The sequence below is a fragment of the Chelon labrosus genome (genome assembly GCF_963514085.1).
Source record: "Chelon labrosus genome assembly, chromosome: 15".
NCBI classification, from domain to species: Eukaryota; Metazoa; Chordata; class Actinopteri; order Mugiliformes; family Mugilidae; genus Chelon; species Chelon labrosus.
Window position 1 is genome coordinate 21,444,100 of NC_140348.1, and position 102,497 is coordinate 21,546,596.

Genomic DNA, 102,497 nt, shown 5'->3' on the forward strand with positions numbered 1-102,497 from the left:
GTGAAAAGCTGATCAAATACATTTGAATGGGTGCATATAGCTCAGCCTTATCTGTGCAGCTCAGCGGAGTCATACAGTAGGTATGTAGTAATGCACATTTATGATAACCTACATGTACACAAACTATTGGCCTCCATGGACCTGATAACGAGTTGGCGCCACAGAGAAACTGATATCACATGACGGGGTGAATGATTACGAGAGAAAGAAAGCGCCTGTCAAACATATGGCCAAACAGATAACTCCGCGGCTCAGCGAGACCTTCCATCAATCACTCCGGCTCTTTATCAAACCCACGCCCTCCCCCCTCCTCTCCCTCCCCTCGTTGCCTCCTCTTGCTGCCCCTGCTCTCCATCTCCATCCTGCTCCAGCTCCTAGCTGGGGGTGACCGCCGGGCCGCAGCCCTATCCAGAGAGGCCCCGCTTTAACCGCCGCTCTGTTCCCAGTGTCAACGTGATGGAGAGGGGTTATCAGCCCAAACACCTCCTTTTTCTTTCCCCTCCTCCGGAGAAAAGTCCTGGGAAAAAAGACTCGGACAAGAGGGATCGAGCCGTTACTCTGGTTTGAATAAAAGCAGCGCTGTTAGTCTGGGGGAGAACGGGCTGATTCTCCGTGAGTGAGTCTGTCTAAGTGTCAGACTGAGCCGGGGCTTGAACACTGATATCAGTCAGATGAAGACCGTGCGAGACGCTCCTCTGCAGTGATTTATTGTGCTTGCTCGGTGTGGCATTAGCGGACTTTAAGAGCAGCTTTAAAACACACACGCACGAAACATCTGATGACAGTTACATCTCAGGCTAGTTGAGATAAATGTTGAGATCGTTGGTATCGAGATAAAACACCGATCACGCATATTCTGATGGAAGACTCTCCCCTGAGCGTTAAAGGAGACAAACAGCAAGCGACCTGGGAGAAAACGTCAAATGCGACTTTACTAATCGTTTTAAATTAACAGCATTTAAATCGCTTATTATGCCGAAGCAAAAGAGAAAGTCTAAGAACAACCGCACACACACCCACACACCCCCACACACACACCCACACTGAAAGGTCACCCAGCTGTGAAAAGAAGCCAAAATACACTTAACTAATCTGCTTGATCTAGCAATTTATTGACGATGAAAACTTCAAAAGGCTTGAAACTTGAGCTGCATGTGTCTCCTAAACCATGGCCAATGCAATTTCCACTGGCAGGCAATGGGCTGGGGTGGGCTGGGGTGGGGTAGGGTAGGGTAGGGGTGGGGGTAGCATGGTGGGAAGGGTCTGACCACTGGATGGGGCTTTATTGGTTGCATTCGCCTCGGCATAAAACTAATTCACCCTCGATGACAACCAACGGCGAAAGGGGGCGAAAGACGAGACGCTTTCTTTTTACCCGACCCCCTCCCCTCATCCGCCGACTTTATTAGCTGGCCTCTCCGTGACAGAGCTATTCATTCTCTGCCCTGCACTACCCTTTCTCTCTGACCCACACTACGCTCATGCCCTCTTTCCTCCTCACATGCACACACACACACACACACACACACACACACACACACACACACACCCAAACATGTTATATTACCGGCTGGGAATTTATATCACTTTTAGAGTGAAAAACAAACTAGCCTCAGTCTGAGGGCTCCATCGCTTCATGGCTGCACGGTAGTGAGGCCCCTCATTCAGAGGAGGCTCAGAATACACTCAGAGCTGTGACACACGCAGGATATTATAGCCCTTAGTTAGAGGAGGGGGGGGGTCACATATCATCTGTACACACGTGCAAAGAAAACCTAAAAGGCTCCTTATCTGGCTTTTCTACGTCTTAATAAATGAACAGACAGCAGAGGATTCGGCGCATGAGCACAGCAGGACATTTGTCTTGGTTAAGTAATTTATTCATCCCGTCTGGAGTAATAACTCATCGTGAGTTCAAAGCTAAACGGCCCTTCATTTGTTATCTCTGCCTCCGCTCGCCGTCGCTTACACACTCGATAGGACGATAACTCTTGATGTCTGAAGGATAAAAAAAAAATTAAAAAAATAAAGAGAATATCGAGCAGGAACAACGTGGAGACTTTCGCTTTCAGAAACACCTTGTCCAGCGCCGCACAGTCCCCTGCCACTTTGCCCCGAAGACCAGGAATGTGACCCGCCGCAGATCTCCCAGGGCTCCAATGAGCTCCACATTGTGCTGAGGTTAGGTCCTCGCAGCTCCAGCTGGGCTTTACTAGTAGTAGCCCTGCCTCCAGCGGCTCTGCAGGGCTATCGAGTTACCCTGACTGTGGGTCAGCCGAGCCCTCCTGGTTCCACTTAGAAGCCTGTTTCATTATTTCAGATTTATCACTGCCATTTTTGCCAGTTGCCATGTTTTCCTTCCATACGTTCCCAAGTGTAATTCATAGCATCTAATAATGCACAAACCACGACATTTTAAGGGACTACAGGTTGGAGTTGTTCCCAGGCTGCAGGGACCAGAGGCTCTCTGGGGGACGCTGGGTAAAATGAGAGAAAGGCCAGTGCCAGCGGAGGGAACATTACTGGATATGTACCGAGTCATTGCATGGCCTAAGGGTCTGGTCCCGCAGCCGCTCACACCCTACTCCCTGCATGGGATGGTGCAAGGCAGGCCAAGTACCAGCGGACGGCCCATTGGCTGAAGTAGCGCCATGGGTGATTTCCAGATCTTTGTGAATCTCTCATGCAGTTTATCCTCTATTGTTTATTTTACCGAGGCAGAACATCACTGTTGTATGATTATCTCGTTTGCCACTGGTTTCCAAACAATAACCTATTGACAAGGCTGTTATGACAAACTGAAACTGCTTAGGACACGGATGGATATCAGCTGCAGAGGAAAAGATAATACATGTTTCACAACTCAGTGCATCTGTGCATCTGAACTCTCAGGGGACCCTCTGAACCAGTTAACTCTTTTTTTTTTCTTGCACCGGAAGCTCTCTGGTGTGTGGGGGGGGTGTGAGGACAGGCGACTTGGATCTAGGATGGCGCAAGAAGTGGAAGAAAGCTGGGATTCATCCTGCATTACCATAATGGAATTACTGTGGCGAACAAAGCAGGCATTAGTGCAACCACGGTGGCATTTGGAGAAGATCCATCTCTCTTTCCTCTGCGAGCCGGGCCCTCGGCGCTTAAAGAAAAAGAAAATCTACCCTTTGTTCCCGCCTTTCACGAGCCTTGCCAGACTGCAACAAGGGGCTTAACAGGCACACACATGCACACAAACCTGCGCAAACACATGCAACATGCTAGCCGCGCATATTGTGTGTAATGCGGGCCTGCATGTGCGCACTCACGGCCGGCCGGCGCGTTTGCATTCAGCAGGCGGCCTGACCTGCCCATCAGAAGGGATTACATCTACATAACTCCTACAAAACACTGTCAGCACCCTTCCCCGCCCTCATCCACTCTTCCTTGCCACTTCTTCTGTCCTATCCTGCTTCTTCTCCCCACTCTGTCTCCTCACCACTTTAACCTTTCAATCCTTTCCTCCAGTCTCTCTTTCTCCTCCCGCCCTATTAGACACTTGTCTAGCCTATGCCAGCCTTTGCCCAAACCGTGTTGCATCAAAAGTCCCCTCAAAAGAGATCGAGCTGCAGCGCCAGCGATGGGTGACCTCCAAATATTCGTCACAAGACTTGGCTTGCACGGAGAGTTTTTTTGGGGGGTGGGGGGGCTATATGGAATAGCCTCTACGCTGATTCCCAGATTGAGCAACACGCAGTAGTGCTAATGTCAGATTGTCTCGGTGATAAGGGTGGGAAGGGGGAGTGTATGGCGCCTTCATGCACAAACACAGTGGGCTGTTATGGAAATGGACCTGCAGCTTCTGGGTGACTCACTCCACGACCCACTGAAACACCAACAAGACCCAGGCAGCAGACACAGTGGAATGTGACTCTATTTACAGGGTTTTGCAAGACAATATTAAATTGTTAAACTCAGTGAAATAATCACATGAATTTACTGCAGTTTACTGACTTGCAAGCAGAATTTTTGCTCTTGAACAAGCTTCTAAATTTCAGACAAAATTTGAACTTGCAACAGACGTACATGCTTTTATAATCCGTAATCTGCATACAGTACATCTGGAGAATCTTAATTCTAAACTCTTGAGTTGGACTGCATGAGGATGCCTCACCAAGCAAACATTTTAGGCACATTTCCCAGACGTCTGGCGCCCCCTGGTGGAATCATGACAAACATATTAGTGATCTGCTAATACTTAGTGCATACAGACTATGCACTAATGCTGACGTTGCACTAATTTAGCACCTAGTGCATAAAAGCGTGGATGAACTCCACCACCTGCTAAATGGAAAGATTTAAGTTCTGTACCTGAGCTGCACACATAAATGGTGCATTCTGGGACATCAGCGCCACACTCGCTAATTGTTTCCTGAACCTACGACAAACAACGAGACATGGTTACAATTTGTAGAGTGCAGCCGAGGAACAGAGCTTGTCTCAAGTGACCACAGCAAGGAGCTGCGGCCGTAAAACGCAGCCCGTTCTGTGCTCGTGACTGTTATTGATTACCGTCCGAGCTTCTCAACACAGCGGATGTTTTCCTTTTAAAACCACATGAGAAACTCTGAGTCTGAACCTGGCTGTCCTTTGGAAGACTATAGCACGTGCTTATCCCCAGGAGTGAGGGCCTGCACGGGCCACAGCCAAACAGCCCACTCCAGCTCAGGCGTCCCCCTCGCGCACACACGGGCCCAGTGTGTCTGGTCCGACTACACGGAGAGGAAACACGCATACTCTGCTTCACTAGAAAGGAAAACACGCAAAAGCTCTGCGAGGGACCCACACACAGCAGCGTATTCCCTCTGCACTCACAGGAAAGAGGCCGGGCCAGTTAGACTGGGATCGCTCCGTACATTCATGCACCGAGCACACGATGCTTCTGATAAACACACATGCATGCACAAATGCACATCCAGCGATACAGGAAATGGGTCAGCTGCGTTACAGGTATCCTTTACATCCTCTTCTGGCTCCCACTGTCCGCCGATGAAAGCGAATACCCCAATCTCTGCAGCCCTGGGCCCGGCTGGCCGAGTGTACAGCAGCTTATAAGAGGCAATTTCCTTCATAATCATCCCTGTCTTCCCCTGCTCTAATCTCCCAAAGGACAGTGGCAATTAGCCCGAGGAGGGCGTCACTGTAGCAGGGGCATCTGTGGCATCACTGTTACTCCATGACCAGTCTTTGAAACATAGAAAAAAAACACATGCACACATATTTAAATTCAACCAGAGGTGTGGCTTGGATTTTTAGGTATACCAAAGGTCTCACTTAACTTTTCTTCCTTGCCAATGTGCGTAATCTTTAATTAATTGTTTCTTTAAGTCTCTTTTTTATTCACCTCACTCCACCCTGTTGTGTGGTTGCTAATGATTCACATCACAGACCTGAACAGGATCCATCTGCAATCAAGACTGAGTGACTTGGGTTTGGATGTGGTTTGAGCTTTGTCAACAACAATAGGGGAAGAGATCGTTCAACGTCTCCTCTTGTTGACACAGACGTTTCTATTATATGTTGCACTCGTAGCGTCAGATAAACTCCTTGGAAATCTCCCCTTGGTGCGATAGGTGTGTCAATCAACAAAAAAATAATAATAAAGACGCCTGCACATCCCACTCGTCTCTTTCTCACACACATAATCCTGATCATCCACAAAGGATTAGCTGTGTAATCACAAGTGTCTGCAGGAGCCGCACAACACACTACAGTAATTGGTGGCGGCTGCTCCACGCTCCCAACACAATGCGCTCATTGATTTCTTTTTCTTTTTGTAAACAGCGATCCAGACCGCAACATGCACACGTGGAAGCCACAAAAGAGCTGTTCTGGAGATAGCAGGAGTTTTTTAAAAAGATTACCCTGTCCGCAAGTCATTACCGGGACTCGATAAGAGTTTGTCATCGAGTGGTAATGTTCCAGAGATCCTGTTGTTCCCCTATGCAGCCCCTGCCTAGTCCCCTCTTCTTATTCTCTTTCACTCATGCTGTTCTTAAATGGGAGCAGTGTGGCGCTGTGGTGAGTTGAGGCCACGGTCTGCTGAACACTGTGACATTCATCTAAATGGAATCAGATAAAGCTGGAGGCCTGAATACTTTCAACATAAACATCACCTGCAGCCCCCAGCACAGGGCCCCCGGCTCTGCTCGGCAGCCAACCGGAGCCTGAGAGCATCAGGGCGTACGGGGGAGCTCGGCCAATGGCAGGGGCTGAGAAACAGAGAGGGGAAACGTAAGCAGACTGAGGAGGCTGCGGATATCAGGGGAGATCAGGCCTGTGGGTGCCTTCCACGGCAGGCGATACCCCCAGATGTGGGCGAGGAGAGGTGACGCCGGGGTGAGAGCGATTGTGCGAGAGAAACGGATGTGACCTTTACATGTGTAGCTCAGGGTTCCTGTGGAGAAAAACAGTTAGAGTGATGTGGAGACGGAAGACTTGTCAATAAGGACATGCAGTGAAACAGACATCAACATACTCAGATAAATAATTACCCTCATGAATGCAGCAGACTCTCTGCCCCAAATTGTTCTGCTACTTGGGGTGTGGGCTGCCTAAAGAATACTCCAAATTGTCTGGAGAGGGTGACGAGAAAACAACAGAAGGTGGCATAATTTCAGAGAAAATGAGAGATGAACTCAACGGTAACCCTCAGCGAGGAGGGGGAACATAAACACCTCACTCAGACAAAGAGGAAAGAGACAGTGGGTTTTCACCGAGCTGTGTGTGCAGGCTCGGGCCTGCCTGTTGTGGATGAAGCTATCCGTCAGCAGCAGAGGAGAACGCGCTCATCACCCGCTTCGCCGTCTATACCACACGGACTGTGCAGCAGCAGCGGGGGGCTCGGGCTCTGCCAGGTTCAACGTCCACTTATACAGATGATTGAGAATGTGCAGCAGCAAAGACTACCGTAGACGATTGATTTGAAGTCGGCCGAAGCAGCGAGGGGCCGGTGATTTTCATCCGTCAAACACAAACACTCCTCACAGGATTCTGGGTCTGAACACACTTAATCTTGTGTTTCTGAATGTTATTTCAGGAGGGGCGTACAGAGTAGTGATGTGTCATTGGCAAAAGAGCCGAAGCATTGGTAGTGAATCAGAAGAACCGATTCCCATCAAGCGAGAGCAGGCTCCCCGCTATTTAATTTTTTCCTTTTGCTCGTTCATCTCTGCTTGTGTCAGAACGGGGGCAGAACTTTGTTTTGATGGGCACGCCATGTGGCCACTCACATGTGTGGACTTACCATTCCCATGTGAATGGGAAAGCAGAGACGGGGACAGACGCTGTGGCTGACTAAGACAGCAGACAGTGGTGGACAGGGCAGATACTCACGAAGAGAAGAAATTTATACCTTTTGTTAACTGAGTTTGACTGTTTTTGCTTGTTTGGATTTGATTGCAGTGTTTTGTTCATTTAAGTTTTACTGAAACATTAAACAAAAGTAAGAATGCTTTTGTAACAGATTAACTGCATAAAATGAGACAATTAGAATGCAAAAAGACTTGTGTTGAGCTAAAATATTAGGCCACAAAGAGCCCTCTGGTTGCCGAAAAAGCAGACTGTTCCTTGGGAGCCGCGGCAAAAGTGCCAGCTCTCAGAAAAGAGCCGAACTTCCCATCACTAGTACCCAGAGGTGAAAGCCAAACAGCAGATGGAAACAAGTCTTCCAGGAAATTAGTGGAGGTGGAGTGCGGCAGGAACATGAGTTGGCACAACGTCTGCCAGTTTTCATTTGGTGCAAGAAAAGCAAGAAAAACGAGGAATGAAGCACATGTAAGGTGGAAAAGGGAAATACCACGTGAGGGTAGCTGGATGGGAGTTGTTATTGGAGTCGTTTTGGCTAGCTGGGTGGTAGACGATGTATAAGTATTAGGACAGAATATATAAAAAAAGAAAACCCTGCAGCGAGGCCCTGCATACTGATGACCTGGCCGTAACGGCTGGATCGGCTCTCCGGCAGTTATTCATTAAGCCATTAAAGGAACACACAACCAAGTCATTTGTGTGGCCTTCTGTTTCAGACTGTTTTTCCCCTCTTTGTGTCGGGCTTTGTGCAAGGGGAGAGAGGGAGAGAGACGAAACAGAATACACGTCAATGAATAAATCTGAGGGGAAGAAAAGAGTGAAAACGGCCGGGCCCGGGCAGCGAGCTGAAGCCAGCTGTTGGCCCTCCTTCTGGGCAGAAAAGAAGTAATTAATTGCGGAAGTGGCTCACGCAGGAACGAATTCAATTGTGAGACAGTTTGATAAATGAATGAACATTCAAATTCACTCTACCTGGGTTGAAATTAAAAGAGGATAATTAAAAGGAACACTTGATAGAACAGATCTTTTACAAAGCGCCTGCCATGGCCACTTTGCCTCTTATTAAGGGATAAGAGCGCCCTCTAGTGTCAGCCTCACACTGGAAACAGCACACCCAGCAAGTTAATAATATTCATTTTATTGCCATCCATATATACATATATCTTCTTTCTCTTTTAATATTTATAGAGCTTAAAGCACAAGGGTCACTGTGTAAACAAAGAAAAGAAACAAGCTAAACTTTGACACCATTACAATGATTTATATTCTTACAAAACAAACTGCTAAAGGCATGACGCCTCTCGTGTACATGCCGGAAATTTGAACAGTGTTGTTTTGAAGAGTTCCTCCAAGTATAAAGAAAAGCAGCAAGTGTTAATCAAACTAGAGCCTAACCACGAAGAGGCGGTACAGTACATGTTCATTCCACAATACTGACATGACTGGAGGAGGACGATACATATGCATTTGCTCAGTGACTGCGACTCTGTCCTGTTTCTTTATGAGATCTTACAGGGTTATAGCAGGGGCTATGTGAAACGGATCAACAGGAACAACACGTGGTCCCCTTAAAACGTGGCAGGGTTGCCATAGAGACACCGCCCGGGGTTGGCTGACATGTTGGTGAAGCACAGTAACACACCGAAAGGTCCCGTGGATGGAGTAACTTCAGGACAACAAAAACACGTCACAAGGCAATTAAACACACGAATCACTTCTCAAGTCTTTGCATTGTCACACACGTGGATTCAGATGGTCGGGGGACATTTTTAGGACGCAGAGCAAAAGGAGAGCCGGCGGCGGGCCTCCGTCTGTGATTGTGATGAGCAACGGTGGAAGCAGCACAGATTACTACTCGTGTGTGAGGAGTGATCCCGTCAGAGGTCTGATTAAAAATGACTAACGACACATTTCGACAGCTCTTCGTATAATGCGCACGCACTAGAGAACAACTTCAATACACAAACATCCAAACATACAAAATTCAAAGTATCCTCTTCATAAAAATAGAAAATTAAAAATTCCATTTGTTTTAATGGAGTGGGTCACTGAATAAACAATAACTCTCTACAGAAGCTAATTAAACTGTATTGCTCAGGTGGCAGCAGCCAGATTCCTCTCTCCTCTGTGTGAAGGGATATATTACACTAATAAGTGGCTAATAAGTGCAGGGTGGTTCGGCCATATAACTCTACTGCCATCCAACTATTACAGCTGCTTGCAGAGGCTTGTGCAGCAGCAGGATTTGGCCAAATCACTATAAAGCACCACCTGCTGTGGATAAAATTTCCAGTGTGTTATGTGTCAGACCTCTGTTATGAGGATTATTTTTTTTTGGTTAAAACACAAATGAAAAAATATCTTGGAATTCAGTTATATAGAAATAACGGTGGTCTTCTATAATGACAGTGCATTTTCAAAATGAAATAGGGGCCGTGTTATTTGTGAATGAATTCGTTCTGCCACATTTCATTTCAGCAACATAAAGGCAAATCAAACCTGCGAAGCTACAGCAGTACGCTGAAATTATTAATACAGGCACAAAAAATAAGGCTCAACAGGAAACCATTAAAAAAATTAAATTCATTGAGCGAACAAAACACAGACTATTAAGTCGACGAGGAGGTGTACTACTTCACTTGTTGGAGGAATGTTTCTTTTAAAAGTTGCTACATGCAGACGGATATGAGCACAAATACACACTGGTCAAACCAAACATAAAGAAATGTCCACCTCATTATAGCCACAGACAGTCTCCAGTGCACACGGAGTAAACTGCTCGATGATTCTGAGACAGAGTTCGTTCACAACGGATGAGTTACTGAAGCGATGGTGAATGGGTGACCCTTGATTTACATCGAAGTACAGGTCATCCGTTCTCTTCAGAAGCTCCCATCGTCCAGGTCACTCTGTGCTCTCCTGGCCCAGCTCCACTTCTTCTTCACCAATAACGGCTTCTCCTGCCTCCCCCTTGAACAGCTCCTCCATGAGCTGCTCCCCGGCGCTGCCTGCCCGTGACGCCCACAGAGCGGCGCCCTCCCGCAGGCCCAGCGTGCGCAGCAGACGCGCGTATTCCAAAAACGCAGCCTCGATTAGTTTATGTGCAAATGCGGGTCAAGGAGAACTTGTGGAGGGATTTCAGCGGCAAAAAGACAGTAAAGCGACCAATTATTTCACTTAAGTGGAGAAACATGAAGGATGCAGATGCTCAGGGATCTGAAATTCTTAGTTCTGTCTACGTGCTGGTGCAATGAGCTCTAAAGCAGAGGAGTGGCACATCCAAGATCTTTACTGCTACCTTTTAGTTCTCAGTTTTGCATGTACATGAGCTTTGCTGTTCCTGCTCAAGCCCCTTTTCATGCAACCACGAGGAAATATTTGTTGCTCCAAAATCAAAACATTAAAATGAGGAGACTTGATATATATAATGTATTGAATGAAACAAAAAACCTTCAAAAGTGCTGCAACACTGAGTCATCACCTCTCTAAGGTTTTACATTCAGCTAAGAACAACTGAGTGGATTCTGCCTTTCCCAGATCTTGTGTCTCGTTTGAGATCATGCAGATTGTCACTGAAGTTACACTGACCTTACACGTCCTTTATTTTGGTTTATCAATGTCGTTGTGCACAAATGATGGAATAAATGGCACTACTTGTTCATGCTTTCATAGTCTTGAAAGGAGATGTTTTTACTGAAACGCTGATGGACACTATTGTCACATGAAATATGTAATAAGGCGGATTTCATATCGTCTTTCCTGTTTGTTGTCATGTCCAAACTTGCATATGTTTTATTTATTATAATAAATTATTCATAAAAATGATGAGCTCATGTAAAGAATATTTTTTAAGAGTTAGGTGGGCATAGATAATGTCAAATGAGCCACTTAGTAACACTGGGACTGGGGAATAGGATTTAAAAATGAAATATGTGATAAATTGTGGCACAGACTGACCAGCAGATAGTTCACCCAATGTCTATATTCTTTATACACTGTGTATGGGAAAGTTAGATATAATAAAATGACTTCCAAAGTATAGATTGTTGAAGTTTTCTAACTGAGTTCTGTGACCTCAGCCCATGGCTACTGACATGTGAAACATTTTAGAAAAGTAGATCGACGTGCTCTGCAGAGCATCCAACTTGACCTTTACCCTGAAAAATCTTCTCCCTCTCAGGTGCACGTCTGAAACCGAGATGGACAGAGTTAGCAGTGGAGCCAACTCTGGTTATAAATGGCCCTCGGGGAACAGCAATGGGTTTTTAAAAAGGATATTGGAAGAGTCGTTGGCCTCCATCACCCCATACTTCAGACAGGCCTCAATGAAGAGCGCGGCGCGATCAAAGTGCCTCATGCTGCCCAGGAGATGGGAGGAGGAAGAGAAAGACACAGACGGGAGGTGAGAGCTATTGTCAGAAACCAGCATCATCTCTGCCTTGATGCCTGTGATCCTAAAGTATACATCAACCCCGTCGCCCACATGCCTCTCTAATTCCCTGTGAGAGCTTTTTGCTGCCGGAGGCATCCCAGAGCTCGAGCTGTCAAAGAGGATGACCAGCAGAGCAACAGTGGATCGATGCCGAGGTAAAAAGATAGGGGTCATCTGATACCACTGCACGCTGTGAAGTGTCCTTCAGTGTGCTCAGGACTTACAGGCTCAGTAACATCCTCTAAAATTAAACTCATAAGTACAAATAGGAAGTCAAATTTAGGAGAATAAATTATGAGATTGGATATTTGGTGTAGACAGGACAAATATAAAATATATTATAAGGCTTGCATTTTAAAACCCAGTATTGCTCAAATCACTGCTGTGAAAATGTTCCTGTTTCTGAATATATACAGTAGGCTTATACAACACTGGCTCTTACCTGTGGAGCATCTCTCCTACTTTGTGAAAGCAGCCGAGGGAAAGCAGCACCAGGATGGCTTTGGATTTCTGGTTGACCTGTGGGGAGCACAGGTGTTCTGCCCAGCGCTTCAACACGTCTGAGCTCTCTGCTGGACTCAGACGCACCTGGAAGCAAACACAACACAGTGGAAAATTATATGCCTATACAGTGTTGGGCAGCTTACAGGTGTGACCCAGATATGTTCCCAATGCTGATGCCAAAACTATTAAGAATACCGAAATTAATGACAGCATAAGGCGTCACAAAATGAATTCATTTTATTTTTTACAATCCACACTCACTCCCGCAGCGCTCGCATGCCCACAGACTTGCAAACTACCCAAACATTACACAGCATTCGACGTCTCCGGTTGATGGATGCCGTCATGCCGAGTTACCTTAGCCAGCCATGCGGCTCGGTTCCACTCCCCGTAGGTCTGCAAGTAGCGGCAAGCGTCCGCTGCCTTGTCAATCAAACACAACAGCTGTACTCCCTCTGAAGACACAGCAAATGCGAACGAGTTACACACACGTGTGAGACGGAGAAATCATAGCCTAACAGCACACTGCTGGCTGTGCCTGTGCAATAGGAGGATGGTTTATTTATACACCGTTGGTAGTAGCCAACTGATATGACATGCAGTATTTAAACTGGTTCAAATAAAAGAAATGTTCATTTTAATTTCAGATAAGGACGGTGCAGAATTTATGAAACTTTGAGCTGGTAATACTGCAACATTTAACATCTCTATAAAACACAGTTTTAAGGGATAGTTTATTTAAAAGTCTAAAGATTAGATTAATTTTTTTAAAAGTACTCTATCCACTTTCAACACAATAAACGCTGCTTGTTCTAACTAAAACAGAAGGTATCAGACAGAGAGTATCGCTACCTGCTAGCTTGCCGTTAGCGATCATGTTGGTGGCCACCAGTTTGATTGTAGACTGCGAGGGTCCTGATGAGGTGATGGTGGTCACGAGACAGGCCTTGAGTGAATCACAGTAGTAGCTGGAGTTGTCTGCGCTCGTCTCCAGCAGTAACTGCACTGCCCTGTCCGTCTGAGAGCAACAACAAAGTGATGAGAATGTAATTACTGCGGTAGTCGGGAGAAACAACGCATAAAGAGCTCTGGAAGGTGAGCACAGTGTCTGTGTGATGTGAACAAGGCAGAATTGCAAGGGGAAATTATGTTTATTATCATGCTTTTCATCTGGTGGAGATGAAGGCTCAAGCTCATGATGGGGTCAGCTCAGGCTGGCCTCTACCTGTCTGCCCGCTGCATGGCCGCCCCTCCAGCTGCTGATTGCACCCTGTGATTAGATGGAGAGTGCTGATATTGAGAGGGGAGAGAGGTGACACCAGTCCACACAGCCTGAGGCGACGGGGAGGACAGAAGCAGCACTTATTGTCCTCAGCACAGACAGAGCCCATTTGCGATTATGACTGTGCCTGTGCGTCTGCCCAGGTGGTGAAGGTTTTTATTTGTGTAGAGTAATATACAGCCTGAAGGATGTAAATAAATGGTGTGAGGCAGATACCAAAGTGTGGTGGAATTAATCAAAAGGGTGTGACAGCTAAAAACAGCACAGCAACTACAGAAGTAGGGCTGCAACGACATGTTGATGCAATCAATTTGTGTGTAATGCGTCGATGCTGTGCAATGTTTATAAGGTATAAGGACCTCAAAAGAGATCTTCCAAAATAAAAAACAAGACAGTAGCATCAGTATTTGGGCTGGTATAGTGAGTTTTGCCTGATTGTTGGTCCTTGTGTCAACGGTAATGCTAATATTCCAGTGTATTTATAAGTTGGAAGCAGCTGTTTTCTGCATGTTTTGACCCATTTAACTAAACAAAACAGATTTCCATTACTGTTCCAGAAATTTTTGCAGATGTATAGCCTGAAAGCCAACCCACTTTCCCTGCTGTTGGACTGGAGTCACTCTGTTGGGAATTGATTAGCTTCTGGCAAAGATCTACCGCGCCATTCATATCATTGAGTGGGCTTTTATGGGGTGATGGCGACACAGTTACGCACGTCATCTGAGCGCCATCGAGTTGAATTTGTTTATAACAAAATGGCTCTGATTGTTTGCAGGACTATCCAGTTGCGTGCAGATGCTATTTTTCTCGGATCTCAACTCTCATCTTCTGGCTTTCCAAAATAAAAACCAGACAGTGGCGTCAGTGTTTGGACTGGTATAGTGAGTTGTGTCCGATTGTTGGTCGGTGCAATCGTTGTTGTGTCCTTGTGTCCATGGTAATGCTATTTTCCAGTGCAGTTGGAAGTTGGAAGTCAGTGGTTTTCTGCATGTTTTGACCCATTTAACTAAACAAAACAGATTGCTATTACTGTTCCGCCTTAAGTCAAGGTAAGAAATTTTTGGACATATACAATACAGGTAGCCTGAAAGCCAGCCCACTTTCCCTGCTGTTGGACTGGAGCCACTCAGTTGGGAATTGATTAGGTTCTGGCAAAGATCTAGTAACCAATCAAATGGCCACAAAGAAATCTAAATGCCGAGTTACCAGACTCATATTGGAGGAACAAGGGAGACCTACATGATATTAGGACGGGTGTATATGTATAGGTGGTAGTGTATTGTAACACTTACCTGACCCAGTAGGAGGAGCTGGTCAGCACATTTCTTCGTGTGCTCATAACTGGAGCGCTTCACCTCCTGCAGGTGAACACGATCCAACTGGAACTTCTGTTGAGCGGAAGAGGCGGAGAGACAAGTTAGTGCGCACCACAGTGGTCACACGTCGTACAACTGCGGGGGAGAAACACTTGCTACGAGTTGGTGCACTTAAATTATACAACACAGACATTAAAAGACTAATGATGAGCAAAATGAGAGAGGGGAAGACAATTATAGAAATACAGAGTCCAGAGATGGAGGGTTTAATTATAAGGGCTTTAAAATATTCAGCAGTTTCTCCGCTGACAGTGACTCCCGTACTTTCATTATTGGCCTCCTCATTATTTTGTAACACGTTCCCTTGATGAAAGATCATTTTTTGCTTCTTTTTTTTTCAATGTGCAAATGATCGGCACGAAACATAAAAACAGCAATAGATGCTTCAAAGGATGAGACGTGCTCAGTTTCATATCGAGTCTAGAGGGGGAAAAACGATACAATGAGAGGAGCGATAACAGCTCAGTAGAAAATTGGTTACATAGGCTGTATCTGTGCACACGTTAGTAACTATATCTACCACCGTTTTTTCTTTGGCACTTCATGATGATGAATTCTTCTGCGAGTCACAGCCCTGGGCGTAAATCCTCGCAGAGGTACCAAATGCGCTTAGCAACTCAAGAGCAGTGTGCTCAGTATTGGGGTGTGAGATATTAGTAATTGCAGTCGGGCCGCTGCCACTGGAGCAGTTTTATGACAACAGGAGTCAAATGTTGCTGCCGGCTGTCTGGGAATCCGTGTGATCACTGCGCGGCGTCTCATTAACAGGGAGCAGAAGTTTCAGAAAAACAGAAAGACACATAATCAAAAAATTAAAAAGTTAAAAAAACACAGGCTCAGTTGAGGCTTTTTAATTGGCATAAGGCAGTCCATACAAATTCTGCTAATTGAAACCTTGATAATATTTGTCAATAAAGGTTGTTTTCAGCTCATTCCTCTTCTTCTTTTGGTATACAGGCATAAAAAATATGTGTAAAATGCCCACTGTCACTATGCACAGTGGGCATACTTTTAATTACACATCCTGCAGCCTGGAGATTTAGTTTGGACACAGAAACAACGTGTGGCACATCACCACAAAAAAAATAAAGGTGGAATTTTTTGTTCTGTGGGCTGCCTCGTCTACCAGCAAAGCGATGTAGGCAAACACACCACAGGGGAACCAGTCAACATCAAGTCAATGCATCTCACCGAGAAAGCCTTTGAAAACTCCTGAGAACAAACTAGTTTGATAATTAAAGTTGAAGAGAGAAGATGCTTTGTGTTGATGCCGCTCAGAAAAATGGAATAACATGGCACAAACTAGAGAGGGATTTATTTATTTATTTTTTAATAAATGCGTGAAGCCAAGCATGGACTAGAAGTACACTGAGAAAATGCTGGGGGAATAAAAATGTTGTGAGGAATGGAGAGAAATATGGATTTGACCTCAGAAATGTAAAAGTTTCCTTGCTTAACACGAGATTCACAATATCATTAGTAAAGAAATGTACCGTTAGACAAGAGGGGGTGGCTGTGCTTGTTTGTGTGCGATAGAGAGGATTTTTTAATTGTTGACGGATTATATCATGTACATGTATGTATGTATTTCAGAGAGAAACATGTGAACACTTTCTCTTCTTTTCTTGTTTTTACTGACCTGGAAGTAAGAGCTCTCACACAGGACATCATTGCAGATGTCCAGGTGGTTCTGAGGTGATGGCTGGGTTCCGTCACTTTGGGCCGGACCCTCTGAAGTAGACACGCTCAGCTGACGGGCCTGTGCGAAGGACTGGAGGTAGTGGGACGCCACTGTCCAGAAGTGAAGGTCCGACTCATCCCCGAACAGCCTGCAGTTTACCACGACAATGCGTCAGTGGGGTTCAGAGAGTATAATGCTCCCTCAGGAATAGTCAGACTGTGCAGACTGAATCAACACACCATGCGGTTTTCCTAGTACTCTGCTCACTAATGACCACACTTCCAGTATCTTCCAGCCCACGCCTCGCTCTTTCGGCGAGCTTCCCTCCTTATTCTGCTTTTTCCTTTCATGGTTTACTTCCCTCAGCCTCCTTAAACATAACTGCACAGGCACACAGCTGTTGCTAGGCTACGCTGCGACATTAGCAGCGGCACGGAGACTCGGCCGGCCTGATGTAGAAACATGCATACAACCGTGGGCACTCTGTGTGTGGCAGTGAGGCCACGGCAGTCAAAGCAAATAAAGGGTCCTTTGGAGTTTCCAGGTAACTCATGGCTTTAATAACTGGATGCAAATAGGGGAGGAGAGGGGGGGCATTTTTGCTCAGACTGGCTGTTTTGCATTTGCCATATGCTCGAGGGAAATGAGAGCTAAAGTACAAGATCAGAGTTTCTGGCATCCGCTCTTATTTTAGGATTTTTTTTTTTTGGTGTAACTACAGCTTTACTGTGTACAGTTACAACACAGCAAAACAGTTATTCAGGCATATAATTAAGAAAATACCTCTTCAACGCACTCTGGGCACAAATAAATATGTCTTATTTGACTTATTTTTGTATAGTTTATATTGCATGTATATACTATATTGCAATAAGTGAAGAATCAGTGAGGAGAACAGTTTTTTTATTTTCTTTTAGTTTAAATTCTGCACCTTCAGCTAACGGTAATAAACTTTATTTATATAGCACTTTACCTATAGTAAAGATAAAATGCAACACAATAAAGTTTTAACCCTTTATCGGGCACTCATTGAAATACTTGGAAATTCAAAATTTCAACCCTAGAGTGTAAAGTCGTCTTAGGGCATAAGACGACTTTTTTTGCTGTCGAAATTTTTAATTTTCATGGAGAAAATAAAAAAAAAATTAATTTACCATATATGGTTCCTTGCCCCTAAGTGGTAAACAAATGTAAACATGTATTTAGACCATTAGAACATAAGTGCTGATCTGATTCAGGCACTTGTCAACATACGCACTAGACACATTAGACAACATTAGGACACTTCTTCCTGGTACCTAATAAAGCAGTTATGCTCAGCGTTCATGCAGAGGTGGACCTTGCAGACCACATTTGACCTGAGAATGTTGCCTTGATCTTCTCTGATTGGCTGGGTGAAAACCACATGCTTCTAAACCTCACTGAGAGGCACCGGGACGCAATTTAAAATGTGTGCTGAAGTTACCAAATAAGGTTCCTAACCCCATAAAGGGTTAAAAAGAGCTTTAAAGGAGGATTCTGAGTTTGCCTTCCTGAAGTCTCCATCCAGGGAATTCCCTTCATGAGTCTCTGACGTAGGCGTCTGAATATTGACAAAATCATCACGCTGGCAGTCTGCACAACAGCGAACAGAGGTAACTCCGTGTTGCGTGTTGAAACTCACCGTGAGACCAGGAGGCAGCGCTGCAGAAGACTGAGCTCAGGGTCCTGGAGCACACTCTTCATATCACTGGGGAGCCAATCACAGGCAGACAATCAGAACACAGCCAGAGCCAATTACACTCCTCAAACACAGCAGGCCCAGTGCGGCTGTTACGGGAGATTCTTCTTATCTGTCAACCCACAAACAACAAGCTCTTTGGGCCTGCTGTGTAAACACGAAAGACCCCGGGACTCCTGACTGCAAGCTCAAAAGTGCATTAACACAAACTGACACTTGGCTCAGCTTTACTGACAAACAAACACATGAGCTCCTATCTGACTGTTGGTGTTTAATGGTAAACATCGCAGTCTGTACAACTGTGTGTGACTGCCACCTGAGCACGGAGCAAGGGTGTAATAACTCACTTTGACAACGAGTTGAGCTGCTCCTGGATCAGGCCTTTTATCTCGGCTTTCTCGCTGTAGTCTCTGAAACAGAGGGATCAAGTAAAGTCACGTGGCTCCTTTCACATCTCTTTCTAAAATAAAGCTTGACCTGCTATTAAATGGGAATCTGAGAGGCTGCTCGTTAAGAGTCTATTCCAACATTTATGCGGAGGTCAGCTGGCATCCTGCACGCGCCAGTAACGCAGCTGGCTGACTTATGATGAGGTAGCTGTGTGATTTATGAAAGTAAGCAGTGAGATACTGAAGGCTCAGCAGAATGCATTGTGGCTGCACCCGGCTGGAGTTTAAACATAGATGTAGCTGTCGGGAAAAGAATCCACGTTGACTTGTTTACAGAAGTGAGCTGCTTATGCTGGCAAATAAAGTATGCTTGGCAGACATTGTGATGGTATTCGAAAATGCATTAAGTCTCATAGATTGAAGGCTTGAAATATATTAAATATTTTTGCAAATCCGCAGCCTACCCCTGCTCACATCCAGCCGGTTGGCAGGAAATAAAATTTACCTCGAACGCAAAGTGACACAGTATTAAAAATGGATGGCGTTATCAAGTTTTAACCGAGAAGGCAATTGAGTTTATTTGTATTTCGGCTCGGAGTGAAGCCGCCTGAAACAGAAGATGATCCGTCTGTTTTCATGAAATGTAAAGTACTCAAGTTCAAATGCAGTTTAACCTAAAGTGGCTCCGCTGAATCACTGGTGCACTCTGTGCGGACATCAATAATTTAAACGACTGACCGCTATCAATTTGCTGCTCTGCTCACTTGCTTACAATCTCTTCATTCAGGGATAGGTGCCTGCACTTGGGTTTTATTTTATAGCTGGTGTCCCATGCCTTGTAACAACTAAAAGATATGCACTGGATCTTTTCCCAGCCACAACAGTTGCAGAGCTCTGAGAGTGTCCTAGCAGACTGGGGCAAGGCATCCCAAGAATCACCCTCACAAAATATTTTTTGTTGCAGCACAAGAAGTTGAAGACTTACTATATTACCGGTGTTTCCCCTAGGTTTATGGCTTTGAGGGGGTAGGGTTTGTCTTTTAATGACAGCAGTCAATATAACATGAATAATTATTTGAACTTTTGAACTTCTCAGTTTGTTTGACAATTTTTTTCCGCTAGTGAAAGTGTGCTCACATGTGGGCAGGGCGTTCCCCCTAATATGGGCTGGGGAAACACTACATACTGCCAGGTATGTCCGGCTTTCAGCGTAAAATCTCTTCGCTGGTAGTGTGAACACTCCAATAAATTAATTTTACATTACTTTCAACAAGATTGTGACTGTAACTGAACATTTTCGAAAAATGTCCGTGGGTGTCTCTCAGGTGCTCTAGGGTTTCTCCCACCGTGCAAATGCCACGCAAAGTGCAAAGACTTACACTTGAGTTATGTCCATGGTGAAGGTTCCTGACCAGGGCTGCAGCAGAAGGAAAGCTTTGAGAGTGAGGGCGGCTCGAGGCAAAAGCAGGTAAGGGCACCACACTGGATCTGTGGATATTCCCCACAAATGAGAAAGAAAGCAATATTAGAACACTGCTTATACTGACATCATATGGAGTATGACAGCCTAAAGTAAGTTAAAGTCATTATGCAATATATAACTCGATAATAGTCCATATAAGTTGTTTTGTAGCTCACCTGTCAGGTCTTGTTCATCCATGCGGTAGCTTGCAGACTTCATGGCCATCTCCAGCACTCGGATGCAGCCATCGTCTGATGCCAGTACAACCTTGTCTGAAGTGCACCAGTCAATGTCTAAGATGCGGTAGTTGACGTTACGCCCGATCCTCATGCTGCTGACCATTTGGACCTGCGAGAGAGGAGAGTCAGTGCAGCTCGTCTCAAAGTGTGACCTAAAAGTTTCTTTTATAGCATCTGTGGAGGCAAATTCAGTTGAGTGTGACACAATGTAGGATCATTTTTAGATTCAGTTAAGGCTGTAACATACTCGACGAGAAGCAAGAGATTTGTTCTCGACACATCAACCGGGCAGAACTTTCTTCTTATGTGGTGTTTGGTTACTGTTCTGTGATTAGTCACAAAATGGAAGTGGGCGTGGCTAATGCAGAAAATCAGAAATGCTGTTAGCTCGCTGATGCTAATATTCGCAGTGTGACCGCTAATCTCTCCTGGGTAGAGATCGGCATACTGTGTGGGTGCATGCTGAATGAACGGTGTGATCTGACGGACACGGTCGTCAAAACGACTCGCCAACATCAGAAAATAACAAGAAAAGTGCCTCTCGTCGTCCATCTCCCGCATCTCCAGCAGTGCTTAGCCCGTGTGACGTGTGCTGCAATGGGAGGGACCTATGAGGACTTCCCTGGAGCTTCTTGTGAAGTATAAATTACTTGGCCGAAATGAACTTTTTTGTTGTTCTCGGAGACCTAGGAGCAAGAACAAATGTCGAGCTTCTCATGGGGCGTGTAACAAGCTTTAGTCTGCTGCATCAAAAACAAATAATGCTCATTATGGTGTGCATCTGTAAACAATTTTTTTTTAATATATTCGTGTAGTATAAAAAACTTTTTCAGAGGGTATTCTCTAAAAACTGGTCCCTCTGGCTTTTTATGTGGCTGCAGGGAGTCAGAGAAACCCAGCTGTCAGAAGAGCACTGAAGCATTTCAGAAATCTCTCCCTCATTCTTCTCCTGCTCCTCCCTTTCTCCCCCCTCCTGCTGTATAGCTGTTCCTAGCTTCCCTCTGCAGCCAGATCCATCTGTTGTCTGGATTTTACGATCGGGGACTGAAAGCTGTCTCATCTTGGCTCCCCTCAACAAAACACATCCCTCTATCCAGACAACATCGCACCACCGGGACCATCTCCCTGCACCTCCCGCATCCGAAAACACCAAATTATCTGTCTGTGTCCACATTAATCTGCTCTTCAATATTTAACGCTCATTGCTGCTGGGTAAGCTAACAAATACTGTAGCTTGGATACAGATAAGAGACACACACACAAAAAACCCTGCAGTCCATGACATTAGATCAAATGATGAGCTGGAGCGCAAACTAGCCGGAAGGGTTCTTAGCTGAGGTGAAATGACTGTGCATGGAGGGCACTTTCTGGATGATGACTTTGGTAAGCAAAGTAAAAGAGGAAGAGAGGATGTATTTCACTTTAAGGCACAGGAATCGTCCATCCTGCTGTGATCGAGCTCATATATGACAGGAGAAAGCTTTTAAGGCCGGCGTATGTACACTTACGCTGCACCTTGTAATGATCCTTTAACACAACAGGACAACTACAGTCCTGTAGATATACTATTGTCACAGAGTTAAGTTTCAGAAAGGACATTAGTTAAATATATCCCACCACAATACTGTCGTGCTCCAGTGAGTACAGAGCTGCGGAAACTCATTAAATCTAACAATAGTAAATCTGTAAACCACTGCTATCAACCTAGAGGCCATTGTAGCTCCTTTCCTTTTATTTGAGTAATGCTGTGCAGTGAGGTGAAGCATGCTGGGAATTCATAATGTGTTACAAACAAATCAATTGGGGAATCAAACACAGTTCTTTCATCAGAATGACACAAGCAGCTCGCCAGGGGTTGGTGTGTGTGTGTGTGTGTGTGTGTGTGTGGTGTTTAGCCTCACCTCTTTGGTGTCCCACACCTCGGCTCCATCTGTGTACATGACCAGCAGCTTCTGGTTGCCCTTCCCTGGAGCGAAGCGAATCTTCTTCACCCAGCCACGGTGTGTCGGTATTCCCCTGAAAACAGCGATGGGATGGGTCATTTTGGGGCGATGCCAATTCTTTAAAATTAACTACCTTCCTGACATTCTGGATTTTTATTTATTTTTATTTATTTTTAAATGTTCCCACTGGGGCAGCACAGTGGCGTGGTGTTTAGCACTGATGCCTCACAGCAAGGTTTCAAATCCAGGCCGACTGGGGGCTTTCTGTGTGGAGTTTGCATGTTCTCCGGGGTTCTCTGCGTGGGTTCTCTCTGGGAACTCCAGCTTCCTCCCACCGTCCAAAGACATGCTCGTCAGGTTAACTGGTGATTCTAAATTGGCCGTAGGTGTGCATGTGAGTATGAATGGTTGTTTGTCTTTCTGTGTTAACCCTGCGATAGACTGGCGACCTGTCCAGGGTGTACAACGCCTAATGCCTGATGACAGCTGGGATAGGCTGCAGCCCCCCTGCGACCCTTAACAAGCGGTTACAGAAGAAGATGTTCCCACTGACAGTTTGGTGAGGTTGTTTTTTTTTTTTTTTATCAAAATTATAACGTAGTATAAGAATGCAACAAGTAAAATTGCACATAACAATGTTTTTATTAACGATTCTTCTGTGGATTAATAATTTGGTCAGCAAGGCAACAGAAAATGCTTTAAAAACAAAGAAACATGAGACCAAGAAAATCAACAAAGTGCAACATTTCTGTAAAATCCATTACTTCGATTAGTTCAATAATTAATCCATTGACTGAGAGAAGATTGAAACTTGCGTGCGTTCTTGCAGTTTAGCTGTTACCTTGATAGACGAGCTTTGAGGTCCCAGAAGTTGAGATTGCCGTCCACGTCCCCGAGCACCAGGGTGTCACCTTTCCAGGCGATACATGCAATACTGCCCATACTGCCCTGGAGTACACAGGAGGAGAAAAAGATATTTACTGGTAGGTGAAGTTTGGAGGATAAAAATGGAAGACACACGTGTGTTCCCTGTTAATGGATTCCTAAGTAAATCAAGTGTTTGAAGACTTGTATTAAATTAATTTAAACAGTTGTTATTTTAAGCAACTAGTCTCTTCTGTTAAGCTACAAAATAAAAGCTATAAAAATTACAATCGACAAGCCTCACTAGTCCATTGTTCTAGCTGCAGTCTCAAGTCCATGTGGATTCAAACATGCAATCTGAAGTCTGTGATTATACTCCATGTAACCGAAGGCAGACATCAAGAAAAACAATGTTGTTATGTTCCCAAGTCAAGTCTTTAATGCAGCCAACCACCGAGTAGTTAAAAAAAAGTACAATTTCAACAGCACAAAAGCCTCACGCTTCCCTCTGCTATTAAGCGTTCTACTCTCAGGCTTTTAATGTCTGAGTGTGAATAAAAACAGGACAATAAACTGAAATATCTGTGGCAGCCGAGTGGTAAACAAGCCCAGCGTACAAGTTTAACTAAGGCTATGCCGCAAGACAGAGCACTGATGTGAAGGCGCTAAGTGTCAGCTCACCTTCACAAAACTTTTTAGGAGAGTTTCCATCTGCTTTTCTGACAGAGATATGAAGATATTCTATCCTGAAAGGACTGTAAAACCATTTGGGGTATGCAAATATTTGAGAAATAAATCTGCAGCCGTCACAAAGATAAGGCTTTAAAATCCCCAGGTAAACCTCTGTGTCTGTGTGGCGTGAAGAGATGCAGGTAGTGAGGTGGGAAAACATCCACCGACTCGCGAGAGAAATGGGTAGAAAGACAGATGAGTTCCTTTAGAAACGCTAGAGCAAGTCTCGAATTAAAGTGATAACACATGAAACTGTGCGGCTACCGACACGGCGGCATGACTCAGATCGACGACACAATTAGTTTCAACCAAGTAATGAGTCCCTCAGGTCAAGGTTTTCCAAAAGTGTCGTCAAACAAAAGCACGGAAACGGAGGATTAGTCAGCTAAACAGTTTTCGTAATTAACAATTCAAAGGTTCTCTGTTAGTGCTGATATGTTGCATCTGGGACTCATTTAGGCAAAAATAAATCTGATTTTCAGTCATAACTTGTTTCTGTTTACTAGCCTGACTGTTTTACAGTCAAACAAATTAAAAACTGCTTTCCTGTTAATATGATTTGCAGGTAAATATGCTAGTCTCTCTTCTTCTGGACCGGTGAGATGAACACAAACAAAAAAAACTACCCGGGAAAAATGTTGGTGACGCAACACATAACGGGCTCAGAAATCACAGACATTCAGCCGGCTCTTTGTTCGCCGGGAGAGAGAAAACCCATAAAGCTGTCGAATTTATCTGCAAAACCTTCACTTTGATTGCATGCAGTTTATCACTAAGGAACACACATTAAGTTTGCTTCTTTTCTGTTGTGGCCGTGCACATCATCTATATCATCAAAAGCGCTACAGAAACACTGTCAAGGACACAGGAAATAGAAGGACGGGTGAGGGCTGTTACTTTATGGAGGAGGAAACGGTGCAGACGCTGGCCAACGACCAGAAGGCTGTGTATCTCTTCTGCTCTAAAAAGGAGGTTAAATGCTGACACGAAGCATATGTAAAGAGTAATGCATTCTATCGAGAAGATTTAGCAAGGGGACCAATGCCAGAGCAAGGACATAAAAATACAGATAAAGGACAAAATTGCTTTTTTTTCTTAAATCTAATAAGTGACCTGACAGTGATGGATGTGGTGTGTAAGGGTGAAATATAAGGAGAAGTTTAGACTACCACACAGACGATAAACAATGATCAATAGATCTGGCAGATAACATTTACAGAGACGAGGAAGAAGAAAGTCAAAAGCAGAAGTGGCGATAGGAGACACAATGATGTGAGCAGGCAGTAAACAGGCAGGAAAGAAAATGATTTAGATCTTTGTGTGCAGAAAGGATTAACAATATATCAGCTGAATGGAAAGAGAGCAACGTGATGCAAGTAGGAATAGTTTTGTGCAAGAATGAGTATGACCTTGAAGAAGTACAGGCAGATTTGAAGTTTAAAGCGATATAAAAAAAAAGTCCCAGGACTCACATCAGGGGGAATTCGTGCACCGTCTTTGACTGTGTTGCCCTCTACGGTGATGTGGTACACCTGTCCGTCTGTGTCAGTGAATACAAAATGCTCTCTGGCTGAGATGGCCTGGCCGGTCTCTGATTTGCTCTCGGCGTCCTGCAGGAGACTGTAGGGGGGGGGAAATCACACAGAAAATCCACATGTTCACTCTCTCAGGGTTGACATACTTAGGAGGGAGAAGTTGGTATTCTGATGACACTGACAAGGCATTACAGCTATCATCTAGTCCAATGATTCCTGCACAGGGATAATCAGCAGCCATGGGAATTGACATATTAAGTCAGCACATGAAATAAGTGACCAGTCTGTTACATAATATAGACGTACAGAGGTGAACTGGATAGCTCAATTTTGCAATCAGATACTTAATCACTTACACATAGTGAGGTCTTTGGATAGGGAATGATTAATGGTTAAATCCTTGCTATCATAAATCACAGTCTGTTCTCTTGATTTGTAATGTGTGACCAAAGAAATATATGTAATCTCAGAATAATGGATTTCAGGCCAGAGTGTGGCGGTGCATGCATTCTTCACAACTACTTTGGTACGTGCAGTTCAATATGAATTTTCCTCAACATCCAACAACGTCAGTGAGCGCTTCAGCAACACACTAAACGCTCTAGAGCGCCACAGTCCATTAGCTACAGAATGATAGCCTCGAAGGCTGCGTGGACGCTGCGCCAGTTTTATGCAACATGTACGATGCATTTACTCACGCTTCATGTTGAGCATGCAACGGCCTCCACGACTAGACCAGAATCAGCATATCACAAAAGGTTGATGTTATTTTTAAGCTTAAAGAAATTGCACTGATTATAATGAAGAGGTTGCAATTATCTTAACTGACCATTTTTATTTTATATTTAAAAGTAAACAGCTCAGAAACTTAAGAATTATGGACAATTAGGTACATGCTGCGCCGCTAACGCACACAGGTTGTGTTTCATTACTGGCCACGGCTGGACGATTTCAATCGTACATGTTGACCTGACCCGACTTCTAGAACTTCTCAACATTCACCTGATGACTGAAGATTCAACGTTGCTCTGCTCAGCATCTGAAACCGTCTGCCGAGCCATCGCCTCCCTCGCTGCAATCTGCTTCTTCTTCAGACTCTTCAGGTTGTGGGATGGCGACCACTCCTGTTTACATGCATACAAATGATTGTTATAGCGACAAACCCAGGCGCAAAACACATCAGACAATGACAGCGCAAAAAGCAGACGGAGATGAGACAGAAGAAAGGGGGGACTTGATTTGCATGTGCAGTTCAGTAGATGATCACATCAATGAAACTATGGCACACAGAAGAGTTGTTTTCTCTGGCGTGCTGGTCCTCAAGCTGGATCACTGTGGCTGTATTCTAGTTGACTCGAGGTTGTAATCAATATGGAAATGAGACAGCAATATAGGGCCGGGGGAGGCCGGCATGTATTATTAAGGCTACTGGCGTTTTTATTCACACTGTGGAGGATTTTACAGCCTCACTGTAAAGTCTGTCCAGCATAACTCTTCTTTTATGAGCATTTCTCAGGCCTAATGAAGCCACTGTTCTTTGCTGAGCTCGGGGAAAATTTCCAGACTAATCTTTCAAATGGCCCGTACAAACACAAGGTGGGAAAAGGTCAAAAGCTATACGAGGCTATTACCAAAGGGAGGAGTCAACAATGGGTGCTTCTACAGCACTGACAGTGGGCTGTGGTGAAGCTGATATATAAATTATAGATGATCAGAAAGCTGGGAAATTCGGTGGGCATACCCCACGTATAAATATGTTTCTAGCTTTTACTGTCTTAGTTGCATTTTTTATTTTATTTTTTTTCACTAGCACAGCAGAATAGAGGATTCGTACAGGGCAAGTTTTGTTTTATTAGTATGTAAATGAGTACCAGTGCAGTGACAGTGGGGAAGTTCTTAGCCATCTCCCGGAGAAGCGTCCCGGTCCTAATGTCCCAAAGCTCCAGGGGTTTGTCTCTGAACACCACCACCAGGTATTGCCTAAAGAAGGAAAACACAACGCTGAGTCTGGAAACATACACAGTGCAATATATCAGTATAAGGGTCTGTGTGGTGCTAAATGCAAAAAGGGTTCTACCACCCGGTAAGCAATGTCCTAGTGACAATTATCTTGTTAGAGTCTAGTTCTTTTGTATTCATTTGGTACAATACGTTTTTAATTTGACAAATGGTTTTACCTCTAAACAATATGAGCCCCCCACTTCACTTCCCGGTACAAACATTTGGCCAAAGCTCTGTCCTTAGTAAAAAGCTCCTACACAAGATAAAGTACCAAGCAAAAGCCAAAATCTAACCTTCAGCTGCCACAGAGGAGCATGAGAGTATGCAACAACGCAGCAGTGCAGAAAACACTGCAGCACTGTACAGCTTGTCAGCTAGGTTCAGTGTATGAAAGCATGTTACTGTGTCTCTATAACTCCAACACTTCAACCGGAAATGATTGTTTGTGGAACAGCTCAACGACCATATAAATGGATATGGATGAAGTAGAGCAACGGCAGCTCCTAGTCACCCATGTCGGAAAATCAAGAGTTATGAATGTAACTGAGGTTCTATGAGTTCACTGACTCTAAAACTTCTGAGACATTACAACCTAAAAAAGAAAGTGAGAGTAAGAATAAACATAGATTACTACTGGTATGGCTTTTCCTTATTAGAGCGCACTGAAAGAAGAGAAAGGACTGTAGGACAGTACACTGCCATCAGTGTAATAACTCTGACTGCCTGAAGGGGGAGACAAAGGTTCGATACTGTGACATTAACTACTAAAACTGCCGGTATTGTGACAATAATTTATACAAATAAAAAAAGTCTGACACACCAATACCAATTTGCTGACTAATTATGCTGGCTGAAGTTTAATTCACTAATTCTTGTCACCACAAGCCACAATACAAAGTAAGGCTGCAGCTGCACAATATCTGAAGTGTATTTAAAAGACAAAGAGTACATATTATAGTTTCTGAATTCAAGTTTTTATTTGTAAGGGTTTGTAACTGCCTCAACTTTAAATTATGTATAGTAAAAAAAGGAATACAAAGATGTGTCATACTGATCAGTTAGGACTGAAGGTCTGATGGGCAGAAACCAAATGTGAACAAAATGGTAAGTATGACATTGATTATTTGTACTTGTTAAGCAGCATGTATGCAAATTCCACGTCCATATAATATTTTCATTTGCGTACTGATTACATATTCATAGCCTCTTTCATTTCATTTCATTTATTTATTTAAGGACAGTGCACATTAATCAACATTTCTGTAAATGTGCCAGTGTTAGCCAGCTGGCTAATTTTCAGGCTCTCCCACCTGAGAGTAGGGAACACTTATTGCTATTAGCAATAAAACTAAAATGCGAGTGTGACCTTATGTAGGCAGACTAATAACAGAGGTCACTTTCCATTATAATGCATTATCCACTTAATCTTACCTATAATATATAAACCAGCCTTGACAGTACTTGGTTCTTTGAATAGAATGCAGAATTTATACTTATTGAGAAATGAACAGACCATAAACTTGTTTATATTTTGGCTTCTCAAAATATGTGTGACGACTCCCATAGTCTTTATTTGAAATGTTACGGGTCAAATAATTAATAATGATAGATAAAAACTAAAATGCATCATTATTCAAACCACTGCACAATATGAATATGTGAAGGTTTTTAGGGCTACTAATAAAATAATATCAAAATGAAAGGTAGAGCTGTGACTTTAAGCTCCTTCTCTGGGTATGACTACACTTTAAGTCAACCTCCAACCTTAAAGAAATACATTAATTAGATGTTCAGAAAATTGTGTGATAGGAAGATGAGATTGCATCAGGCAGGTGAGACAAAGGGCTGTCTGTTGATGTAAATAGTGTATGTCTATGTGTACACTTTGTGTGTATTTCAGGTAAAAGCATTAGCGGCTGTCTGGTGTTTGTTGGTATTTGTTTTTGTTGGTGGCAGGGGGAGCTGGCAACTTACTTGAGATGAGACACTTTAATCATCTCAATGGGTGGCTCATCATTTCCTCGCTCGCCTCTGAATGCAAAGCATCTGCCTAGAAAACACCACAGACGTGGAGAGGGAGAGAAAGTGAGAGTGTGAGTGAGAGAAGGCGATAACAGAAAACAGAAGACGGTATCTCAGCACGTCCTGCTTTCATATCTTTTGCCAAAGCAGAAAGGCAAAAAAATGCACATAACTTATTCTCATCGCCCGCTCAAATCTGTGTTTTCTTTTTTTTTTTTTTTTTCAATTCTTTTTTTATTGTGATTTTCATGGTTCACATGTTCATTTACATCTCACATTACCAATCTCATCCTTTCATCTGTAAATTACATCTGAATAGCTCAGTAATACATCCACGATTGCATTGACAATACACAGATATGGATGATTGGTCCTCCCTCAATCACACAAAAGATGAAAATAATAAAATACAATCATTTAGAACGTAACTCCTTAGGCTTTGAACAAGAATGCTGGGGTGCACATCTGTTATATTAGAGGGAAAAAAATAAAATAAAAATAAAATTAAAATACTGATGCGTATGGGTTGACACAAAAAAACATAGATGACTAAAGGAAATGGATATGAAACCTGGTACTAGACAAACGATGGACGAATCGGAGTGACATATCTAATCCATCTTTCCCATCTTTTCAAAAATAGATCCTGTTTTAGCCTTATAGCAAAAGTAATTCTTTCCATTTTAAAAATGTTATAAATGATGTCAAACCACTCGTCCACTGTGGGTTTCTCTAGTTTTAGCCACCTCCTTGTTATGGCTTTCCTAGAAGCGGCACTTAAAATCTGAAACAAGTATTTGTCATTAGAGGAGACATTCTCTGATGGTAAAACTCCTAAATATAATGATACAAACTCAAAAGTAATGTCTGTCCAGAATACTTTTTGCAAAATGTTGTAGACCTCGTACCAGAAAGGTAACAATATTGAACAAGACCAAAATATGTGAAAATGGTTTGCCTCGAGGCATCCACATTGTCTCCAACATATAGATGAATTGGAATAGTGTCTTTTTTGAGCTGGAGTGATAAAAAATCTAATAAGGGTTTTCCAACAAAACTCTCTCCATAGTGTTGAATTTGAAGTTTTCCATTGTATCTCACATAAATATTCCCAATCTTCTTCCAAATCTGTGTTTTCATTCATTACTTTCCACCCCTGAAAGTCAACATTATACCGAGCATCAGGGTGGCCCTTTAAATAAAACAAGAAGAATGCCCTTCAGGTGTATTGTATCACATTTGCCTAAGCAAGTGCCGATGTGATTTTGCAAAGGACACTTAGAAACATGCCCTGTTTAAAATGTACGAGTGATGAAACTGCCCGTGTGACCTACACAGTTTTGTTGATGATGGCAGTTGGTGCTTAACGGAGGGGACTGGAGGGAATAGTTAGGCACATGGTGGAGGGAAAACTTTGGAGACACTGCGGTGCACTAGAGGCTAATGAAGTGCTGTTCACAATTTCCTCTTTTGTTCCGTCTGTCACACACTGTCCTGATTACAATTATGAGTCTCAATTATAGTACAGCACTCTTCAGACACTAACATGGTAATGTCAGAATTTCATTCACTGACTGTAGATGGCTGTTGGAAAGACAACTCAAACCGATAAATGTATAAATAATGTGTAATTTTATCATCTGTACACATATTAGGCAATGCAGAGTAATTTCACTACCATGTCTCAACACTAACCCTGCCCCTTACAAACCATCCTTTCACAGATAAAGAATATGTCCATTCAGAGCAGCTGCTATCATTGCTGCAGGAGGCAGACATCCCCAGAATTGAGTAAGGCAAGCGAGGAAGATTATTTTCCATCTCAGAGTCTCAAATCTTATCTGAAAACGTTACAGCTGTAAAGGGTATAAGGTGCCTGCCGTAGTGGATTAGTCTTGCGGGTGAAGCACAAAATTTTAAGTATACTTTTGAGCTATTCCCTTTGAGAACTTGTTTACGGATGAAAGTGCTTAAGCTTAAGTAACAGAAATTAAATTGTGCAAAATCCGTGAGCACCCTGAATCCGCTCCAGAACGTCCAGGTGCAGCAGCAGTGTAAAAGCTGGATGAATGTTTTTATGAAACACTAAACATTTTATGAGACATACTGTAAGAACAAATCGCATTGGTGGATTTCAACACCTGAAATCCGATGGAAACATCCTCATCATAAGACATTTCTATGTGCAGTGTATGTGGTATATAACCCATCTTGGTAGTTGTTGAAATGTGCATTCTGTGAGCTGTTTCCATTGCCATCTTGGTGCTACACTAGACTAAACACATCCCAGAGCCACTGTATCTCTGTACTGAACACACACATATTAAATTCATATTGATCTTTTCTGTCCAACTCTTGCTAAGGCGGCTAAACAAAATGATGAGACTCAAACAGTCCCCACACACACACACACACACACACACACACACCAGCACCTACACTCACCGTCTAGAACACTTTAACTCAAAAGAAAAAAAGAAACAAACAATTAAGTGACTGTGAGATAGACTGCGTGTGGCACTGAAAGCGAAGTCTACGCCGTGGACTGTTAACTTTGATGACGCCGGTGCTTAAGAGGAGGTTATTAAAGAAGCGATTTGCCATTGTCCTAATGGAAGGAGGATCTAGACTCTGTGAATGAGCCACTACAGTGACTGTAGTTTTTATTGAGCCCATTCAAACTTCTTAAGGCAAACACATTGCAATGAAAATTTAGGAAGTGGATGCGTGACTAAAATTGGATTAGGATTAATTGAGCGCATGCGAATATGAATAAATGCTGAATAAAGAGAATGGAATGAATGAATAAAGACTGTACATAAATAACCAAAGATATTATTTCTGCTGAAACCTTGACACATATTTTTCTGATCACTAATTACTTCACCCTCAGGATATTTAGAAACCCAACTCTCCTAGGCACAGAAAATAAAGCACTATATTTCCGAACACCCTGGAGGAGTTAGAAAGGCACAAAGGTGGTGCAGTTATGCTATATACATGGTGTAACTCACAGCCGGACCTCATTTTCAGAGCTAGGCATCCCTCTATAGTACCCTAACACTGTTTAATTTGGAGAACGTATAAGTGTCACCTGGAGGGGAACAAGATGGATCAAGAACTACATACACAGAAAGACAAAAGAGAAGAATAAGAGCAATTGAAGTGTCTGTTTCCTCTGTTGTTAAGGCTACAGCAACCTAAAACTGAAACCTCAGGAACGAAGGACAATATACACACCGATCAGCCACAACATTAACACCACCGACAGAAGAAGTAAATAACATTGATAATACAATGTTGTGCTGGGAAACTTTTGGACCTGGCATTCATTCATGTGGATGTTACTTAGACATGTACCACCCACCTAGACCAGACCAGACACCCCCACCCCATAGCAATGACACTCCTTGATGGCAGCAGCCATCCCCAGCAGGATGCAGCCTGACACAGGCCAAAAGGGTTTAGGAGCAACTCAAAAAAACAGAAGAACAGCACAAGGTGTTGACCTGGCCTCCAAATTCACTAGATCCCAACCTGATCAAGTATCTGTGGGATACTCCCCTCAACCCATAGGACCCAAAGTCCCCCACTAACAACATTCTGTTGCCAGACTCCACAGGACACCCTCAGAAGGCCCATGTCCATTCTCTGATGAGTCACAACTGTTTTGGAGGCACAAGGGAGACCTACAGAATATTAGGCAGGTGGTCATAATGTTATGCCTGATCGGTGTAAATGCTGTGGTTAATACTTTCAGGTGCAAGTGATAATATGGATGTGTGAATCTCTCACCTGTAGGCAGGTCCACATGCTGCAGTTCATTTCGCACAAGGCCCATGTTGTTGGGAGCAGATGTGGCAAACGATAAGAAGCTGGTGAGACTCACCCATTCAATCCCCCTGTTGAGCACAAACAAGTTTTAGTTAAATATATGCAGCATAGTTCTCAAATATCCCTCCACTGCGTCCTTGTAAGCAGTAAGGTAAAGCACATAAAACTTCTACAAAATCAACTGGGAAGGTGTAAAAATGCACAACTAATCAAGCCAGCAAGTGTGAGACATGAATAATTTTGGGAAGCTGGCCCAGCTGAGGGAGCACAGACTCCACCGAAATGAGATGGTAAATAGCCACATGATTAATTAGTCGATTTCCCCACTAAATGTAAATGAGATGCTAAGTAGCCCAGCGTCCTTTGGCATGGCTGGGCTGGGGCAAGGGCTGCTGGGCCCATTTCCATAAAGCACCTCTGCTTTCCTCACCTCTGGAAACACCACACTGCCACCATGACATTGCACATCACGGTACTGGAAAAACAGCAGTGCTTTACATGGGTCTATACAGACAGAGAGACGAGCTAATGGAAGAGTTTTAAAGAAGAATCGCAAATCTGACACCACTACTTTGATATGAATGTGGTTGAGTGGGTTCATGTATGACTGAGTCATTCTTTTTTTCTGTTCAACTAAAACTTAAATTAAAAAGTAGCGCTGAGTGAGAGATGACAAGCATATGAAGTATAACACCAACACCAGACACCAGTAACCAGACAGAAAAAAACATCACTAACTTTAATCTACACATAGGCTGAGGTATTAAAAAAAAAAAAGTTATGCATGTGTTGCATAGCTCATTAAAGTTTGTTGGAGCTCGGCGTGTGTGGATACCAACTTCTCTCATTAAAGAAAGCCTGGCTCTGCTTGAACGGATGGTGTTTGCTTCCAATCAATCTCTTAACAGCATTAATTGATCCAATCTTGTGCTTAATTAATCCTGGTGAAATAGTTTTGCTGCTCATTAGAGAATACCAACTAATAAGGCACAGCTTGCTCTTTGTAGATGTTGGCTGTTGTGTTGAGGGGCAACGAGAAAGTGGCGAGGCGTTCTGATTTCATCCGTTTTTAGCACGGCATACGGACTTCATGAGAGGTTTGCCCACTGTGGGATAAATAAAAGATCATCTTAGCTTATATGACATGGCTCTCTGGAGTGCTGTCATGTAGAGGTTTGTTCATGTGTTCAAGTTTTTGATCAGTTATTTGACGCCGCAAAAAGGCCGTCACAACTGACAGCTGTGATTGGCAGCTGCTACGAATAAAGTGGCCGGGAGGCATCTGCAGACCAAACGCCAAAGGATTGTTCCTCTCTTGAGCCATGTGTTTTATTCTTGTCCATTTCCAACCACAAAATCGCTCTGCAGTAAACTGTACTTTTATTCTGATGGTTTTGGGAGAACTTTGTAGTTAACAACGCAATGACAGAGCCAGTTTATGAAATTGATTTGTTGTCGACTTCCCATCCAACCTGCAGTTATTCTTTTTCTATCTAAAAGCATACGTCAAGTGTCCACAACGGATCTGACATGAAGTTCAGGGATGTTAACATTTGACAGAATTTACTGTGCATCCCTACTGTCAAGCTGGTAGCATGCTAGGCCCAGGTTTCCACAATGTGTTAGCGTCACATCTGCACATTGGGAGAAACTGGTGATACACAGTCCAACTTTTATTTACAGTGAAGGGTGTGGCCTGCCTGACAAACCACAATTAACCAAAAAGGAAGGACAGAATAAAGTACAATAGTGACTGAAAAACAAACCTACACTCTTACAATTTGCCAAGAATGATTTTGTTCTGTTCAACAACGCAAACACTAACTTGATATCATTTTAAAATAAAGAAGAAATTGTGTTTTGCATAAATATCCAACAGGATATATAATGCTGAGTGACGCCATCAAGTGTAACTGTACGCAAAGATCTGAAAACCTAATTAACCCATGAATGTAGGAGATGCATACGCAGAACACATAGAAGACTGTTGACAATGCACTGTTTTGTCATTCACCTCACTTCAAAAAGTATTTTTGTGACCCTGCAGAACAAAGATATTCTTCTCAAACTAATATTGCCAGCTGAAATCAAAGTACAGAAGAGAAACAAATACTTAAAAATTAATAACTGAGCAGGAGGCACCTGTGTACACCTCTTCAGCCTCTTCAGTTTATCTTTTTAATAGCTTCAGAGTGCATCCGATAGAAATGTATATGCATGAGGTCATTCTCATTAAATAATTAACAGTTAATTGTGTTAGTAGTTTTATCACTGATTTCTAGAGACCCACAACAGTGCAAAACAGATTTTCATTTCTCTCTGGCTGTAAACAGAAACAAACTTCTTAATATAGAACACTGCTCTATTCCTGAACGGCCTCTTTCATGTGTGATTGACACTCTAATTAATGAGCTGCTTAGACATGAGTGAATGGTGGCGTAGTGTTAAGAGATTGAGGTAATATCACACAAGAACAGTATTTCACCCAGACATGAATAGACCATTCTAGCCGCAAAAACACAAGTGCAACTAACAACATCAAGGCTGATCTGTCAGCCTTATGCATAATACCAGAGCCCTACATTAATGTTATCACATAACACCCCTAAGAGAGCTGAATACAGTATAAATAGGATTTGCTAAACAAGAGCTGTCACCTTTTATAAAGGCCAGCAACCAGTAATTTCTTCTTAATTGAATGTGAAATAGCTCTGATAGCATAGAAATTACTGTTAATACTACACTTAGGGTTTTGTTAATTATTTCCTAAGCAGCTTTACAGAAGGTAGATATATGTCATTGCTAATCTAACACACAGTCTTCTTCTTTCTACCACAAATACAAAACACGCATACAAAGTAAAGTGCAGCCCTTGTAATGTTTCGTATCGGGTTGTGATGGATTAATTTGCACGTTATGCAAAGCTCGTCCTTTTTCTCAAGTGCTTCTCGGCTCTTTCTGCATTCACCCACAATTCAAGAGTTACTTGTTGAGACAAATGCAACAAAGGCCTCTATCCAGTATATTCATTGGCTCCTGAAGACTGTGTAGTTTTTTCAAATATCCTATGCCTTAATCACATTACCTTCACTTTTGCACATACTTGTCTTCAGAATTTAATTTGCCTATAATAGAAACTTTGACGTGTCAAAAATATGTGGTGGGAATAATTATTATTATAGTAATTCCCCTGTTTTACATCCAATTATATGGTATGCATACATTTTTACGTCTTTAAATCCTTTATTTTTTTCTCTTGCAGTCATGTCTTTGATTCAAGATTATCATATTCGGCTGTGGCAATTCTGACCTCAGAATATATTCATCCAAAACCCCCATGAATCAAGATAGGCAATTATTTCTCTTCAACACACAACAGCTGACACAGCACACTCATTATGTGATTGCCAACTGCCTCTGCCAACTCTAACGAGCCTGAAAACAATCAACAGCAAATCAATACGGCTCAAGCTGACTGACCGTCCGCTGGGGTTTGTCCAATGTGTCATTTTACTGATATCACATCTAAATGGCACTTTGAGTGCATGCTCTTGTTCACTAGTGGTAATGGGAACTGCTGACCTGGGAAAGCTGTCTTGCAAAAAACAATTAACTACACAAGAACAAAAATCTTACCTGACTTCACAAGAGTGCACACTGAGTTCTTTGTGTAGAAGACCGCTGGTCAGGTTATAGACGAGTACAGACCCATTGCTGGTGCCTAAGAAGAAAAGAGAGGCGAGAGCAGTGCATGAGACAGGAGACAGACTAACAACGATACAGACAGACAAGAGGCCACAAGTTATACAGTTACTTATCTTAGCAACATCTAGCCTCCAGCGAGATCACAAAGATTCATGTCAGCGTGACACCCCTGTGTACTCCCTGTCACTGTAGTAGGTGTGGATAGAGGCATCCCATCAAACCTTGTGTCATTCAGCTTCGCACTACGAGTACTTCGGATTTGTTTCATTTCTGCTGAGAACTGCAGTTCCATCCATCCCCAAACTCCACCTGATTAAATACTGCAGGTGACATTTGACACTGAGAAACTCTGAGATGGTTTGACAAAGTGATGTTTTTTTTGCCCCCTCAAAATTGTGCAAGCTGTAATGAAAAAAATAAATATTTACCAAGGAAGCAAAAGTTCCAAGCTATAAAAAGTTAGAAATAACATAATGAAGGCAGTTTTTAGATATGACTGGGTTCAAGTCAGATTCTAAACTAATTCATAGCAAAACAAATTGTGACGAGGGTATGGTATGGTAGGGATTTTAACATATTTAAGCGCCTTCCTTGTGTGATACAATATCGCCTTGCTTCTTAATTAGCTGATAAATTAATGCATACTGGTAGAGTGTGTATTGTGCACTAAAATAACATAATGATTTAAATAGTTTTGAATAGTATATAATAAATTCCTTATTTTCACTTTCAGCATTGAACCGTAGAAGCTGACATCCTGTTTCTAAATGGAAATTTCCTTTAAATGATTACTACAGCACTTCTTTGGCTAGTTTTACATTAGTGTGAAAAAACAAAAAGCTGTACAAAGCACTAAACAATTGCGGTTGTAACCTAAGCAACGGAGCTGAAAGACACAGCAATTAAAATAATTGCACAATTCCTTAGCAAATCTCGGCAGCAGATTTGAGAGCAAATCAAAGGACCATTTTTATGATGCTTGGAAAGTGTTTGACCGAGGCTTACATTTGCAGTCAACACAGGCAGGTGTAGAAGCACATGTTATTCTATAATTATCCAGAGCAGGAAGGAACTGCACTGGTGTGCCCAATCCCTCAGCAAAAGACTCAGTCTGCAGTGTGCGTCAGTGAGATGACCACATGCTGATACAACATCTGCTGGTGGTGACAGGCTCTGCAGCAAGGACACCTATGTGGATTTGTGACTTCCTTTCTCGTCCCCTGCAGATGTGCTAGAAGAAAGTCAGGTAAACCAGAAGCAGTTGGGTGGAGATAGGCGCACTCCTGTCCTTTCCTGTCCCGCCTCATCGACGTTTACTCAACTGTCTGGCCAAAAACTGCCTCCATTTCTGGAGCTCACATTTTAACACCTTTTGTTAGTTCAGTCTTTACCAAAAATGTCAATATGTGGTTTGTGGATTTTGCATCAAACGTCCCGTCAGCCCACCTAAGGAACTGCAGATTTGTATCTGGTTGCCAGGCAAACTCAATGTAAGAACAAGATTGAAAGAAGTTACTGCCCCTGGCTAAAAAATGTAATAGTGAACATAATATATGCTGGTAGGTGAGCCAGTACGCATGTTCTCCTAGTCATTATGCTAAGCTAAGCAGAGAGTGCCTTTAGGTCCATATCTTCATATGTACTCATTTAACTGTTTAGTTTCAAGAAATCTCAAACCCAAGACTGGCTAAGACTAATAATACATAAACTATCAAAGAGACATGCTAGTTGGTCTGCTGAAAAAAAACGTGTGAGCAATGTGTGAGCAAATATAAGTTCAGAAAATTCCTCCCCACAAAATGCAACCCTTTGGTGAACCTCGACACAAGGGTCATTTTGCAAAGACATTCAAACACACAGCACCAAAGATTTTGTTTGTCAGTCTATGGAGCGATGGCATTTAACAAAGTGGAAAGAAAAAGGGAAAATTGTAACAAAAGGAATACCTCATGAACCATAGCTTAATAACACATCTGTCAGACACGGTAGTGCTTCTGGTTTGGCTTGGGCTTGAATGGCTGTCAATGGAACAGGCAATTACAGATGATTTCCCTTCTGACAGACATAAGGTCAAAGCAATCAAAGTTTTTAACAGTGAACAAGGGGAATATCTTTAACTGGCCAAGTCAGTCTATCTGCATAAACTGAATGTCACTAGTGGCAGACCAGACTAAAGGCAGAGTCACCCTACAACAAGCATAGGAGGCCACACGATATTAATTATAATGATCTGCTTTGTTGTTCTTGTTTATTTGGTACTTTAATATGGTTCCATTGTTTTATTTCAAAATGAATGTAATTAAGTAACGAGACTTATAAACAAACTATGCGTATATGCAATACTGTATTTGGTCAGATTTCCCATTGCACATCCCCAATTAAATTAGTGACTCCACTAAGTCTTTTAGAGAACCAGGAATCATTCACTCTCAAAAAATCTAAATCTTTTTTCCATAAATGATGTGGTGAATTAATATTAAGTCTGATATATTTCAACACCAATTGCAGCTGATAACAGATTTGGACTATCCTCAGCTGAACCCAACTCAACAAATAAGTGTGGAGAAGTAGAAGATAATGTGTATTGTAAACCAGAGGCTTTGAATAGCTTCCTTTGTGAACTGCAAACCTAACGGATATTTCCTTTGACGGACCGCTGGAGCTGAAAATCCATCAGTGTGATAATTGTTTTTGCTTTTTGAGGCACATGCCTCAGTAGCTGCCTTCCTCTGAGTATGTCGAGTTTTATTTCCTACACTTTGCAACTGATGCATTAATATTTTGCTGTCTTGATCCTTTAATCTTCTCTTAATGCTGTTTCATGATTGATCTGAACAATGCAGCTGTCAGGCAAGCATGGATAAATAAATTAAGCAAGCCACCCTAAGATGATTAGGAATAGATGTCAGTCTGTCAGTGTTTGTGTACATGTCACCAAAAGGAAAGCTGCGGGCCTTCTACCTATCTGTAATGGAGCTGTCAGGACTCCCACAGATTATAGCTTTTTAAACAGGGGAGCAGACAGGAGGGATTCTGGGTAGCTAAGCTGCACAGTTTCTCTAACCCTCCCTTTGGCTGGGAGCAAGAAAGACTGGAAGAGGGGAAGTGAGAGATGGAAATAGAGAAAACAGAGACAGGAATCGATGCATTTTGTCTAACTGTAATGAAAATGAAGGTGACAATTCAACCCTCAGTGTGTTCACACCGCCAGCACCGTCGGTTCATCTCTTGCTATATTTGCACCTAGTGGAAGGTGAAAAAATTCTGAATCCATTAGCTGCTCATTTTAATGGTGTCACGTTACTGAGACTAAATGAATTTTAAGTCAGCTAGGAAGAAACCTAATTCAGACTAGAAGAGAGGCCAAGAAACTGAGCTGTATCTGCCAAGCATTCATCCATGGTTCACTTTGATTTACTGATCATGTGTATTCTCTGGCTCCCGGTAAACAGGAGAGGTGACATATGCCAGCATCTGCCAGAACACCTGTCACAGCACCAACCTCAGCATCATTACTGGTAAAGTGACAATTGCAACCATACTCCAGAAAAAAATAATACATTGTTAAAGCACAACCATGAGGCCAATTGCAAGATTTCCAAATCCATTTTTTTACTTGCTAATGCTAATAAAATAAATTATAAATTACATAAACCAGCCTCTTGACACAATTTTAACTGAACACACTTTTGAATTACCAGGACATTGTCACAACCTGACAGAGACAGTGTCCTCCAACTAAATCCCCAGTGTGATTAGCCAGTCCTTCATGCTTACTATTCACAAGCCAATTCATAGATAGCAGAAAAAAAGGCACGTGGCAATAATGTAGCCAGAGACTGTTTAACTACTTGACTCGGAAAGATCACTACAAAGACTTGCCAAATCATGTGCATGGAAAACTTAATCACACCATTCTACTTTTAGATTCAGAACACCACTGGGAACCAGCTGTGCCGAGTCAACCCCTCACCATCTGCACCATGATGGGCTCTGACTGCACATGTTCCAGAGTCACATACTGACTAGAAAAATACATTCAAAATGGTTGCCTTTGGAGCAATGGTGACTGTTGTGTATTTTCAATGGAAAAGCCTGGTCTGTTGTTTTCACATGCCAAAAAAAAATAAAAAATAAAAAATACAAAGCTGCTAATAACGGATGCATTGGTGGTAGACGCTTTAGGTCTAGTCATACTATTGCAGTCATTAAGTAATAATAAGGATTGAACGGCAGAAAACTCCAGCCATCAGAGAGGCAAAAAGACCAAAAGAATAAGGTTATACGATGAGTAGGTGTGAATGTGTTATTATTCATCTGCTTGTCTGTGCTTCTGAAGGAGGCAATGCATCTTCAAGGTATCATTAATTTATGTGGGCTATGTCTGGGGATTGAGTGTAGCCCATTTTTCAGCCTGACAACTAAACTGAAGGTTTGCTGCGCTGGGGAGAGAATGGCAGTAGGTATGAGCCTTAACTGAAATTGGGTGCACAAGCACGAGTGTGCAGACATATATAAAACAACAAACTGAAAACAATGCCATGCACAATTTTGCTCCTGTTTTGCAATTAAAATTGATACTCATAATTTTACGTATCATTATGGTGATAAGTAGGATAAACTTGAAGCAACACTGATCTAAAACTCACTTCCACTGCCTGTCTTTGTGTCTCCTAATAGCAGCTGTCTTGGGGGAGTAAGAACCAAAGGGGATACCTCAGAGTAATAGGCGGTTTAGGCTTCTGCATGAATTTGACGCCGCACCTACAGCGACAGCGCAGAGCATACGCAGACCTTGATGCCATAGCTGACATGCACCTCCCCAGAAATGTAGATCGCAATGCAATGCAGACCGCAAGAGCTGTGACTGGTCCATTTGGTAGTGCATTTCTGCTTTAGTACTGCCGGCTGCTTCTCCATCGCTACAATGTCCATATTGATGGTTTTGGATCAATAAAGATGGAACACATTGAGGAAAGGTTAACTGAGGAGGTTCAGAGATACGAACATTTGTATCACTCGTCTTCTGCAAAATTTCGGCAAAAGTTTCATTCGTCATTATTGAAAGTGAAGCAGGAAGTGAAAAGTGAAGCAGGAAGTACGACTGACGAGCACACAAGTATAAATGGCTCGCACTGGCGTAGGCTACATGCGTAGGTTACAGTGCTTGTACTTTAAATGAGCCTTAAGTCTATGACTTGTATCATTTGTATAGACTTCACAGTCAGATTTAATGAATTGCTAGTTACACACTTTCTGCCTCAAAGATTTAAATCCATAGCAATGATATTCAAATATGCCAACACACTGAACACACACACCACACTCTTTAAAATGCTTCAAAGCTGTGTTTCTGGGTGATTGTATAGTTAAAATTTTAGACATCATGTGACTGTAGTCCTAGATATATAAAAATGATCAAAAAAAGAGTGAAAACCTCGGTTGGTCTCTAGGTTGGTCCACTTCTTTGGTCCAATGTCTCAACAACTTTTAAATGGACAGCATGGAGTACGTTTATCTTTCAGCATACCTTGGTTTTTTGACACTTTTAGGCGGCACTTTGTGTTAAGTGAAAATGAATTAGCATGATGAATTAAGATAGTCAATGTGGTAACTGCTATATCTGCTAAAGTGGGACATGTTAACATTGTATCTGAGATAATAATAATAATAATAATAATAATAATAATAATAATAATAGCATAGCGTAAGTAGCATCAAGCCCAAAGCATCACTGTAACAATGTACAGGCTTATTGAACTAATGCACTTATTCACCTTTAGCAAACACCTGTAAAACTATTTACTTTTGACATGTTCTGCATTGTTATGTTAAGATGTGGTCAGCACCACCCTACATAAAGCTTTGTGTGAGTGTGTGACATGTGTGCCTGGTGTTTGCAGCAGGAAAGAAGAACAACAATGGATTACAATTTAAGTTGCATGCATATTAATGTTATTGAGAGAGTCTGTCACGCTGGTCACAGAGGTGAGGGTTTTCTCTACTATGGATACGTTGATGGACCTTTAAGACCACATGTAAGGCCTTTATCCAGCGTGGATACGAAGGTGACGTTTCAAGCTATACAGCCACATGAAACTCTTCCCACACTGGTCACAAAGATAAGGCTTTTCTCCAGTGTGGATACGCTGGTGAAGCTTTAAACGCCCTGACACCCTGTAACTCTTCACACACAGGTCACAGGCGTAAGGCTTTTCTCCAGTGTGGATAAGCTGATGACATTTCAAATGACCCATCTGTCTGAAACTCTTCCCACACTGGTCACAGATGTAAGGCTTTTCTCCTGTGTGGATACGCTGGTGAAGCTTTAATTGCTTTGACAGCCTGAAACTCTTCCCACACAGGTCGCAGATGTGGTCACAGCTGTAAGGCTTTTCTCCAGTGTGGATACACAGATGACCATTCAAATGGTCCTGCTCCCTGAAACTTTTCCCACACTGGTCACAGCTGTAAGGCTTTTCTGCACTTTGGATGCACTGATGAACTTTCAATTCCACAAAACTTTTCTCACACTGGTCACACCAGTGTTGTTTCTCTACAGTGTGCGTAGTCTTATCCAGCTGTCCTTCACCAAAACCATCCTGACCCTGCCCATGAAGCCCATCTGGGATTTTGCAAGTCTGGTTTTATAAATGGAAAAAGACAGTCATAACAGCGTAAGAAGATAATAAATGGCATATGAATTTTAATTACACATGAAAAGATCTTGATACAAGTAAAAACATGAACATCCAAGATCTCAAAAATGGCATTCCTTGAGTCAAGTTTACTATTTACCATATAATCAAATCTGAAAGTTTTTATTTTTTAAAGAAAAATTATGGAAAAAACATTAACATCAGAGTGTAGTCATGTGTCTACAGATAAATATTTTGCATTGAGATCCTATTACCAAGTGAATATTTTTGCACGACAAAATAAAAGTTAAGTAACTGTAGGTAACCATGGTAAGGATTATGAAATCCCATTTCAGAAAAACAGAATTACTCAGAATTACTGCAATTTACTTCCATGTCTGTGGAGACTCATTTAATACAAGTAGTGAAGGCTTTGTGGGAATTTAATTAAGGCATTAAGTTATGCAAAGGATTCTTATGACACAGTTAAGTTGACATCCTGAATATAAAAAGTTATCAATTCATAATTTTATCTTGCTAAATTAAGAAAAACTCTCACATTCCCAAAGTCTAAAACCACAAATATAATGAGAACAATGAGAGAAAAAAAAATAGATTCTAAAAGGCTAGAGGACAAAGGAACCACTTGCTGACGGCACGAGCGGCAAAAAGTAGCATCATTTCTAATTCTACAAACACAAACTCCAAGTTAAAATGACTTACAACTGCCAATGACCTAATTTTGCTGCCGGTGGTGTTCCTCTCTTGTAAGGTAAATTCCCCCATCGGTGAATCAGATCTGACATAAATAAATGAAGATAAGTCACGGAAAAGCTCCAGAAAAGCTTCAATAATGACAGACGTAAAAACAACCTAAAAACATTAATAAATCAATCTATATTTCTTCTGGAGCGTGAAGATTAATTTCATATTCAAAACTTTAGCTCGACAAGTAAAAAAGTTCCAGTAAGTAGCAATAAGAGAGATAATCCATTTGGAACCAGACAGAGAAACTAAGCAAAGACACTGTTTTTTTTTGAAAAATGCAGCTTGAAAACAATTTTTATAGGTGCAGTCCTCTAAACTATCAATCCACCAAATTACTTTATCAGAAATAAAGTAGTTGAAAAAAAAAGTTTTCTTACCGTTTCTTATAGATGAATGATGTGATCTACAGCACGTGTAGATTAATAGGCCCCTTGGTTTCAGCTCAAATGGAAACAATTCCAGAAGTGTTTTCAAAATGACCACGCGTAACCATGGTTTCAATGCACCAAATAGCCTCAGAAGCTACCTAAATTATGTGAATATCGCAAGTCTGGAGGTGAGCAATGAGACCTTTTTCAGTCCAGTACATGATATCAAGGAAAGATACACGATACAGAAGCCAGACCTGACTTTGCTTGACTTTATGTGATAGAATTTGTATGTGCATCAGTCAAATCTGATTAATATCAGCTTTCAAAGTTAAAGGACATTGACCAAAATAAAGTTAGAAAAGGTTGTTAACAGACCCTAGAGTTTCAGGCTGGCACCACCAACGGATGTTCTTAATAAAAACCTTAACACCCACCCCGAGTCATTTAGAACTGAAGAAGCTACTTGGATGAGTAGTGAGTCATCTTCAAGAAAACTCAACGAGTCCAGTAGATTATATGTTGGATATACCATAACCAGGATGACTGAGAATCCTCACAGAGAAGATATGAAAAACTTTTCACCACAGGTTACACTTCGACTAGGAATGTGCAAAGTTTCCAGACACCAGCTTTATTTACGGCTCAATCCACACTATGACCAATGTCTCTCAATCATCCTGCGTAAGAACTAAACCTGCTGATTCATGTTAACAATACAGAAAATCAATAAGACACTTGTACTTACTGTGGCAATATGGATTTTCCCATATAGGCTTTCAATCCAGAATCTGTGAGTGGTTTGTCTATTCCTTTTATCTGTTTTTGGTTTGCGTGTAAGTCGGCGGTGCAGTTTTGCTTACCCACAGCCAGAAGGGGCTGGTAGTGGTTGATGTTTTTGGTGGTAAGAGGTGGACACATGCGGAGGGCAAACGGTGGCAGTGGCAGACCAGAAAGCAGGCCAGTTAGCAGGAACTTCAACTGGACCTCCTGCTGGTTGGATGTTGGAGGAGTCGCCTCGCCAGCTATCAAGGTCTGGCCTAGAGGTAAAACCATAATACAGAAAGCTTTAAGGTGGACCAAAACTTACTGTTCAGTTGCTACTTGAGTAATGGAACAACTAAACAAAAACGAAACATAGGAAATGTAACATGCTTGGCAGTGCTACAACATGCCCTTTTTTTTATTTGAGGAAAAAGGTGAGAGTAGTTTTCTTCCTGCATCTTAACATGCAGTACAACTAAATGCTAACACATAAGATCATATGCATAAGAAAGCTGCATAAGTCTGCACTAATTAAATAGGCCCTGGATCACAACTTGATCTGAATGGTATACTATATCTATGCCTCCCTGTGAGGAACCAACGGGATTGTGGTCACTGCTGATACTACTATACTAGATACTGGACACCGAATTTTGCACCGGGACGAGTTTGCAGTTTTCTCGCTTCAGGAATTCCACTGTAGATCCTGACTACTTGTAATAGAGCTCATTAGCACTTTAATGAATAAAACTTTCCACTTGGCTGTAACGATTAAACACCATCTTTCACAAAACATATAATCTACAGATTTATTTTTTATATATATTTCTGTAAAAAAATGACTAATGCACCAGTTTTGATGGCCATGCTCTTCACAATCAGACAGCCAATGACTCAGTGTTATACATTTTAAAAGGACAGTCATCATGTCTTATTTATTTGCTGCTGAGCATCTCTGACGATGTAAGAATGGCACTGTGGCCTTGAGGTTTCAAAAAACGAAATGAGGAGGTTAGTCCAAACAAACCAACATACCAATAAAAACTAGCTATACAATAGATTGCCATGAAGCAGCAAATGAAAATGTGCAGTGAAGGCAAATACGCTTTGCCATTTCTGAATATGACGGCGTTCTTGTGTCATCCGAGTTTAACTACACACTTTTCCCTTTTTGCAGAATTTTAGTAACCTGCAAGCCAGTGATATTCCCTCATAACAGGAGGTTTAGTCAGCAACTGTCAGAGGGAGCGGCCGCTCCAGGGAGTAGCTGGCTCCAATCAGTATGCGTGTGTGTGACAGGGAGACACAGCAAAATCCTCTCCTCTAACTACTACCTCTCCACCTCCCCAAAGCTCATTGTAAGTTTGGCTCTTGCTGAATATAACTGACTGAATGTAGAAAAAAAAGAAAAAAAGAAAAAGCATCAAAAGTTTCATTCATTATTATTTCAAATCCACATTTATCTTTTGATAGGTAACTCTCTTCTAAATCAATACAAAAGGGGAAAGAGTGGGTGGAGATGGAAACACATCATAAGACAAAGGAGAAGTTGAAACAAGGGAAGAAAATGTGAGAGACAGGAAGGGCCGAGCACCCGTGGGACTCTTTGTACCGAGTTGCTCAGACTGGGGAATAACACTGGCCTGTGTAGTGCACAGCGGAGAAACTAGCAGTCACACATTAAAGCAGAAACTCAAGGGGTGCCCTAAGGCCCACACAACTCACAGAGGTACAATAAAAGAAGACCTCATGCACACAAACACACACGTACGTACACACATCTAACTGTGTCTTCTTCATTCTTTTGAGTTTTCTCATCTTTCTTTCATGAAAGTCTATGGAGGGAGTGGGGAAACCTTTGCAGCAATACAAAGTCATACATGTGAAATTCTACTTTTGAAGCATCAAACAGCGTCGCCGTGGATACATAGACAGACGTACCGATCATGCTGTTGAGTGAGAGGTCCTGAATCCTTTTCTGGTTTGGACCCAGCGGTGCTCCACAAAATGACACAGGGGAGTAGAGCGGCGACAGACCCGAACTGATACAGAAGAAAGAAAGAAAGAAAGAAAGAATATTAGAAAATTATTTCACAAGCCTTGCACATATCCGTTACTGAAGCCGCTGAATGGGGAGTGATGAATGAATGTTGCATGTGCAAATGATGGATATCGTCTGCTTTTTAATGAATTATTGAGCAAGTGAGCGACAGCAGCATTCTTACAGGATGACACGGCTTCTGATTCCTAGTATTGATTAGATGCTACTCAATAAAAACAAAGAAAAAAAAAAAAACGATTCCTCAGAAATTCCTTCCTTTTTTTCTGTCTGCCAAAAATGTCAAATCAGAACTTAAAAAAAAGTAATAATTCCGTCTACAGCAGCGTGAAAGAAAATTCCCAGTCTTCCTAAATTAGAAAAACCAAAATGAAAGCAAAAACATGTCATCTCTTTCTTGTTTGATACTGTACATTCCTCTTGCCTCTTGCCTAAATTAAACTGACTTGCTCACACGCAGCAAAGGGAACTCACTCCATCTCACCAAGGAAGCAAACTTTAGAAAGAGAAATACAAATCTAGGGAGCGCTCCATCAAAGGAAAGCAGGGCTCATCAACGACAGCCAGATTCTCAACCACAATGTAGGTCAGAGGATTATGTAGCTTAAAGTCAGTTTAAGTAACCTTACAAAGTTGTCAAACTTTTCACCCTTACCGCTCCATGTCATCTGCAAAACTGTAATAGAACTTTGCAGAATTGCGTACGTGTTTTTGCGAGTACCTAGGATTGGCAGCGGCCTTGCCAGTGTGAGCTTTGAGCTCCCACAGCATGACTCTGCCGTCGCTGACCATGAGGGCAGCGTTGTTTTCGTTGACAGGGCAGATAACCATGCGGTATGGCCGGACAGTCTTGGTGACTCGAATGGCATCGCACTGAGAACGCAGGTCGTACACAAGCTCCTGGACACTCTGTTCTGGGTCTGTAGGACAGAACGAGAGAAGTTAATGTGGTAGAGAGACGCAATGAGGACATGGACAAAGAAGAATGGTGGGGGATAAAATCAACTGTGATGGAACCAGAGCAAATTGGTGAAGATGTAAAAGGAAAGGGACTCAAACAAGGAGAAAAAAGACACATTGAGTAGGAAGAGGAAAAGTGTGATAGAGAAACCAGAAGGACAATGTTTGAATAAGAGTAAAAGAACAAAAGAAAAGCAAAGCAGAGAGACACAAGTCAGGGTTTAAGGAGATAAGAAAAGAATCTAAGCAAATGAAAGTGGCTGAGAGAAACAAAAGCAAATGTCAGTTAAAAAGAAAAATGAGCAGAGCAAGATGTGTGTGGAAGAGATAGCACGTAGAATAAGAGACGGAGAGAAAGAGATTTAGCGAGACAATGGACTCCCATTTGCCTATAACACTATGCCAAAGATAAATGAGACAGTAAGAGGCTAAATACCCACTGGAGCATAGGAAAAAAAAAAAAGCTAGAGCATGTGAGCGTAGTGCAGTTTGGGCTGAATAGATGATGACTGGGATATGGCAGAGGAGTCAGAGCAGTCTGTGAGTGGGTATGGTACAACTAGCATGTGCTGAATGTGAGCGGTTGAAGCCCTGTGAAGAGGTTTCATACCTGCTGCTTCGTCTGGAGCCGTAGTAGAGCGACACACTCGTAGCGTGATACAACCGTTCTCATGGAGACAGTAGAGGGCATCACGCTGAGCACAGGGAATCACCTAAACACAGAGGAGTCAGGGGATAAAGGTGATCATGTGAGTTCATAAGGTTTGTCAACAGTTTTTTTTTTTTTTAACGCTTAGTGTTGTACAGGTGATGCTTCATGTTTGCTCTTAGCTCTGCATCAAGATGCCAATCTACAGTAGCTGTTTCACAGAATGAGAAGCTCTTAACAAATTCATCACTATGTGCATATGTGGTTTTGTTTAATGTGGTGCAAGTAAACATGTAAAGAACGGGTTCTGTCATTTAAAAAGCAACCAGAGTAGTTAACTTCTGTTTGTTACTTGTAACCGATCATAGACAGTATAAAGATGGACGACGGAGATGCTGCTCAAAAGTGAAGCCAAAGCAAGTAGAGCTCCCCCTGGTGATTGACTTCAGTATAGGTCATGAGCTCCAACCCCTCCATGTGAGCGTATCGGACTTGGGCTGAACTAAAACACTAAAATACACATCAAATAAAAGAAATTCCAGGATGTTTTCAGTCATTTTAGGTAGTTAATATAATACTGATGCATTGTCCATTTTTCTGATGAGTTTTGTTTTAGTTTACATTTCTTTTAACTCTTGGAGGTTTAGCAGAGCACAGTATTAACTGAAAGAAAACGCGAGTGAGTCCGGCAGGATTGTGGGAGGGTTATCGATAACATGGTTCCACTCTCGGTAACCGCACTGGGAAGACTCTGGCTCCAAACTGGCAAGATGGTGGCGCCCGTATCCCCAGGAAAATAGCATCAGTTTAGCCAATGCAAGGAAGTGGGGACACATTGTCCGTATTTAAATACAGTCTATGTAACAGATATAGCATGTAAAATTGGAGCATTGACTAATAAATGGCTTAAGCATTGTCTCAATGATCAATCTGACGTCTGGGAGGATTTTTCACACTCAGACACAAACTTGTGTTTCTATCTGTCAAAGGACTTTCCATTGACTTAATGCATAGCCACTTATCCAAACCATTTCAACTACACGTCTAACCCTAACTCTGACTATAAGATAATCGTTAACTTTACCCTAAAACCAAGTCTTTGCAGGTTATAAGTATAGTATTTCACAAGAGTTTGGCTCAGACTAACTAAAAACAAGACCACACACCACACAAATGTTTGCCCCCCACCTCAACCACATCTATATTTTCCATTTAACATTTACTTTAAAGTCCTACATACAGTCCACCATGGTGACACACATTATGCGAGGCACATCCGCATCTTGTCAAAACTGAACATTTTAACTTGACAGATTTTGTATTAGACTGTATTGGATGTTCGGTGTAGGTGACGTAGACGACATGTACATGATAAACTGGAAACTACACATTGTGTATATGCTAAACCTGACAGTGGAGTGTCTATACTCCAGCTAGACCTTTGCTAAGCTGTGTCATCAGTCATGCAAATTGGCTGTTTGACAAGCACTTTATAACACTTAGGGAAGGGAGGCACTGGCCGTACAGAGCGTGGGCGTCTGAGAAATCCCACTCTGCTTTAGCTCTTGGTGACTTTAAGGCTTACTCCAACTTCAAAGCTTCCATCTCTACCTTTGTGTTGTTAAACCGTGGATGCATTTATTAAAACAAGATCACTGACAGCCAAGAAAAAGTGTGATATATGAGAATGCAGCAATATAAAGAACAGGACTCAGTTTGACACATGAAGAATATGTCAACAGACTGCAGAAGTAAGCTGAGGAACAGTAAAATTGTCCATGCATGTACATTCAGAAATGTGAAATTTGAGAACATTGCTTTAAAAGGCATATTATGGATTATTTACAGTGCAACCAATGAAAACCACAAGATCTACTGACTATTGACTAGCCACCAAAATGGTCTTTCTACAGTCACAGAGAGACACAGAGGGTTAAGACAGAAAGCAGAGTGAACAGAGCAACATTAAGAGAGTTTCTGTTCCATTACTGACCCTGCAGCTGTGACAAATCCCCTCTATAATACCCCCACAGCATTCATCAATTTCCAATTAGAGATACACACCCTAAAAGAAGGGAATTGGCAACTAAAGGTCAACCTTGTCGCTGGCAGTGACTATATAGAGAGGAATCAGAAGTCAGGTGATATGTTTGCTGGAGAGAGATATTTTTTCGTCTGTAGTTAAGGAGCACATGGCTCGGCTGAGCAGTCATCACACCTTGATGAGGTGAGCACTCAGAGGGAGGAAGAAAAGTAGACGACTTTATCACTCACTGCAGGGCGAATTGGCTTCCTGGAAGAATCATCCATTAAAAAAAGGACAGATTTTGGTGAAGCCCTTCGAGAAATATATTACAAGTAGAAACTGTGCCCTGGGTTCATATGAGGAGATCCTTTACATTTTTTTTCACCTAGACAAACTAAGATGTGCAAAGATTTGGCAACTTTTTTTTTTTTTACATGTAATTTCCAAATGCACAGCAGGCATGTCTGATCCACTTCAGACAGGGCTGAGATCTGACAGAATTCGTACCTTGAAAAATTATTGCAAAATTGTCAAATTAAAACTTCGGATCAAAAAAAAAAATAAAAAAAATGAAACTCATTAGATTCTCTCACACAAACTTTGCCGCACATGTGCACAACACCTCACCTGCGTGAAGGGCACCCCGGAGCGCTCGATGGCCACCACACCCACCGTCTGGCTGAGCTCCAGGTCCAGGATTAAAATCTCTCTGGGATAAAGCAGCAGCATGTGGTTTCTCTTGGATGGCAGGTAGGACAGCTGCAGGCAGTCGTTCAACGTCACCGCCTCCGCACTGCAGCATAACAAAGCAGTGGAAAGACACTATTAAGGAAAGGGAAGTTAATTTCGGTGTCAGGTTAGCTTCTGAACCGGGAAAATGTAACACTATGAATTACAGGATGCAGCGCAAGTCAGTGAGCATTCAAATCACAATCAAGATATAATGAGACCATGGTGTAACAAAAACAAAGGCATGTGCAAATGTTACGTACACCAGTGTGATGCTGGACTTGAAAGTCTTAAAGCAAGTTGAATAAAAACTGTCTCATTTCTAATACCAACTTGATATTTATTCATGTCTTCCCATACGGAAAGATGAATGAATTAGTTATCACTGTTGCGGTCTCTCTGAGTTGCAGGCAAACAAGGGTAAACTTAAAGGTGGATTTGGTTTAATCGTGGGCGTCTGATGAATTAAGCATGCATTGGAAGAGTTAGGCAGAGTTATTCCCCTTACATTATTTTACTCAAACATAAAGCTGGTCTGTTATTTGCTGCAGCTTCTTTCATGTGCGTTTAAGATTAATGGCACATACTATCATCCAATGCAGCAGCCAGGTTTGATCTCTCCCAGTGACAACAAGTGCTGTCACAAATGTTTAGCAGATCAGCCAAGAAAGAACAGAGGCCTGGCTTTCACTGAATCTATGAGCAGGTCCACGGTCATAACTCACTCCAACAGCTTCATTCCTCTAGGTCACGGTGAGATCAAATAAAGAAGAGACAAACTGTATAACTCAATGGAGATCATTATCATCTGGGGGAAGCATAACAGATCAAATGGCTGCAGTGGACAAACTTTTACGATGTACTGAGCTAAATCATGCCAGCTCACTAAAATCCGGCCATGGGGAGATGGGAGCTCAAACATCTGAGCCGCCAAAGGCTAAACATCAGAAAGAGACAGTGAATGAGAATTCTGTGTCTTAGATGGTAAAAAAGAAAGCAACACATTTTTACAGAGAGAAAAAGAAAGTAGAATGAGTTCTGTAAGGTGTGTTTGATGGCGCAGGAGCCAACGTGGAAAACTCAATTTAATTATCAAAAAACCCAGATGACATTCAAGTCAAACATTGGGTTTATGCATTATTCTGCGCAGTCGCTGCAGCTTGAACGTTTGATATCTAGACTATACAGAATACACTTCCACAAGTTGACACAGGCAGACAGTGGGACATAAATTAGGAATTTGATTTGACGGCTTTGATTTGCACATGAACATCTAATATGTGCATATTTGCGCTGGCAGCTCAAGCAGCAGCCAAAAAAAACAATGATACGATAAAACCACTGCCTGTTTAATAAAAAAAGGACATGACCCTCTGGATCTCCGAAGAGCAGTTCTGAAGCTCACTATGGGTGCCTCTGGCCACTGGTTGTCATCTTACCAGTGCCCAACACTCTCTTCTCTTACTCCGGACTAATTCATAATGTGCATATATTTCTGTTGTAAAGTTGGGCATTTTAACATCGAGGTCTGACGTGCATCTAACCAGAAATGTAACTGTGCGCCACGGCGACGCAGGACGCAAGAGCTGCGATTGGTCCGCTTGGTAGTAGCGCATTTCTGCTTTAGTATTTCCAGCTGCTTCTCCATCTCTGCAATATTCAAATTGATTGTTTTGAATCAATAAAGATGGAACACATCAAGGAAAGTTTGACTGTGGAGGTTCGGAGATGCAGACATATTTCGGCGAGAGATTCAGTTGCCATTGTTGAAAGTGAAGCAGGAAGTAGAAACAAAAACTAACCCTGACAAGCTGATAATTCCCTCACTGACTTCTTAATTAAAACTATGTGAGACCGTCACGAAAAACATATTCACCAGTTGCTCAAAAGGGGAATTATGGGTATTCAATTTGACATTGCCGTGTCACAATTTCAGCTCAAGACTCAAATCCTAAGAACCATAAGTGACTCCACTTAATAATTTAATGCTCTTCATAAATATTTCTGACAGTAGTACTACTACTACTACTCTGTCGTGTTAATATTAACATACTCTGTAAGGCCAAGTATGGGTGGGAAGCCGTTTTCTGTTTATCTTAATGAAGGGACCAAATCCGTGTTGCTAACAACCAGAGTAACGGCAACCTAATGAGACACTAATGTGCATGATATAGTACTGTAGTCAATGAGTTTATGATGAGTCTGGGCAGAACAGAACCTTGCTTAAATCCCCCATCTATCAACCACAGAGCCAGTGAGAGGAGATACTGCAACACTGAACATGATAAACACCCAAACACATGCAAGGACTGAAGGAATAGAGCATTTTCAAGAGCAATTATACAAAGTGTGAAAGGTGAGGAAGTGAAGTGTGACATACCAACAGAAAAAATAAAGACGGGACGAGAGAGAATAAAGACAAACAACGATTAATGGAGTGCTTGTTATTACAGATAATTGGGTGGGAGGACAGAGAGACTGGTCTGCTGCTGCTATAAATATGTCAGAAACCCTCAGACAGGAAGTTGAGAGCACACCAAACACATTATGTACAATTCTTTGTAAAAACAATGCCCTATACTATTTCAAAAGGTTACCACTTAATGCCATGGAATTAAGTAAGTCATTACCTGTGTGTCTTAGTGCAAAAAAACATAGATCAAGCAAAAAATGCCAAGTGCTCAAATAATTCCCTATTCTTCTGGCAGCTACAGTTCCTTCATTTTCTAACCTTTGACTTGATTTAGAATCAGCTCTAAGCTTGAAGAGGAAATTCAATGCTGGAAATAAAGTTATATCAAAACTAGGCCTTGTAACATGCATTTATTCTTGAGCAATGCTACTAGTTAGGCTTGACCCTAGACAAGGAGCTCTGAGGGGGAAGGAAAATGTCCCAATCATCACAATCAGCAGGGTATATGTCATGAACATGTCAATCTGAAAGACTACTGGGGAAAATCTAATTAAATTAAACTTACGTTGGTTTTTCATTGGTGATGAGCACTTTGACTTTGTTTAGGGCCTTCTTGGCGCCGGTAGGGGCCGGGGCAGCGGTGGGTGGAGGTTTGGTGTGTGCTGGGCTTGCATGCGGACTGGCGATGTAGACCTTTTTGCCACTGCTGCCTGGTGGTTTGGCGGGGGTAAAGTCTGTGATAAAGACTATTCCTTCGCTGGTCAGCACTGCAGAGAAAGAAAAGGGAAAGAACATTTATAATGATACTTGTCACAGATCGACACTATCAGTATTCTGTTAGCAACTTTGCAAAATAAGATGATACAGAATACAAAACACAGAGTCTCTGATACAGGTTAAGGTATAGTCAGATATTCTGATCCAAGACCTGCAACTACGGTAAAGACCCAGCCTTTATATGCAGGCTGGAAAGTGTAACAAGAACTGAATTAAAGCAAAGTCAGATGTCTTGACAGTATTTTGTTCACCTACATGCCATGTTGGTCGGGTCAAAGGGGTCAAAAGAAAATGAAAGGATGTTCTCAGCGTAGCTCTTCTTCCACAACTTGGTGCCAGTGTCTCCATTCCACAGAACAATGTAGTTGGGAGGGTGGACCGCTAACAGAAGATCACGACACGCATCCTGATTCCACAACCACTCCAAGTCTGACAGAGGATGAGACAGAGAGGAGAAGGTGGCACTGAAGAAGCATGGTGTGAGCCAGCAGGAGTGGCAGTAACAGCATCTTAATGAAAACAAATAGCCAACAACTGGGCAACAGTCCAATGTGTCTTCTTGGCAGGGCTGCCAAGATAATGTCCCGTTCCTGCATTGAGCTGACAAAGACTCTGCCCAAGCCTACATGATTGGTTTCTCTGAGACGTCTTACCCTGGATAGGTTTGGAGTGCTCCTGGATCTCACAGTGGGCAGTGCCACTGACCACGTCCCAAACTATAATCTTCCCAGAGGCATCTCCCGAGGCCAGCCGCAGACAGTAGGGCGAGCTCAGGTTGTGGTAGTAATTTTCCCTGGACCATTTCACCTGCCAATACAAGACACTGACTGAGCATAGATACGGACAGACTTTGACTTTCAGTCAGAAAGTCAACAGCGAAAGTTTTTCTGAAACAGAACATGAGGAAATTTACTCCATGTGGCTTAGAGGAGAAAACCTCAGCAAAATAAAGTAATGAGATGCAGGCTCTGTAAGAAACACACACAACATCACAAAGCAACCAATGCAAGTTATATACCTAAAAAGACTCCATATACAAGATGGTGTGTAAATAATTGATTATGTCTGTGCATTTGTTCCGTAATAGGCACGCTCTTTACTGTGGCTACTTCTTTTTTTATTCAGCAAGCTTTCTTATGTTGGACTGGGTGGTGAGGGATGGCCCACTGCTGTGGCTGCAGTGCTTTACAAGATTAAAGTGTACTTCGGAGTGAAGAATATAAGCCTTGGAAGGAGCCCAGGCACCGATAATCACTGCTGAATTTATAGCCCATTATTTACCCTTCCACAAAACACACAAACATACATATAAAAACACACACAGACATATACACAATAGGGTTCTCTGTCAGTGCCGAAGCAACCATTATCAGCGCTGCTGGGGTTGGTTTACACAGTGAAGCAGAGCTGAATCTGTCTGCTGAGGAGAGGCAAAAATACTTGGCGCAAGGTCACGCAATGCTAATGTTAGTACTGGGAGACATAAATATCACAGTACCGGCACACGTGTGACAATATTTCACCTTAAAGGAAGAATATCAGGACAAAACAGACACATATTTTAAGAAAATATCGTATAAATGTTCTGGAGATATTCAAAGCTTATAAACCACTACATTTTAAAGGTCAGCAGGTATGATTTATGTTTTTGCTTTCAAGAATCAGGCATTCAAAAAATGTGTTTTATAAATGACAGTGTCCGAAGTGTCTGCTTTTTACATTAAGCAGACTAAACTGCTAACTTAAATGTTTCACACTTACCTGTCAGTTATTTCTCTGTGCCTTTATTCATTTTCTAATATTTTCTACTTTTCAAATTCAGTATTGTCGTGTATGTAGCAGCAGTGAATTGATAGAAATATTCTTTAAGTCATTACATTGCTCAACTAATACTGATAATTTGGAGGGTTTTCTTTTCTTGAAGAGTCAGTCCCGCTTTACAAATAAACAAATACACGGGTGAAAAGGTGTTTAGTTGTGAATTTTACCTTGACCACATTGGCCTTGTGTCTCTCCAGCACCTGGATGGTCTGGGACGTCTTTGGATCGATTATCAGAATACTGGAGTGGCATCCCTGAGCTATCAGCCCCTGCCAACCCCTACAAGGAATGAAAGCCAGGCAGGAAGAGAAGGAGAGGAGAGATTAAGAGGAAAGTGACTGAGGAGGCAAGTGTGAGGGAACTGAAAGCACTTTCCACTATAGAGTAAAAATAACAGTTTGCAAGTGGTACACTCAGACCGTGATGATTCTGTGTTTCCAGTTGGTAGTTTGATAGTTTGTTTATACTCTTTCCTATGAATGCACATCGATCAGGCATAAGATTATGACCACCTTCATAATATTGTGTAAGTCTCCTTTGTGCCTCTAAAGCAGTTGTGACTCATCAGAGAATGGACACAGGTCTTCTGAGGGTGTCCTGTGGTGTCTGGCCCCCTGCCTTTGGGCCCTATAGGTTGAGGGGAGGAGCCTCTGTGTATCATCCCACAGATACTTGATCAGTTTGGGATCCAATGAATTTGGAGGCCAGGTCAACACCTTGAGCTGTTTTTCATGTTTTTTTTTTTAGTTGTTCCTAAAGCTTTTTTGAGTGTGTGCCTGCATCCTGCTGGGGATGGCTACTGCCCTCAAGGAGTGGGGGTGCCTGGTCTGGTCTAGGTGGGTGCTACATGTCTAAGCAACATCCACACGAATGTTTCCCTGCAGAACATCGTATGTTATTTACTTCACCTGTCAGCGGTCATAATGTTATGCCTGATCATTGTGTATCTAACTCATCATTTCACTCTGTGCATACAACATCTGAAAAACTTGTGAGAGAGCATAAAAACCTCAACTAAATTGCCCATCAAATTTCAATATCCATTATAAGTGAAGATAGTTTTTAGTCCCAGTACTAAGAGAAGTATGTAATGAAAAAAAGTATAGATTTTACAATTTCCCCATATAAAAATAACTATACTTCCACATGCTATGTACTTGAATGAGGTAAATAATATCTAGAAACTTTACTCTTAGATGAGTTTTATAAAATATTATTGATGAATAATCAGTAATGCTATGATAGCATTGCTGTGACCTTTGTGCTAGTTTCTTCACGAACAGGCATAACTTAAGGTCACACTATGGCCACAGTCTCTGGTGGTTAACTATTGAATATATGGAATTCATCAGGCCCAGAAAAATGTCACATCACATGACACAAGAATTCCTGTATGTTTTAAGTTTGTTGCGAAAAATCGACATTAGCAACAGCACTTGCATCTTTCTAAACAGAAATACAGGTAAATAATATAAGGACACGTCATGCGATGCTAATGACAGGTCGTGAATGTCATCTGTAAGTCGCACATCTGAACTGAATTAACCAGCTATCAAATTATGCTAGCGGCAGTGGTGCAGTACTCACCAATCTACAGCGGTTTTATTCTGCAAATTGAGCGTGCCAGTCAACGTCCGAGCCGCGAGTTTGATGTTGACCGTGTAAGGAATCATTTTTGGTGATGAGTATTTATGCTACATTAACATTTATCAGACAAACGTTGCTCAAATTAATTAGCTTCCGCGCTGCGGCTCTGTTGTGAATTCTAACAGGAAGTGACACGGTGTTTCTATACGGAACGCCGTGTGGGAACAAATTCGAGCGAGACAAGGTTCCACAACGGACATCTCATAAGTGTTCGATGAGGAATAGCAAAAATAAATAAATAAATAAATATATAATAAATAAATAAATAAATAAAATCTTCTTGTAGCAAAAATAATTCTGTGTGTGTAATAATTTGCTCTTCAAGCATCCTCGAATTCTTTAAGCATCCTCTAATTCCCAGAGGAATTCATTTAAGTGCTAGCTTAGATAGAAGAGAATAGAATAGAATAGTCTTTATTGTTATTGCAGACTTACAGAAAACAGTAGTAAAAAATATAATGTAAATCTAATGGAATCGAATGGAATTAAATGTAATGTAATGTTATATAATATTTGATATATAATATTCATTCATTTTCTGTAACTGCTTGTTCTCTGGAGGGTCACGGGGTGGCTGAAGCCTATCCCAGCTGTCATCGGGCGAGAGGTGGGGTACACCCTGGACAGGTCGAACCTTCTCGCCAACCACCACGATATATAATATGTATAATGTATCACATATATAAAATATAATATATGAGTATAGATATGAATATAAATATGACTGTGGGATAGAGGATATGTCTATAGAATATACAGAGATATGTACAGTATTGTGTAAATTGTCATCCAGCATATATAGAGTCTATTTACATGTCAACATGGTTACAATGCAAGCTGTTGACGGGGTTATGTGTCCGTTTCTTGTACTGATTTAGAGCATAATAATTGTGGAAGTGTTGGTTGGTTACCTCTTGTAATTAGAATCATGTAGATGATTTTCTCACATAAATCCTATTTTTCTTACCCATCTGACTACACACCAGTGGGATATTAGTTCACACAGAATGTCACAAATATCCAAAATGCCTTTTTTTAAAAAAAAAAATAAAAATATTGGACAAGCCATTTGATTTAAAAGTGCAGTTTGATATGCTAAAGTCTAGGACTTCAAAAAAATCAAACCTAATGTTTTTGAACGATCAACTTATTTAGTCAGATGGTGAGGTTTCTTTCATCATTTAAAGTTGCATCACTGCCTATAAATATTTCAACAGCGTTCACAGACAAACAACTGCCAGCAAGATCTGGTTATGCACCACAGGATGTAGAGAGTCTGAGGCTCATGTTAGAAGAGAGTGCAGCGCTCACTGTGTCCCGCAGGAAGATGGTGGCATCATATTTTATTCTGATGGACCAGAAAGCAGTACACACAGGAATGCAATGAAGGGCTTCTTGACACCACAGTTGGCCTCTTATAAAGTGTTGGCCGATCAAACCATCAAAGTCTTTTTAGCCTTTTAGTTGGTGCCACTTCATTGCAGTGCGTTGTAACCAAAGGTGTAAAATACAAAGCTGTGCCACAGAGGAATGAACATCGCCCTGGATGGTTCTCATGTGTGTTATATAGTTAATTAACATCATGCACTTATCCCAGAATTAACAACCGTATTTAAAGCAGACAATGCCAAGATGTATTCTAACCTGCAAGTACTCTTAGCACACTTATAAGAGGAAATATGGGTTGGGTTCGGGAGGCAGACACCCCCTCTACTTTTAAAGTCAGGCTTAAGACTTTCCTTTTTGATCAAGCTTATAGTTAGGGCTGGACTGAACCATCCCTTAGTTATGATGCCATAGGTCTAGGCTGCTGGGGGATGATGCACTGAGCACATGTCCTCTTCTCTCTTCTCTCTCGCACCAAGCTCCTATCCTCTCATTTCATTTCTCCGGCATTAAGCTCCTGTCCTCTAATTTCTTATCTAATTTCTTCTCTATTACTAGTCATGCGATTCTGTGCTACTGCTGTATAGCATGTTAACTGCCGTGTGTCCCTCTCCCTCCATTTCTAAAGATTTGGGACCCAGCAAAGCTTTAGTGCCGAAAACATGGAACAGTGGTGAACCTTCCCAAGAGTGGCCAGCCGACCAAAATTACCCCAAGAGCGCAGCGACAACTCATCCAAAAGGTCACAAAGACAACATCCAAAGAACTGCAGGCCTCACTTGCCTCAGTTAAGGTCAGTGTTCATGACTCCACCATAAGAAAGAGACTGGGCAAAAATGGCCTGCATGGCAGAGTTCCAAGACGAAAAACACTGCTGAGCAAAAAGAAAATACTCTGTGGACTGACAAGACAAAAGTTGAACTTTTTGGAAGGTGTGTAACACTGCATTACAGAATATGAACATCATACCAACAGTAAAATATGGTGGTGGTGGTGTGATGGTCTGGGGCTTGTTTTGCTGCCTCAGGACCTAGAAGACTTGCCGTGAATTCTGCTGTCTACCAAAAAATCCTGAAGGAGAATGTCCGGCCATCTGTTCGTGACCTCAGGCTGAAGCGAACTTGGGTTCTGCAGCAGGACAATGATCCAAAACACACCAGCAAGTCCACCTCTGAATGGCAGAAGAAAAACAAAATGAAGACTTTGGAGAGGCCTAGTCAAAGTCCCAACATGAATCCCATTGAGATGCTGTAGCGTGACCTTAAAAAGGGCGGTTCATGCTCGAAAACCCTCCAACGTGGCTGAATTACAACAATTCTGCAAAGATAAGTGGGTCAAAATTTGTCTACAGCGCTATAAAAGACTTATTGCAAGTTATCGAAAACGCTTGATTGCAGTTGTTGCTGCTAAGGGTGGCCCAACCAGTTATTATGTTTAGGGGGCAATCACTTTTTCACACAGGGCCATGTAGGTTTGGATTTTGTTTTCCCTTAACAATAAAAACCTTAATTTAAAAACTGCATTTTGTGTTTACTTGTGTTATCTTTGACTACTATTTAAATTTGTTTGATGATCTGAAACATTTAAATGTGACAAACATGCAAAAAAACAACACTTTTTCACACCACTGTATCTATGACAGATGTATGTTTATGTCGTTCCTCCTATCCTCTCTCTTCTCCCTCTTGTCTGTCTCCACCGGCCTTAGGCAGATAGGTCTGCCTAAGGCCGGATCCTCCACATGAGCTGGGTTCTGCTCCAGGTTTCTTCCTGTTAAAAGGGAGTTTTTCCTTGCCACCGTCACCTTCAGGCTTGCTCTGGGGGTTTCAGGCCTGGTTTCAGACCAGATTTTGTAAAGCGTATTGAGACAATTTGTACTGTTATTCACGCTATACAAGTAAAATTGAATTAAATTGAATTGAATTGAAATACATAGACAGTAACATACTCAAAAGAAAAAGAGCCTTGGAAAGAAGAACTCTTAATTTGAGACTTTCGCTCAGACATTCTGGAAGAAGTTGGCCTTCAACCTGGAGAATCTTTCTTCTGGGGAAGGTAAATTCAGTTTGAAGAGCGACAACAAAGAAAATATACAGAGTATAACAAAACGTGCCGTAGTGAAGTGCAGAAGAATTTAATCAAACGTGAGAATAGAAGACAATTTATCTCCTGTAGTCTGGTGACCTTAGGATATATTTCCCATTTATTGGCAGTATTTGAATGTTTCACACTAGAGATGGAAAATACATATCTTCTTCTCAAGGTTTGCCACCGTCGCCTACATGCTTGCTCTGGGGCTTTCAGACCGGGTTTCAGACCAGATTGTCTGTAGTGTCTTGAGACAATTCATATTGTTATTGATGTGATACAAATATACGAATAAAACTGAATTGAATTGAACTGAATTCCTTTTAACCCCAGTGACAAGCTGAACAAGATGGTTTTGCTGTGTTAACAATGAAATATACCTCTCTCTTTTGTGATTGAAGGTGAAAATATATACAGTATGAATATATTACATTGTGAAACGCTTTTACGATCAGTATACTCAAGTTCAGGGTCACCTATTAAGTCACGAATGGCTCAGATTAAATGCAGCACTGTTAATGCTATTCCTCTGGGATTTATCATTTGTTACAGCAATGATAGGCTTCAGTGATAATTCTGGCATGTCCAGGGATTTAGAGTCATTCTCATTCTGTAGATTTCTTGTGAAATATAAGGATCTGGGGAAAATTAAATTCCAAACTTACTTTTAAATTTACTGACAGATTACAGGCAGATTAAATCAGCATGTTTCAGCGTTCTCTTTGTCATATTGTTATTGGATTCTGTAAACAGTCTCCTCCAGCTCTTTTCTGATTTGCATGTTAATTGACAATTTGTTGACTGAAGATTGCATATCTCACTTTGCATCCTAAATATCTGACAGCTGTCAAAACCGTCTTTTTGGTCACGGCTTTCTGCACATTCAATGTACACATTGTAAATTTGTCACATTAATTATGCCGCAGGCCTGCTGTCTTCAGGAAGGGCTGCAGAGCTGACATACATACAGTTACTGTGCTATTGTCGTCCGTTCCTGGAAGCAGACACCTCCGGATTCCAGTTGGTTGTGACTGATGATTCTTACAAGTCAGTACAGGATTTCATTTCAAAGTCTCTCTCTGCAGTGACCTAGAGAAGAAGTTTCTTTTCCTGACAGTTCATGAAAAAGGAAGCGTATGCCTCTGAAGCGCAGGCTTAGTATTTTTGTCTAAATCGAGAGCCCATCAAAAGTCATATCTTTGGAATATTATGTTAAAAATCGACTCTGTAATGATGAGCTATTTAATTAACTTTAAGTTGGAGAATGTGAAACATTATGTCTTTTGGAAACTTAATGGTCTTATGGCTCTCATTTGAGCTTTTTTTTAATTTTTATTTTTTTACTGAAGTTAGTTTCCCTATCGATAAAAAGGTTTTCATATCCTCCGTAGGAATAAATTTTTCAGCACTTGTTTGATGAACATGAAACCTTTGTTACTTTGAAACAGAAGGAGGGGCTGTAGTCAGTGTCAGTGGAAGCACAACAATGAAATTTATACTGACCTCTTTTTATCTAAATGCACGAGACAGCTACAAGTACATTTTGCCAAAAATGTCAAAGAGACAAATGATGGCTCAAGATTTTCATCTAACAGTCCGAAAACCATAACACCCTTGCTACAGTTAAGTCCAGACACATGACAACTTCCAGTATCTGCTATCTGTCAAACTTCCTTTTGAAAGGCTTCTTTCATACAGTATCATACACATGTCAGCTGTGCTATCAGAACATTAATTGGCACACATCTGTCTGTTGTTTACTAGGGTGCAGCTGTGTTTTTACCAACACTACTTTATACAGACTCAGGACCAGTGATTTCTACTTCATTCATTATTTATGTCACTATTTTAACCACTCATAGCTAGGCCTAGGCCAGTCTAGTAACTTAGCCTCTGTGGGTAACGATCAACGTTTGAGGCTTTCAGAGCCTTTCAAGACACAAGTATGGAGTTGAAGTTGAGAAACGACATCTACGACTGGACCAGTTCCACAGATTAATACTGCCACTGCATTGTCTTTAGGTATTTGCTGGACAAACATGACATGTTAGCTTGCTTGCCGACAGGAATGAAAGGGCGTTCTGCCTCATTTGCTCTCCACACGGACTGTTTACCTAACCACTAATGCTACTCGAAATACAAACAGAAAGCTATTAGTACGAAAATATTGTTCCATGCCTGCAGATTCTGCATATTTACATACACGGATCAGGCATAACATTATGAACACCTAATTAATATTGTGTTTTGAATTGTCGCAAGATGGTCAATGTTATGCACTTCTCCTGTCAGTGGTTTTAATGTTGTGGATGATCGGTGTATATGCTTATAGAGATCAGACCTAAGCATGAAGTTCAAAATTCCTGCGTGGTGTTTGTTTAAAATTGCCGGCAATTTTTAGTGCAAAGACTGTAACAAAAACATGACCATTAAGTTATCAAGTTATTACAGAGCAACCAAAGCACTCACAGCTTGTTAGAGTTCAGTGTGAAAGAGAATTTCCCTACTTGGATTATCTAAACTCCACATATGTGGTTTGTTTAATCTGTATAAAAATGTGTAAATGTCAAAAAAAGAAGAGGCATGCAGGTAATAGCTTAGATGGCTTTTGGTTGTTGTTTCCGCGGAGAACCGTTTCATGCGGCCGCACAAAAATCTAATGGTCGCTGTCTTTGTAATTTTCCTCTGGTCTCTCTACCAACGGCAGAGAAATATATCTGGGTTTTAGCAGATTGCTGAAGCACAGCTCTCTCGGCCAATCATTTGTTTGCCTCAACATTCGCCTCTTAATGCTAGAGAGGCTGTTTAGTCAAGCAATTCTCCAGGGACGGGCATTATTTGGTGAAAAGTGAAAGGTCATAAATCAGCCCTTTATTTCTCCAAGCCCTTTATTTTATTTTTTTTTCTTACTGCCTTTAAGTTTCTGTGCCTGTGTTAACTAGGGGGGGCCCGGGCACCAGTTTATAGAGAGGGTTCTGTAATGAAAACGGAGAGCACAGATAATCACACTTTGGGTCACGTAAAAACCCAATTAGAGCCTGAGAGCGTGCTTGACTGCTGCCCATCAGCCATGCAAAATATCCCCATTATTTCTGCTACCCATCTGTATGTTGCCTCAGTCTCTGCCCTACGTGTTTGTGAGTATGCCGAAAGGTTTTATTGATGTGCGGCTGGCGTTTATATTACATTCTCATTCTCTCCCACTCCCTAACTCTGGAACTTTAATATCTGCAATTACACAAAGTTGGAGAATAATTTATTAGCCAGGGACGCTTTAATTTAGTTATATAATTGATGATGTGTTTAAAATAATTCATAAGTAGAAAGTCAAAATCCATTTCTTATCAGGATATCAGGAGTCTGGTAATTTAAACGGCATTTGGATTTCATTATGAGGCGTGTTTTAATCGATACAGGGTATTGAGCTCTGCAGGCAATTGGATAGACCAACAACCAATCAGAGCCACTTGGTTGTGGATGACTATGCTGCTGTTACTCCTCTGTTCATCACAGCCTAAAGCCAGCCCAAACGATTCAATTAGCCCAATTAGCACAGCTTTGCACGAGCATGAACAGTTCCCAGTGGAGCAGTCCCAGACCTACAGGCTAACACCATGAAAACATTGCGAGCAAGGGAAGTTGGTCTGGCTCCCAGCCTACTCCCAGGCTACAATTCAGTGTTGTGCTGGGAAACTTTTGGACCTGGCATTCGTGTGGATGTTACTGGATGTGACATGTGCCACCCACCTAGACCAGACCAGGCACGCCCACCCCATAGCAATGACACTCCTTGATGGCAGCAGCCATCCCCAGCAGGATGCACACACGCAAAATTGCTTTAGGAAGTAAACAACTAAAAAACAAAAGAAAAACATGTGCGACACAACCACATTCACTAGATCGCAATCAAGTATCAAGTATCCTCCATAGAGGCCCCTCCCCTCAACACATAGGACCCAATGGCCCCCACTAACAACATTCTGTTGCCAGACACCACAGGACACCCTCAGAAGGTCCATGTCCATTCTGATGAATCACAACTGTTTTGGAGGCACAAGGGAGACCTAAACATTATTAAGTCATAATGTTATGCCTGATCGGTGTATTTTGCTGCTATTTGCGACTAACTTGCGTAAGCACACTTTAGATTGCTCTATATCCCAACAGACAGTGCCGTGTCAGTTTATCGGAAAAATGGCTTCTATTTATTTTTGTTATATCTAAGGGACCAATGTTAAATGTGCATGTTACAGACTGCTGTACTGAAGCAAATTTTCTGCGATCCCTTGGGTAGTCACAATAAAAACACAGACCTATACACTGTACACACAGCCACCAAACACACAAAGTTTCCAGCACCTACCAAGAGATAGACAGACTGACAGACAGACAGACAGACAGATAGATAGATAGATAGATAGATAGATAGATAGATAGATAGATAGACAGGTAGGTAGGTAGATAGATAGATAGATAGATAGATAGATAGATAGATAGATAGATAGATAGTTTATTTATCCCGAGGGAAATTTGGTGTTCAGTAGCTTCATCACATAGAAACAGTTATGAAAGATATTTGAATTATATAATCATATAAAACTGTACTGTGTAAAACAAATTACAGTAGTATCAGCAGTGACCACAGTCCAGTTGGTTCCTCACAGGGTAGCATTCTAGAGTTGTATGTCCTGAGGGACAAACGACCTCCTCAACCTGTCTATGGAGCAGGACAGCCTGTCACTGAACGAGCTTCTCTGCCTGACTATGGTGTTGTGTAAAGGGTGGTGGACATTGTTCATGATGGACCAGATTTTGTTCAATGTCCTAGCATCTGCCACCGATGTCAGGGACTCCAGCTCTGCCCCTACCACAGAGCCCACCCTCTGTATCAGTGCCCTTCTTCTTAGTGCTGCCTCCCCAGCACACCACAGCATAGAAGAGGACGCTGGCAACAATAGTCTGGTAGATGTTCCGGCCGATGTTAAACGACCTTAGCCTCCTGAGGAAATAGAGACGGCTCTGACCTTTTTTGTATACTGAGTCCATGTTAGCTGACGAGTCCAGTTTATGACCCAGACCCAGGTACTTATAGGTCTGAACCACCTCTACACACTCCTCGTTGATTGTTACAGGTTGCAGGTAGGGCCTGGACCTCCGGAAATCCACTACCATCTCCTTGGTTTTAGCTGTACTGACCCGAAGGTGGTTCGCTCCGCACAGTGAGACAAAGTTGTTCACCAGATTCTTGTACTCCTGCTCTTGTCCCTTCCCGATACACCCCACAATTGCAATGTGACATGACTCTGTGTTGTACTTTAAGTCCGAGGTACATTTTACACTGTCAAGCAAAAAACAGACTCAAGTGTTTCAAGAAATTTCAACCATCCACGGTGACCTGTGACTATTTGAAGTCGTCAAAGGCAAAATGCATCGGTCTAATAAATTTGTTCCATATAGGGTACATTTCATTGCTTATCTCCCACTTCCATGCACCTTGGAAGTACATGCGCTAGAGATAATGTTGAAAGCAAAAATGTTTTTAATGGTGAAATACTTATTTTGGAGATATTTAAAACATTAAAACAAAAAAAATCTGATGAATTAGAAAAGTCAAAATATGCTGTATTTTTTTTAATCTGATATGCAATTATAAACAGCTGAATTATTTAAATTATTGTGCAAGTTAAACCCAGTTGAAGTAACTGAATGTTTTTATTTATTTTCATCAGAAAGTTGAGGATTAATGACATGCCGAAGCTTCAACCCATGGAGACCGTGTGCTCTCGTTTCTGCCGTCTTGCCTGCCATCCTCTTGATCTTCACTTCGGCAGAATTCCCCCTGCGAGCGCAGTAGGCACAGCGAAGGAGACTGATGAAACAGAGGCCATAAAATTCTCACTGATTTATCCAAAACTGTCCACGTGGGAGGTTTTAGTTTTACTATGTCATGTCTTAGTTTAGACTTGAGCTTGAGGTCGCTGAAGAAAGCCAAAATACTGCATTTCTCTTCTATATCCCCATCATTACATCAAGCCTTCTGTTGCCTATGAAACGTGTCAGATCCACATGAATGGACCGGCACTTTGAAACGTGCCTCCAGACTGTGTTAACAGCTCTTTTCCATATTTCAGACAAGTCTCGCCTGACGGTTGCGGCGCTGGATGTCAGAATGAGTTATGATGTCACACTCTGAGCAGAGAGATCCCCACAAGATATCCCCGATTCGCCTCTGTCATCCAGGCAATTGAACATCTGCCCCATTAATATTAATGAAAGCGGGAGCGAGTTGTAGAGTAAGAGCGTCGTCAAATGTGTAATTGGCAGCAGTGTTTCTTCTGCTGGTGTGAAATTGATTCTAAATTGCAGCCTTGTAACGGCAAAATGAGTCATCATTTTATGCTCGGGCTGCATAATTTATTCCCCGCTGTGAAAATGATACATAATGGACGCACTTTATTTATCATAAATAGACCAGAATTATGAATGACTGGGAGCAATGGCATAAACCATTGGGGCTACGACGCATACTTTGACCTCATGTGCCTATCGAGAAAGCATTGAGAAAGCGCGGGTTTAATAACCTGAGGGAACTGCTACGTGATTGCATGTGAATTCTCGACATCCATTTCACCATTGCGTAACGGGCCTGAGAATGGCTTCTGGCTGACGGTGTACTCGTATAATGTGCTTCAGTGTGGAGCATCATCATTTCACGAAAAAGCCCGAAGAGAAAACGCTGCGGCTGCGTTGCGCACGCATAAATGTTTTACACCCTCAGCAGTGTCCAAAATGACCCATTCAGGAAGATAATTTCATCATCAACTGAGTGCAAATGAAGGGCCCTCGTATTTGCACGGTATCTCTGCGGAGCGATAACATTTTCTGAACCGCATCTGACTGCAAAGTAGGAGGTGAAAATGAGGGCGCTTTAGTGGGTTAGTGCTAATGGATTAACATTATTGTGTTCTTTTTTTTACTTTATTTATTTATTTGGCCCAGAAAGTGTTCCAAAGTCCGTCCTTGGCCTTGCAGGTTCGCTTTCTGTCGAGTTGTCATAGCAATGTGAGGTCGATTGAACATCTGAATATCTACATTTCCACTGTTAACTACACAAAACAAACTGTTCATAAAGGGCATATGATGGAATAAAACCACAAAATGGTGGGACTATTTTCTTGAATTGTCTTTATTGTGAAAACAGATGAAAAACCAAAGTGGTCAAATCAACACGGGGGAAAACACAACAGATTTACACCCGTATTGTTTATTGAGAATGAAAAAAATAAAATTATATTGTCCTTTATAATAACTAGACCCCAAATGTCAACTGTCACCTCCTTTAAGGGAGATTTTGGACCAGTGTATCGGATAAATTTAAATATTTCTAAAGCTGATTTTGCAGTTTGAGATAGTACGCTTGGTTTGTTCTCCATTTTGTGTGTGCGAGGGTGTTTGCAGTTGAGCAATAGACAAATGTCACTAATAGACATTTGAGAAGTTTTCTTCCGTATGTGCAGACATTCTCCTCCTCCCTAAATGGAGATATGAGTGGGATAGAGCTGTGCTAGTCTTTGCAAAACACTGGCCATTAAGCCCTCTCTAAACTATTGTCTACAGACTCAAGGCATTCAAATATAAGAGGGGCAGAGTCAATAAACCGCTAAGTACTCAGCAAAGTTAAGCCAAATGATTAAAAAATGAACTTACATGGCAAAAAAAAAAAAAAACTGACACGCAATGAAGCCACGCCGTCATACTGATTTATTGTCAGCTCATTATCGAGGGACTGTGAACAGGATGTTTAATGTAGAGGTAACACACTGCCACATGGACCTGACCCTATGAGAACTAGAAGTGGTGCTTTCTTCAAACCTCATCAGCACAAAGCACATATGCTGATGTGGTTGTCAGGGTAAGTTACTGCCACTCTTGCTGTGGCCTCCACCTTAATGTTTTATTAACGCTGAATAAATTACAAGGTGATAGACAGTTTGACATGAAATGCTCTTAAAGGAAACAGCCATCTCCCGCGAGGTGAATAAACAAAAAGAATTAAACCTTGGGCGTGCTGTGTTTCAATAAAGCAGTAAGACGATATTCAACGCGCAGGCCAGACGAGGCTTCACAGCCTATTAGTTGCACCAAGGATGAGCAGTGTGGGGATGGTATAAAGCCCATTAGAGCACTTGTAGAAGTATTTCACCAGCTTAATGTGATGATGAACTCTATAAATCTCCAACAACAGGATGCGATTTGTATGTCATGATGTAAAATCACTTTTATTAACCGCTAGTGCATGCTTTGCTCTGATATATATATAGCTGTGATGCATTAGTTTATGGCCTTGTGCGCACACATTTCTAAATGGTTTATGAAATGAGTTTGAGGGGCTCTGTGATCTGAGCTCATTGTAAAGTTACATTTATCCATTACATACAGTGAAATAAAGTGGATGTGCTCAGCCTTGGCAACAATGACGTTGATGGCAACGGCAAGGACCAGTGTGAGAAGACAAACTATTGTTGTCTAAATAAAGATATCAAGCAATAATTGATGTTTATCCATCTTTCTGTGCACACACTGAACTTCTCTACAATGAATACTTTGAGCGCTGGCTTTTTATCCATTGTCAAACTTCCATGTGTCATACATCACCTAGTATAATGCACTCTTGTTTGTACTACATATATACGCTGCACGTACTGTACACTTTATCCGAATGCATGCATTTATTCATGAGCTCGTTTCTGCTGCTTTCTTCTCCTCTTCTCCTTCCTCCTCATGTTTCCCATCGTATTTGTTACTTGGCCAGCCTCAAGCAGACGGGCTCCCCCATTAAGGGAGTTTCCTTGCCCCTGTTGCCTTGCTTAGAATAGAATAGAAGAGGCCGCCTTTGTTGCCAATGTACGACAAAATTGAAAATGCAACCCATGACAGTGCAAACATAAAACACAGCAAAGCTATAAAAATATTAAAATGTTATATTTAAACTATGAAATAAATACCTAAGACTGTAAAATCATTGGTAAATGCTAGGGCTAGCAATAGATTAAAATATTTAGTTGCGAATAATCACATGATTTCCATAGTTAATGCGTTTAAGGTAAATTAATCACACTTTTTAATTTCTGTTTTAAATGTACCTAGACTTGAAAATGGATAGTTTTCAAGTTTAAATTACTTTTATCAACATCTAAGCTGCTCAGAAACGTCCGTGGTCAGTTCATAACATAGCTGACATCCACAGTAAACACATAAAACTTTATTATTTTTGAGTGAGGCATCCAACAAGGTTTTGATGTTGAACTTACCATTTAAAAGACCCGTGTCATTTCTGCTCATTTGTTTCTGCTTGCTTTCTTCTTCTGCTTCTTGTGGGACTTTTTGCTTGCTTTCCAAAGACTTACTGCAGCTTTGATCACTTCCTGGTTTCCCAAGTCCGGCCAACGTCATAATAGCACATGCATCCATTAATCACATGTCTCCAGGTACTCTGGCTTCCTCCCACTGTCCAAAGACATGCTCGTTAGGTTCATTGGTGATTCTAAATTGGTCGTAGGTGTGAGTGTGAATGGTTGTCTGTCTCTCTGTGTTAGCCCTGCGATAGACTGGAGACCTGTCCAGGGTGTACTCCACCTCCTGCCCGAAGACAGCTGGGATAGGCTTCAGGACAAGCGGTTACAGAAGATGAATGAATGAATAAATGAAAGAATGGATTTGACATCTCTTTTACATCTCAAACATTCACACAAGATAGTCCACATTAAAATTCAGCTGCATTTAACAAGGTTTATGGCTCCGGGGTAACCATTTTTCATCTGTCTGTCCATTTTTTAACTGTCCTACAAGATAATGTCCTGGCTGGGATGGGTCTTTATGGATGCTAAGGGCTCTCGAGAGGAATTTAGAACTGTGCATATCGTCCAGGGAGAGGAGAAGACAGCCGATGATCTTCTGGGTCTTGGTGACAACGCTCTCTGCAACTGTGCAGCAGCTGGCTAACTACACACACTACATTAGTGTGGTCTCAATAGAGCAGCAGTAGAAGGACACAAGCACTCTCTGAGACAGGTGGTCCTTCCAGAGTATCCTCTGGAGGTCACTGCTGTGTGTGCACTCCAGGTCAGGTCCTCCTCTTTGTGAACGTCCATGAAACGGAAATCTGAGTAACCTCCTCCACGCTGTCACTGCTGAGATAAGAGGGCCGAATATAATCTGAGGAGTTTCAGTCCCCGGGTTCTGTGGAGAGTCTTGAGATTTCAAATTTAATTGAACTGTGATCTGATTTTGTGCTGCACACGGCACGTAGTGAAAGGAGCTGGCTATCTCTCTGAGAGCCTGGAGATGTTTAACCTGACTATTTATCTAACAGCTCATTGTGGGTTTTCGTTCTGGTTCCATTACTCTGATGAACTGATCCCCTGCCAAAAAAATGTTCTAGTTTCAACATCAACAGTAACACAGCATAATGCTCATTTTGTTAATTCTGGTTTCATTTAAAATAAAACAGATAATGAAGCATGGAATGCTTTAGGCCATGACCTTGTGACATATCACTATTGTTCGAGGGTTCATAAAGCCCTTGATCAGTTAGCTCCACCTGTGGCTATTCTCCAGCTCCACATTTTGTGTAATTAAAGTCACTGCTGCCTCCAAAAGACCCAGATATTGATAATCAAAATGGCTAAGGATCCAAAGCAGCAGTCCACAAACCAAAGGACGAATCTGCTTTCATGTAGCCTACGTGGCTAGATAAGGCGGCATATAAAAACAGATTGGAGAGAGAAGGAGAGGCACATAAAAAATAGAAGGGAAGATAATGTTTGTCTTTATCTCAGTGACATCTAATTGCATTCCAGCATTCCAGTGCGTTGGGCGTATTGATCACCTGGGCTTTGTATTAATCACGAATAACGATTTGACGTAAGACTGAACTGAGATTCAATTTAATTGAGGGATGAAAGTGGGACTGACGGGAGGAATGAAAGGAGAAGCGGAGAACGAAGGAAGCTGAAGGCTGACCACTTCAAAGGAGGAGGGGGAAAAACATGCAAGCAATCCACAGTGAGCTCGGACGCTCATTACAGCAGCTTACCTGCATCGGGAGACGCTGTTGCCCTCTCTGAGCTCCAACCTACTCCTCTTCCAATGTCAATTTACTTAATCTAAAGACCATAGAGAATTAGAACTAACCCATGCACCTCTTCATTACATGTGGATTTGTGTCCACTCAGGTGTAAACGTGTTCACACTGGTTTGATTTAGAGACACAGCATCTCAGATCAGGGTTAAGTTACGTGCTAATTGCAGCACTTCTCATTAAGCAAGATTACTTTCTGAGAGCAAGGATGCATGACAGCCCACTATAAACTGACCTTCTCTGTGTGTGTGTCCGTGTCAGTGAGTGGGCGAGAAATGAAAATTTGTTGAGCTTGTTTGTTTAAGGTCACTAAAGTGAAAGTAAATCTGCACTTCAGGCTGTTTCTCTAAGTCCTCTGACATCCCCGTAAAAGCGAAGGTCCTTGCCAGGTCAAATCTAGATGAAAAGACCTTGAGGCCAGCTGGATCGATTACTGTATAGAGAGGTAGAAATAGATGTTCAATGACAGAGTGATTTACTTCTCTTAGTCAAATCCTGATGTTAAGCCTCTGCAGCACCTCTACTCTCCGCAACACTTGGAGAGTTTATATATCACTATTTTCCAAACAACTACTTCATTGCAACGTTTGAAACTGGACTGGTACATATCTGTGTATTAACCCAAAATTCGCACATTTCCAAAGAAATTGAGAATGGTTCCTTTTTAATTCAACAACAAAATATGCAGATTATAACTACACTTTGACCCAAACAAAAGAAAGAATTTCTTCAGACTGTTTTATCGTCATTCAAGATATGCACCAGCACATTAGTATTCAATTTGGTTGCACTGGTTCACAGCAACAGCTATACACAGATGCAGAAAAACACACTAGAGAAAAATAATAATAAAAATAAAATAAAAAAATGTATTTCCATTTTCTGTGAATTCTGTGAAGATATAAAAAACTAAATATTGTTTGAAATACTGTAAAAAGGCAAACTGGATGCAAATAAAAAATCATGCATAATATGTGGTATGCATTTATCATTAGAGGTATTTAATTGTATGGTTTATATGAAAGTTGCCATGTGGATTAAATCTATAGAGAGTACTATAGAGAGTGTTGATGTACGTCAATAGCCTCAGGCTTATAGGAAACTCTGGAAAAGGCAAATTATTCTGTATTCAAGCAACAAAGCTTTATTTTCTTTTTGTGAAAATAAGCACACAAAAACAGGAAACAGTAGATCATTTTAAAGTTCAACCTCCTCCTTCCTCTGGACTTTATGGCTCCTCAATAATGCTTACTAGTTTTCATTCTGTGATCCAGAAGGACTTTGGTTAAATTTCCTATCTACCATGAACCCCATATCCACATCAACCATCTCACTGGACCACTGTAGTTGGAAATTAGGTTCCTAGCCTCACTGCCAATCAGGTCAGCAGCCCTGTCATATATGATTGATGTGACTTATTTGACTTTCATGACAGAAAAGGGAGTTGGCCTCCCATCAGAGTGCTTGTAGCTTTCATATTTTGATTAACTGTAACCAAGATGCGTCCCTTATCTTAACCGAGTCTCAGTTGGCTAACAATAACTACCTTTAATATGCATGGTTCTACCAATCAGAGCCATTTTCTTGTCAACAAATACAACTCCACAGCGCTCAGATGACGTGGATGACTATGCTGCTGTTGCTCTTCTGTTCATCACTGTATAAAGCCCCCAAAAATTGATTTGACTGGTCTAGCAGATCTTTGCCAGGGCATAATCGGTTCCTAAAGGAGCAGAACTAATGGCAGCTCTGAGTTTGTCTGATTTTTTCTGTTACATAGATGACCAACATGCCGGCTCCGCTGTCTGCTTGCTAGCTGGCACAGCTCCTCAGACTGTGTATTATTTATTTAGCTTGTGACAGACAGTGGTAGACAGGTTTGACAAATCACTTGGCAACTATTGTTATGAAAGCGCCTGGCCTTTTCCAAACTCCGTCCAAGGACAACTTCACAGATGAGAATTCAACTGTCTCGCAAGGTAAGAGTTATGGGTAGAAAACTTTTTTTTTTGGTCAAATATTAATGTTTCAAACAAACCATCTTGATGGCTCAGGTTAGCATAGTCCAGAGACAATGGCAAAGTTGTTTGACTTTTAATAGTCTCTATTTACTCCTCTTAATTCACCTTTTAATACCATTTAAATTACTGGTGGTAAATGCAAAATCTTCACATAAGAGCCTCCGAGATTAATGTCAAACCTCCTCCTTCTGCCCACCAGCGTGTTACACTCAGCATAATGCCATAATCCTCCACAGGTACACCAATGATTCAGCCATCAACTACTTCCAGCTCCCAGATTCACACATAAAAGGATGCATCGTAGCGACTGACTGAAATCATCCATCTCACACCGCCTGACACACAGATGTCCTCCTTCTTCTGCTGTCATCTTGTTTGTTCTTGTCATTGTTCATTTCTTTTGTTCTGGAACATGAGATGCAAGTAGTCATATACGGGGTTAAATCAAGAGCAACAGACCACCAAGGGCCTCAAATCTCCAGATTCAATGGGAACAAAAACCTGTCAAAGACTGGTTTCGTCCGTTTGAGATGCCCCGTGGCACGTGTTACATGTTCCTGCATTGCCACAATACAGGTCCAACTGGAAGTTTTTGCACAGTGATTCAGGCAGGGATCCTCCGCCAGCCAAGTCATGGCTAAAATATGACTTAACTGCCTGTTATAGTCGATGGGAACTGACTTTGATCTTTTTAACGGAGTGGGAAGGTCATTCAACTCCCAGGGAGCCAAGAGCTGAAATTGGCCAGAGTAATGACGAAGATTATATGATTCTTTTTTAAAACAGTGGGATGAATTCAGAGTCTGTCACGCCCTTGTTTTAGGCTCTGGCGACCTGCTCTGGCCAGTGCTAGCCTTTAAAAAAACGAGCAGCGACAGCTCAGCAGTGGCGGTAAGAGTAAATGAGTCTGGGTGCTGATGGGTAATCAATCATAGTCACTGCCGGGACGAGAGCAGGTTCCACTGCAGTGATCCCCGAGGCGGTGATGGGGAGGGAGGAGAGGGGAAGAGACACCAGCGTAGCAGAAGAGAGGAGGTTACTGAGATAAAGTGCAGCAGAGTGGAAAAGACAAAGGCGAAGTTTGATCACGTCCCTACCAGGGCCGCAGCCGAGATCTAACCCACACAGACAAGGAACACTGAGGTGGCAAGGTGCTCAGTAGTGCAGAAGATCTTGGTTTAAACTTTAAACCTCAGCCTTGTTTCATATAAATCTAATATAATAAAAAACAGGAAGGGCTAAAACAGACTTAGAAAACCTAATATCGTTTAAGGACTGCAATCCATCATTTTGCTTAACATTGCTGTATCTGCAGCACGAAGTAAAGGGGTTATATTTTCTGAACAACTGACGGTTTTTATTTGCTCTGTTAACAGTTTGATTAAAGCTCATATCCGTTACAGTTCTTCAGGAAGCCATTTGTGCCTTGCAGTGATTCATCACCTGTCACACTGATGACTTTGCAATTAGTTATAAATCTGAAATTGTATTGTACGCGGAGGTCTTTTATAGATCCACGTCAAAGCAGCTTAATAGTCTCCAATTTATGACATCTGATGTGAAAGAGGCTGAAGCGAAATGTAAAATAAGTGACTTTGTCATTTCAAAAGCAGCGACTCACACTGTCTGCTCTAAGAGGGGGGCGGTAATGAACAACAAAGAGTTTGGGAACCTTCCGGTTGAACTCTGCTGTCAAATAGACGAAGATTTCTGCTGACTCCATCCCCCTCCTTACCCTGACTGTCTGACCAAAATGTTTTTATTCCAAGGGCTTTTCTTTTCAGGGGCGTTGAATAAAACATGACCCTCAACTCTGCTGCGCTGCTGCTAATGTACTGTTTAATATGGTGTTGTGTATATTGGTGCCGAAGTACGCCGAGATCCGTCTTGTGTGTACTTCCAGAGGTCGACACCCACTGGTCTATTAGAACCTGACTGTGGAGGAAATAATACTGGAATGAATAATGAGTCCTTCAAATTAAAATTTGTATAATGCACATTAATCAGAACATTTATCAACTATAGTCAGTGGCTGATTTGATCTGAGTCATTCACCTTTAAGAACCGTGCATGAAAACGCATTAAGAAGGTGAGGGCTGAGGCTGTCATTAGAAATTAACACAAACAAGCTTTATTTTCCCTCTGAATGCCGTGTTGCTGTTAGTACCCATTAAAACCCCCTGAAATAAGGTTAAATGGTGCCTCGGTATGAATTATTTATTGCATTTATAACTTCTGTCATTCAAGAAAGTTTGCAATTTTAAATAGCTGTCATGGTGACATGAAAAAAGTACATTTAGTTGGAGTGCGGGGGCCGTGCTTTTTCCTGCTCACTGGGACTGATTACAACCTTTAAAGCTGAAGGGGAGGAAAAAATAAATAAATAAAAATCCCCAATGTTACCCTTACTGTATACATCAGCAAATACATGTTTATCTTGAATCACAGCAGAGTGCTAAAATGAACCTGGAAACTTATTAGGAGTGAGTTTGCAGGAGAAAAACATTTTGCAGCAGCGCCGTGGCCCCTGCTGAGTCGGACTGGTGTCGATGGGAGAAGCAGCACTGACCTTTTAGATGCTCAGTGGGTGGGAGGAGGAGTTGTTAATGTTCAGAAGAAACACGGATCTCCCCTCACTGCCGCTGATTAAAGACCACAAGCATGGAATAATGTATGTTTTTAGCTGGATAGGGGAAAACCATGCAGATTTTCTTGTTGATGTATCTGGATGACTACCATTGACCTATGTTACAGATATCCATGATGTTAAAAAGATGAATGTTAATGGGTTTTTTGCTGCACTTTTCTCTGGCACCTAATATTTTTACCTATCTCCTGAAATGTCTTAATATCTACTGAACGTATTTGTACACAATTTGGTACAGATGTTAATGGTTCCCAGAGGATATACCCCACTAGCTTTGGTGATCCATTGACTTCCATTCTTGCCACTCGAGGTGGTTATCAAATGTATGTCATAAAGATTTGCTAATACGCATTCTTGCCTCTCTCAAGATGAATTGCCATCACTTTGTGGACCCTTTGAGTTAGTGACGATCGCTTAATTTTTGGTTTATGCACAAATAATCACAAATAATGACTTTCTTGAAGATGTTGCACCTCTGGAACAAACGTTTGGATGAGAAACTTCTGCAAGAAATTCCAGTTGCCTTTTTTCTTTTTTAATTCTTCCATACACCATACCCTGGAGGACCAAGAAGCTTCATGTAAATGACAACACGTACTCCAACCTAAGCTGTATGTTGTGTTTGAATATTAGCATGCTGACATTCAGCTGGCATCCTTTAGAAGGACAGGTGAACAGTAGCATTCTGGTCTTCCACATTAGCATCAGTAAGTGTTATAATTTAAATGTCAGCTCAAGCACCATACAATTTAATGACATTTATTTTTGAAGTGTTCCTCTAATTGCAAAGTCGTATTGTTCTGAGCACCACTGCCACAAACTTTTTTTTGCGATGCAGCCGGAGAAAAATGCAAATTTCATCATCCAGATGCCACTGAGAATAATGTGATAAAAACTCTCTTTGTCTGCGCCAGAATGCGAGGCTCTGTTTCGCTTTTCATGCGTCTCCGCTGTAGGTTCACTAATGGCCGCTCTCACTGCTTTTCCTCTCAACAGTGGGGTTGGTTTTCCATGGGGGGAACAGGATGGACCACATACACTGTGTGGTCTCATCTCTTCTAATGAGCAGCAATTTAGTCATTGCACCGACTCGAGCAGAACCAAGTAAATGAACAAAAAAGCCAAAAAAAAAAAAAAAAAGAGCATTGCATTTGCTGGGTTGAGTGCCAAATCTCCCCATTTTTGTGGCTGATAGTAGAGGCAGAGTGAATTGGGAAAGTGAGGATTTTGTGCATGTATTTACTGTGTGTGCATTAGAGGTGGAAGAGCCAAAAGATGAGAAGACAGCAGGGAGAAACCCATCTCGGGGGTCAGTGACTCAGGCTGTTGGTAAGTGGCGAAATGTGTCCTTGCCAGAAAGTCATAGTATGCAACACACTTAAGACTGGTGTCTGCCAATCAGTTGCTGGCGGCACAACGACAGACCCTACGCAGCAGCTGTAAGAGGCAATTTATAGTACGTGAGGAGGCTTTCTGATAATTACCACTACAAGGTTACAGTCAACAGAAATATCCCTTTCCAAATTATGCATGCATGCTCAATTTACAGAACAAACACGCGCACTGTTAGATGTGGAAGATTCCACCGCCTTGCTACAGTAAATGCATATAATGGATATGCATTATCAGTTATGCGCAGGAATGTTTCGCTGAATAGTCAAGCAAACAAAGCTTATCCGGCAGACAAGAGAAGAAGCAGAACATGTCTGTGGACGTCTGCAGATAGCATTCATGGCCAGTTTAAGATGGAATCCCTGGATATGGTGCAATGCCGCCGCGCCACCGGCTGCAACTAAGTGATTACCGACTGTATCTCCTGCCCAGACGCACTCACAAGATGAGAGAGCTCAAGGGGAAGAAGGCGAGGGGAAAACAGACAGAGGTTTATGCAACATATCAGCAGTCAGGTAATCCGGCTGGCTTTGGAATAAGAAGATTAGCAATAGTCGCCGATGAGTGTGAATTCACGGCAAATATTGCTGAGGAGTGATGTGAACCAGGACGAGTTCAGGGAGAGTTATACTTGACTCATGTCTGAGCTACTTTCTTCTGCGTCATGTTTTAGATGTGTTTGAAGCTTGCACTATTTTAATGCTCTATTTTGTTGTTCCTCCTATCCCTAAGCGCTTAGTTTAGATGTTACTGCAGTGACATCTAAACTAAATACATCTAAATATCTGGTATGTTTCTAAAAATGGCATCTTGGAGGATACATCTCTGAGAGAAAGAGTGTGAGGCTACAGGGCGCTTAAAAAAAGTAACACATTTTTCACACTGATTAGCAGAGGAGGTGTATCACTTGCCAGATGACATAGTAAGAAGCATTAAAGATTCATGGGCAGGAAATCATCTGTAAATCACTGTTATGATTCATGCATGTTTAATGAAGCCTCATAAGCTAAGCACTAAAAAAAAACTCCAGGTCTGAGTGGAGATCCAGCGCTGCACCTGCTTTATATGATAATGAACGTATAGGTGCTCTCAGCAGCCTGCACTCTAGCAACCAGGCTTCAGGCTCTGTCTTTTGCTCTTCACAAAGCCCCTCAGATGGATGAGAGGCATGCAGGTCTAAATAAAAAATAAATAAATAAAAAGGAGTGCATAAAAAAATCTGATTCTTCGCTTGAGCATCCTTCCTGTGGCTAAATCTGCCACAGCTAACAAAGCCCTCTCCATTAGGAAATGAACTGAGGCAGGCAAATTAAGAGACATTCATTCAGAGCAGGCTTGATGTTTCACAGCCCTGATACTCTACAGTAACCTCCTTAAAGGTTAAGCACAGTGGAAACTGCCTTTTATTTATTTATTTATTTATTTATTTTTGCCCTTGTTGTTATCGTAGGGAAAACCTGAAGGTAGAAACTGAAGGTGTGGAAATGCATCCTGTTTCCACTGATACAGCAGTAACCATGGCAACAAGTAGGCATGCTGTTCCCCATAATTAATGCAACAGTTTTGTCCACACTGTGATACTGTATGTGTATGAACTATAGTGTAAGCAATTGCAATTTAAAAAAAGGAATACATCTTGTGCACATGTCTGGTCCCCGAGGCAAATGTATTGCACAAATGTACAGTAGCTTTATACAGGATTTCAGATTTTATGGCAACTGACCTTGCAGTGTGGGAGGCATGGGTTATTAATATTATTACTTATTTTCACCTTCTGTATGTTTATAGAAAATGGAGTCTCCTAACTTTGCAAATCATTTCATTCCCGCAGGGACAGAGCGAGGGTCAAGTCAGTCCGCTGGATGAACAGAATGATTTTTTTTAACTTTCTAACATGCAAAGATGGTCTGCCAACGTTATGCCAGCAGTGTTGCTCTCTAAGTCATTTAAAGTACTGTGGGACTAGACGCTGTAACCTACACACGTAGCCTAGACCGGTGTGAGCCATTTATACTCGTTCTGCAACAACGCCACCCAAACACTAGTCGGCGCTGTGTCTTTTTTGCCAGCTTGGTTAATTTTTGATTCTACTTCCTGCTTCACTTTCAACAATGGCGACTGAAACTTCGCCGAAATTTCACCGAAGACGAGTCTTACAAATGTTTGTATGTCCAAACCTCCTCAGTTAACTTTTCCTCGATGTGTTCGATCTGTATTGATCCAAAACAATCAATTCAAAAATTGCAGAGATGGAGAGGCAGTTGGAAAAACTAAAGCGGAAACACGCTACTACCAAGCGGACCAATCACATCTCTTGCATTCTGCATCGCCGTGACATGTAGTTACATTTCTAGGGCGGTACACGCCAGGCTACGGCTTGTCGTATCTTCGGTGTCGAATTGATGCAGCAGCATAAACAGCCTATAACCGCTTCACACATTCAAACCTGAGTTCAGACCTGAATTTGACTTCAGACTTGGCAATCTGCATACATCACTGAATGTTCTGGCTGGACTGGTGAATGAAATGTATATTTATGACCTGAATTGGGGACGTTAACATGAGGACAAACTGCATGGCCCCACAGTGTTTGCACTGGTCGTGCTGTGTAAGCAGCCAAGAAAGAAATGCAGTCCAAATATCTGTGGTTTTGTGTTTTCCCAGTCTAATCATCTATGGGCGAGTCTGGAAGAGCTACAGTTCTGCAAGTACCTTTCAGCGTGCATTTAGAACATGAGAGGTATGATTAACGGAGCTGAACGGGAGGGAAAAGAGGAGGCTTGGAACGGATTAATACAGTTGTGCTGGCCAGCGTATTGTTTTAACAAAGGGGCTGGGGAATTAGGACCGAATCATCCTTCCTGAATGCCAAAAACTACCCAATACTGGAACAGACAGCATTTACAATTTGAATTTAAAAGGGAACCACATTAGCCAGAACAGTCACTCACAAAAAATCTTTCTGTGTCCTTAGACTGTTCCAACTGAGTGAGTAGGCATCATAAAATGGCTTTTTTGTGTCATAACTAATAAGTAAACCCTTGGGGGGCTTCTGAAAGAGTCACACTATCTAATCCTCCGAACAGACGGCACATGTTTGAAATCCAACAAGAAAACCAGACAAACAGCCAGATTCACCTCACTGTGAACTCATCTCTCATTGGCTTTTATTCACTCTTGGCATAAGTCAGGGATTCCCATACACCATGAGAGTAGTCAGATGCTGAATCAATCTCAGAGGGTATTTGATTGGCCCGGATCAATCTGCAAATGTATTTGGGAAGTTAAAGCAACATTATGCAGTGTCAGAATAAGTTTAATGGTACACTGGTTAGGAATAGGAGGGTTGGTTCATTCCCTTTCTATGCCCAAAACTCATTTTCTGGCAGTAACTTGGGTATGTTGGGTACATCAACTGGGAGAGGTTCATAACACGCTGGCACTATGTCACACACAGCTAACAATGATCTTCAGTTACAAGAAGAAGCTGGCCTGGTGTTCTCAGTGTGGACATCATGGCAAAGGTGAAGAGGCCAAAAGAGAAATGGAAGGAAGCCAAGAGAAGATAGAAGAGAGAGGGACTGAAGGAGAAGCTGACCAGAGGAAATCTCTGATAGGCTTTTAGTCACTGGCAGTGAGCTTTGCAAAATTAAAGTAAATAAGTTTAGCTGGCTTGCTGTGCCTTGTGTTGTTGAACTTGCTCGATGTTTAGCTGTGCTAGCAAAATGGTTGATTCACTTCTTTCTGATAGCAAGCTAAGTCAGCCTGTTTTGATAGAGTTTTTAGGATAGTATAGATACAAGTAAAGCTAGGAAGGACATTTTTCTTTTATTAGTGCTTAAATATTCTGAAGTCAGGGTAGAAAATGCTACAAAGTTAAGGAGACAAGTGCTGAAGTGCAGGTAACACTAAGCTGCCAGTTGCTACTGACAGTAGAAGTGCTGGTTTGTACCAGAAGTGCTTTGTGTTTCTTGCATCAATGATGCATGGACTGTTCTGCAGCACCCTTTACATATTTAGAGCCCAGCAGAATTTAATGCACCAGAAACCTGCAGTAACCCCTCTCAGCCACAGAGGTCACTGTTGCATCTTCTCAGGAAAAGTTACATGGTCGTTCTTTAGCTTGTTACATGCACTTTGTTCTCACTCCGAGAACAAGAAAAAAAGTTTGTTTTGGCTAAGTAATTTATACTTACTAAGAGCAACTCAAGCGCCAAACTCCGGGGAATTCCTCATAGAGCCTTCTCACTGCAGCATACGTCACACGCGCTAAGCCATGTGGGAGCTGCGGGAGATGGATGACGCGAGGCGCTTCTCTTATTATTTTTGGATGTCGGCAAGTCGTTTAGACTTCATTCAGCATGCACCCACACACGGTATGATGATCTCTAGGAGAGATTAGTGGTCACACTGCGAATATTAGCATCTGGGAGCTCAGAGAGTGGCCGCTAGCATTTCCGATTTTCCGCATCAATCACGCCCACTTCCAATTTCTGACCAATCACAGGATAGTAACTGGTCACCACACAAGAAAAAAGTTCTGCCCGGTTGATGTGTCAAGAACAAGCTGCGAGAACTCCCACACGAGGGCTGTGGGAACAAATTTCTTGCATCTCACGGAGTATGTAACAGCCTTAAGTCTGAATGCAGAAATCTCATTCCAGATCAAATGTCTTCTTTGGATTTCTCACTTTATTGTTGGATAAGTATAGTAGGACTTACCTCTATTAGACTACATCAGTTGCAATGTTTAATTGTATTTAATTTGCTGTTATATCTATTATAAAATTAGTTTTTCTTCAACATGTCCATCACCAATCCCCAGAGTACCATTCTTTGCAAAGTTTTTCATAGTTGAAAGGACAACAGCAGCTTCAGCATTCTCCAAGTGTCCCTAGTCGGGCCATGTGCTCCTGGTCCCTCTGAAGCCAGGTTGCTGTCGGTCTTGATGGCGAATCTTATCCAGGCCAGCTGTAGCCCCTCTCGTCTGCAGGGCGCCTCATGGGTTTGGCAGAGCAGCGGTGCCAATGCCCATCAGCGCTGAACATCAGTCACTGCATGCCCCAGATTCTCACATCATCTCCACTTCAGAGGGCCGGCCAACTGTTTGTGCTTCTCTCTGCTTCTGTTAGCGTCTCTGCGCATAAAATTAACAAAATGAGGCAATTAGAGATAATTTTTTTAATATGATTTTTTGCACGAAAGGGGCCCAGCACAAACAAACCTGATACAATTTCTCCACATGAATAATGTGCGATGAGAAGCTTCCAGTTTCTGGAGGCTTAATTTGTGAACTCCTACTGCCTCTGCTGCTGCTGGTCCATAAATATCTATTTCCTGATTATCTGAGTAACTCACAAAAACATGCCAATTACGCAGAGCGCATCATGTACAGCGATGGTGAAAATCACAAACTGAGAACCACATTATCTGCTATCAAAATATCACAAACAAAACAAAAGTATTCCAGGGATGCATAAACAGTAGGAAAAAAAAAACTAAAAAAAAAAAAACTGCTGACCTCCTTAATGCTGGAGGAACAACGTTACCTTCAAAGGCTCTTCAGAGAAGAAACACAGACAACAATTCATGTGTGAGTTAGAATCACACAAACAAACCGAAAGCCAATTAAATAGATGAAATAAATAAATGAGAAAAGAAGTGAGACGTTTTAAATATGCATCCTGCCCTCGTTTTCTCAACACATCTCTTTGGCGCTGATGTGTAGCTTCCGTTGTTGATCTTAAAATATACTTGATAAAAAAAAAAATGTCTTGTCACTGCTGCTGCTTTTAAATGTCTCCAGCGACAGCAGCTAAAATGAAATAAACCTTCAGAGAATGTATAGATTTATTTTCTCATTCTGATGGCGAGCTTAACTCGTGGATTCTGATATATTTTCCTGCGAGGAAGAGAAAGAGCTTTGGGGAGCCTTGGGGCAGTGAAGCAGTCCAACCTGAAACAATGCATTGTTCTTTCAGGGACAGACTTTTGAGACAAGTTTTGTGCCGGGGGCGAGATACGGCTTTGTAGAGAGTTTATTAAAATCCAGCACAGAATAATAGCTCAAAAATAAATTGCTTTCTAGGCTCTTTCTAGTCGTGCTTAAAATACACAGGAAACTCGCCATCCTGCTTTTCTTTATCCTCAACAGCTCAACTGTTTCCTAGATTGACTGAATCTCTCACTGCACTCTCTGTCTTCCTATACGTGGACCATTCCCCGAGGAAGGAATTCTGACGGCTGCTCGAGAGCGCATGAATGCTGAATGAGCCTCACGTGTGTTTAGCGAGTACAAATCAGAGCGACATTCGGCGTAAGAAGAGTCTGCAATTCATCATCATTTGAATGTGATGCGAGGGAGGGGGGGCTCGCTGTTGCTTTGAGTCCGCGCAGAGCTCAGTGAAACATATATTTATTTCCGCTGTCTCACTGGCCGTGGAGGTTTTAAAACTTTAGGCGCAGAAATCTCACCCGTCAAGGTACGGTAAGAAAAAAGTGCATCAGCTTATTGTAGTTGAAAAATCTCTCTGTGAATCGAAAGTGTTCGAGGAAATAACAAGGTTATCATCATCTCGCTGATGAAGTCTGACACGAAGGTTATTTCACCGTTTTATTATATAGTGATTGCTTATACTGTCTCAAGTCACGTGAAGGAGGAGGAGAATGCAGCAGTGCATTAAAAGTGCATATATTGAATGAACACGTGGCACATTTAAAAAAATCCATATTTATGTTATTTCCAAGAGGATTTTTCATTGTTCCTTTCAGTTCCTTCATTGCTGCTCCCTGTCTTTAAACACTTGAAGCTAACCACCTCTTGTCCATTAAAATATGAATGCCAAACTTAAGTGAAATAGGTAATTCATGTGGTTACGAGTTCTTTGGTATTTCCTATACACTGATCAGTCATAACATTATAACCACTGACAGGAGTAGTAAATTACATTGGCCGTCTTGTGACATTTCAGTGTTCTGCAGGGAAACTTTTGGACCTGGCATTCATTCGTGTGGCTGTTACTTAGACATGTAGCACCCACCTAGACCAGACCAAGCACCCCCACCCCATAGCAATGACACTCCTTGATGGCAGCAGCCATCCCCAGCAGGATGCAGCCTGACACACACACACACAAAAACGGTTTAGGAACAACTGAAAAAAAAAACATGAAGAACAGCACAAGGTGTTGACCTGGCCTCCAAATTCACTAGATCCCAAACTGATCAAGTATCTGTGGGATGATCCACAGAGGCCCCTCCCCTCAACCCATAGCATCCAAAGACCCCCCACTGACAACACTCTGTTGCCAGACACCACATTCTCCATTCTCTGATGAGTCATAACTGTTTTGGAGGCACAAGGGAGACCTACACAATATTAGGAAGATGGTCATAATGTTATGCCGGATCGGTATATATAACATACACTGTAAAATAATGAATTGTTAATTGTTACTGACATTTGTTAGTGGTGTGTCTCTTAACTGTCTTTTTTACACGGTACCTCATGGTTGTCTTTTTCTACAATGGATCCTCTAGAAATTATTTTTCTCATTATATCATGATATAATTTAGGTTAAGCTATTTTTAATTTTTTTTTTACAGTGTATGAAGCTACTATATGAGAGTCAACTTTAAAGTATATTTAAATCATGAAGGATGGTTGTATTACTGCGGAGCTGCACATGTGAGGGCTAAAGGGGAAAGCAACTTCAAGAAAGTAGAATTAGTTTGTCCAACCACATTCAATAAAATATTCTGTGGTGGACTTTCTATGCAGTGCAGTCAGTGTCTATAATCTTGATAGATGTCTGATATTTTTGAGGCAGATTTCAGCTTGAATCCAACCTCCAGCCATTATGCCATTTATTATTCTAAGCGCCCACAAGCAATGGGATGTGACAGAATCCACAGCAAAAGGTGTGATTGAGTTCCGATGCATAAAAAAGACCAGCTCAGGTAATTGGAAAAAAAATCACATCTCAGTGCTGGAAGTTGTGAATGTGAGCTAACAGGGAAAGACACAGAGGCAGGCTGCTGTGAAGCAGAGACATAACCAGACACGCAGGTTTGTAACACGGGATGAGCTATTGTACCTGTTGAATTATTGATGTTTTCTCTGCTTTTAAGAGGCAGGTGGTGCTACTCATGACAGATGTCTTTGTGGCTTAATTTTAGGTCTCTGATCCTCAGTGAGCAGACACACGAGTGAACAGGTTGACATGCAGATACGCACGAGTACCCACCGGAATGCATGCATACGTGTGAGCATGGATCTAGGTGTGCGAGCTGTATCCCTGGAGTGTGTGTAAATAGGCTGACAGGTAATCCCCGTGCTCTGTAATGTTCCTCGAGTCATTCAGATGGAACAGATTGAATTTCAAGACTTTACCCCCACACCTACTTACAGAGCTGTATGTTTTAATTCTGCTTTGTGTTGAGATGGCTTAACAGTCAAATCTGAAGAAATCCCACGGGCTGCAAATGTTCCATGAATAAGTTGTTTTGTGATAGCAGGGATTTGCAATTGGTGCAAAAACAGATGGCATCATTTACCAACTTTTATAGTTGATTTAACACTCAGTGCATGCATTCCTCAGGTTAACTGAAACTAAAGACACACATAATGGTCTTCGGAAGTTAATGTCTTTTTAATGTAAATCCCCACTTTTACTTATTTCTTCAGAGAGCTGCAGATGCACAGATGCTAAATCAAATGTGAATTTCGTTATTAAAAAAACTGTAACATTGGAAAATGCCCTCCTGATGTGAGAAACAAAGACTGCTGAAGTCAGGACTTTAGTGCCAAATCACTTGTCTGCAACACACTGTAACACAGCATGAAGAACCACAATAACAACATTACATCAACCTACATGGATGAGGCAAAACATTATGACCACCTTCCTAATATTTGTGTAGGTATCCCTTGTGCCGCTAAAACAGTTATGACTCATCAGAGAATGGACATGAGGGTGTCCCGTGGTCCTATGGGTTGAGGGGAGGGGCCTTTGCGGATCATCCCACAGATACTTGATCAGTTTGGGATCTAGGGAATTTGGAGGCCAGGTCAATACCTTGTGCTGTTTTTTGAGTTGAACGTTTTTGTCTGCGTGTCTGTGTCAGGCTGCATCCTGCTGGGGATAGCTGCTGCCATCAAGGAGTGTCATTGCTATGGGTGGGGATGCCTGGTCTGGTCTAGGTGGGTGCTACATGTCTAAGTAACATCCACATGAATGAATGCCAGGTCCAAAAGTTTCCCAGCAGAACACTGAGTTGTCACAAGATGGTCAGTGTTATTTACTTCTCCTGTCAGTAGTTTTAATGTTGTGGCTGATCTGTGTATAGCCAATTTCAAGTACAGTACAAATGGGAATGCGAGTATTGTTTTAAAAAAGACTTTGAATTTACCCTCTGATACAGACCCAAGTTCGTACAAAACATTGTGACTCAGAAAAATCTATTTCTTTCATTTTAAACTGAAATTGGAGCAGTAAGTCTTGCTCCTGTTACCCTGCAGACTATGCAGCAAATATGGATGACTGCAGATGTTGTCTGAGCTGGAGAACTGAATATTTAAGAGACAAATTTTCTATGATGCTTTGAATCTAAATTTGACATCTCTGCGATCTCTATATGAGGTGATTAGAGATGTATTTCCAGTATGGGTTTGCATGGGAATCCTGGATTCTGCGCCTCCAGCATTACAATCAGGTGTATTTGCTTGCTTCACGTTGGTCCATATTGCTTGGCCGTCATCAAATATTTATTTATTCCACGCCGGGCTTCTCTCTTGCTCACTTCAGCCCTTTTCCATTCTCACAAGTGTGCAGGCTTGATGTTGGAGACTTCAAACCACCTGCCACATCTCATCGTTATCAAAGTCTACTGTAGAGTTTCATATCTGAATGAAGGCGCTATGGCAAACACGCACTATGGCAAACACTCGTACACAGCAAACAAAGTAATCAGAAAAAGGAGGGAAACAAAGAAGAGAAGCCTGCCAAGTGTCATCGGTCGCAGAATTGAGACTGGCAGTAGCCGTCCAGGGATAAGCCCCACTTCTTCTCCGTGGCACCTTAATCCCGCAGGTCTGCAGCGCCGGATAAGTCGACATTTAACTGATGACGATTAAGCTCTTGCCCTCAACATAAGTGATGGGAGAGATCGTGTCCTTAAAAATGACTCTTCTTACATCTCCTCTGAAAATAACGTATCTGATGTCTACCACTCATACCTTAAAATACATACTGTGATCCAACCTGGAAAGGTGACATCCATGTGTCAACTGGAGGTAGAAATTACCTGCTATTTTTACCTCCCCTTAAAATAATAATTTTCTGCTGTCTACTGAGGTATCTGGTTTGCAAATATGTCTTTTTTTTGAAGTGCAAGTTCTTAAATAAAACATTAGGGTTGGCAAAAAGACAGTTATAAAGAAACACTGTCACAGTGAAATGTCACGCAGAGGAACATTAATGACAAACAAACAAAAGTAATGAGATTTGAGGTTATGGATCTTTACGTAACCTTTTTACACTTTTCATATAATTGGAAGCTTGCGGTAGTTCAGTAACGAGACTGAGCTGAATGTTCATTCACACCTTTTTCTCCCACGGTCCAGCCTCTCCTCTGCCTCGCTGCCACCGACTTTAATCTCATTCATCAATCACTGCATGCATTCGGTGTTCGGCTCAGACCCTCTGCAAAAGCTAATCTCATTCAGACATGGTGTGTTTGCTCGGGCTTGCTCGTCTCGCAGGCACCCACTGCCAGCCACCTACTCCACTTGCCACCGGAGGATTGAAGTCTCAGACGCCCTCCTGCAGAGCGCTCTGCCATGATCCGCTCGAGCCTCAGTCACGCTGTCTATAAATCGATACTCCTGCTTCTGGTTGAATTTGAATCTTGAGAAAATGCAAAAGAAAAAAAAACCACAAAAGATTGTAGATGGAGTGGCAGATTCTAAAACTGAACATGATGTTATCTTTTGCGTGAAAACCGTTTTATAACTTTGAGTATCTACACACTGACAAATAGGTTATCATATATTATATATAATAAACTTTATAGTAATATACAACATGCAATGTAGTACATGTAAGTATGTAAGGAGTTTAAGGAGTTAAACACTTAAATGAGTCGACAGATACTAAATTAATGTATAGGCAGCTTCTACACATTTCACTTGTGTATTTCCTGAATTTCCAAAGAATTTTACATAACAATCTTCAAATCTCACTCCTCACTTAAATCTCTCGGGCATTAACAAAGCCTTCCCATCTGTTTAAAGAAGATAAAGATATCTTCTTGAGTTATCAGATGATTAATTTCGTCTAAGTGCTATAATATCTAGATAGTTCAACAATGTTTTCCCACCAGATTCCTCTCAAAGATGGCCAACATGTTTAAGGAATAAGTCTGAGAGGATTCTGTACAGTTCAGTTCAATGACTTGTATATTGTGGAAATGGCGCAACCCCAGCACAAGTGCATGGCCCAACACAGTTCCTTAGGTCAGGATTTAGAAATCCAGCTACTACGTAACGATGGGATTTGTGGCTCTTTGAAGGGAGCCGCATCTTCTGTATCTGTTCCTTTCAAAGAGCCGTTCAACAGACTGGCTCATTTTGATATTTATTTATGCACTGTGATAGGGTCAGATCTTGATCAGAATCATTCAAACTTAGACAACCCACTGATTCATATTCTCTTTGTGGGATATCTGAGTCTATCTATATCAAAAATATAGATTCTAGAGAGACAGATACTTTACTTATCGTGTGACAAAGTCGTTAAACACCTTTGCGCTGACCAGGAATCAAATCCGGGTCCACTGCTATGCTCACCACTATACCATCTTCGTCACCAGCACATCAAGTAGGAGCTTCTGTGTGCATCTGTGTGAAATGCAGCAACTTGATTCCCATTGCTCGCTTTAAAGAGCCTGTCAATAGATTTAGTTCGTTTGCGTATGTCACATCTCTACCAGCTACACCTGAAGAACAACGGACACTCACTGGGGGTAGCGATGTACACATTTTAGCCAGAGTAGACAGATGGTGTAAAAGAGAAGTGAATTAATCCAAGTAAATTTAGAAAACCCCTCTGTAAACAGGATAAGTGGACTGAGACGTCAATTATGAGCCACTTAGAACACCGTCTCAATCGACCCAATCACACCTTCATTAAAGAAAAGCTCTTGGCTGTTTATGTAGAACTACTACTAAAAGACGATACCACCCAAGTTATGTTTGTTCTAATAAACCCTAGTCATTAAAGTTTTACTTGCCCACCTGTTCCAAAATAAAAACCTAAAGTTGAATGAGTGTGACTCCACACAGGTCATTTAACTGAAGAAACCCACTTGGATGAGTTGTGAAATGTCTAGGCTTGCTACACTGGAGGTTTATTACAGGATGTTTAACGACAATGTTTCTCCCCAACTTTCCAGTTTTTGCACATGTCATCGAATGCATGTGAGTGCCCAGCTGCAGCAGCTACAGCAGAACTTTCTGCTCGGAGTCCCTGCAGGATCAGCCGCTCGTCTGGTCCCCCTGTTCTTGAAAGTGCTTACAACTAGGTCAGTAGCTGTTAGCGTAATGCAGCTCGCCTGTGGCTGCTGTACCTGGTGCCGAGCAGATAATTTGGGTAATCCTTTGGCTCTCGTTCAAGCCATTTCCCAGTGGTCTGTGCTGTCCGTGTCAGCAGTGAATCTTGACTGGCACAGTTTTAAATTATTCCCTTCTGCCCCTCTGGAACACTGGAACTTTGTACATTTCTATCGTTGACATCCATTCCCAGGGTATTTTACACCAGCTTATGAAAGGTTTGCATTATGCCACTGCTCACCACTCCCAGTTGTCTTTATTTCACAATGAAAGAGGCCTAAATGACACAAGTTGTGAACTGTTTGTGACATTGAGGCTGTTGGGACTTGTATGCTTTGCTGTTTGGGGGGATTTGTGAAAGGTTAGATGAGCCAGACATCAAAGTTCATGTCATTTCATTGTGTCATGAGACATAAACAGCAAAGAAGAGGATATAAAAAGGTCTTCTGACAACACAGGGAGTAGTGGCTTTGATCAGAACTGCAGGTATGGAGAAGTAATCCAATGAACTCCCACAACATTGCCATTTTGAAATATTTCATCAGAGAAGACAACTCGTTTTGTATTTCAGTGTAAAGAAAACGAAATATGCCCCTTTTAGAGAGGTTATTAATTTTACATGCAAAGTGGTTTCAAATTTTGTTTTGTTTTTTTCTTCCCTTTAAAAGATATGTGTCTCTTTGAAGCACATATGTGGGAGTAAAAGCAATCAAATCATCAGCTGAAGACTGCTTTTCAAGCATGGAGGAGTCCTTGTGGTCTGTTAGGGACCAAGCATTGAGGCAACAAGGACACAGGTGTTTCTGATTGTAAAAAAGTGGGTTTTTACAACAAAACTGCATTGAAACCAAATAAAGGGGTAAGAGAAACAAACATGAACTATGACTAAATACGAAGTAAACCCAACTAAACTTAAATTCCCCCCGTGCCATGTAAAGACATGGTACAGCCTCATGAGCTTGCTCCAGCATTAGGCGTGTTCGACTTCATGCAGATCTGTGCAGATCTGACTTGACGTGATGCATGCTGGGTCGAACAAGTTCATTTTAACCAATCATATTCGAGGTCTATGAGCAGAACAACCCAGCATGCATCACGTCAAGTCAGATCTGCACAGATCTGCATGAAGTCGAACGAGCCCATTTATTCAGGCTCCACCCTTAGCCACACCTTTTGCTCACCAGGAAGTGCCGGGATAACCAGGTAACTCAAAACAAGGAAGATTAATACAGCCATCAAACTAAACTGACCTACCAGTAACTTTATAATGTCACTGTGCGCATGCCATGTAATGTTACGTGGTTTAAAAGCAAATGAAAAACCTAAATTAAGCAAACTGTTGCGTTTAATGACTTGAGATTAAGGGTGTTGACGGCAAATGAAGCTAATAGTGAGTGTGGGTACTTTACAGCCATCACATAGTCCATGTGATGAAAGAGGGAAGAGGAAGGAAAGAAAAGTTGGGCATTTTAATTTATTCAAGTCTTAGCACATGCTCGTTTGGCTAGCTAGCATAAAACAAACATCCCCCCAATACAATGTGAACCAACAGAACAGTGACCTTTAAGGCATAAAAGGTAATTGTGACGGAATCAATTTTTTTCTCATGAAAACCAGTCAAATCATACAGCAGATACTGTCTGTATAGACACTAGACACCAATCAGCCACAACATTAAAACCACTGACAGGTGAAGTAAATAGCATTGACCATCTTGTGACAATTCAATGTTCTGCTTAGAAACTTTTGGACCTGGTATTCGTTCGTGTGGATGTTACTTAGACATGTATCACCCACCTAGACCAGACCAGACCAGGCACCCCCACCTCATAACAATGACACTCCTTGATGGCAGCAGCCATCCCCAGCAGGATGCAGCCTGACACAGGCACACACACAAAAACGGTTTAGGAACAACTAAAAAAACATGAAGAACAGCACAAGGTGTTGACCTGGCCTCCAAATTCTCTAGATCCCAAACTGATCAAGTGTCTGTGGGATGCACTGGAACAAGCCTGATCCACAGAGGCCCCTCATCTCAACCCACAGGACCCAAAGGCAGCCACTAACAACATCCTGTCGCCGGACACCACAGGACACCCTCAGAAGGCCCATGTCCATTCTGAGTCAGAACTATTTTGGAGGCACAAGGGAGAGCTACATAATATTAGCAGGGTGGTCATAATGTTATGCCAGATCGGTGTATATAGTAGGAAAAAAACTTTTTCTGGAAGGAAAGCTGAGCACCAGAAAAGAGTAGCTGACCCGTGCTCATAACTAACTCCGTTCCCTAGTGTGAAAAGCTCACATTCATACATGCATGGATGCCTTTTATTCATTTGGTGACTGATTTATTCTTCTGACTGAGCCAAAGAGGGGAAATCTGCACTTGGCATTTAAGAAACAAGATAGCACGCCTGCCACTCACTGTGCCAACGATTTCCCAAACCCTTCCTCTGGGATTATCCTGAATGTTGCACTTTGACAGAGCTGTGGTTCGCCTATTGATGAAGCAGACATGACAGAAATCACTGACTGCCGCGATGTAGCACAGCACCCCGAGGAACATACAGGAGCGTGAAAGGTACATCTACAGCTGTCTGCTCATTACTGTTGATCTATTATGAATGTTTCCACTTCACTTTTGCTTCAAGACTTGTAATGAAATCAGACCGAGGCACAGATCCAAAAGCCACAGTAATGTGTTTGGAATCGGTACAACAAAATCATTTCGCGATAAACATCTGGCAGCCGTGCAACAATATTTTTACTCTTTCTGGTGACATACTGTACGAGTCTCACATTCCTTGTCTGATCAATAAATCATAAGCTGATGGCTCCTGCTTGCTTCAGCATCCAGATCTGTTCATTATTCAGAAATATTCTCATGTTAAAAAAAAACAAAAATAAACGAAAGAAGAAATATCAGTGCTGTAATAAAAATTAAACCTGTCCCTTCATTACTTATATTATAATTCACTGCATAACTCTGAGGGAAGGCATTTTAACTAAACCCATAACATCCCTCTGGGAATCTCTAAATGAGCACTGAAGTTGGTTCACAAGCTTATTTACTCCCAAAAATTGTAATTATAGCAGAACTCGTTCACGCGGTCTAACTCTAACAAAAGGATTTCGCAGAATAAACACACCCACAAAGAAGGAGAGCAATATTTTCCAGGGAGAGTTGTTCCATTAGCATTGCGACCGCCTTTGGGAAAATACTAAAAACTTCAAGATCAGAATACACATTATAGAGGAGAGCTGCTCAGTCTAGTGAAAAGTGTTGTAAAAATTTGTCTGCAGAAGTCCTTTACTATTTCACCAACCTCCAAATAGAAACTCGGTGTGAGAAGTCAACTAAGATTTGAATGCAAACGTATCGATGTCAAAGTCATTATGAGGCCCTAATGTAATTCTTTGCCTTGCATTTACAGTTGCTGAGACCATGGAAGTCCACTGATGAGCTCATTCAGCGTGTGGTATGTAAATTAACTATTTATACTGTAACGTTCTTTTACTTTGACAGTCACACATACGGTCACTTTGTTGATATCACCTGGGCTTCCCCCGTCCCAGAGACATAAAACCGCAGTCCTCCATTGTTCTCACTCCTCTCTTTTTCTCTTCTTTTCTCTCGTCTTTGCTATGGCTCACTGATATCACTATCATCTCTGGATATTGTAGAGCATTTTAGCAGAACCTGCTGATTCCTCGCTGGCCGTGAACCAACCAAGCTCAATAAGCCGTTTTTAGCCAGCACCTGAAATTAATCTTTTTCTGGTTCTGAATAACCACGTTTGCTCCAAATAGTACTCTGGGTGTACATACTGGGTGTCAGTGTTGATGTTTCTGTGCAAAATCATGGCAAGGGATCCATAATCTATCATACATAGAGAGTAGGCGGAGCCAAGCTTCAACCGACTGATGAGGTCACAAAGGTCACACTGAGTTTATTGATGTGTTCTTTTCTGTCCTTGTGGTGTTGCCCGGACATGTTCTGGCCCCGCTGTTTTATTGAGAGCACATTGAGAGGTAACTTGTGTGGACTTGGGATAGACGGGTATCCCAGAATGCATTGTGCAGATGACTTGCATCCTCCGGTCTGCGCTCTAGAATAGAACCACCAAAGAGAATTCTAAGTGGTAACTCTTGGGGGTTTTGGTCTTGATGGACTTAAAGACACTTTGGCTTTACTATTGGTAATCCAATGTGTCTCCGTCACAATCTACGAATGGGGCATAAACACACTTTTTTCAGTCCTCTGACTTTGTGGAGATGCAATACAAAAATGTTTCTCATACTCCTGTATCTGTGTAAGACAGGCAATTTTTTTGGACATCACCAGCTGCTGTGGTTTAAGAAGAGAGTGACAGTTTGTTTCTGTGCATAAGTTTACACCTGTCTTAATATTTAGTTTGTTAAGCGATACTTCTTCCACAGAAACACATTTATTCTGTCTTCCAGCTTCCAGACAGTAAAGACTCTGGCATCATTAACTGGGCTCATCTGCTCTGGACTTTTAGTACTGATTTAATGTTCTGACAGCAGGGATTTTATCGGAAAGCAGAAGAGATCTTGACGTACGCCGCTGTAATAATAACACAATTTAACTGATTAACATTTTTAATCTGTGTCATTCAATGAAAAATGTACGTAGGATAGAGGGTGTGTGTTTCTCTGATTTTCCCACTAGAGAACACTTAAGTCCAACACAGTTCAGTATCTTATCAACATCTACAGCATCTAATTACCATGTAATTCCTTGCTGTGTAAACGAATGTTACCACAGGTTATTGAAATCTCAATTAAAATGCCTCCTTTAAAAACCATTATTGAGTGTGCAGCGTCTTGAAGGATACTGCAATGTTAAGTGATATTAAAAGCAGCCGACCGTTGATGCATTAGACACGCGTTTATTTGACTGCCGTAACGCCGCCGCTCATCCGGACGAGGGGAGATGGCGTTGACAGGAAAACAATACGGGTGTTTAGGGGGATGACACATTTGTCTTTTGATTGAGCACCCTAATCGTTCACGGAGAGAAAGGAAACCAACTCGTCTATGTCTGAGGCAAACAAATGAGTAACTGAGAGGCAGCCATTTGCTCCTGTATCAAATCTTCTGCAATGCTGAACAAGAACTGTACTGCCTCCGCTGCACCCATAATCTTCCCCCTTGTAAAGTTTAAATGTGAGAGTTGCTCGGGAGCGAGGGAAGCTTTCTGTGTAATTGCTATTGTGTGGGTGTTTTGCTGTTCTGCTGTGTGAGCGCTCAATGTGCCTTGAAACCACAGAGTCTACAGCACCTTGAAGGAACACCGGCTCTCAGGCAAATACTGCACAGCTTAAACGGCTCATTGTCAACTGCGAGTAAACAACTGTCAAACTCGGATCATAGACGGTGCTTTAGCTTATAAATACAATCACCTAATGGATCAGATATAAGTCTAAAACACAAGGTCAAGATAGGCGTGTGAGTCCATCTCTGCAGGTCAACTCTCCGCGCTCGCTGCAGAAGTGGTTGCATCAGCGCCCCTGCGTCTGATTGGATGGGTTGTTACCAGACTCTGTGCATCACATTTTCAGCTAAACGTTCACCCGAAAGACTTTTTCTTTCTCAATTGCTAGCCTTGAAGCTTCTTTACAAATGTCATCACACTTTAATAAGCCCTGAAAGAGACCCATGGCAACGGCTCATCAGCGCATCGGAGAGAGCCGACGTCTGGGAGCAAACTACCTCATTGATCCGGGGGATGTTTTTATTTTATTATTCAGCCGGAATTATTTTTGTGAGTAACAAGGCCGCGAGGGTTAAAAGCCTACGCGAAAACATTGGGGGGAATTGAGTTTTCGGCACTTCAGATAACTGAAAGTGTTTTCAGACCGTATTACTTGCAATTTTGAGAGGAGGGTTTCGTGAGTGCTGTGTCAGGCTGTATTTCAGTGCAACCGTTCAAACAACTGAACAGTTCATCTGATAAAAATCAGAGGCAGAAAACAGATTTTTTCTAAATAAATGAAACTGACATCAAATAAGAGCAATAATCCTGACATGCAGCGTAGCGTCATAAATAGCTTATATCTAAAATCTAAATAACCACCCCTCTGTGTTATTTCTTGATCCTACTTACATTTCCTCTGGATTCATAATCAATTAATTGAAAGTGGTTAGAGTAGTAGTTGAAGCAAAATCAAAAACTGTTCACTGCAATCACTGCAAACTGCATTTCACTAGAAAAATTGTTGAATTTGTTATATAAATAAAAAACAAGTGGCTGAGTAAGTTGTCAAGTCTGATCATGTTTTGTGCCATCGTTATGCACTTACTGTTTTTGGCTTGTTATTTCATGACGTGGAGGTAGTTAGAAAAACACAAAAAACCTTGATGTTGCCATGACGAGCACAATGTGCCAAAAGAGGCTTGCTATTTATCTGCAATTCCATGATATCAAGTAGGACTTAATATTGAATGAGTCTTTGCACAGAAGATGCCAGATGTGAAATTGGGGGGATAAGCAATTAGGTACGACGTTTGAATTGAGCGGCTTTAGCAACACACATCTCTAACAAATTCACCTAATACACTTTATTTAATGCAATATATGTTACATTTCTGCCGTAGTTATTTCCTTGTTTCATTCTGCTAGCTGCCTACCTTGTTTGTCTCTCTAGGTTTTATTCCCGCTCCTGTGCGTTTCCCACCTATGTGATTACTTTTCCTTCCTGATTTGTTTTACCTGCGCCTCATTATCGTTGCTATTTCGGTGTATTTGTGCTGACGTGGCGCAACAAGTTAGAAGATAGGATGCAGCGCAGTTTGCTCCTTAGCCACATTTGCCTTTGCTTGCCATGCTATCGCCTGGTGTAATGCAACACAAATAGATAAAGGTGCCAAGAAGCTGTACATGACTACCGTTGATGTGCAGCTCACATTTTGAGGCCTGGGTGCGGAGGTTTGTTTGAATTTCCCTGCTGGAAACCCAGTGTCTAGGAACATTCGTCAGACTCAGATGGAACGTACCAGTCTGCGTTACCTTTCTCCTTTCATCGCGCCGTGCCTTCAGCATTTTGTGCTTTGTTTAGTTTGTGAGCCTTGAGTTTTGCTTTGCCTCTGATTGTTTTGTTACATTGCACAATTTTTTGACAGCCTTCAGTCGGTTCCCGCTCGTGTTTTTATTATTTTTTTTGGACTGTAGTTTTGTTACGTCAGCCCTCTATTAAAAGCTCGCCATTTGTTTTTCCAAACTTGTCTCCAGTGCCCTGCATTTGGGCTGGGGTTGTCTTGCTTCATGACATGCAGTAAGAAAAAAGTCATCCAGATTCATCATCCGCGGACCATGGATGTCTATGAAATATTAATGGCAATCCGTCTGGCCCAAAGTGATGAACTGACTAACACTTGTCATCATTAGCGTGCTGAAACCACACACATCAACTGACCGCGGCCCAATCATACTGATATGAAATCAACAAGCCGTCTTAAGCAGACAGATTTATTGGAAACTACACAGTGCAATGGATCTGACGCAGGGCAGCATAACACACACTTAGAGCAAGGTTACTGTAAATTCATGCACGCACATTCAGCTCCCTCAGTCGCACTCTGCAGTCTGATGAATATCTGTTAAAGCATAAACTGATAAACTTGGGCTGTAGCTCATTTATGCGTCTGCTGCTGGGTAATCTAACGTTGTTTATTTGCACACTGGAAGGAACAATGTAGTAATAACTATGTGTTGATTACAGGATGAAATTTGATTTGTTTCCCGGCGATGTTTCAGTGATCACACATAAACAAGATAGATTGGGATGCGAGGTTTTGCTTCACGGACACATTTCACACGGCTGCAGTCCTTTATTGTACATAAAGTATACAAACAGCAAAACACAGCTCAAAGAGTTCTCAAGGCCCGACATGCTTAGTCATAGAAAACAATCTTTTTTTTTTTCTTTTCTCACAAATGGCATGCCATGAACGAAGATTCTTAAGTCTTACACTCGTTTTATTTTCTTCAGACATCTCTTCGGGATAACTGATAATCATTTCTTTAATATTTTTTTTTAGTTTTTTTTTTATCCCTTCGGTCTTCATGAAGGTGAAATGACTGAAAAATAAATAAAAGTCTGAGTTACAAGCACTGGTTGCCCTTGAGCATCTGATTTGAAATAAAGAAATGTGTTGTTTTTTTTCTTTCTTTGTAGAAAAGTATCGGATTTTCATTTTAAAATGACACATCCACCATTTCATACATAGGGACACCAACTGCTACAAAAATATCTATAGCACCAAAAGAAAACAAATCATTGAATGACTTATAGGATGGAGGGGAACTTAAATCCCTTGTTGAAAAACACTCACAGATATAACTTTTTTTATTATTATTATTTCCATTATACACTGTACCATCATCCTAAATAGGAGGAAACTAAATGACACAAAGTACAAACATCAGGCTGCCAAGTCAGGCAAATATGAGACTATAAGACGTAATGCGTGTGTCGGAATCATTTCATCCACAAAGTCTGCCTTTAAGATGCAGGAGTCTCACAGTCGCAGATCTCCAAAACCGCACTGAAAGACTCGGAACCAGCGACAAGGCTCTGCTGTAACCATCAACTCTCAGAGCCTAGTCAAGTCCCATCACAGAGTCTGCTGAGCACAGTCGAGCGAAGTCCGTTATTTGTAAAGTTTCATTTTGTATTGCATCAGTGTGGGATACTGAGACCTGAACACACACGCGCACACACAGTTGTACGAAGCTGCCAATGGGTTGCATTAGTGACAAGGCTTAAGTGTCGCTTAATTTCAACGCATGACGTATAAAAAGAATTTTGAACAGAGAGAGACGCTCTGCTATTGTGCCACGAGCCAAACTGTGCCCATAGTAAATCAAAACTCTTTCAACTGATGAGCCTTGACTGAAATGTGTGGTCTTTTGACATTAAAGACAAAAAAAACAAAAACATATATTAATAAAATCACTTTATAACCTTCTGTATTTGGCTTGCTATCTCCGATTCACTTTGAGGTGCAAGCAGCGTAGCTTGGTTGGGCTAGAGGAAAGCCGAGGCTGTAACTTCCCATTAATGTCACAGCAATGACAAAAAAGAACCGTAACCAAGGCAACAAAATGATCCATCATTTCTAACAAAACTTTCAAAAGGCTACAGATTGCTTTGTTGGTGACGGGGAACCGGTAATCTGGCAATGTGACGTCTCTGTTAATAACGCATAACGGAGTGCCTTCAAACCAGGCAGAAAGAAAAGGCTACAAATCTTTGGTGTCTGCTTCATTTCAGCGCGCCGTCCCCACATTAATAACTAATGGAACTTTAATGGGTGAATAATACATCAAAATCTCCGATGTGTCGCCTGCTGAATGCTGGATTGTCTATTTGTGGGCCTACAGTGGACCTGAAAGCCATTTGCAATGCTCGGGCAGTTCGCGGGGCCACCTCATATAGTCCTAATGTCCTCGTAAGTGGCAGGGGGCTCACCTCGCTTAATGAGGATTAATGCAGGATCAGATTGGAGTTTGGTCCTGTCCAGATGCACTCGTGCCACGACGTTTCCCCCCTGCCTTTTACTGATTGCACTCATTGAGGGTCCACGTCCCTGTGCAACCTCTGGAAACACATTTTAAATGCGATGTGTGGGGAAGAAAATAAAGTTAGATGGAGACAGGGAGGGGGAGAGGAACAAGGGAGCAGTGATATATAGGATACCGCCCCTAAGAGAATGGGAGAAGTGGAATAACAAAAAAAAAAAGAGGTAATGAAGAAGATTCACAGAAAGGGACCTTGAATATTGTTTTTTTACACAGACCAGTGCTTTCTCAAGAGTGTATTGGTTCTATATTTATCATAATGTTGCTACGGACAACCAAAAGTTATTAAAAAGAATAAAAAAGGAGGTATGAATCTGTGCTGCAAGTCCTTAACCTGATGGCTTGTTACACAAACCCATGTGAGAAGTTGTCCTGGGAACCTGTGCGGGGAAAGGGCAGACAGCAATGTCTCTAATAGGCAAAAAAAACATAACAATGAGAAGCTTTGAAAGGTAGCAAGAAGTCAGTGTATTTAGCTACGACAATGGGATTTTGGTTGTTGATTTTAGCCATCTTTATACGAGGAAATGTTGCCCATGAAAGGCACTCTTAGGCGCATCTAAAACACACCCATAGTTGCCAGCGGTTCCTTCCTCAGAGGATGTTAATTGGTCCAAAGCTTTGTGCATGAGCCATAACAATATACAGTAGCTTGAAGCCTGGCGAGATGGACTGTAGTGTGAATCGCACGAGAATCCCGCTGCCTCACAAGGTAAGCAGTATTTAGACCAACACAGTGGTTCCCTTTGAAAATGTAATGTTCACGTAGTTACACAAAAATTCATTTAATTTCTGATGCTAGCTGCTATCGGATCCCACGGTTTATTCCTAAGTGTGTCATGTACAGTATTATAATAGTTGAACTTGAGGTTTAATTGCTGTGACATTTCATGGGATCTTCCAATCCTTTAACACACTACAGCG

The 102,497-nt window shown here is 41.8% G+C and overlaps 1 protein-coding gene across 1 annotated transcript; it reads right to left on the reverse strand.

Annotated features, from left to right (window-relative positions):
- Positions 1 to 8,355: 8,355 nt before the first annotated feature.
- wdr11 (WD repeat domain 11) lies at positions 8,356 to 58,788 on the reverse strand. The gene is made up of 29 exons (XM_084561916.1): positions 58,620 to 58,788; positions 57,200 to 57,311; positions 55,865 to 56,018; positions 55,467 to 55,640; positions 55,000 to 55,201; positions 51,920 to 52,085; positions 49,228 to 49,330; positions 48,379 to 48,577; positions 47,540 to 47,640; positions 45,697 to 45,873; positions 36,991 to 37,075; positions 33,316 to 33,422; positions 29,473 to 29,548; positions 27,369 to 27,477; positions 26,500 to 26,621; positions 25,435 to 25,582; positions 23,208 to 23,314; positions 22,325 to 22,439; positions 20,361 to 20,532; positions 20,102 to 20,210; positions 18,681 to 18,743; positions 18,277 to 18,342; positions 16,572 to 16,761; positions 14,849 to 14,944; positions 13,127 to 13,292; positions 12,632 to 12,729; positions 12,213 to 12,358; positions 11,614 to 11,696; positions 8,356 to 10,436 (listed from the first exon to the last, which is right to left on the reverse strand). The coding sequence occupies exons 1-29, from the start codon at positions 58,703 to 58,705 to the stop codon at positions 10,243 to 10,245; spliced, it is 3,726 nt and encodes a 1,241-aa protein (XP_084418042.1). The 5' UTR covers positions 58,706 to 58,788; the 3' UTR covers positions 8,356 to 10,242.
- Between the last annotated feature and the right edge of the window lie 43,709 nt (positions 58,789 to 102,497).

Bases quoted from the DNA above. Each gene is read 5' to 3' on its own strand.
- wdr11 (XM_084561916.1), bottom strand. From the start codon at position 58,705: ATGATTCCTTACACGGTCAACATCAAACTCGCGGCTCGGACGTTGACT. The intron at 52,086-54,999 runs GTAAGTTTAATT...GTTATGCTGCAG, and splicing joins ATCACCAATGAAAAACCAAC to TGCGGAGGCGGTGACGTTGA. The intron at 14,945-16,571 runs GTCAGTAAAAAC...TCCGCTCAACAG, and splicing joins GTGAGAGCTCTTACTTCCAG to AAGTTCCAGTTGGATCGTGT.